Here is a 121896-nt window from a genome sequence, read left to right as displayed (position 1 = left end):
CTTAGAACAATTGTTTACACTTCATCTGCTTTTATAAAGTTATTGTGTCTAAAAAGAGCCTAAAGCAGGAATCTCCTAACACAAATCCTTTTACCCACAGAGCTCCAGAACACCCTATTAAGTGCAGTGTTTTGGACACCGACCCACACCGTCTTGTCTGATGGAGAAAAAGTAATTACTCATCTTGAGTCTTGGGGAAGTGCAGGATGGTGTGTGCATTGGCGATTCTGGGAGCTGAATGTTGCTTGAAATCTCCCTATTGACTTAAACACATATGATCATGTGCAAAACAAAATATTAAGCAATAAACTGCGTCAAGAACACACAAAGAATTAGATGCCACATAGTCAATATCCCCTGGCTACAAAATAGCTCAATGACAAAGAAAAATATTGGATTTACATCAGCTGCAAAAGAGAAGTCTTAGAAATGGATCTGAGAGGTTAGGTGAATTGAACTAGCTAAGTACATAATAATAACTCATTCCCGCCCCCAACTCCAACACAGAAATTAGTCATAAAAATTTTAAAAATATGTAATGCACAAATAATCCATACTGAAGTAAAAGTAAACAGTCATTTCTGGTATATGAATGAGCATCACTGTTTATTGGAATTTAAAATCTGGTGTCACAGAACAAAGTCTGCGCTGAAGGACAAGCTTTATACAGTACATTTGTACTCTTAAAATAATAAAGTTTACATTTTTTGTTTGCAGCTTCCTTATAGTAAACAAGAACATTCAAGGCTTAAAATCAAAGCCTTAATAAAATAGAAAAATAAAACTAACAAAAAGGGATAATTAATAGTTTCAGTGTCTTGATTTGTAGGACTTTCACAGCTAAACAACCATGACTGACCTCCTGCATGTAGACAAAGCATTTCTCACAATGCAAAGGAAGCAGCAGCAGTGAAAAACACGTCTGAGAGTGTACCTTTAAAAGCGGCCATACAAATATTGGCTTCCGAAAGATTTAACACCCAAACTTCAGCCAGTTCACAGATGACAAAGGTAGCTCAAGGGGAAGCTACCAAACAACCATCACTTTAAAAATTATTACTGTACTTTTGTCTTCACCATTAAGCAAACAGATTAAAACAAAAGAAATAAGAAAGCCAGCTCAAGACATCTTCAAGAAGTTGAAAGTAAAAACTGCAGAGATTATGCTGCTGAAATTAAGGAAATCCTCAGTACGTGGCAATATCCCAAACACAGAAATGCTGTGGCACTGACCGTTCGTTTACAATACCAGCATACTGCATACATTCAGCCCAATTTCTTCTTCAGCTAGGACAACTATAGTGGTCTTGTTCACTTTGGTTTAAGTAACACTACAGTAGTGTAGTTGGAGAACAAGGTTTCTGGCTAGCATTTATTCAGGGTGGAGGCAACACCCGGTGGGACAGAGATCCTGCCCATAAACCTTTTCTTAAAATACAGCAATATATCAAGAAGTTGAATGCTTTGCTGTATATACAGCATTTAGATCTCTACGAGACTACGAAAAAGGAAACCTCAGAACAAAGTTAACAACATTCAGTCCCAAATTAACACCCCAAACTTTTGCATGTTATTAAACTTTTAAATATATCTGTGTATATATTTATATATATACAAAATCATAAACAACAATTTTCCAAAGTCCGTACTTTATTCTTGATCGCTTGAAGTACTAAAAACCTTGATGGCCTCAGTCCAACCAAACCCCCAAAACCTCCCCCCTCCCCCCACACAACCCTGCAAAAATCTAAAAACAATATAGGATGGCATGAGCCTATCGTATCACAAATCCTCATCTGATATTCTTGGGCTTCCAATGGCAAGCAGTTCTTAATCTGACAACAGTTTTTAAGTTCACTGTCGCTTTTCTCTCATCCATGCATGTATTCTTTCTTTAAGCTCAGGAACTGTTACAAAAAAGAAACAAAAAAATCATCAGTTAAAATATCTAAATTATCTACCTCTATTAAAAATACAATATATTATATATATATATATATATATATATATATATATATATATATATATTTATATTGTATATACGTACATACATACATTTTTTTTTGTTATTTGAATGGTGAAAGCTACTTTGTAAATTAAGCTGTTTCAGGTAAGTACATTACAGAAAAAACTGAATAATATAATAGCTTGTAATTATGAAAGGCTTTTTATTTTTTTTGCCATATGTATTATACATAAACATTTTCTCTATATATCAGTTAAAAAAGAGTATTTGAAGGTAATTTTATTTATTTTAGTATTTTTGTGATCATTGAACAATAAGCCTGTGGTTTATAGTTTAATTACAAATATAATAAAGTTAGCTCTTTATACAGAACATAAGGCTTCTGCGAGAGCTTAGTGTAAAGTGTTTTGAAAGGGATTAACAAAATATTGGTATCAGAATCAGCCAATTCTGTAACATTGAACTGGTGACTGGTATTGGCCCTGTAAAAACCTGATCACAGAATTCCTAGGAAGAAATTGATATTTTGAGGAAAATATTAGTTGTAATGACTCCTGCAAAAACAAACAGTGAAAACACATTTTCAAATTACAGTAATCCCTCCTCCATCGCGGGGGTTGCGTTCCAGAGCCACCCGCGAAATAAGAAAATCCGCGAAGTAGAAACCATATGTTTATATGGTTATTTTTATATTGTCATGCTTGGGTCACAGATTTGCGCAGAAACACAGGAGGTTGTAGAGAGACAGGAACGTTATTCAAACACTGCAAACAAACATTTGTCTCTTTTTCAAAAGTTTAAACTGTGCTCCATGACAAGACAGAGATGACAGTTCCATCTCACAATTAAAAGAATGCAAACATATCTTCCTCTTCAAAGGAGTGTGTGTCAGGAGCACAGAATGTCACATAGATAGAGAAAACAATCTCTAGCAAACAAATCAATAGGGCTGTTTGGCTTTTAAGTATGCGAAGCACCGCGGCACAAAGCTGTTGAAGGCGACAGCTCACACCCCCTCCGTCAGGAGCAGGGAGAGAGAGAGAGATAGAGAGAGACAGAGTTTGTTTTTCAGTCAAAAATCAACACGTGCCCTTCGAGCTTTTAAGTATGCGAAGCACCGTGCAGCATGTCGTTTCAGGAAGCAGCTGCACAAAAGATAGCAACGTGAAGATAATCTTTCAGCATTTTTAGACGAGCGTCCGTATCGTCTAGGTGTGCGAACAGCCCCCCTGCTCAATCCCCCTACGTCAGGATCAGAGAAAGTCAGCGCAAGAGAGACAGAGAAAAGTAAGTTGGGTAGCTTCTCAGCCATCTGCCAATAGCGTCCCTTGTATGAAATCAACTGGGCAAACCAACTGAGGAAGCATGTACCAGAAATTAAAAGACCCATTGTCCGCAGAAATCCACGAACCAGCAAAAAATCCACGATATGTATTTAAATATGCTTACATATAAAATCCACGATGGAGTGAAGCGCGATATAGCGAGGGATCACTGTATTCTTAATAGAATGGGTTGCCAAAAGATTGGAAACTAAAAGCCCTGCAGAACTCATGACTATAGATATCCTGGTAACTAATAAAAATGAGCCAGTAATGATTTTTTCTTAATACTTCACTCTGATAAATGACACATTACTAGTCTTGGCTGGAGGAACACATCCAGAAAATAATTCCAGGCATAGGGAAAGGATAAGAATGTTGTGCCTAGAATATGGGTTTTCATACCCATAAACATGACAGGCATGGGAAAACAAAAGTATACTGTATCAAAAAAATTGCTAAAAACGATTACCCTTAACTAAAGGAAGGCTGAAGAGCATAATATTACATTACAGTATTCCCTCGCTACTTCGCGGTTCACTTTTCGCGGATTCACGACTTCGCGGGTTTTTAAATACAAGTGATTGCCCACCTATCGCGGAAGTTATGTTCCAGACCCATCAGCAACAGGAGAAAATCCGTGATATAGAAAAACATTTTAAATAAACATTTTTTTAGTTTAAGCCTTAAAATACCCATCCCACATGCTTTAAACACATGTAAACTTATAAAACACACTTTGTTAACACATATGATATGCGGATGTCGGGCTAAGGATATGAGTAACATCTCACTATTATAAAACATTTTAACTTCACGCAAGACAAGACAGTGAGACAGGAAAATAGGTGATGTACACCTAAAAGCCTGATTGTACAGGCTTTTAAATTATTGACACGCAGAGCGACAAGCAGCACAAAGTCCACTTCTCCTTAGCGTTCATTCAGCTCCCCACCCCCTTGACAATGCGAAGTGGCAGGAGCATACTGCGCCTCTGGGGAGGGGGGTTTGAGCGAACATGCATTCAGCCCTCACACCCCCCACTCCTCCTCCTCCTTCCGAACGCGCAGAGCGACAAGCAGGCATTTTGGCAGAAGCAGCACAAAGTCCATTTCTGCTCTGCTGAGAGTTCAGCTGCCCCCCTTCACAAAGCGAGTGCAGACACATCGACATCTGATCACTGCGTGCAGTGTGCAGTGTTGGGTCTGCGGTGTTTAAGAATACAGAAAGTGTTTAAGAGCATAGGAAGTCTTTATAAGAGCGTGGGAAAGGTTAACAAGAGAATGAGAAAGGTTTATAAGAGTGTGGGAAGGGTTTATAAAGCCTTAAAATATGTATAAATAATAAAATAAATATAGGTCGCTACTTCGCGGATTTTCACCTATCGCAGGGGGCTCTGGAACGTAACCCCCGCGATAGGTGAGGGATTACTGTACATAATAGGACCCATGATGATTCACTCAGACAGCGTGATAACACAGCACAAGTGACAAAGAAGTGGCCTGATACAAAAAAAAAAAAAAAAAAAAAAGAATTATTTGATTTTTTTTTCCTTTATGGTTGTTAGGTTTGTATTCATTTTGATGAGGTCATAGAGACACACAAACCTACAACAAATTTCCTCATGTCTGTCTCATGTTTAGCACTTTGAGCTGTGTTTACCATGATCTGCTGCATTTAAAATAGTGTCTGAAGATGGACTGTCAAAGGTAAACTAATAATAGGCTCTGTTTTGATTACGTACTTGGCTCCAGCATATTCTCAGTAAGGGGCTGGCGGTTAAATGGATCTGTGGAGGAGTTCAGCAAATGTCTTAATATGACTGAGCGATCCATGATATTTCCAGAGGGTAGCCTCACTGGATCAGTCATCAAGGTGTCCATTAAGGGATCTGTAATAAATTACAAAATTAAACTTTAACAGCTTGTTTCAGCAGTCCTCTTCATATGGTCCTGAAATTTGCAATATTATCGGTACAATAGCATAACACCTGGCATTACTGGATGGGAAAAAAAAAAACTTTAAAAAGAAATACTTTACAAATCCTAAAAATGTCTTTATTCATCTCCTCAGGTTAAAAAAGCACATTTCAAGAAGTCTATTTCTGAGCATAGATTGAAATTTTTGAATTTTAGACAGACATTACACACTAAATGGTCAGCTTTAATAACCAACAAAATGAATTACAAAAGTCTTTTAGGTAAATACAATACTGCAAGGTCAATAAACTTTTCTATGGTTCATCCATATCAGCAGAACGATGAAGGGTAGTCACTTAGCACTTGCCTTTAAACTCATCAGGGGCATCACTGTAATCAATCTCTGACTGAGAATTCTTGGCTACAATCTCTTCAACCTTTTCAGACAAAAGTTTGAATTTTTCAATTGCTATTGTTGACTTTATCCCAGCCTTCTTCATTTTAGAGATGACTTCCTCAAAGAGCTCTCTGCTATATGACCTCTTAAAGATTAAGAAAAAAGGTTGAACATTATAAAACATTAAAACAAACAGAAACACACCCATAACATAAAAAGCTCTGAAAGAGCAGCACTAATCACTTCAACGCTATAACTCCCTTTTATCAAATATATTACACACAGAAAAGTCAGAATTCAGTAAATTTGTATAAAGCAAAATGTTCCTGCAGCACCATTTAAAATCCTAAACATAGCACAAGATATTGTATCAAACAGCACTGATCAATACCTGAAAGCTTGTGATTAGTGGGTGGGCCCATTCAGTGGACAATAATAATTTCTCCTACATTTGCACAGGGCTGTGAAGCTACAACTGTAATATGGTTTAAACAGAACAGGGCATATCACATGATTCAAGTTATAAAACAAACTAGAAATGTAAATGAAATTATGGAGCTAGACTGAGTGCCATTGCAGCTCCAGGGTATAAGTGACTGAGCACCAGTGTAGCTCCAACTTATAAGTATGTTACACCCACATTAGACACACTTGCTGGACTGTTTTTTAAAATCCTGTACTTACAGATTCCCTTACTTCACTGGAAAATTAAATTTGTTAACAACAATGAAACCAATGCAAAATAAAGGAACTTATTTTAAGAATATGTGGTAAAACAAAATACATCAGGACAAACACTACACACAAATTGAGAGAAAACATTGACTCACACACCTAAAAACTTAACTGTACAATTAATATTGGTACATTACCTGCAATCTCTCTGAAAAAGTCTAAACGTGACATCCATTCATATGTTGGTGCTAGCTGTATTACCTGGCTTTGCCAGGGAAATTTCCAGAGACAATGGTGATAAACCTGTGTTTGTACTTTAAAATCTGGCATGAAACAGCCATTTATTTTTTTTTTTTGCACCAAATTATGTCATTTGAAACACACCATACAAAAACAGAATGTAGCAACTTAGTCAGTCAGTTAATGGCTTCCAGCACAATAGGCATGATGGAGAGAAGGTTGGCCAAGATATTCCTGACGTGACAGCCAGCTCTCCGAGAAGTGCTAACAAGTAGCCAAGACTAACCAACAAAAACACAAAAAAAAAATCATCAGCGCAAACATGCATCATTGGCCCTCTTAAAAGGGAACTAAAATAGAGTCAATATATTATATTCGTCACTTCTGAGGTTTATTATGTTAATCACATCAAACACATTACAATGTAGCGACTCTGCAATGATTACCCATGCATGTGGTACTGATACAGAATAAAATGTGATGCAACAAACTAGAGCATGTAAGCAGGTGGCTTGAACCAATGCCAGACTCCATGTATATGAGCACAGAGATACCAGACTTGCCCAGAGAGGGATGAGAGAGAAGAAGGGGTGTGGTGAAGGGGAAGCCAAAAGCGTGACAGCATGGCCCAGATGAATGTTGTGAATGAGAATGGAACGCAGAAAAAGTCTTGGTTTTAGTTCACATAGTATAACGGCCCTTCCAACGAGAGAAACAGCAGCCAACACAGTTCAGTGAAGGTGTTTCCCATGGTCACAGCAGTGGAAAAGACTGAACATAGCTCAGTTCATTATTTCTTCTGAACCAGTTCTATTCCCTTACCATCCTTGCCTCTGTCGTTTTGAACCTCTCAACTTAATAAACAATTTTTTTTCTCTTGGTTTAAACTGTATTCTCTTGGTTTAAACTGTATTCTCCTTTCCTTTCTTTACCCACAAAGGAGCAGATACTGGTCCTGCTGCTGGTTTGATGCCCTTCTACAGCCCTGTCCAGCTCACCGCATATAACAGCCTATCTCCTAGTATCTTCTCCATGTTCTTGAGACAGAGCTGGGAGACACAGCAAACCTTCTTGCGATGGCACATATGGATGTGCCATCTTGGAAGAGCTGGACTGCCTGTGCAACCAGAATTGGCTGCAGGTACCACCTTATGCTTCTAGTAGTGACAAGGTCACTAGCAAAATGCAAAACTAGAGAAGAATCAGTCAGAAAGGATTAGTAGACACAATTTTCTGTGGTCTCCACCTGTACAATCTTTCCCTTTTTGGGTATTGTCTTGCTCTTACCTCTCTAGTGCACCTGTTGGCACTTTCTTTTGCACCGAGCAAGTGAACTTAATTCACAATCACTTATTCTTCCTAACTGAACAGATTGATATCCCTGAAGCTTAACTGACTTGGTGTTAGACTGTGATGATTATGTGTTCACTTCATTTTGTGAGCTGTGTGTGTGTATGAGTATAAATATTTATATGTATTAAAATCAACAAGCATTGGTTAAGCTGGAAGTATCTTTATTTGCCTGTCTATAAGACTGGTGGAAATGTATTCATTCACAAGCTCTCAGCAATCATATTCAGTATGACCGGTCTTGTGGCTTTTTCAGAGTACCAAACGTACAGAAAATTTGAAGAGAGACTGAATGTAAAATAAAGAAAGATGCAAAGCTATAAGGTATCTGGAAGTAAATCATTACGTGACTAGCTCTGTCAGTCAGAAGCTACGATATGCCTGAATTTATTTTACATAGTTTGTCATTTGCTCTGTTTAGCCATGTGACCAAGAATTTTAATCTACAAAGTTGCATGAGCAGTTTTTGAGGTATATAACTTATTTAAATATACACGTACACATACATGGAGGTACACACAAGTGCATGCACACTCAAAAACATTTTAAATGAAGATAGCTGACAGCTTGTTTGCACTTGGTTTTTGAACAATAAGTAGACGGACCGAGTCAAAAGGTAACAAAAACAGTGCAAAAATAATTGGAGAAACGGCAGTATAAAGATATTGTTTATCCTCTTGATCTCTCATTCAAATAATTACCGAAAATCTAATCAAAACAAATATTCTTCTCAAATATGTCTGCCACAAAACTGTCACCCCTTCATTTAATACTTTGTACAGCCAGATAACAGCTCCTATAATGCTTAATGATGTTGTAGAACACATGGCAACGGATCTGAGGCCATTGTTTCATATAGAATCTCTCTAGATCCTTCAAATATTAAGGTCCATGCCTGTGGGCTCTCCTTTTCAGACAATGCCACTGGCTTCTCAATGAGGTTTAGGTCAGGAGACTGGGATGACCACAGTAAAACTTTAATTTTGATGTTGTTTAATCATTTTTTGCATTGATTTTGAGGTACGCTTTGGATCATTGCCTTGTTGGAAAATCCATCCACTACCCAAATATAAGCTTTCTGGGACTGCTAGTCAGGTTTTGATTTAATATCCACTGAAACAGAGTGCATGGAACAGTGTATCTATACAAGCTATACAGTGCATTTAGCAGAAAAAGGGCCCACAATATCAAAGATCCATCAACATACTTCAAACTAGGGATGAAGTACAGTGAAACCTTTATTATCCATGACTCGATTAACCATCAGGGCAAAAAAAAAAAAAAAAAAAAATTGCACACGCCACAGTGTCAGTTACATGTATTCAATTTTAATAGCATCTCTTAACTTTTCTCTTTTGTAATAATTAATCTACTATATATTGTTATGGTTGATAAATCGTATTCGTGTGGTATTAGAATTGTCACAGAACTTGAAATTAAACATTTACAAAATGGCAAAAGCGTTTCAAGTACTGCTTCAATTTCTGGAGTAGGAAGAACAGCGAATGATATGAATACTGTAAGTGATGGGACAGGGTGAAGGGCTTCTGTTCTGTAAGGGGCGGATATGCCTCTTAGGAGACGAGCGACAGGAGAACTTAGGAGAAAAAGGAAGGTGCAGCGAAAGGAAGTTTTGAATAGGGAATCAGGAGACAATAAGAAGGAGTCTTTTTGATATAGAGAAAAAAAGAATGTAAGTGGCAGGAGATAAACTGATGGGTAGGGAAAGCTTTCTTTTGTTTTAAAGGTGTGCTCTGTAACGCGTGTAAGTCAGGGCACTGTTTGTTATGGAACAAAGAATCCAAGTAAAATATAGAAAACTCCAGTACCTCGGAGTTGAATTTGCTTATTATGCTGGTCATTACAATATTATATGAATTAATTTTGTTAAAACTATATTACATTTTGTTAATATAGTTTTGTTTTGTAAATACATACAACTATTTACTAAAGTAATCTACTGCATATTATTTTTAAAGTACCTGTTCTGTTATCCATCTTTTTCTCTTATCTGTCACAGCCTTGGTCCTGACTCCTGATGGATAATCAAGATTTTCCTGTACTTCTTTTTGCATGCCTTTATGCCAAACCCCCCCAATGGTATTTTTTGCTGAAAAGACATTTTTGTCTCATCGACCACAGTACTTGGGCCCATTAAGTGTTCCAGTAGGTTTTGGAAAACTGTAGCAGCTCAAGCTTGCTTGTTGCTGACAGCAGAGGTTTTTTTGGAAACCATCCCTAACAACTTGTTATGTAGTTGCTGTCTCATCACAGTTTTTGGAGACTTCAACTTTGTCCAGCCGCTATTCTTGGAGATTGCTTGACCACTCAAAGCAAATCTCCTCATTGTGCGTGAGGTCAATATAGACATGACTATTTCCAAGCCAATTTTTCAGTTGCTTTAAAAACTTACTAACTATTGCCCTGATAGTAGTAAGGGGCATTTTCAACTATTTCAGAATTTTTTTATTGCTATTTCATTTTATGCAGCTTCAATTCTGCATTTTAGGGTTTTTCCCATTCTGAAGGATAACTAAATGAATTTGGCATGTGTGCCACCTCATATTTATACCCCAGTGAAAGACAGTCATTGCTGACGAGTGGAGTGTTCCAACTTACTAAAACTTAAAAATGCAAAACATGAATGGAATTATACTTAAGTTAGATTTTACTTATTTAACTTTTTAAATATTTTAATAATTGTGGCATACATACAGTATATTTGGGAAAGGTATGTTGTATAGTGAAATTTTTCCCCTCTCAGATAACTTACTTCAATTAAAGGTTCTGAATGAAAGCCCAAGAAGGTAAACAAAGATCTTTTTTCACAACTGATTTTACTTTTACTTACTACAGGTGCCAATATTAGTGGAGGGCAATGAATATATGTGTGTATGTGTTAGGAACACTGACTATAAAGTATCTATCTATCTGCAAGTAAGTGTGAATGTTGATAAGAGTATGCACTGCAATTGCATTAATTGGGTTTAGAAAGCAGATGTTGTTTTAGACATTTGCTTTAATTTCATTAAAACGCACCTGATCATCTGCAATCGCCCTGGCAAACCGTGCGCAGTCTAGCTGCAGGTAAATATCAGTGAGCTGATCCAGCAGCTTTTTTGGCTCAAAACCATACTTTTCCGGGTTTTCCACTTTCAGGTCTCGACATTTAGGACCACATAATTGCTGCAAATTGAAGTTCAACATCGCCGCTAAACGTGGCCCAAGCTCCTATAAAAATCATAAAAAGAGAGGAATGAAATTATATAATTAAAGGATATAATTTAGCTTCACAGATCACTTTCTGTACATCTCTACACAACCTACATATTTTTCACATGGCATAGGTTAGTGGCAGCTTTGAAATAAAATAAAAAAATTAAAAAATGACAACTTTTACAGACTGATAAAGTTCCTATTTCCTGGAACCTAATAAAATCACTGCAATTATTTATCTACAGGGAAAAAACAAGTACCTTTAAATTAGTCAAAAATACTCACAGGCCTAAGAAAAGGTTTCTGAACTTGCTTGGTAAGGATGTGAAACATGTCTACTGTTTCTGTTGCTAGAGCAAGGTAGGAACGTGATACACGCTCATCTTGAGTTAGCTGAGATTGTCGACTTTGCTGCTGCTCCTAAATAGTAAACAGAGAAAAATAATGATCAAACATGGATCATCCTTCTATTTTTCTTTAAATAAAGCTCTAATCCAAGAAAATACACCAGAAGCTGGTTTTTTTGGGTTAAAGAACTGGAATCAGGCCACTACCAAAGTTTAATTATCTACGTAGAATTTCACATATCAGCAACAGAGTTGGGCTTAAAGGGTTAGTTTTATATGTTAGAAATTAAAAGATTTTGAGCTATAGCTTTGAGAAGTTATTTTTCAATTGCCTAAAAATTTAGAAAAATTAACACATATAATCCATACATGTCGAGTATGAAAGTTGTGGTGATAAAATGTTCACTTGTGTTGCTTCATCTCTTTTCACACAGAGTACACATATGAGGAAAAGGTTCAACAGACCAAACACAACAGATGAAGCATTGGAGAAACAAGGAAAGGAAAATGTCCTATGCCTAGCAGTAATCCTTGTAGAAAATGCTGAATAATGCCCACTGAGAACAAATGCCTATGCTGTGGGGAGTTGGACATCTTACTACTGCCTTCAGAAAACATCAACATACCAGACCACAAGGCAGCTTGGTGTTACAAGAGAATTTCTGTTCTGGGGAAAGCTTTTGATATTCTAAAAATTCACAGGAAGGAGGAAAGGTTGGAAACACCAAATGGACAAATTCATTGGAATCTGTCTGATTGTGTATCTTGTTCAGCTAGTTTGTAATTACTTGCCTAGCTATTTGTCATGATGTTGCCTGAAATCTTACTAGTTTAACAGTGCACTTTGGTGCATTCTTGTATAGTTTGAGGTGTGATGTTAAATCTAACTGTTGTTTGAGCTATAGTTATGTCTATAATCATACAGATAACACAGCCCCCTTTTATTTTGTTTTCATACAGTGTGTGTATTTTTTTTTTTTTTGACTATGCCATAGAAGTTATTTAAAGAAAAACCACTCAAGCTAGATATCTGCCAAACCTGCAATAAAATTATTTCCAACTTTGTTTTGTTGTCAAGAGACATAAATCCAAATTACAGGCATATTTTCTGAAAAAGGGGGTTTGTGTTGCGTCAAAGTGAACATTTTCTGAAAATGTTGAGGTTTCTGTTTTATAGATTGTAAATCATACATAATATTGCTCTATTAGCTGAAATTGTATGCCGCTCAGACAGCAGCTATGTTTCTGTGTAAAATTCCTAAGTACATACAGCTAAACTACACAAAACAAATGTGTTGGCAAACAACAGCAAACTATGACTGTTAAATAAAACATAAAAATGATCTAACCCTTGGTAATAAGTCCCAGTGTTCTTTATTCTTCATCTCCTCTTGGATCTCGTGGATTCTTTTAAGAGACTCCAAGCTCTCATCCAGTAAAAAGGTGGTATCATTTATTAACATATTGATATAGCGGACAAACTGCTTCCCGGAACTGTTGGTAATTAAAGAAAGCATCAAAGTTATCCTTTTGCATAACATGAATGTAATGCTTTGGTCAAATCGAAAGGCAACTTTAGGGAAAATTCTTAACACTTATCTTGCATTTTATTTTCAACTTATGCAAAACAATTCACATATAAAAAGTCGAACAATTTACTGAACCATCTTTGTTTGCAGTTTAATTCCATGTGGGGCACTGATATGAATTTTAATGCATTATAGCCCTTGTAGTTTACAGAAAATGACATTAACCAAAAAACATCCATTGATCAGCAGTACTATGGGACAAAAAAACATCTGTTAATATGAGGATTTAGAGGAGAAAGTCCAGACTCATTCAAGTAACATCCTTCACATCTTCTATAACTCTGATGGTCAGTGCGATTTTCTACACTCTGGTGTGCTGGGCTGGTAACATCACTTCAAGAGTGGCCCACCGAATCAACAGGCTAATTAAAAGGGCAAGCTCAGTTATAGGATGTCCTCTGGACCCCCTGGAGGTTGTAGCAAAGAGCAGAATTAAACTAAAACAATACCACAATGAACAACACTGCACATCCTCTCTCTGACACATCAATACTGAGGACCTTCAGGCAAGAAATCATTTCAGGAGAAGTGTGTCAAGAAATGCTAATGGGGTGCCTTTATACCAACAGCAATATGTCTACATAATGCCTCACTGTGACTGGGAAAGTCAAGCCAGAAATTTATTTATTTATTTTCTTGCTTTATAATCAGTCTGGAGTCAGTTCAGACAAAAGTGTGTGTGTATATTTATTTATTTACTTATCTACCTATTTACGTATTTATTTATTTTATTTAAATTGCTTTGTAAAAAGGCAAATCCCCCTTGCTATAAAGTCACTTCAAATCAGGAAATCAGCAGGCCCGGATGGCCACCCTGTAGAATTTTATAAGAAATTCTCCACTCACCTAGCTCCCCCTCTTATTGGCAACATTTACAGAAGCTAGAGACAATCAAATTCTACCTCAAACTTTTCGTCAAGCATTAATTACCGTCTTTCCTAAACAAAATAAGGACTTGTTACAATGTGCATCATACAGACCAATTTCACTCCTGAATAATGATGTTAAGATACTCTCAAAAATTATAGCTAGAAGGAAGGAGAAAGTGCTGCCTTCAGTACTATCACAGGATCAAACTGGATTTATTAAAAGCCGACACTTATCTTCCAATCTCCGACGCCTGTTTAATGTAATATATTCACCAGCAAAGTCGAACACCCCAGAGATGATATTATCACTAGATGCAGAAAAAGCATTTGATATGATTGAATGGAACTACCTTTTCACTGCATTGGAGAAATTTGGGTTTGGCCCAAATATGTGTGCATGGATCAAACTACTGTATACCAATCCAGAAGCTTCAGTTTGTATTAACAACATTTGTTCAGACTACTTTAAGTTAGAACGTGGTACCAGACAAGGATGCCCATTGCCACCACTGCTGTTTGCAATCGCCATTGAACCACTGGCGGTCCACTGTCGAAATTCTTATCAGATAAAGGGGATTATCAGAGAAGGACTGGAACAGAAAATTTCTCTATATGCAGAGGATATAGTTTTATATATATCAGACCCAAAAAACACTGTGCCTGCAGTTTTAACAGCACTTACAGAGTTTCAAAAGATATCCGGTCTCAGAATTAATCTGAATAAAAGTATACTCTTTCCAGTGAATTCACAACCATATAATATTAGATTGGACACCCTACCTTTTACCATAGCAGATTAGTTTAAATACCTAGGGGTAAATATCACAAGTATACATAAAGCTCTTTATCAACAAAATTTTGCCGTCTGTATGGAAAAAATTGAGCAACACTTGCACAGATGGTCAACCCTTCATCTCACTCTAGCCGGAAGAATTAACACTGTTAAGATGAATATCCTTCCTAAACTTTTTTTATTTCAAAACATTCCAATATGTATCAATAAATCATTTTTTAAGCAATTCGATTCAACTATAACCTAATTTATTTGCAACTCAAAACACCCACGTATCCAAAGAGCGACCCTACAAAGACCTCAGGCAGAAGGTGGCATGGCTCTACCTAATTTTCAGTTTTATTACTGGGCAGCAAACATACAAGCCATAAAAACCTGGACACAAATCAATGAACATACACAGGCTTGATCCGCAATAGAAGTAAAATCCTGTAGTACTTCTTTATACTCCCTGCTCTGCGCTCCAATAAATGCAAGTTATCGCAAATATACTAATAACCCAATTGTGCTTTACTCACTCAGAATATGGAAACAATTTAGAAAGCAATTTAAGATGGAAAATCTTATCTGTGGCACCCCTGCAGGAGAACCACCTCTTTCAACCCTCGGAAACATATCCAGTTTTTAATACCTGGAAAAGATTTGGGATTAAATTGCTCAGAGATCTTTATATAGACAATATCTTTGCATCCTTTGGACAATTACGTTCCAAATTCAACATCCCAGCTACACATTTCTTTCACTATCTTCAAATCAGAAACTTTGTTAAACAGAAACTGCACGATTTTCCTCATCTCGTACCCTCCACCATGCTGCTCAACTCCGAGGAATTAGACACCATTTCCGCATTATATAAAATTTTGTTAAGAGTCCCTTCCTTTCAAAGATCCAAGAGGACAATGGGAAAAAGATCTCTTAATTAATATATCAGAAAAGGAGTGGAAGGTAGCATTGCAGAGAATTCACTTGAGCTCCATATGCGCAAAGCATAGAATTATTCAACTAAAAATTATATATCGAGCTCATCTGTCTCGCTTAAAACTGGCCAAAATGTTTCCAGGGCAAGATCCAATCTGAGAAAGCTGCAACCAAACTCCTGCCTCACTGGGTCACATGTTTTGGGCATGCACCAAATTAACACTTTGGACCAAAATCTTTAAGTGCCTTTCAGACAGCCTTGGTATCACAATCCCTCCTAACCCATTAACAGCTGTGTTTGGTGTTCTTCCAGATGGACCTGAAGTGGAGAAGGACAAGCAAACAGTGATTGCATTCACTACACTTTTGGCACCCAGACTTATTTTGTTAAATTGGAAGAATCCTAACTCTCCTCTGATAAGTCAGTGGGAAACCGATGTTTTATATTATTTGAAATTGGAAAAAATCAAATTCTCAGTTAGAGGATCTGTATAAAATTTTTTGAAAACCTGGCAGGATCTAATTAATATTTTAGAATAAGAAGAAATAATTATTTCCGCATTTCTTTTTCTTCTCATTTATTTTTATATTATATATATATATATATATATATATATATATATATATATATATATATATATATATATACTTTCCTTGTTTATTTTTGCCCTATTAAAAAGCCCTTAGCAATTCTCCTTTGGCCATGCTCTCCTTCTCAAGGGTGGGGTTTGATTTGTCTTCAATCCTTTTTTGTGTAAATTGATCTAGTTGCATGGAATGATTACAATAAAATTAATAAATAAAAAAAAAAAAAGAAAAAGAGAACAAGGGCTGGCTTTAACTACAAACATCACAAGTCAGGAATGCTTATATAATGTGCCATAGAAACAAGATGCGTTAGCTGCACAATTCAAGTTAATTTGACTTTTTTATGGTAATATTATGTGTTCTTTACTTAAAAACAAAATAATACTGAGTCAGATAAACAAGGGATGTATCCAAAATGGACAAAGTAGTAAATGGGTTTCCATGTCCCAAAACATTTGGTTTATTGCAACAGAAACTATTTTTCCATCTTAAAACAAGTGCTTACCTCTCCCTGCCTTTCACTCCTATCTGCATCATATCATGTGTGGGTGTACATGCCACAAGTAACTTCTTATCATTTTTTAATCTTGTTTAGCTAAAAGTGGTCACCTCTGACAAATGTAAGACAAGGCTATGTGAAGCAACAATGGCAAATAATACGTAAGAAATTAATTAGGCTATGGGGAATAGCGAAAATTTGCTTCAGAACTTTAGAATTTTTAACAATACTCACTATTTCATACAACTCTAGAAATCTTACTCATAGTATGCAAAAAGGTGAACCCCACAGATATCAAATGTTTATAGATATGTAACAGTTTATACAAATAAGCTGGGCGTTACATTATTGTGAAAAGAAAAAGGGTCATGGTCAATATAAAACTAGTAAGGAGATATGCTCAGAAGCTGTCTCTGCAGAAGCAGAGTTTTTATGAAACCTGCAACATGCTTAACTGACAAATGGATGGAAAAGGAAGAAGAAGAAAGAGGCTTTCAATAAGAAAACTTCAAACATGTATACTTTTATAGACCAAGAAAAACTTTTAATATTGCAATACTATTATAAATCTTACTAACTTGAACTCCTCCATGAAAGTACCATGGTGAGCGATGTTTTGCCACAGACTTTTAAAAATGGTACTGATATGATATCGGATGGTAAATTTGTCATAGAACTCACTAGTCGCTCCTGTGTGTTCCACATCTAGAAGATAATGGAAGAAAATGTATAATAAAATTGAACAGAAATGATTTGCACATGAATGAACAAACAATACAATACAAAAATACACTTTCAAAAACATTCCTTACCAAAAGAAAAAAAAAAAAAAACAAAAACCATCTTGAAAGACATGAAGCTTAATAAAATTCAGACACAATCCTAATTATTCTGATATTTTCTATTATAAGGAAATGATTGTCTTGACAAACCTTACTTTAACATTTTATTGAATATACAAAATTCAACAAAATGGTTTGTTTACCTGTATAAAACTTCATGAGTGCAGGAACAAGATGTTTGACAGACAATGGGTGATTTTCTATCATTTCTGAAAAACGTTGTGTTCGAGGCTGGACAGCAGGATTTGTCACAAAAAGAACTTCAACAAGTTTGGCAATAAGATAGGGGTTTCTAATGTAATTTTGACTGCAGATAAATACAATAAGGAATGTTACAATGTCCTGAGTGCATGGCTCATATAGAACCTGGGAGGAATACCTGTTGGAGTGAAAAACAGACAGTTAGCTTTTTTGCTGGCTATTTAATTGAAAAAGGCTCAAACACTGCAAATGTTTTAGTACACACCAGAACTAACTCAAACCAAAAAAAAAGAAAGGCATAAATGGTTCTAGATTAGACAAAATAATTTAAACCAAAAATCTGTGAACATGTAGATTTAAATGCAAGTGTTGCCTCCAGGAAAAACATGTTCAACTCTGTTAGGAATACATTCACACTCTTCTTTTCCTCCACACTTGATCTTGAATATTTAAAAAAAATGTTTATTTAAAAGTATCACAATGTATAATTTCAGTGCACTACTTGTTTAATGAGAAATAAACTGACCATACATATTACATATTATATTATTAGAAGTCATTCATGGCAGGAACAGGAAAAATTTAAACAATTCATTACATTTTTCTCACAGTTGTAGCTCATCATGCAAGACTTTTTAACTTTAGATACAAATACTTAGAGGAAAGAAGAATTTTACCCGCTATCAGATCAACCAGTATATAGCCAATTCCTGCTAGGCGTTGGTATGGACCCCCAGTTAAACTTCAAATCATACATTAACCATATTACTAACACTGCTTTTTTCATTTAAGGAATACTAGAAATGATAAATCTATGCCAAAAAAAATAATACAAGCATTTGCTTTTGGCCAGCTAGATGATGTTTGTAGAATATGGATGCAACTATTATTACTGAGATAATCTGCATAAAAGTTTCTAGGATCAATAACTCTGTCACAGATTCAACTCCAACTTTTGCCATTGTAACTATTAGTGACTTAAAAACTGCCTGGAATAAACATTCATTTATTTAATGTTTAACTCCTTTAAGGGCTTCCCATTTTTTATTCAATGACTTACTTTTGGCCTTTGTAATGTCAATTTTTTGTAGTTTTTGGAAAGCACTTTGTACCATACTTATTGGATGCCAATCTACTATTAAAAATCTATTAATAATAAATGATGCTGACTAAATGAAACAATTTCAATTCATCAGTAAGCATGTTTATGGCAGTATCTAATGACAGCAGAGCAAACACAGTGGTACTTGTTTGGGTACTAACACAATTACTGTTATTCAGAACAGGTTAATCTGCTGATGCATGCTATTATCACCATGCACAGATCTGACTAAATATGATATTCTTTGTTTCAGACTTAAGGCAATCAGTAAAACATTGTTACTACAGTATGTAATCAGATGGTGTAATTCAGGCTTTCTTGACTTTAACTAACAGACATGAGATGAAAGTTGAAAAGCTGAAAGTAAAAGATTTTAGCACTACAATATTCTGACCTGAATGGCAGACAGGAACAGTGCACCACAGATTTTAATTGACAAGAATTTGCCAAACTGCAGTTGTACCAGCAGATGTTGCTACTTTTCAAAGAGAATATTAGTGTTTCAAAGCTTCACATTAAACTGCCTATTGGACTACCTTTGCAAGATGTTTCTTTTCATATGTAAAGAAAAGTCTGCATAGCTACCACTTCCTACTTTGCTTTAGCTTTTTTCTAGCACCACCAGTACACAGTAAATAAACCAAGTCTTTGTTCTCTACTTACATAACAAAAAATTTAATATTGCTTTTGTTGTTAAATATAGACTAATCCTTCTTAATTATAATAGCTTAGCATTTACATTTCTGACAACTTATTTAAAAGCCTTTCACACAAAGAGTATAGGAAAATAATTTCTGGAATTTACTTATATTTCGTTATTCACATGTAAGAACCATCCAGTAAAATTTCCTAGCTCATAATAATTTGATACATAGCTTCAAATAAAAGGATGGTGATCAAAAAAGGTGTTTAAATGATCTATGATGAAAAATATTGGGGATGAAATGTTAAAGGGCAGCTTTTGTTCTATTGATCTAATTATTTAATGCCAACATACTTGAATTACAAAGATGCACTTAATATAAAAACACTACTATGGACAGAAATTAAAAAATGCCGGAAAAACAAATGCAAAGCTGCAAGGCTCTGAAGGTGTATGTTATGGTATTTGTATGTTCCTATAAACTGCATCAAATTTAGTTTCCACCAGATAAGTGACACCCCCTTCTTCATTATTCCCTGAAGTATGTATCAATTCATTTCTTGACAGAAATTCAACAAAGTGAAATAGAACGGCAAAGCTTTATGATCACACTGAAAATCTAAAAATAAAAATTTCATTCAGTTTTTAAAATGAATACCTAAGTATGTACTGTAGGAATATTGTATACAAGCATACATTTTTAAAGGGGAACAGTCCAGTTTTTCTTGAGATTCTGAATTCTTCTAACAGATCAATATAAGACCAGTGATGTCACTGGTCCATTCTTCTCTGGAAAATTATACAAGTATAGCTGCATGGTTTCATGCACAAATGGTTCCACAACACAATAAACAAAACATTCCTGATAGTAATGTTCACTTTACATATCATAACAACTGATCCACACAGGATGCCATATCCCCAACACTTTATACCATCATGACATACAGTGCATCCAGAAAGTATTCACAGCGCATCACTTTTTCCACATTTTGTTATGTTACAGCCATATTCCAAAATGGATTAAATTCATTTTTTTCCTCAGAATTCTACACACAACACCCCACAATGACAACGTGAAAAAAGTTTACTTCAGGTTTTTGCAAATTTATTAAAAATAAAAAAACTAAGAAATCACATGTACATAAGTATTCATAGCCTTTGCTCAATACTTTGTCGATGCACCTTTGGCAGCAATTACAGCCTCAAGTCTTGTTGAATATGATGCCACAAGCTTGGCACACCTATCCTTGGCCAGTTTCGCCCATTCCTCTTTGCAGCACCTCTCAAGCTCCATCAGGTTGGATGGAAAGCGTCGGTGCACAGCCATTTTAAGATCTCTCCAGAGATGTTCAATCGGATTCAAGTCTGGGCTCTGGCTGGGCCACTCAAGGACATTCACTGAGTTGTCCTGAAGCAACTCCTTTGATATCTTAACTGTGTGCTTAGGGTCGTTGTCCTGCTGAAAGATGAACCGTCGCCCCAGTCTGAGGTCAAGAGCGCTCTGGAGCAGGTTTTCATCCAAGATGTCTCTGTACATTGCTGCAGTCATCTTTCCCTTTATCCTGACTAGTCTCTCAGTTCCTGCTGTTGAAAAACATCCCCACAGCATGATGCTGCCACCACCATGCTTCAATGTAGGGATGGTGCCAGGTTTCCTCCAAACGTGACGCCTGGCATTCACACCAAAGAATTCAATCTTTGTCTCATCAGACCAGAGAATTTTCTTTCTCATGGTCAGAGTCCTTCAGGTGCCTTTTGGCAAACTCCAGGCGGGCTGCCATGTGCCTTTTACTAAGGAGTGGCTTTCGTCTGGCCACTCTACCATACAGGCCTGATTGGTGGATTGCTGCAGAAATGGTTGTCCTTCTGGAAGGTTCTCCTCTCTCCACAGAGGACCTCTGGAGCTCTGACAGAGTGACCATCGGGTTCTTGGTCACCTCCCTGACTAAGGCCCTCCTCCCCCGATCGCTCAGTTTAGATGGCCGACCAGCTCTAGGAAGAGTCCTGGTGGTTTCGAACTTCTTCCACTTACGGATGATGGAGGCCACTGTGCTCATTGGGACCTTCAAAGCAGCAGAAATTTTTCTGTAACCTTCCCCAGATATGTGTCTCGAGACAATCCTGTCTCAGAGGTCTACAGACAATTCCTTTGACTTCATGCTTGGTTTGTGCTCTGACATGAACTGTCAACTGTGGGACCTTATATAGACAGGTGTGTGCCTTTCCAAATCATGTCCAATTAACTGAATTTACCACAGGTGGACTCCAATTAAGCTGCAGAAACATCTCAAGGATGATCAGGGGAAACAGGATGCACCTGAGCTCAATTTCGAGCTTCACGGCAAAGGCTGTGAATACTTATGTACATGTGCTTTCTCAATTTTTTTATTTTTAATAAATTTGCAAAAACCTCAAGTAAACTTTTTTCACGTTGTCATTATGGGGTGTTGTGTGTAGAATTCTGAGGAAAAAAATTAATTTAATCCATTTTGGAATAAGGCTGTAACATAACAAAATGTGGAAAAAGTGATGCGCTGTGAATACTTTCCGGATGCACTGTATCTACATAATACAAACTGCTAAGCTAGAATCCGATTTATAGATTGCAGCTCAGCATTCAACACTGCTGTACATGCAAATCTGACCACCAAAGTACTCAAATAAAAACTTAGTGCCACCCTCTATAACTGAATTTTGAGCTTTCTAACCAACAGACCTTAGCATGGACAGATTCGCATCATTACATCTTTAATACTGACCCTCAACACAGACAGTCCACTGAGTAGTGTGCCGATTACCATTGGCAATCACACTAGTAGATTCAAAGACAATTTTTACACACAGGTTGTAAGTTGGCTCAACAGTCAATTATAAAAATTAAAATACAGTAACGTGTAAAGTGTATAAATATACAGAAACTGCAAATATATGTATACATTGTACATTGTATATATGTCACAAGGTGTATGTATATATACATTGTTTATTTTTAATTATATTTTGCCAACTGTTCTGAAGAGATATGTGAGTATGAATTTCATTTTAATACTGTATGTACACATGACAAAATGATACGAGTTTTTCAAAGCTTCCACATGAAAAAGTAATTTTCTCTAATAAAAGACAGCAAACTGTGGCTGTTCCCCTTTAAGACCAAGGATAGAAAGCACAGAATGAGCTAAAGCTTTAGTGTAATGACAAGGTCAATTGAGAATGTTTTACCTAAATCATTACAATACTTACTGTACAACAAACAGAAGAAATTCAGCAACATCTTCAATGTAAAACTCAGGCAGAGCAGCAAACACTTTAGGAATATCAGGGTGTAAAGGTAGTGTTATACTGAGAATACAAAAAAGAATTAAATTAGCAGGTTGTGTGCTGAAATTAAAATAATGGTGTACTAACATGATTATCAAAGCCACTGGGATGTTATAACTGATTGAAGTATACTTCTTACAGCAGCAGAAGGTTGGAACCCACACAGAAAAAAATTGTTACATGGAACTGAACTGCATCACAAATGTGTTCAATAGCTTCTACCTAGACGCTGGAGGCAGTTGGTCACAATTTACTTGCCTGTAGAAGGCAGCCATAAAAGGCAGAAGCAGCTATAGCAGGTGAACCATTAGATGTGGCAGGAGTGGTGCATGCAATACAGTATAGCATTACAATATGTTTTGATACACTGGGGTGGGGACATGCATAAACTCTGTGAGAATTAATCAAGTCCTACATTTATTGGTGCTTGGAAGTCAAACTTAAACATCATCTTTAGTGGTACTAAACAAATGTTAGAACTGCTGTTGAGATTTTAATATAAACTAATCTGTTCTCATTTAAGTTCAGCATTTGAGGTTATTTTGGTTTCTAAGTGTTATAGTCAAGAAAGGGTTTTAATTAAAACAAACAATTTTCAAGGAATGTCATTTGAAAATCAAGTACTCTGCAATATTACAAACTAGGGTTGCTTTTACCCTCTGGCTGACAGGTCTGCTTGAAGCTGAAATTTAATTGAATTACAAATTTTCCATACTCAGACTGAATTAGTCAAAAAGAAAGAAGAATCACACCATTTGTACTATGGTTTTATCTTATCCTATACCGAGGATATTTCTTTTTCTTTTTCTTCTTTCGGCTGCTCCTGTTAGGGGTTGCCACAGTGGATCACCTTCTTCCATATCTTCCTGTCTTCTGTATCTTGCTCTGTTACACCCACCACCTGCATGTCCTCTCTCGCCACATCCATAGACCTTCTCTTAAGCCTTCCTCTTTTCCTCTTGCTTCACAGCTGTATCCTTAACATCCTTTTCCCAATATACCCAGCATCTGTCCTCTGCACATGTCCAAACCAACACAATCTCGCCTCTCTGACTTTGTCTCCCAACCGTCCAACTTGAGCTGACCCTCTCATGTCCTCATTTCTAATCCTATCCATCCTCATCACACACAGTTCAAATCTTAACATCTTTAACTCTGCCACCTCCAGCTCTGTCTCCAGCTTTCGGGTCAGTGCCACCGTCTCCAACCCATATAACACAGCTGGTCTCACTACTGTCCTGTAGACCTTCCCTTTACTCTTGCTGATACCTGTGTCACAAATTACTCCTGACACTCTTCTCCACCCATTCCACCCTTCCTGCACTCTCTTTTCACCTCTCTTCCACAATCCCCGTTACTCTGAATTGTTGGTCCCAAGTATTTTTATTAAGAGGAAAGTCTCACCTAAAATAACTTGTTTGCCTGAGCATAAAAAGACAAATAATTCATTGTGATAGTCAACACTGTCATTTTGTATTGTCATGAACCGTATCACTGTACATACAGTGAAATAATATATTTTAAAAATGAAACATTCTAATGCTACTACAAATATTAGGGTTCACTTCTCAAGTAATGAAACTGAACTAAAGTAGTGTGATGTACTGATGTGTGCTTTATTTCCCATAACAAAGTAGTGCCAGATTAAAAAAATATTTAAAGAAATAATATATTACTTCATCATGTTTCCTAAATTCACATATGACCTATAGTCTGTCACATAGACACTTTTCAAAGTTTAAATAAAAATATATGCCTGTATGTAAGCAAATATTGGAAGGGTTTGCATTTTTCATTGACTGTTGGAAAACATGTAAGAGTGCGCATTTAAAATACCTGGCAAGTGCAACACGAGAACACACAAAAAATAGGACACTCTGAGAATATTTAAGGAAAACATTCCAAGATATACACAATTAGTTGCAGTCGTTGTGAAAACTTACTTTGGATAGGCAGAATCAATAATACGTAGTATCAGCTGAATAACCATTCCATAAAACTGTAAACACCTTCTTAAAAGGTTCTCATCCAGCAAACCAGCATCTGCACAGGCCTTGCACCGTACTAATTTCTGGGAGGGGGAAAAAGCACTATTAAAAGAAGAATCCATTGGATCCTGATACATTATTCTATCATAAAGCAGATATGAACATTTGGTTTTGGGGGATTTTTAATCCAAACTGTGATTTCTGGTGGACTCCAAAAAAAGTACACAGTGGTAAAAATCACTTGTATTCAACTGAAAATGCAAAATTCATAGTTACAACGTTATTTCAAAAACATTAAAAAAGCATGCATATTATGATTTTACCAGATTCTGTGTTATGTTTTTATTAGGCACCTTGCAGAACATGACTGACAACTAGACTCTTTCCTTAACAACCACACTGACTAAGACTACAGGTTGACTTATTTTAAAGTAGCAACTGTGGACAGGGTAAAAATGACAATGCTGTCAAATGCTGCTGATGGGAAGTGTTATGAAAGTATTAACATGCTTTTCCTAGATTTCCTGATCATATTATCTAAAGAAGATGCTAAAGATCAGACAAACACACTGCTGAAATTATAAAACATCCAGCAGGGGCAGTTGAAAGTACAATTAAAAGTAATATGTAGAACTGCACACTATTCAATAAGCAAATGCTTAATATTCAACTTAATTCAACATAATCTCATTAAGAGCAGTTTCATCAATGAACCTAGTGTACTACACAAGGTAGTCTTTGTTACAATTTCTGCAAAATTTACTATCTAATGCAAATAATACATTTACTTAAAAGCATCTATATACAGTATTTAATCAGAAAAACATATCAAAATAAAACTTGTTTCTGAAAAAATTACAGACAAAATAAGGAAAGCATTTTAATGCAACTTTCCTTTATTATCACATTTTGTGCAATTCTCATTTTATGAAGTAAAAGAACTGAGTAGAAGATACCATTTTAGAGCAAAATTTTAGTCCTTACATTTCGTTTTTTCTTGTGTTCATTTATTTTCTCTGTGCCATCTGTGATGCAGAAATGTAGTCAGCTGCTTAAATAATGCAGTCTTTCTTATTATATTTATTTTACTGCATGAAATGTAATGGAATAATTATAAAACAAACGAGGATTAAGATTGAGTCTGTTGGCATAATGACATTTTCAGACATAAAATTTGGAATAAACTTTAAAATTGAACAAGGCTGCAGAAAAGGTGTACCTTGTAATTATATATTAGATTGTGATGGGTAGCCTCAGCCATTACCTGGCCGGGACGCCAGCAAGATGGAAGGACCAGGGGAGAGAGCATCTCTAAGGCACTACCTCCCCCGGGACACTAGAGGGCAGCCCTCCTGGGTGGCTGTGACACCACAGATTCATACAGGGTATGCCAGGATTTGGGAGTCTGGTACAGCCCGGTTGGATTCATTGGGGGCAGACAAGGAGAGGTGCAGAGCACTACAGTGGACTTCCACCACACCTCGGAGTGATTCCAGGTAATACTGATGAGGCACCTGGAGCACTCCCAGGAACTGAATAAAAGGAGCTGCCTCACTCTATTAGGGGGAGCCAGAGTTGGGAGGTGGAGAACAAAGCATGCTGAGAGAGGAGTGGAGGTGGCAGAGAAAGAGAAGGAAGGGAAAGAATACAGAAAGGACTGACTGTGTGGTGCTTTGTTTTGTTGTTCTGTGCTATGGGGAGTGAAGTAAAAGTGCTGCCCCACATGAATAAAATGTGTATACTGCACTCGAACTTGTGTCTGCCTGTCTATGTCAGGTAGGGTGGCTGGTTATATATATATATATATATATATATATATATATAACCTGTGGTTCAATGAAACCTCATATGCCCACAAGAATCTTCCAATAATGTTAACGCACAAGATTTTTCTGCTATGCATCAGTAATACAAAACTGACTAAAGCACAATTGGTACAGGTACGAAATATTCAAGATTACACTGCTAATACTGCCACACTGTTTTTTTAGGATCACAGTATTTTCTTAGACAGACAGAAAAACACAACGATTCCATTCACCTATACGCAATGTAAGCAATATTTTCCAGTAACAAGGTAGTTGTGCCCGTCAAGGACGGACTGCAGGCGACTTTTATCAGTGTTGCAGGGTAAAAGTCATTAAGTGCAAAATTATTTGTACCATGATTAAATTTAGTAATAAAATGTTTTTTGTTATTTGTGCCACACGACGAATCGGGATTCGAACCCAGGCGGACAGTAGGTGGTGTTAGGTCCTAACTTTGTTCCAGCATCCAACCACCGACCAAGGGTAGTGTGCACTCTACCACCTGAGCTGTATGGATCTTAGTTCCAAGGCAATAATAAACATAATGAAAGTTGTTTCTAGTTTAAGTCATGTATAAAAGTGTTACATGCCATAAAATGAACGACTTATCATTATCAAAATAAAATTAGTCCTGCGGTGGGTTGGCACCCTGCCCAGGATTGGTTCCTGCCTTGTGCCCTGTGTTGGCTGGGATTGGCTCCAGCAGACCCCCGTGACCCTGTGTTCGGATTCAGCGGGTTGGAAAATGGATGGATGGATGGAAAATAAAATTATGAATCATTAACACAATCAATGCATACTTAACGAATATGTAAACTATGTTTATTCAAGTATTTAAGTGGATATCCCTGGGTACACTACATTATTGATGCAAAGACCATCTTGATCCTCGTGGCAATCTTTTGAAACTAAGAGCTTGATCTTCTTTCTTGAAGTTGCTCGAGATAAGGCAATATACAGTGTTTCTTCGAAGTTGAGCTTGAATTTCAGATGCATTTGCTCGACTTTCTCGAATTGGAATGCGACCTTGTTGACGTCTTGAATTTGCATCTTCCTCGTTTTCATGAAGTCTATTTTCTCGTAGTCTTTGTCGCTCTTGCTCTCTTCTTTCGACAATTTCACCTTGAGTTGCATTTAAACGATTCTCTCGTTGTCGTAAACGTTCTTGTTCTCTTCTCTCAACAATTTCAACTTGAGTTGCGTTTGATCAACTTTCTTGTTGTCGTTGCCGTTCATGTTCACGTCTTTCAGCAACTTCAATTTCAGTGGCAGTAGAACGTTTTTGTTGAAATCGCAGACGGTCAATTTCGTGAACCAATTGTGTTTGTTCTTCCGTGCGGTTGCTTCTGTAAGCTGCAACTCGTTGCCGTTCATTTTGTCTCTGCTGCGAGATTTGAACACTCTTTGGTGCTTGTCGTACTGCACGTCGCTGTTTATTCCACAGTTTTTGTTCTTCAGTAAAAATTCTTTTTGGTTTCTTTGTTTTTGGCAATTCTTGAGGTGTAGTTTGAGCACTTGAAATATCCAAAATCTTATATCTTTTTGCGTCTTCTTCAGTCGAGTGACTTCCTTCAGCTTTTCTTTTAATCCGATTGGTCACTCGCTTCCCAGTGCTTCGTTCAGCCAATCAAAACACTGATGTAAACGTACCAACCAACCAACAGACAGACAGGCTGAAATATATTATATATATATATATATATATATATATATATATATATATATATATATATATATATATATATAGAGAGAGAGAGAGAGAGAGAGAGAGAGAGAGAGAGAGAGAGAGAGAGAGAGAGAGAGAGATAGAGAGATAGACAGAGAGATAGACAGAGAGATAGACAGAGAGATAGAGAGATAGAGAGAGAGAGAGAGAGAGAGAGAGAGAAAGAGAGAGAGAGAGATAGATAGATATGAAAGACACTATATGATAGATAGATAGATAGATAGATAGATAGATAGATAGATAGATAGATAGATAGATAGATAGATAGATAGATAGATAGATAGATAGATAGATAGATAGAACAGATTCCAGCCTCACACAACCCATTACTTAAATACTGAAATGGACATAAATAAAATTCTCTTTATAGTACAGTAGCAGCACAACCAGTTGCAATACCTCACAAATTCTAAAATGCTAAAGAGCTAAAGTTCATTTTTTAAATTTCAAGCAATAAATGAAGTTACAGTCGACCCTTGATATACGACCGGCTTGACATGCGAACAACTTGATTTACGACCAAAATTTTTATTTTGATTTACGACCAACATCTTGTGTTACGACCTGAATGCGGTCACGTGTATCCGCTTGCGCGATTGTAAACAAACAGAAACATTCCTATTAATGCGGCACTCATTCAATAAAATGTCAGGTTTGTAAACTCTCCTGGGACCTCCCCCAACTAGAAGACATGCCAAAGTCCAAACTCCGTATGGAAGACTGTTTATCTGTTGCTGGGGCAAAAGCCGGCTGTGCTGAGTCTCTCAGCCAAAGAAAACAGAAAAGATATCGATGGGTGATATGCATGTGATATCCCTGCCCGGCAATGGACAAGCAAGCTTCCACAGTCGCGGCAATCGCGCTTCAGGACGCACTTCAGCATGTCGTTCCCATTGAGTGGGGAGGGTCTCAGAAGAGTTCAGAAACAGTTCCTTGTATCATCGCAAGGAAATGCTGAGAAAAATTCTCGTCAGAATAACTTGTAGGTAGGAGGAGATTAAAATTAACGCAAAAGAAGCTATTGAAATGATTGCAAATGCCTGAGCGCAAGTTAAAGAAAGCCTTTAAAAAGCCTTCAGTTTCATTATCATCCTCCTCCCTTCCTGCAGCCCAAATATGTCAAATTAAATGGTGAGTACAGTATGAAATTGTTGTTTCTGGTAGGCTAGGCACTTTTTATTACTTTTTGGTTAGTACATTAGAAAACTTATTGGTGTTTTGGTAAATTTTGCACATTATACAACCCTTTTTTTATTATGAAAAGGTTAAGTAAGTGTTGCAGTGGGAGGTTCGGAACGCATTATGGGTATTTCCATTATTTCTTATGGGAAAAATAGTCTTGACTTACAACCAACTTGAGTTACAACCAGCCCTCGCGAACGAATTGAGTTCGTAAGTCAAGGGTCCACTGTACTTAAAAAACCTTAATATCTCATAGGTATCTATCGCATTAACTGATGAATTTATCAGGCAAACTCTCAAAACTGATACTTCATCCTTATCATCATCATCATTATTACACTGTACATGTAGACCGAAATGTTTGTTGGTGTGTGTGTTTTAACCTGGAATTATCATCAGTAAGCATCATGGTGGCACAGTGGTTAGCACTGTAACTTGATCATTCCAGTTTTGAATCCTAGTCACTGTATAGCATTATATACTCTTTCCCTTCCTTACTGGAAAGTTCTCAGATAGTTTAGTTGATCCCCACATGCCAAAAGTTACTCTAAATTGTTCCTGTATGGTGGAATGTGGGCATGTGTCTTGGAGATGTGTCTGGGCTGGTATTTTATCTGGCTTTTCTAGCCTTTGTTCAAGGCTGCAGTAAAAAGGTGCTTCATCCTTGCCATTTTGTAATGGATTAAGTTGGCTCAAAAATAAACTCAAGGACAAAACTGCTGCAGGTACGCCCAGTGTCAGTCACTGATAAGATGCATCAAAATAAATAATAAAAATGTTCTCTATATACAATACAGTATATCATTTTAGAGTTACACAAGACAATATGGAACCATACTTGGTCAATATCAGTTTTGCTTTAGAATGACTATAACATAATGAAGATGAATGTTTGCTACTTTGGGCAAACATTACACCCAGTAGTAAAAAGGTTTAACAGTTTGTACATGTACATTTAAAGCACACTACATATGTGAACAACATTTGAACAAATCCAGAAAACCTTTGCAAAATGTATTATTTCATGATCTTTGAAGCATGAAAAGATGAAGCATTTGTTCAAAAATATTTAAAGACAAAAAACCATCACCTAATTCTCAACATATTTAGACAAATCAATCAATATCACTTTGCTTTCTTTGTGCAACAAACTTACCTGTACATTTCTCACTACCTCTGGCTTAACGGAAAGAACACTATAGGATGAGAAAAGATGCCAAACTGGGAAGAAAGCTGAGATGCCCTTGTCTGTTAAGAATACTCATCAAATAAAACACCAAAATTTTATATGAGCATAAACTTACCCACGAACTACCTTGATATTTTACATTCTGTTGCTATTTTTAAGTTCGTGCTGTATGTTGCCCTTTCAGTATATTATAAAATCACCAGATTTTTTTTTAAGTCAGCTTCTAAGCAGCTGGACATTGTAATCAAGAAATATATTACATTAATAGTTTTTCTTTAAAATCACATCGGAATGTACCAGTAACATTTGGGGAAAACAAAAATCATGTATCAACAGCTGAAAATTTGGGAAATGCTAATAATTACAGCACTAAATAACATCCAATGATGCTTCAGCAATGCAAATAAAAATTGTTTTAGATAGCTGGGGATGAAAGTTGGATGTAGCTGGAAAGAAGATGTAACAAGAATAAACAAGATGTAAATATAATTTCTTTTGAAATACATATTAACAACTTGGTGGCAGTACAAAACATGCCACTTAAACAAACAAAGAATTCACACATACCTTAAGTTGAGTTTTACACCTTTTTAACATTTCTCGGTGTCTTGTTGCAAGGGGAGAATCTTTCCATTGGTTCTCACTGTTTTTCAGGTCTTCTACAGTCCTGTAGGTTATGGAAGAAATGAAGACTGCAATACCATGTGCACCCCAATAATCTATATTAAGCAGCTTTAATACTGATAACCTTAATAATAATATTTTATTTTACACAGCAATACAAAGTAGGAAATCTCACAGTTAACACATAAAACTTTAACAAAAACTAAAACATAAAAACAAATATACTTGATTCAGATTTCCTCAATGTGAATGCAGAATAAATATTAAAATTTTAAGGAAACAAAAACAGGCCAGAGAAATAACTTACCTGTTCAAGTCCCTAATGGCCCTTAACCGTCTAATGTAGCGTCGACAGCCAGGGAGTATTGACAAATGATGAGTGTGCAATGTTAGAAAAAAGCACTCTGTGGGGAATTTTGGCTCGGTGAACTTTAACGGATCATCATCTGTTTAACAAATTATAAAATAAAACACACACATTAACACAAGAAGTTATATGAATTTCATTGAATTGGATTTTGTAAATTTACTAATGTTACACAGGAGACAAAAAACAAATGAAGTGAGCACTGTAATAAACCAAACTGACTATGCCCTGTATAAAACAATGGGAAAAATACAGAATAAAACAGTCACTACATAACAAATAAAACATTTCTCACTATGGGGCACAAAGCCTAAAATCTTTGATTTCTTTTTTGGTGGACAAAGTGATGCAGACTTTTCCAGCTAAGCAAGATTAGTGTGGATGCTAATAAAGGTCTCTACAATAGAATTACTGGTCAGGAAAGTTGCACAATCCTGAATAATGCCAAAGATGGAAATATATCGATGATGGGCCTACCAAAAATGCCCAAGACCTTAAACAGCATAGTAAAAATAGATATCAAGAGACAACATAAAGAACATAGTCCAAGTCTCTCTTCATAGATTTTAGAAGGTCTGAGCTTAGACAGGTATGCAGAGATTGCAATTATAATTTGCATTTTGCACAGATTGAGGAGTAATGTATTCTATAAGAGTAGCTTGGTACTAGTTGATTCTAGCCTTCCTACCAACATTGCTCCTGGGCTTCTAAGTGTGATTGGTTGTGTAGGCCCTAACAATTCAGAAATTACTCCTTTGTTAATATGGTTGTTTAAAGGCAGTTTCACTACAATCAAAGGAGAAAGTTTAGAAAATAAGAAAATACATTATAAATAATAATCTCATAGAACTTTTCAAATGTCAAGTAAATGTTTTTTTTCCTTGGCAGCACAGCAAGCTAAATTCTGAATAGCTCAATGATTGTAATGGCAAACCATAATTCCTCCTGTATTGGTACCAGATTCCTAACCATTAAATACTGGCAATAATGTACACAGTGACTAGATAATGGTACTACTGTAATGAATATAAACAAAATAGAATTATATAAAGACAAAAGAAATATTAGATAAATATTACATTTAAGGTATGTGTGGAGGCCAGAATCTCATAGAATCAATAATAGGTTGCTGAACTTTGGTGCTTAATACGGTAATGTATTTTTCCATCATATTTTTAAATTCTCTTCTCTCAAGCCACTGCTAGAATGCATATTCATATCATTCAATTACAGTAACACATTAAATTCCTCCAGAGAACTAAGATACTACACAGCCATTCAAATCATTTAAGGCAAGTTATTAATGCACTACTCATATCAAGCCTACAATGACAACCAAAAAGGCAGCGGACAACTTCAGATGATACAAAGAACTACTATTTTATATTAAACCCAGTTAACAAAGTTATTGAGGTGCAATGAATAAAAAAAAAAATCTTGCTTAACAGAGTTGCTCACCTCTCTCAGAATACAGTATTTGTCATCTGGTGCTATCTATTACAGTGTTCATACTTAACTAAAGCAGGTTATCAGGCCAGTATCCTTTGGCATACTCACTAGCTTTACAACAAAGACATTTAACTGGTCAGATTTGTGGTTAAAGATACAATACACAGCTAGCAAGGTAACTATGTGCCCAGTGCAATGTCTGTAAGAATCACTGTCCTGAGAAAATTACGTGACAAAGATTTTGTTTGGAATAAATTAGGCCAATTCTAATTTAGGCAAAATTATTGTGAATATGAGCCTGGCCACACAATAAGTACTAATATGAAAAACAATGTTTTCAAGTGGTTTAGAAAATGAGAAATTCCAGGAGTATTGTGTTATTATTACTTTTTGTATAGAAATATTGCTTAAGTAAATATTATCAAGATCAGCTAAATCAGGTTTACTGTACAAATATTGCCATCCATCCTGGATTATTATTATATTGGTAACTAGTTAAATTAATCAGGCTAGAGTACATTTATTATAGTGGAAGATTAAATAGAGAATAAAAAATAAAACTAAAATGGTTCAGGCAAACAGCACTTTGACTCTGCAGCTGATATAAGATTTTCTTGAAAAAAAGACAGATTATCAATCATGAAACATGGAAAGACAAATGCACTTTTGAGGACGCTAATGGCGATTTCCTTTTGTAAACAGACAGATTTCATTAACTATTGTGATAATTCATTCATAGGTAACATTAATATTTTCTTGTCACTGTTTAAATTAATAATTAAAAAAAAATTAATCCAGCAGTCTATAATAAATAATCTTAAAAGAATGCTGCCAAAAAGGCAAATACACTTACGAAGCTCAGCCAACCAGCTTTTTAGTTCCTCCATGGTGGCTCTGAGACGTGTTTCATCAGGAGGCACACTTAATCTGCATCTGGGATGGAAAACGTAGAAGGGGTCGACAGTTTCCAGCTTAATCTTCATGCTCAACTGCTGAAGGACCCACAAGAAATTTAACATAAACCCATCTGTTGACACAAGTCTATCATCTGTCTAAAGAAAGAAGGATAAAAAAAAGACAAAGTGTAAGAAACAATTTTAAATTTCAGGAGACACAAACTTTGTCAGAACCTTTATAGTTTAATTTTTATGTCACTGTGATTCAGGAAAGGTTCATCCCCCATACACAAGGTGGCAGTGGTCCTCATAATGGAACCCAGCTGGGACACCTACAGGGGTTCTTGGGAAATGGAGTCTGGAAATGCAACCATGTTGAGGTCCCTACATTCCAATAGAGGGTGCTGTCAGGGGAGAACCTCCCTACTTTCATCATGGCCCTGAAGTGCTTCCCAGAAGATGTGACATGACAATGGAAGCATTCCTGGGTCCGGAAGCCTGCTGCCACACAAGGACGAGTCAGAGTCGAGAGGCAGCAACTGAAACTCAGAGGTAGAGAGGGTGAAAGAACTGGCAGTTTATTGTGTATATTTATTGTATAATTATGGCTTGTTATTGGGTGGATTTAGAAGTGGTGCCTGGGAAAGAAATCCTTTATTTTACCCTATCAATGTATGGTGCTTTACTGTGTCTGTGCTTTGGGACTCTCTGGCGGCCACTTGTGGTCACAATGGACAAACTGCCAATAATATTACTTTTCAATCAAGTAACAATAAAAAAGCAACAAAAAATAAGCATCAACTAAAACATGCTTGCTATGCTCTACTAACTGTGGTTTAAACCACACAGTTTAGAGCTACTAACATGTCATCGGTCCTGATCCTGCTAGATTGCTCCTCTGCCTTTAACATGGTCAACCATCACATCCTTCTAGCTACCCTCTCTGACCTTAGTATCATTGGAACTGCTCTATGATGGTTTGAGTCCTACATCTCAAGCTGATCCTACAGTGTTTCCTGACGAGAAAAAGGCGCATCAGACACACACGGGGTGCCCAAAGGATTGGTGCTGGGTCCTCTCCTCTTTGCACTCCACCTCGCTGAGCTCCATCATCCAATCCCATGTTTTCTCTTATCAGTGCTATACAGATCATACGCACCTGTCGTTCCCTCTGGAAGACAATACGGTATCAGCTTGAGTGTCTGCATGTGTTACCGATATCACAACCTGGATGAAGGACCACCAACTACAGCTCAATTTGGCAAAAAAACAAGCTTCTTGTGATCCTGGCCAGCCAGTCTGTTCAACTCCCCATCATGGTACAGCTTGGCTCACTGTCCTTAAAACCTACTACGCAACTTTGGGGTGGTGATTGATGAGAGCTATCTTTTTCTGACCACACTTCTACTGTTTCTCATTCATGCAGGTTCATGCTGTACAATATTTGCAAGGTCAGACCTTATCTGACAGAGTATGCAGCATAACTTATGGTCCAGGCTTTGATCTGGTCCTTCTGGATTACTGCAACTTGCTTCTGACAGGAGTATCCACTTGTGCTATCAAGACTCTGCAGATGGTCCAGAATGCAGTAGCCTATCTTGTATTTAACCAGCTGAGACGGGCACATGTCACTCCTCTCTTCAGTTTGCTATGTTGGCTCCCTGTAGCAGTATGCATTAAGTTCAAATACTGAGTAGTAGATAGACAGATACTTTATTAATCCCAAGGGGAAATTCACATTCTCCAGCAGCAGCATACGGATACAAAAAACAATATTAAATAAAAGATTGATAATAACGCAGGTAAAAACAGACAATAACTTTGTATGATGTTAACGTTTACCCCCCCCGGGTGGAATTGAAGAGTCGCATAGTTTGGGGGAGGAACGATCTCCTCAGTCTGTCAGTGGAGCAGGACATTGACAGCAGTCTGTCGCTGAAGCTGCTCTTCTGTCTGGAGATGACACTGTTTAGTGGATGCAGTGGATTCTCCATAATTGATAGAAGCCTGCTTAGCACCCGTCGCTCTGCCACAGATGTCAAACTGTCTAGCTCCATGCCAACAATAGAGCCTGCCTTCCTCACCAGTTTGTCCAGGCGAGAGGCGTCTTTCTTTTTAATGCTGCCTCCCCAGCACACCACCGTGTAGAAGAGGGCGCTTGCCACAACCGTCTGATAGAACATCTGCAGCATCTTACTGCAGATGTTGAAGGACGCCAGCCTTCTTATGAAGTATAACTGGCTCTGTCCTTTCTTACACAGAGCGTCAGTATTGGCAGTCCAGTCTAATTTATCATCCAGCTGCACTCCCAGGTATTTATAGGTCTGCACCATCTGCACACAGTCACCTCTGATGATCACGGGGTCCATGAGAGGTCTGGGCCTCCTAAAATCCACCACCAGCTCCTTGGTTTTGCTGGTGTTCTGGTGTAGGTGGTTTGAGTCGCACCATTTAACAAAGTCATTGTTTAGGTCCCTGGGTCAATGGGTTTATCATTTGATTGTAATCCAAGGTTGTATATTTATTAGTTATTGTATCTTTTTCACTTGTGGAAATCAAGTTTTATTTGCTGAACAAACAGACCCTAGCCTAATGTTACTCAATTATTTACTTTTGTAAGTTGCTTTGGATAAAAGCGTCTGCCAAGCAAATAAATGTAAATACTGTATTTGTTTTTTTCAATTTTGGCTGAAATGTCATTAAAAGGTGACCATATTTATTACAGTACAACTGCGCTGAAAGCACTCAAGAAATTAAACTATGTGCATCTTTGCATAGTACTTTTTTTTTCTTTTCAAAAGAATGAAAACAGGAGATTCTATCTCTCAAGACTTAAGCATTGTGTTTAATCTATGCACTGTACAGAACCTTGAAATGTTGTTCAGACTCTCCAAATGTTTTCACATTTTGCTGGACAATTATAAATGCACACATTGACGTCTTTTTGGAAATATACCAATTTTTGTAGTAGACATCATAAATTAAAAACTGAAATATTGTGATATACAAGTACTCGGTCCTGTTACATGTGCCAGCTCCAGAATTTAACACGTGATAGATATTGCAGTTAATTCAAAGTACTGCTGCAAGAATCTTTACAAGAACTACAAAGTACAACCACATAATTACAGTTCTTAAGTCTTTATAATGGCTTCCAGTCAATCTTAGGGCTAAATTGCAAAATTCTTTGTCTTACATAACAATCTCTTAAAGGTAAAGCCCCGACATGCCTATCTAAACTTACCATTGATTGTATTAAGATCTCAAAATGGTGGCCATCCAAAAAATGTAAGGATTAATAAAATAACAGTGGGAGGTCAAGCTTTTAGCTACAAGGCCCCAAAAGCTGTGAAACACTTTACCCAATTCACAAAAGAAACACCCCTGTTCCCGAGAGTCTTTGCTTTTCACCATATTGTTTTACTACAGCATGTTTGTTTCTTTATTGTTGTCAATTGTTTGTTACATGGAATAAAATATAAAATACTGTAATTGACCAGTCTTTCATCTCCAGTTTTCTGACCGTGACTCCTGTACTCGGCTTTTTGTTGGCTAAACTGTTTGAATTAGCACATTTCCAGAGGTCCCTGAAACCCCTCTTTAAACTAATGATATAACAAACTTGTATGTACTATTTATTTAAAGTGTCCATCCATTATTGCTACATATATGAAGATTAGATATTTTAAGACCTTTCATGCAGGAATTCAGAATATTTCAAATGGTTCATACTTTTTTTAAGAACTTTAGTTAGTTCCAAATAAATATTAAATAAGTTTAACAAAAGGCAAATTAAAGTAGCTTAGATGGCTCTTCTTTAGGTATATTTATAAATGATTTTTGTGCACAATGTAGCATATGAAGGAGTTGAGATATATATTATTTCTATAATCACTTGGTACTTGTATACAATGTGCCAAAGAAACATTAATTATAGAGCATAAACAAAGTGTCACAAAAAAGTTTGATTTTTATCAGTAACAATTGCTTACCTGCATTTGGGCTTTTTTCATATTTCGATTCACTATAGCAGCCATGTAATTTAGTGCTGCTTCTCTGGTGTCACCATTGAGCAAAATATTATGCAAGATTTTAAAAAGATCACCCTTGGAGAAAAGGAAAAAAAAAAAAATCAGAAAAAATAACATTTTCATCTTAATCAAATTAACATTACGTAGTTTAACCACTTATGTACGCCATACTTCAGAGATGTTTGTGTATGTTGCAATAAACCCACTAGTCAGTCAAAAGCAATAATGGTATTTTTATATACCCAAGGGTATCTTCTTTCAAATAATTATTACGTTTCCACGCTGTCTTTCATTAGGAAAATAAGCAATTTGCACATATATGTCAAGGTGAGCACCACATCACAGCAAAGTGAATCTGCTTTTATCAAATATCCCACCTGCATTGAGCCACATACAGCGAAGGATTATTGGATCGTGGAGTTTATAGTTGTCTATAAATGGCAATTTTTACTACATGACACAGCTGTGCATAAAAGGCAGGAAATATATTGCATATGTGACAGCTAATCTTTATACATCTTTAAGCACAAGCTACTGTGAGAGTGCGTGCAAATTGCTTGGATGATATGCAATAAGGCTTGAAGTTTGAACTAGGGAAATGACTTCTTTTAAAAAAGAAAAAAAAACAAAATATACAGTTAGGTAAGTATTAGAAGAGTAACTGAATGCTAGTGATACAGAATATGAAGACTAAGTCACAGTTAGATAGATAGATAGATACTTTATTAATCCCATTTTGACTATTGATAACATTCATATGGGGAAGAACTCAACCCCAGCAATACTTAGTATAATTTTGAAGCATTGCGGCATAGTCTTACACTTCAAGCGTCATAGGTTCAATTGCTAAATATGGACGCCGTCTGTCGTAAGTTCTGCTTATGTAAGTTTTCTGAGCAGTGTTCTTATCAGTTTCAACTTCTTAGAGTACCAGTGACATACTGTTGTGCTGTGCCTGCTTTAAGTTTCATGTGAGGAACCCCAAACCCAAGTCTATAGACTGAATGTCACTAGCTGTGTTAACTTTCACAGGGAACCGTTCTTCCATAAAATGTATTTTTACCATACCATGCCACCGTTCAGAGTTTTACAAGGCCGCTCTTAAATCCAAAGTCACCAAATCACACTATACAATGCCATGCCTCATCGCTGCTCACAGTATCAAGTGAAGTAACTCCCCTCCCGACGATCGAATGTCACTACTTAACTCCATTGATTCTAATTATGCCAGCTTTCAACATGCATGACAAAAAATGTGCTTTTCAGGCTGACTGGACACTGTGTGGATGGTCTGAGTGTACTGTAGGAGTGTGCCCCATCTAGGAATGTTTCTGCCCTGTGCCCAGGTTTGCCAAGAAAGGCATTGCCCCCAGCACTGGAAGAAGTTGGAATGAAAGTATATGTATGTTCTTAGTTTATTCCAGATGTGAAATGCAAGATTAAAAAAAACAAAAAAAAAACCCAACAAAAACACAAATCAATAAAAACAAACTAAACACTTAGATGCCAATCTATTATACAAAATGTATGGTTCTTCTGCGCCTAGCAATACACAGTAATAGTACGAAGGACTGGTATAATTTTGAAAGTAAACGTTTGGATGAGTACGTAATTGTATGTTTAGGTGCATACCTTGTGCTGAACAGTATAACTTTGCAGTGATATAGGATATGCAATCTAAACTTGGTACAATGATAGCTGACAGACTGGAGCACAAATGAAAACTGATTCAAGGGTTGTGCATCATAAAATGTCTTGTTTATGAACAGTAAAATTCATTTTTTGGTGAGAAATTCTTAACACCTTTTTTGGCATTTTATTCAGTTGATATTGATGTGAAACAAAGGTTTTTATTCATAGTAAAGATATTCTTAAATCTTACACTCGCTATTCTTCAGTTATTTGAAACACCTTTATTAGATAGGCAGAGCAATAGCTGTTCATTTTTAGGTACATAATATAGGTGAAATAATGGCAAAAAAACCCTTTTAGTGTATAAAGGGTTAACCAAGACATATTAGAAACTTAAATGGAAAGTGCCATTCTTCTCCTAATGGGTTGATGGCTGTAAAAGAAAAAAAGACGAATCCTTAATCTGCTTGGCTTAAGATAGTGTCTGCCTTTGCATAAACAATTTTGAAAATCTGTAAGTCAGGGGGGCTCAAATATTTCAGCACTGCAAACAGACCACAGTTTTCACACCTCCTGGTTAAATTTACCTTTCCTAAATCTTCTGAAAAATTCAAAAAGTTTTCATCATTAATAGTACAAGTTTAGGACTGATTTCTTAACAGGTGGGGGTAGATACATACCCTTGCAGATTCCAGATAATGCTGCAAAGACTGGCTAACTACTCTGGTATTCTCCAACGTAATGGCAGGACCAGAGAAGTATTTGTCTGCGACTTTAGGCTAAAAATAAAAAAAAAAAGAGAGAGAGAGACTTATTTATGCAATAATTCAATTAATTATTATGCAATATAAAAATCCTTACCATTTCAACCTGGAACGTGGAGGTATGACTCTAGTCAATTATGGGCTACAGGGTCTTTTAGATTTCACTACAGTTTAGCTTTAATTCTTGAATATGTGACTCATGAATTTCTTTTCTGAGCTAGCATATTCCAGAGGAGGATCACAGAAAAGAACTGCTGTGTGGCAGCCCAGTAAAAATTACTGAAGCACAATATGTAATACAATAAAAAGGTAAAAGATCCAGAATGAAAGATTAATTGCTCAAAACTGTACATGGCACTGAAATGTCAGCAGAACACTTTTCAGTAAATTAATGTATTCACAATCAACTAAAAATACATGCCTCTGCAGTTCCGTGCGAGAGAATGGTGTTTTCTTTGAACACTGTTGTCTTACATCTGTAAAATATTTGTAACATTTAGGGCTACACTGTACATAATTGAATGTTTTTCTATGCAGTTAATCTCAAGTCATTGCTTTATACAGTGGGTATTGTATGTCAAATTTAAAGATTATATGCTAAATTACAGAAACTAATTTTTTCACTACTCAAGACGAAAGCTGACATAAAACAATCAGAAGAGACTTTAGTAAATAACTATCATATTGTCACATTCATGCTCTAAAATGTACCAGAAATCATACTACATATTCTTTGATCCATGTTTAATGGTAGTAACATATAGTTTCTTAAACAAAGCCAAAAGGAATATAGTAGATTGCTGAACATATATAAAAATACTCATAAAATTTCAGAATAACCTGAAGGAAAAATTTGGTCACATCTTGCCACAAGCCAATTCAGTATCAATAATTTTGTTTTAAGTCTAAGTATACATTTACCTATTTGCAACTTACATCATCTTCAGCAAATACAGACAAGCTGAAAAAGGCTCCAAGATATGATAGTCTTTGCAACTCTCGTCCACTAGCAGAGCTTAGAGAGTCAGGACACCAGAGAGGCAATGATGTAATCTGAAAGAAAGAAAAAAAAAACCCATCATGATTAATATTAGACCCTCACTCTATATGCATGTGTGCCCTGCTTCCTTTTTAGTACTTTCAGGGCCTTCCTCAGGGGGATAAATTATGTTTAAAACGATGAAATCTTGCGAGTGGCAGCTATTCCAGCAGCTCCATGTATGACTTTATTTTTCTACCTTTTTCTCTATTTCACTGTTAACTCCTATCACTTTCTTTTATGTGGACTCATTCCCAGGACACTTTCTACTACTTGGACATGGATTTTTACACGTTGAGACTCGTCTATTCAAGTTGTCAACTTCAAGCGCGGAGAACAAATGCCCACGCCGGTTTGGTTCCCTATTTACCTGACGAGGTAAGAAGACGGTATTGTGGCAGCAGAGCCGGCGCTAAGATAAAAGCCAAGCGTTTAACGAGAAAGTGGCGCTACAAACCTTCGGTGCCTTCTGTGATCCTGGGAAATGTGAACTCACTACCAAATAAAATCGACGAACTGGCTGCGCTGGTGAAAAATGCCAGGACCTACAGAGAATGCAGTTTGTTGTGTTTTAGTGAAACGTGGCTAACAACTAACATCCCAGATGCTAACGTGGAGCTACCCGGGTTTAGCACAGTTACAGCAGACAGAGACGCAAATACCTGCGGAAAGCGGAAAGGAGGTGGACTCACTCTCTATGTCAATACAAGATGGTGCAACTCTGGACATGTTAACGTTAAAATCTCCACTTGCTGCAGGGACATCGAACTGCTGGCCGTAATTCTGCGTACCTATTACTTGCCCAGAGAGTTTGGACACGTCATTGTTGTTATTGTATACATCCTTCCTCGGGCGGACATGGAGATAGCGGGTGACATCATCCATTCCGATGTGGCTAAATTACAAACACAACACCCCGAGGCACTTGTGCTAATCGCTGGAGACTTCAACCATGTAACGCTAGACAAAACATTACCTGCCTTTTCCCAGTATGTGGATTGTAACACCCAGGGGAATAGGACTATTGACCTACTGTATGCAAACGTTAAAGACGCATACAGCGCCACCCCGCTGCCTGCACTTGGGAAAGCAGATCATAACCTGGTTCTGCTTCAGCCTCACTACAAACCAAGAGTGAGGGAGCTACCTACAACCACATGCTCATTCAGGAAGTAGTCCCCTGGGGCAGAGCAGGCTCTGAGAGACTGCTTTGGAACTACGGACTGGGATATCCTGCAGCGGTCACAGAGTGAGAACACTGAGGAGGCTGTTGACTGCACTACTGACTACATTAACTTCTGTATGGACATTGTAGTTCCTGTAAGAACAGTAAGCTGCTATGCTAACAATAAGACATGGATTACAAGTGACATCAAGGGCCTTTTGAACCAGAAGAAAAGGGCTTTTAAAGGCGGTGATCAGCATGAGCTCAAGCACGTGCAGAAGGAAATCAGAGTCCAGCTCAGGGTGGCGAAGGAGCAGTACAGGAGAAAGCTGGAGCAGAAGTTGCAGAATAACAGCATGAAGGAAGTGTGGGATGGGATGAAGATCATCACTGGCTGCAGCTCGAAGCGGGGAGCCACCATCAAGAGAGATGTGGAGAGAGCAAACCAGATGAACAACTTTTTTTAACAGGTTTGCCCACCCTGACCCACTCTCACCTCGGAGTACTGCACCCTCCACCCATCCTTCTGCTGATACCAGCATAGGAGAGAGTTTACCCCAACCCACAATTACAGCAGCCCAGGTAAGCAGAGAGCTGAGGAGACTGAGCCAGCAAAGTAGCGGGTCCAGATGGAGTATTGCCATGACTGCTGAAGGCCTGTGCGTTGGAGCTGGGGAGTCCTCTACAGCGCATCTTCAACCTGAGCCTGGAACAGGGGAGAGTCCCAAGGCTTTGGAAAACATCTTGTATCACCCCAGTACCAAAGGTATCACATCCTAGTGAGCTGAATGACTTCCGGCCTGTCGCTCTGACGTCGCATGTGATGAAAACCATGGAGCGGCTGCTGCTTCACCACCTGAGGCCACAGGTCCGCCACGCCCTTGACCCTCTGCAGTTCGCATACCAGGAGAAGATGGGAGCGGAGGATGCCATCATTTACATAGAATAGATGGTACACCAATCCCTCTCCCTCTTTGACAGAGACAGTGGTGCTGTAAGAATTATGTTTCTGGACTTCTCTAGCGCCTTCAACACCATCCAACCTCTGCTCCTCAGGGACAACCTGGCAGAGATGGGAGTAGATTCATACCTGGTAGCATGGATCGTGGACTATCTTAAAGACAGACCTCAGTATGTGCATCCCGGGAACTGCAGGTCTGACATTGTGGTCAGCAACACAGGAACGCCGCAGGGGACTGTATTTTCTCTGGTCCTGTTCAGCCTATATACATCGGACTTCCAATACAACTCTGAGTCCTGCCACATGCAAAAGTTCGCTGACGACACTGCTATTGTGGGCTGCATCAGGAGTAGGCAGGAGGAGGAGTATAGAAACCTAATCAAGGACTTTGTTAAATGGTGCGACTCAAACCACCTACAACTGAATACCAGCAAAACCAAGGAGCTGGTGGTGGATTTTAGGAGGACCAGGCCCCTCACGGACCCTGTGATAATCAGAGGTGACTGTGTGCAGTGGGTGCAGACCTATAAATATCTGGGAGTGCAGCTGGATGATAAATTGGACTGGACTGCCAATACTGATGCTCTGTGTATGAAAGGACAGAGCCAACTATACTTCCTTAGAAGGCTGGCGTCCTTCAACATCTGCAATAAGATGCTGCAGATGTTCTATCAGACGGTTGTGGCGAGTGCCCACTTCTACGCGGTGGTGTGCTGGGGAGGCAGCATAAAGAAGGACGACGCCTCACGCCTGGACAAACTGGTGAGGAAGGCAGGCTCTATTGTAGACATGGAGTTGGACAGTTTGACATCACTGGCAGAGCGACAGGCACTGAGCAGGCTCCTGTCAATAATGGAGAATCCACTGCATCCACTGAACAGTATCATCTACAGACAGAGGAGCAGCTTCAGCGACAGACTGCTGTCACTTTCCTGCTCCACTGAGACTGAAGGGATCGTTCCTCCCCCACACTATGCAACTCTTCAATTCCACCAGGGGGGGTAAACGTTAACATTATTCAAAGTTATTGTCTGTCTGTATACCTGCATTGTTACCACTCTTTAATTTAATATTGTTTTTTATTAGTATGCTGCTGCTGGAGTATGTGAATATCCCCTTGGGATTAATAAAGTATCTATCTATCTACTTAATACTCAATATGCATTACATTTTTGCTTGAACTATAAAGCGTACTGTAATAAGCTTAAAGTGAACAACATATTCTAACTGCTAGACACCACAGACTAGAAGCTCGATAAACTGCAGCAAGACTTCTAGTCCACAATTATAGGAACAGCATAAGAGCATATCCCGTACAAGAAATGGGAGAAAAGGAGCATGTGGCTATCAGGAGAAATCATCAAAATCGCAAACCAATGAAGTGCAGCCAGAGCAGCTGGAAACAGAGACATGGCAAGGAAGTTAAATCCAGAATTTTAAAGGGCAGTGCAAAAAGACAAAGAAGAATATTGGAATGCGCAATGCGAATGTCTAGAACAGGAAGCCAAGAAGAGTCATATAAGAAATCTCTTTGCACAATTAAGGACGGTTCAGTCTCCCTTTTCTGTGCACAAAGGAACAAATAAAGATAGGCATGGAAAGATTTTGACCAACCAGCAAGGCAATAGAAGCAGAAGGTGAGAATATACTGAAGAGCTGCTGTATGTCAACGGAAAGAACCCTGAACCACTCTGTGAGGAACCAGTGGGGCAGAGGCCAGCCACCATTGTAGGCAAAGTTGAGTGAGCAAAAAAACAGATACCAAACAATAAGGCACCTGAAATCACCTGTGTCTGGCAGAAATGCTAAGGCCTATTCCTTCAGCAGCATTCACAATACTTTCCCAGAAGATCGGGAAAGCAGTAGAAGGCCAAGGAATTGGAAAATATTGACATTCATCCAGCTGCACAAAAAAGGCAATGCAAAGGACTGTGCAAACCATCGCACAATAGCCCACCTTCCCCATGCAAGCAAATTCCTCGTGAAGATCATACAACACCACCTGTGCCCCATCATCAAAGCAGAACATCCTGATCTGCAAGATGGCTTCTGGAGAGTATCAAAAAGATGTCTAAATGTGTTTCTTTGACTTCAGCAAAGCATTTGATTGCATTGACCATGACAACCTTTGGGTTGCCCTGAAGGAATTGAGCATACCATTACAACTGATCCACATGATAAGAACACTATACACAGACCAAGACAGCACTGTCTGAACACTGCATGCATATAACGAGTGGTTCTGTATTGGGAAAGGCGTTTGAAAAGACGGGGAGAGAATGTAAACTTGTCTGTCTATACACAGGAGAAAATTTAGACTTGCAAAAATCTGAAATCAGTGTAAATAGCTTGATTATAAAATTAGCACAGATGTCAATTGTGCTAATGGGCAACATTTTAAAGGTCACCTTTCTTAATATCTGAGTTCATTACAACACTTACCAGAGTAAGGATGTAATCCACACTTTTTATTTATTATTTATGATTGAATTTTTAAATACTGTAATTGGTATTTTACCTCCAAAATTCTTATTTTCAAAACAAGTGCATATGAGTCATATAAAAATATTCTTGGTATTCCATAATATTGACAAAATACGAAACGCTGGTATTGTATTTACCAAAAAATGTTATTTGGCATGCACTAATATTTTATTATTTCTTAAATATTATGAATTATATAAATTATGAAGTAGTGAAATTTTTCATCAGAGGAAATGACTGTGCTACTAATTTACAAGAAACATTGAAATCACAAAAATGAAAGGAAAATGTTAAGTTAATATGCTCAAGGTGATATATATCGGAGGAGTTCAATGTTGCTTAGATTTATCAAGTTATTTTGTTTTACTTTTTTTTTTTCTTTAAACAAGCAACACATTTTTTACTGGTGTTGCTTCAATTTCAGTACTGTACTTTAGCACATTTATCACTAAATATTACTGATAGACGTTGTGTTTCTGCTTAATCTTAATATTAATGCTGAAGTTGGCAATCATGACGAAGAAAAGTTCTCATATACAGTAACCTAAATTGTTTGTGGCTTTACAATGCTAATGTAAGTTCAATGGATTAGTTAGCAGATTTAGAAAAATGCTTTAAGAACCTTATAACTGCAGGTGTTTACAGGATAAATATAATACAATGTGTCTAAAATGACGTTCTTTTGACATGAGTTGCTAGGTATATATGTTACATTATAAAAAGAATTGGGCAAAATATTGAAGGCACTGATTCAGCAGCATAAAAAGGTACACATTTATCTTTCAAGCTGTATGCTTACCAAACTGCAAACTGGATGTGTCTTCCCAAATTTGATTTCACATAGTTCAGCCAATGCCTAAAATTGATGAACAGAGTATTAAGTTAGAAAACTAAACTTGTTTTGTGATGAACACAGAGCAAGGTGCAAAATTTAAAAACTACAAACTCCAAGAATGGATGAGCACATAGTACTATAAGAATAAAAACATTGAATATGTACACAGATATCTCTCATCAATGTTCAATTTCATCTCATTTTAGCTGCAGTAAGAAAGAATTTCACCTAGTGCAGGTAGTTGTGGTAAACAGTGGTAAAAGCAGGAAGTATCAAGATCTTACAGCTTAGACTGGAAATAAGAAATATTTAAACGTACAGACATTCATACATTTTGAAGCAAGTTTTTACACTAAAATATAGACAATTCAAGAACAGCAGCAAATATTCAAATATTTTAAACTGTTCCGTATTAAAATTCATGTTTTACATATTAATTGCAGTATTTGTGATAAAGCTTTTTTCCAACATTATTTGAACCATGAATTGAGGAAGGAGGAGAGGAGAGAAAGAGAATCAAGAAAATTACAATACACAAAGTGTAATGAAATAAAACAGCATCTAAATATAAACAGGATCGTACTAAATTGATGAATATTAGTTCTGCTTTCATTTCCGTATAATTATTAAATTTACCCACTGCTTTTTAGCTGTGTGTATCTAGTTCTCCAGTCGAATATAAAAATGTAAAGTCAGGGTAAAACTGCCATTTGGCTTTTGATGTCAAAACAAATGTATTCTGTGCTCATTTTCCAATTTGGACAATTATTCAACAATCAGAGTTTGCTCAATAAACTAGCCCATAAAAAAAAAAAATTTCGGATCAATAACAGAGCTGCCCTGCTGTCTCTCACTTTCTATTGGAATGATCAGTAGACTTTAAATACTGTACATGTCTATCTGTTTTTAAAATGACAGCTTCTGTAAAGCATCTTCTAAAGTGAGTTACATGAAAGGTACTCTATAAATGTTCCATAATTGCAAAACATTTTCAAGAATATACAGTATATATACAAGAGTAATTTTTTCATTCACAATATTGCAACCCAATACTCTTTTTTTTTCTTTCCTTTTACACTACATCAAAGTCAAAAAGACCCCACCAGAATTTGGTCTCATCCACTTTGGGAGATGGACATCTGAGATGGAACTTCGTTAGCAGCAGTGTTATTTTTCCTTTTTTTTTTATCATCCCGAGGTATCATGTATTTACTCAACCCGAGGGGCTTCAAGAACAGCAAATACAAGTATATACCTGCATAAGCATGGCTGGCAGAAAAAGGCTCAAAGAAACAGATGAAGCTTTAGCTGTCTTTTCTAAGTCTAAACAGGCTTCAAGTTCAAGTTCAACATGCAGCCTGGCAGAGACTGACCTGGTTTAGGTGAAAGAATGGATCTCCCGGGACCTGACTTCGTAGCATCGCCTCCAGCTGAGAGCGAAAGTAGGACCAAAAGTGCAAGTGAGTCAGGCAAGGAGACCTCATAGATTCCAGAAGGTTCATTGAAACTGAAAATTGCCTACGTTTTCATGTTGTCAACTACCCACTGTGAGCCAGTGGCACTTACTCCCAATTGGCTTGCTACTACATCCTTGGAGCTCGGAGAAAACTGAAACGAACAGTTTGAGCCAAAGGTAACTACCGCCACAATGATCACTGTAATAACTACCACTCTCCGGGAGGACATAAAGAGCAATACAAAAGATCACAAAGGATATAATGGACATAAACATGACAAATGAGAAGCTGTTTCAAGATATTAAAAACTTGGAGAAATGTTTAAGTAATCGCTTTGAGGCAATCTTTAAAAGGTATGCTAGAAAAAAAACTGAGGAAAAACAAAAACAACAGAAAAATGTGAGTAAGTCTGAAAATAAATTTAAAGCACTTGATGCTCAGCTTCAAGACATTAAACAAATGTTCATGACTCGTATTGAAATAGTTGAACAACTGGCTTCCGCTACTGATGAAAAAGCAATGGCTACTAAATCCAAGTCAAAGTGCTTGGAGACAGACTAACTGTGCTGGAAGATGGATATAGAAGAAATATCAGAATTGAAGGTCTCCCTGAAAACTGTGAAAGCTCAAACCCAGTGAAATTCGCCGCTGAACTATTCTCTCAAACAACTAGAGAGGACTTCAAATCAGACACCGGAATATCAGCATCTTACCGCATACATGGATCAAACACCTCAAAACTTACAAGCCCCACTGTACGTTTCAATGAATTACGATCTAAAAGTAATCTGATGTCACTTCTCGGACTGAAACAAGAGATCATATTTGAAAATAATAAATACGAAAGGTGGATTCACTTGAGGTTTAATGACTCCATTATATGATTGGAAGGACCACTAAAATATTTATAAGGAGGTCTGGATTAAATATGTAATTAATTTTTTTTTTCTTACCATTAAAGGATATTTGAAATTATCAGTGTCAAAAGAACATTCTGTGACTGCCAGTTCCAAACCCTGAAGTATTGGTACAAATATCTGCAAAACAAATATTACAAAAATTTTAAGATGTTATTAAAGAAAATGAAAGCTCAGCATAATAGGTAAAGGAAAAATTAACCTTTTCATCATTTCATCGTCCTACCTGTCTGAAAGAATCTTCATCTTGGTGAGTCATTCGTATCAGTTCTTGAATAAATCCATATGGCAGATTCCGGCATAGCATGTATGGGACCAGCAGAGACTGCTGTAGTTGAGATCTATCAAGGATAAACAATTAAGGATGTCATCTGATACCTACTGATTAAGATTCTTCTTCCTATGACACACAATATTTTGATCTGCAAATACATGCAATTTGCATAAAATGTTTTTGCTTTTTATAACCAGTTTCACTCAAAAGGACTTAAAATATGTTGACATTTTAAAATCAATACCTCCTTTACTAACCTTGGCTGTGTAAGTGCACCCTGTAACACCAAAGCAGCATGAGAAATACATTGGGAACGAATGTTACTCATGAGTTGGCTGACAAAGGGCTGGCTGCACATCTGGAAACAAACACATAACACTCATATAAATAAAGCCTAAACGTCATGTATCCTATAGTCCATTAATAGAACTGGTCCTCCAGCAGTCACATTTATTTTTTCTTTTAAAAGTAAACATTATTAAAGTTGTACAACAAATTTTTTTTTTTTTTTTTAAACAAAAACATAGTAAAGAATTACTTCCATAAATTGAAATTACTCTTTAGAATTTTATTTCAAAATTTGAAATTTGATAAAGGCAATAGTTTTGGACATCTGCTGAGGATTAAGCTGGTCATCCCCAGAGGGAGTGTGCTAGAGAAGCCCAGCTGGGAGAAAACCTTGTACCAACTAGAGCAGTGGTGGCGAACCTATGGCGCACGTGCCAGAGGGGGCACTCAGAGCCCTCTCTGCAGGCACCCGCGCCATCGCCCCAGCACAAAATTCATTACTAGAAAGCCAGAGGGATGTGGGGCCAGGCTGCTCCACTCCCCTCCCCCTCTCCACGCGTGCCTGAGGACATTTCTCACATCACCCACCCCTCTGCCCAGCAGCCCAATGGGAGCGCTACCTCCCTCCCCTGTCTGGGGTAAGGCAGGCGGCTCACATACGGTGCGGATGGCAGCCTGTTGAGTCTGTGGTGAAGGTGATTCCCGTGGTGGGGTTGGAGAGGAGCTAGTTTGGCGGGGATGTGGTATAGTGGGTCCACAACTCAAAATTGAAAAGGCAAGTTTTAATAGATAATCAGCGCACTGGCGGCTTAGATTGGGGCGTGGTATTGTTGTCGGAGCAGTTCCCAGGAGCTTCGTGATGGGGCAGTCCTCGCTTAAGTGCAAAGGTGAGGAGTCGTCCACATCTGTAATTGTTGCCGGGAGCGGCTAATCGGCACACCTGATCCACATCCCCGTAATAAATAGAAGAGCGAGGCGGATGGAAAGGGGAAAAAAAGAGAGAGAGAGAGAACGGGAACGGAGGTTAATGGGGAAGACCTGTGTGAAACACTTGAGAAGATAGAAGGGATGACAAAGGATAGCACAGTTAGTTCTGAAAATGAAATCCTTAAAGTGTGGAATTCTCTGCCAAATAATTTTATATCAATGAAAGCACTTGGGATTGCTTTCCTTACTTTGTTTGGATCATCTTATGCGTGTGAGCAGCTGTTTTCTGCTTTGAATTATATCAAATCTGTCACCAGAAACAGACTAACAGATGACCTGAACGCTGCATGTGTTGCTCTCAAACTTACAACGTATGAGCCAAGATTAGACAAATAATCAGCTTGCATACAACACCAAAAAATCGCATTAAGTTTTCAAAAGCGTGCCAAATGCAAACTTTTACCTTTCAATAAAAAGTTTTTTGTATCATTGAAAGCTATGTTATTGTGCTTTTCTTTTAAGACAAAAGATATTAATGTACAAGTTGTTTTTTCTAAACTAAAACCTCAGTATTCAGGTTAAATTGCTGTGTTGGCACTTTGCAATAAATAAGTGGGTTTTGGGTTGCAGTTTGGGCACTCGGTCTCTAAAAGGTTCGCCATCACTGAACTAGTGGGATTATATTTCATGGCCATCCTATTAGACTTTTAGAATATCCAACAAGAAAGAGGCAGAAAAATTAAAAACTACTGCTGGAGAATGGGAAGTCTGTTCTGTCTTGCTCAACCCATTAAAAAGATAATCTTCATCAAGTCTAGAACAGTACAGCAGATTATGAGACCATAGATGATCAAGATGAAAATATCCTATAATGACCTAGACATTTTTTGACAATTTATTTTTCCCAGTAGTCCTTGAATTTTCTAGACTGCTTTTTAAAGTAAAGGACACCACCGTAAAAAAGATGAGCAAGGTTAACAAGATTTCCTTCATGAAAATACTCAATAGGAAATTATAAAGTTAAAAAAACATAATAGATAGCACTTATGCCCACCTTTGGCGCTTTCCTCTCCTCTATTCCAACACTCTCAAAGCGCTCTATGAGGTAGTTTAACATCTCAGTCTCTTTACAAGGTTCAATGGTGAAGCGGTCACTGCTGGACTCTGATGCTGCAATCCCTCCTGTCATACTGAGGCTAACAAAAAGAAGTTCTCAAAATAAGTCAAAACAAAAAATTTTTGTGCAGATGCTTGAGTTATACACCTGGGAGACATTTATTTATTTAATACCGAATTAACTGCACCATCATTTTCTGGCACAGTGAGTCACCTTCCTTTCGTGCAAACATTTTTCATTATATGCTGCTGCTTTGTATGACAACCATAAAACGGATGGCAGTAATGAGATTCTACCTTGATGAATGATCTGGAAGAAGAATGTGTGATGGTACTTTACAAGCATGAATTAAAGGCTATATAGCAGCCTAGTTAACGTGGCTAAAATGTTGTATGTGCTAAACAGTTCCATTTCCTTTCAAAGAAATTACCTAACACAAAGTTGTCATTGAAATGGAATCAAATTTTTAATTTCCAAAAGAAACTGCGAAAAAAACATTACTTTAGACTCATTAATAAGTTCTCTTCTCCAAGATCTAAATCTAAAACACTGAATACATAAAAATTTGATCAATATTTTCAGAAGAGCTTCAAAATATATTAACATTAATATAGGTACCCTCTTTTTCAAATAATTTAAATATCAGTTTTGTGTCATGCTAATTCCAACATTGAACCCTGCCTATTAACATTATCCTTGCAGACCCAGGGAGAACATGTAAACTTCACAAAGACAGTAATACCCAAGATGCTGACTCTGTGACACAGCAGAATTAACTTTGCCCCACCTTACAAATTCACCCTGTAAAAGTTTTGTTAATAAAATTCCCACTTGATGACATTTATGTAATACATACATTAGGCATTTATTTCTAATTTAACTATTTTTCATTGCAGTATGAAATACACCAACACTCCAACCAATAGAAAAATTTTACTGTAAAAAAAATCTTACTATAATCGCAGGATCATGCCTCCATTGTCTACAAGAAAGGATGATGTATATCAAGTCTACTTGTGGATTCTTTGATAGCTATGGAGCCTGATCCTTGAAACGTTAATTTGTAAGAGCTGAGATTGGTGGGTCTATTTGGCTAATTTTGCCTCAAGCTCTGAGATTGTGAGTTGGGTCTCAAATCAGCCTGTTTCATGTGGCACATACAGAAACACGTACCAGTTATGGCTTGCTAACAGCAACCACTGACTACGAATTTTTTTATTATATATAAGCAACACATTCAGTATTGGAGGTGACTAAGTCAGTATGATCAAGGGGGGGGGGGGGTTGTATAGTTTAATTATTGTGTACATGTCCTTCTTAAGTTGGCATATGCTGGATTTATGTCCAAGTGTCTGTTGATGGCGTTTTCATCTGATAGCCAAGACTCGGCCAACTCTCTGGCACTTTTTGTACTGGCCTTAAATTTTACTTTTACGTTGTCCCAGTTGAATGTGTGTCCTGTCGATTTAGTATGTGCATATATCAAAGATAGTGCGTCCTTTCTTCTGACGGCGTTGCGATGTTCCTGTACACATGTTGAAATTCTTTTTGACGTTTGTCCTATGTATACCGCTGAGCAAGAATTGCATGGAATACTATAAACTGCGTTTCGGCTGTCGATTTCTTGTTTTTAGCATTAAACAGGACCATGCACAGATTGTTCGTGGGTTTATGTGCTATTCTGATGCCCCACTTGGGCTCCTCTGACCCCTGATAGGGGTTGAAAGCTCAGGAATAAAACTATTTTATGATACGTGATTAGTTTTTTCTCCCTTCGTGGATCTCCAACTGCAAATATGCAAACCGTATCACAGACCTTCGCTTCCATATATATATATATATATATATATATATATATATATATATATATATAATTGCAGTTCAGTTTGCTGTTCACAGCAAAATCTTCCACATGCAAGCACCACACCTCAAATCAATTCCAGGCCTTTTATCTGCTTAATTGATGATGACATAATGACAGACTTGCCCACACCTGCCAATGAAATAGCCTATGAGTCAATTGTCCAATTACTTGTGATCCCCTGAAATGAAGGGATTGTGTTAAAAAAGGCTTTAGTTGCCTCACATTTGTATGCAATCGTTTTGTTCACCCCACTGAATTAAAGCTGAAAGTCTGCACTTCAACTGCATCTGAGTTGTTTCATTTAAAACTCATTGTGGTAATGTACAGAACCAAAATTAGAAAAAAAGCTTTGCCCCCTGCTTACTTTGCTCACCAACCCCCCGGCCTGTGCTATGCGCCAGCCATTTCACTTCTCTGCCGCTCGCATATGTGGATTTCACTTTCACCAAACAACAAATTTAATTCTTGCGGATACACCTCATTCATTGGGAAAAAACACTATTTTTACCTGATGGCAATACGAATTAGACGAGCTACAAGTTTCCAACTTAAAGTTTAAATCCGAACAATATATTCGATCTCTTTTTGCTGTTCCGTTATTTCACCAAGTAATAATTTCAGTTTGTTTGTGCTAATGTGATCTTTGCTATCATTTTTTTTGAGACTTTCGAATTTTAGTATTTTCATTATCTCTAACCTGCTCTGCATTTGTATTGCGCCAGTGTTTTGGGACCTCTTCACGACATTCTACTTTGTCATCTACTCTGTCTTTTATTTCTGGCCCCTGGCATGGTTAAATCTCTTGGCAGAAAGTCTCGTCTCGCCAGACTTGAAAGTATCTCTCTGACTCGTCCCAGGTTTTTTTTTTTTATATAAAATACACAGATATCATTGAGGATATCTTTAAATACTAGACAACACAGTTAAGACACCAGTCAAGCATTTGCATGCAAAGTTTTGGGGGAGGCTGTAGAGAATAAGCATTCTGATTTTGGTCATCACAGCATTAATAATGACGGAAGACTGTTTTAAAATTCCACAACCACTTAACAAAATATTCATCAGGAGTGTTAGAATATTTCACCAGTTCTCAAAGTGAAAATAGAAAGTTAAGGTACAGAAATGTTGCTGGCATACAGGAGAGTATTGAAATAAATAGCACTGGGGCCATGAAACTTAAAGACCAAACATAAGAATTTCTCCAAGAGTATGCTGGTACTGCTGAAGTTATTTTTAATGGATGCCCTTCTGTGACAAATGGCTGTTGAGGTAAAGGAAATAGACATTTCACCGTTTCTTCACTGCCATATTTGTCCACCCTAAAACATATCAAGTATGTTGACATTAAAACTACCTACAACTCTAAACTTGGCACTAAATTTGAACTTCAAAACAAAGACAATGGCATACAAAATGCACGTAAAACGAAAACCACAGTAATTAGTAGAGTGTAACTTATTATGCTATTGCCATTTTGACCATGATGAGTATGCCAAAGAGCTAACCCTCCTTTCTGTATGGAAAGAGGGGATTTAACATGCGAGCAGTGGTGCTGCTTTCATTGAAGTGTGTTTGCTTTGCAGTCATAAGGCTCTTGTAACACTGCCAAAAGTGGGCTTGGGGCATCCATCAGTTGAGTGCTGCTAGCAATTATACATGCTTTTCCTAATATTTTTGTCATTTTTGTGATTTTAAAATGACTTCACAGTTAAAAACTCATTAACAACTGTGGATGCCACTCTGCATAACAGTGAGAAGGAAGTATCTTTCAACATCAACAGTGCAGAAAGTTAAGTTACTGCAGTATCTTGATAGCAGTGTGCATGTGAGGAAACAAACTTAAGTACCCCAAGCTAGATGTAAATCACCTATTTCGTAATGAAGGCTTCCTTTATATATAAAGTATTTTTAACAATGTCTTTATTTATATCGTTCATACCATTTCTAACTGAAAAATTAAAACCTCAGAAACATGTATTGTCACAGGGGTTTTATATAAGAGAATGGAATGAATATATAATCCATCTAACCTGCATATCTTTGGACTGTGGGAGGAAACCAGAGCGTCCGGAGGAAACCCACGCAGACACGGGGAGAACATGCAAACTCCACGCAGGGTGGACCCGGGAAGCGAACCCGGGTCTCCTAACTGCGAGGCAGCAGCGCTACCACTGCACCACCGTGCCGCCCACGGTGGATTGGCGATTCTAAATTGGCCCTAGTGTGTGCTTGGTGTGTGGGTGTGTTTGTGTGTGTCCTGCGGTGGGTTGGCACCCTGCCCGGGATTGGTTCCTGCCTTGTGCCCTGTGTTGGCTGGGATTGGCTCCAGCAGACCCCCGTGACCCTGTATTCGGATTCAGCGGGTTGGAAAATGGATGGATGGATGGATGAATATATATCTCACAGATACCATATGCATTTCATTCAATCAGGTCATAAAATAATGCAGAATCACCCAGAGTATGCCAATAGTCAGGTATAAAGTGGATAGTCTATTTACATTATCAGAATTGACAGAGATGCAGTGTACAAAATTTATAAAAATAGAAATATTCTTGTTCTTACAATGTAAGTAAGATAGGATTTGTTGTACCTGGTATTTCAAACAGTACACATTGTGAAAAATTACTTAAACCATTTCTCTCACAAAACATTAAGACAGCAATGCCAATGAAAAATATTTACAGTAGGTACTGTGCCACGGTCTCCAGGCAACCACTTAGAACCAAATGCTTCATACATTTTTTTATTCATAATAACACAAAACAGTGCCATGTGTGAATATTATTGCCACATATACTGTGCAAAAAACAAAAAAAACTGCAGATATGTCTACATCGATATAAAAAAAAAAAAGGTAACAGGAAGAGTTTTTTTATGCTAATGAACAAAAAACAGTTGAGATGTGTGTGTTTCTTTAGGCCCATCACAAATGAAGACACAAAGGCTCTCACACAATCTGCTGAGTGTATGTAAAGATTAATGCCAGACAAAGAAACAACCACAGTTTATGGAAGATATACAATCAGAACCTTATATGTGTTTTGCAAAAGTAATAATAATACATAATTGCTTACAGGAATTACAGACAGTGATAATACTGACCTCAGGCACTAATACATTTATTAATCTGGGTGATGACAAATGCACCACTCGTTCTTCTTTATAAAGGATAAATGTGCCTTTTGGGTCAGTCAGGCATAAAGAAAACAGCCAAACAATTAAAAAGGAAGAATCTCCCCAACTTTTCACTAAATTCATGTGACTATTAGTCAATTCCAATACCCTTTTTTTTCTTTGTCCTTTCATTTTTGCTTTATAAGCTCCTATTTAACCAGAAGCCTTATATTCTATATTGAAGTGTTGATTTAGGTATTTTTATAATTAAATTGCAAACCACAGATGTTACCTATCTATTTTCAGTGACAATAAAACAATGTAAAAAATTACAAACATAGTTTTATAAACTACTAAAACATGCATAAAATATACATAATACACATGGCATTTAAGAGAATAAAATGCCGACAATAAGCCACAGTTGTAATTAAATGATCAAAAGATGTAAATCAAGAGGAAAACAAGACTGACATACTTAATAAGTATGCAAGTAATATCGAAAAATATGGCTGTTAAGCTAATAAGGCTATTGTTTACTAAGCAGCAAAGGCAAATTCTTTATCCTTTATGTAAAATATATGAGCTACTGTACTAAATGCAAGCTTGCTCACCGTCCTCATTCAGACAAGCAGTGTGCCTTTTAATTAAAAGGACAACACGAAAAGTTCTAAACTCATTAAAGAAGCTTATCTTAATTTCTGCCAAAGACACTCTCTTCAGTTGCAGGGGTCCATTTTCATGCACTTTACGCTAAGCTAAACAATAATAATATTATATATATGATGATTTCCTGTTCTCAGTTTCTTACTCTGCTTTCCTTAATGCAAAAGACAATATTGTGGCCATCCCTCTCTCCTAAGGTTTGCCTGGATACTCTCTGTTTATAGAAAATCCATGCAGCAAAACTGCACATATGCTTCCTCAAGTACCATTGCATAAATAAGCTCAAATGGCAAAATTAATGTAAAGCTTAAAAAAGCAGTTGCTGGTTTTGAGACTAGCCAATATACCAAATCAATTATTTATTTATTTTTTTTATTAACGGCGATCAAAGCCTGTTTTAGCATTGTTACTTTTATAATATATTAACAGTACCAAGAAAAAAGCAGAGGGGTAGAAAAAGAAAATACACACACACACAGAGCTACTGTATAAAAGACTTCTAGAGTGAGACACACTAACCAATTAGTACCTTATAGAACTGGCCAAAAAAAATTACAAAATAAAAATTTCTGATGTAGATGCTCAAAGTAACCAAAATTCCATAATATTGTTAAAGCCTAATGTTCATTTTGTCAGATCCAATTTGCTTTATTATTACAGAAAGACACTCCTCTCTAAATTAAATGTTCATGTCTTTTAACATATAGTTTCATAAACAAATCGCAAAGCAAAGCCAAAAGCTGCTATTTCAGCCTGAGACTGAAGGTAAAGACATTGGCAAGCATTCATTCATTCATTCATTCAGTCTCTATTTTGTGCCACCTCTTACTTGGATGTGTAGAATCCTCAAAGTTTACTTATTCATAGTCTTGGTAACCTATATACTGTATGCATAAATAGATCTACCTGTACACCACACCATAGCAATCCCTGGAGAATGTCAATTCAGTGTCTTCCTAAAATCTGTTTTGTAGGTAAAATACTTTGGCAGCATAAAGTGCCACCATGTCCTTATATTAAGCCATACTATCACAGAAAACGTGTAAGAAAAAGACAAGAATAAGCTCCACAACACACAACAATCTGGTTATATGAACACACTATAATATTTTCCAAAATTGCAAGAGTTCTAAAGATTTAAAAATGGAAAAGCAAGCAAGTAAAAAGCAGTTAACTGTGTTTCATATAAGCCGGGTAGCATTTGTGAGAGTGGTTAGCTTCTGTGCATGCCAATTACTGAACACTGAATGAACACAGGTACCTGGACCCAAACTGGATCCTAGAAAAGTCTTCTTCCTCTGTCTCCTCATCACTGCTGTCTTCAGAAACATCAGACAGGGCAAAGAGGAGAAATGAGAGGGAGCTGTCGTAAATACTATAAAGCAGGAAAAGGCAGAGACACATATGGTGAAATGAATAGGGTGAAAGAGAATGGAATGTAAAATATACAAATAAAAATATAAACCAGAAAATATTAAACAGTGCCAGAAACTATGCTACTAAATTAAGGAAACAAGGAAATTCAGACTCTAATAATTAGGAAAAAAAATAATAAAATAAACATAGTGCAGGCCAAGTCTGTAGAAATTTGTTATGAGCTGCAAAAGCTTTTATTTTTTTCTTTTTGTTTGATTTTATACTTGTATCTCACTTAGCTTTATTATACAACTTGATTTATTAAAAAAATACACTTTCATTACACCACATGATCTGATATCTCATAACATGTTTCTAGACTTTTGCTTGTCTGAATGCAATACAAATGAACTGGCTATTATATAGATATACAAGGGTGAGCCATACGTTTCCATACATTGGAAAAATAAACAGTTTTTTATGAAAAACCATTTTTATTTATATAATATGCTCTACATGACTGCCATTGTTTTGAAAACACATTACAATACGTGTCCGCCATTGCTGATGAACACGTAGTTGATGAACAGCTGCAGTTATGCTTGCAATGGCGTTGGCGATACGTTCCCCAAGATGATTTATGTTTCAGATACCCTAAAAAATGCGTTTGAATAAAGAGCAATGAATTGAAATCATACTGATGGCTGGGTCAGGATTGAAATGTGTTTTCAAAACAATAGCAGTCATGTAGAGCATATTATATAAATAAAAATGGCTTTTCAAAAAATATAAATAAATAAAATAAAAATGTTTATCCTATGTATGAAAACTTATGGCCCACCCTGTATATCTATCGAGAGAGAGAGAGATATGAAAGACACTAGATGATAGATAGATATGACAGGCCCTATATAATAGACAGATATGAAAGGTGAGAGAGACAGATAGATAGATAGACAGACAGATAGACAGACACACATTCAGGTGTATGTATATGAAGAGGCCTTCATCTAGACGATGATGAATAAATATTATATATATGCACACAGTAACCACAGAAAGTGGGAATTTGTAGGTGGATACCAATATCCCTAAAACCAGCAGATTAGGTTAACTAGAGATTCTAAATTGTCCTTTGCTTGATTGGAAATGTATGCATTCTTGAATGGGCTCTATGGAGTAGGTCCATTTATACAAGTTTGGATCTTGCCATGTATAAGCTCCTGCTCCCTACTACCGTGAACTGGATTATGTAGGTCGAAAGTACTACATTATTTAGGGAACCCTGACAGCACAATGGTCAACAAAGTAGTCTTACAGCACCAAAGACTTGTATAAAAGATTATAGGGTTAATCAATAACTGTGTGTCATTTGAACATTTTTCCTATATTTCTTTGGGTTTGCTGCAAATAAATTGGTTTAGTCCCACATTTTATGAGGGCGCCTTATGATAACACTGAGTATAGGTTTGATGTCTGTCTTGTGCTGAACCTTGCAACAGTCAAAGTAAGTGAATTAAGTGAATTGATGCAAAGAAAAAAAATATATATACTAAATACACATACACATATAAGTTTTTTTCCCCTATTGATCAAAACTGCATTTCCATTATTTATTTTTTATTCGTCAATTTCAGTAAGAAGGAGATTTCAGTACTATATTAATTCTGTTAAGTTACTCAAAATGGTGGAATAACTATTTGTGTAAGAGCTGCCTTCTTGATTTTTTTTTTTATTTAAATGAACCACTTTTTAAAGCAGCATTTGACACCTCAACCTATTTGCCTTGCAAAAGTGAACTGTTTGCTTTGCCGAGTTTAATTATTTTATCTTTTGGTTGCTGTTTTATCTGCAACTTGATGTATGGTTTAGCATCTAACTTTTACTAGTTTTTTTTTTTCAAAATTACTTAATTTTAACTCTGAAACATTATCTATAAATGAAAATTTAAGCTTGTCATAGTTTGAAATGTGTCTTCAAATTGCTGATGAAAGAAAAGCTTTCCAGTAAATTAAAGCATTTCAGTATATACTAAATCTAAATCGATTGCTTAGACGAGGCCTATTCAAATGGCAGCCCGAGGGACACATTCAGCCTAGAAGCAACTTCGGAGTGGCCCAGCCCATGGTTCCTCCAGGGCTCCACACCACAACTAAAATGATCACAAATCCAACCAAAAATAGGTTTGATGATTATCAATGATGTCATTCGCCACTGGTGAACTAAGTAGAAATTCTACTTTAAACTGTTATATTGTAAAAGATGTAAAAGGCCTTTTTTTTTTTTTTTTTTTTTTTTAATATTGTTGACCATATGTGCCGTTAACATATATGTGTCAGTACGGGCTCCCCTTGCATATCCCGAGCTGCATAAAGGCTGGTTTATATCCCAAGCTGGGTGTGAGGGAGTCACAGCGAAAAGAACATCAGAGGTGAAGACACACATGGGAAAATAATTGTAAATACACACTGCTGCTGAGGGGACGGCCATGAATTTCAACGAGAGGCTGGTTATGGTTGTGCCAGAATAACGAACAAAGGGCTGAATATAACGCAACCAGTCATCAAAACAAAAGGTAGGCATGCAAAACATTTGAAATTCCTCTGCCCATCACATAGGTCCCCCTGTTATGAAGATATCTTTGTTCCATGGAATTCTTCTGATTTCGCACAGGCACACTAAGGTGTGATTGTCACCGATTTACTTGTGCTCGTGCATCCTTGCATGCCGTTTCTGTTTTGATTTAATGCATACTCCATGCAAAATGCTGGGCTGTCTGACAGTAAACATGTACTGTACGAGCAGTCACCTACCCGCTGTTTCATCATACACAGACGATGTAATGAAGTCTGCGTTTTAAGGTGTATTACTGTCACTTTACTGGGCTGCTCTGTGACTGACGGCGGACAGTAAACTTTGTTAAAATGGTATCCAAAAATGCCATTCCGTTAGTTATTACTTCAATTGTTTTGATGTGCGCACAATATGTTCCGTTACCAATTACTTTTTCAGTGGGAGCTCAACAAGAAATAAACATGGAAAATGATTTAGTAAAAATAATAATGTAATAATTATAATTAATGATTGATTACTTGTCACCCAAAAACAAAGACATTTAAAATAAATGTACTAATCTACTTTCACACCTTGCTCTTAAAACACTTACTCAGGTAGGTTTTTTTCAGTGGAAAAAAAAATTCCACAGGAAAGGCGTTGTTGTGGAACTCAAATTTAACCTCTGTCATATGAGTGATTAAAACTGTGTGAATGAAATAGTTTAAGTTCAATGACTAACCCTTTAAATTGGGGGAGGATCTCATACTTCAAAAGGGAAACAAATGTTATTGCTAATACTGTGCACTTTATTTTTATGCACTTTGAGATGTGCCTAGGTCAGATGTGAGCAAAATGTTTGTTTTTTTGTTTCAAAAGTGGAAAAAAAAGTATTGCTACTACCTCAGATTCTGTTCAATTGTAGCTTTTTTTTTTAAATACAATTTTTGATGTGCCTATGTCAGATGTGTCCAAATTTAATAGGAAAACAATGTGACATGACTATATATTAAAAGAAAAGATGTATCAAAAATTATATCGCCAAGAAACAAAATTGAACCATATACAGTAAATACACAAATGATTAAGTACAAAGTGCAGTTAAAGTCTAATTTCTAGAAAATATTCCTTTTCTATTTCAAACAAAAAAGCACACATAAATGCATGGTTATTTAGAAACATACACCAATAAATTGATCTGCTAACGGGTCATATAGAAAGTGCATGTGAAACCAGAGCCATACCACTCTGTTAAAAGTTTGTTAGTAAAAAAAAGTATACATGCTTTGTATTTAATGATGTTAACACTACACACACCAGTGCCAAAATACCTAGTAGGTATCCTGTTTGAGACAGGTAACTGTTGAACAGCTGTACTGGGTGACTCTGGAACAAGCAAGGGGGACACACCACCAGATTGCTGTGGACTGTGAGAGACTGCTGGAAAGGTCTGTGGACTTGATACCATGCCTTGGGAATTCTGGGAGATGTGTAGTCCAGGTGAGGAGGTCACAGCAGCAGAACTAGTTGCAGAAGATGATCTTGGGCTGGAATAGCTGACTGAGTAGGGTCGATATCTTGGTGAAATTGGCATTGGTGATGAAGAACCCCAAGGAAAGGAACGAGAAGATGGTGGACTGGATAGCAAGGTAGGTCTAGAGGCAGATGAGTGGGAAAGCTGAAATGGTGGCGATGCCGGTGGTGGTAATGGAAGAGGTGTCACCACTGAAGAGCTAACAGATGGCAGAACTGGACTAGTCCCATACAGACTAGAAGAATATTCCAGAACAAGGAGGTTATCAGAACAAAATTATTGTATATAAGCATGCAAAAGAAGCTTACCGATTTCTAAAATAGAAAATTAAAATATTTAAATCACAATTACATTTCATAAATGTATACCAACTGATAAAGGAATTAAGGTTATAAAATTAGACAACAGTAATTGGAAATCTAGCTACAATGCCTGAAAGATCTACTGTATATCAATCAATGAAATGTAAAAGATTTGTGATCTAATGATATTGAAGGTTTTAATGCATTTGACAATAAGTAACCAAACAATTCAGAAAGAAAGAAAGAGTTTCAGTGCACTTCTGCTGCCAAATATTTGTGGAAGTAAAAAAAAAAAAAAAAAAAAAAAAAAACAGTTTTTTAAAATATCATTAGAGATTTTTATAAACCAAATGTCAAAAATGCATGTTAAAAATACACCCTATGTGCAAAAAATTAACCACAATATAAAATTTGAGCGTTTTGCCTGATATATCAGTGAAAGGCTGCAGTTCAAGTGAAAAAGGAGGACTGGACTTCACATGATAACAGAAAAACAGCTCTGCATGAAAACTACCCATTCTATTTTTTCCTTGTTACAATTATCTATTCATAGTCAATTCCCTTCTCAGTTTTTAATTTGCTCATATTAAAACAAACAATTAAGCACAAGCAAAATTTACATCTAACTAGAAATTTTGAGATCTACTTCCAGCAAAAAATCTCTTCCAGCAAGATATTGTAAACTAAAGAATTCTTAAAATTACTATAGCTATTTAAAGATAATACATTAGCCATCTGATCCATTCATGAAAGGTCAATTACACGTAAATGTAATTAAGTGATAAAATCTTAATATGTGTAGAGTTTAACCTGAGGTCATATTACACGATTTATAGTCAGAGAGGATGTTGAACTTGATGATCATATTTTGAGGAATTTCAAATCAGAAGACTGCAAAATGACTTTCCAGCATGGTTCCACACTTCCTCAGTATTGTGAGCTTACCAATTTCCTGACAGCTAACAAAATGCTGCCTGATGGAGCTGGTAGCTGTGTAAAGGCTTTACAGTTATGCCAATTTCAGCTGCATCCTTAACAGTTTTTTTCCCATTTTGATGTGGTATGTAAGACAAGCAACATCTGAGAGATGAGTCTATCTTCTTTTTGTCAGGTCTAAAACATCCTTATTTCTCATACTTTGCATTGTACTTCCAGGGGAGCGTTTATTTTTTGTTAGCTCTGACAAGCAGACAAACCCACACCTAAAACTTAGGACAAAAACAAGCATATCTGATTTTGTTTGGGCTAGTGCCAGGCTGGTTGGACTGTGTTACTATTTATGTCTGAGTAGTCAACAAGACTGGCGATCACATGAGCGCACTGCAACCTCCTCCAACTCACTAAGATTACGTAAATAAAATCTCTGACTGTTTGTTGGGAAAGTCGCATAGCAGGCTCCTGTCAATCATGGAGAATCCACTGCATCCACTAAACAGTATCATCTCCAGACAGAGGAACAGCTTCAGCGACACACTGCTGTCACTGTCCTGCTCCACTGACAGATTAAAGAGATCGTTCCTCCCCCACACCATGTGACTCATCAATTCCACCCGGGGGTTAAACGTTAACATTATACAAAGATATTGTCTGTCTGTATACCTGCATTGTTATCACTCTTTAATTTAATATTGTCTTTATCAGTGTGCTGCTGCCGGAGTATGTGAATTTCCCCTTAGGATTAATAAAGTATCTATCTATCTATCTATCTATCTAATTTGACATGGCCTTAAATTAAAAAACAAAAAAAAAAACAAACCCGTTGCACACTTGCTATATAGCCCTGTGTCCAGTGCAAATTACCACACACATTTTGTACTCAAGACATACATACAGTATACATGCAGTTGTAACTCTAGGACATCAGTGGAAAACCAAATTCACAAATAAAATGAAAGTACATAATAATTTTTCAGACTATCAAAGAATAAACTATACTATTCTTATTTCTTTGATGTTAACAGAAATGTTTCAAATCCAAGGCTCACCAAGATTCACAAGTATTATAAAAGTACAGAAAACCTTTCAATTCCAAATAAAAAGAAAAACTTTAATTATTAAAAGTTCTTTATCTTCAAAAACAGGTCTTATTGTTGCAGGATTACAAAATATTGCTAATATGTACATTTTCAGAGACATTAAAGGCAATGGCTTTGAGATATTGATGCATACACTATATAAAAGGGCTTTTATTTAGAGTGCTATTTCCCATTTTCTATTTATCGCAATAAATGACATGGGGGGAAAAAAATGATTTAGAAAGACGTTTATGTTCCTTAGTGATGGAGCAAACCTTACAACTTTTCTTTGGCAAAAGAGGATGTGAATTATGGAGTGGATGTTTATTTAATTAAACAAATGATATGATAAAATATTAATCCATCATTCAGTTTTTCTATCTTGGCTAAAGCCTATCCCTGTAAAACAGAGCATAGTGTAGGGACTAAACCTCAATGAGATAGATTATTTAAACATTATGAAAATTATGCCAGCTCTGTCTTACCAATTACCATTACCAAAATTACCAATAATATGGATAGTTCTCAACCACTTTGTAGTGTTAGTAACAGAATTAACAATGTTATGTTATTGATTCAAACAAAATACTAGGCAACATCTTTTTGCGTACTTCAAACAGTTGTCTTGTGTATGCCTGTATGAGATTTGTATATCAGGCTTTTATTTTAATCTTTAATTTATGACCTGCAAGTGTACTTAAGCTACATAAGGTTAGAATGAGTTTCTCTTTTCCCCTCTAACTTATTCAGTGGAATTAAAGTCTGTGTTTTGCATTAGCAAGCCAAAGAACTTCATTATTTTTGATGGTGGTTTCATATCAAATGGCATCTATCCAGACTAAGGTCTGCCTAAACAAAACGACTGGTTCAATTTAATTGACATGGGGTCAACAATTGTGGGGTTTACAGCATTGTTAACTTGGTACAGATGTTTTTTAAAAATGCCTGTACAAAAACATATCTACAGTACTGCAAATAAGTTTAGTATCAGGAGCATCAATTTTGGCTTTCAAAGACATAATAATGAGGCAGCTAGCAATACATTTGATTATAGAAGGAAGTATAAGTAGGTGGAGGTAAGAAAATATGAAACTTATTAATGGTTATTCTGCCAAATTGTGATTAATATTTTTTCTGTCAAAACTGAAATAAGCTACCACCAAGTTATATAACCAACACAGTATAAACACAAACTTCACAAAATATACAAGAGTGCTTCTTCTTTAAGTGTAATGAATACATACATACTACCTCCAACTTCAATTGACAGCTAAGAGCTGCAAAAAACAAAGAATGTTAAAATATATTGATATTAGTTAACCATCCATGCATGCTAAAATGTACGAGGTGGAGCTATTCATCAATCTACTATCGCAATGTTTCAAAATACTTCAAATATTTAGAAACAATGTTTAGCCACCAATGATCTACAAGATGTGTTTGTTTATATATAGCTATCACCTATTTTTCAAAACTACCACAAAAATGTCATAAGCTTACTTTTTACTCGGCCCACCTGAGTGGAAAACAAATATCACTCCTGAAGCTTTCATATTATGTTGGACTTGGATGAAATTCTCCTGAAATAAAAAGGTACTTTACACTATAACCTGAGCCTGATGATTGTATAGTGGTAATCCAATATAGCTGCAAAAGATTGCACTGGCTGAGAGAAAGAAGGGGGAAAACACTAACCAGGCCAAATTTCAGCTTGGCTTGTACCCAATTGGAGCTCCCAATGTAGGATAAGACTAGGATAGTCAGATGACTTCAGATTGTTTTAAGATTTAAAAAAATGATAGCTACCAATACTTTGTACTGGTGATTCTCCTGCCTCAAACTGAACTGTGTGTTGGTAGATGATTTACAAAGCCATTCCTCTAGAAACTAAAATATACAATACAGTAATCCCTCCTCCATTGCGGGGGTTGCGTTCCAGACCCACCCGCGAAATAAGAAAATCCGTGAAGTAGAAACCATATGTTTATATGGTTATTTTTATATTGTCATGCTTGGGTCACAGATTTGCGCAGAAACACAGGAGGTTGTAGAGAGACAAGAATGTTATTCAAACACTGCAAACAAACATTTGTCTCTTTTTCAAAAGTTTAAACTGTGCTCCATGATAAGACAGAGATGACAGTTCCATCTCACAATTAAAAGAATGCAAACATATCTTCCTCTTCAAAGGAGTGCGCGTCAGGAGCAGATAATGTCAGAGAGATAGAGAAAAGCAAACAAATCAATAGGGCTGTTTGGCTTTTAAGTATGCGAAGCACCGCGGCACAAAGCTGTTGAAGGCGGCAGCTCACACCCCCTCCGTCAGGAGCAGAGAGAGAGAGAGAGACACAGTTTGTTTTTCAATCAAAAATCAATACGTGCCCTTCGAGCTTTTAAGTATGCAAAGCACCGTGCAGCATGTCGTTTCAGGAAGCAGCTGCACAAAAGATAGCAACGTGAAGATAATCTTTCAGCATTTTTAGACGAGCGTCCGTATCGTCTAGGGGTGCAAACAGCCCCCCTGCTCAATCCCCCTACGTCAGGATCAGAGAAAGTCAGCGCAAGAGAGAGAGAGAAGTAAGCTGGGTAGCTTCTCAGCCATCTGCCAATAGCGTCCCTTGTATGAAATCAACTGGGCAAACCAACTGAGGAAGCATGTACCAGAAATTAAAAGACCCATTGTCCGCAGAAATCCGCGAACCAGCAAAAAATCCGCGATATATATTTAAATATGCTTACATATAAAATCCGCGATGGAGTGAAGCCGCGAAAGGCGAAGCGCGATATAGCAAGGGATTACTGTATACCAAGATCAACTACAAGTAAGCAACTATTTATTTTTCTTTTGTATTTCCAACTTAGCTTGTCCAAACAATAAATTTAATAATTAGATCATAGAATTGTAATGTTTTTATTTTTTTCATTTTTACTCTAATTGTTTTGGAGTCCTGTGTGTAAAATACTAAAATGTTCCAATGAAAATTAAAGAGGGAGCGGGGGAAGGAAATAAAGGCTTTCAAGACTTTGATCAAAAATTTAGACAAGAGATACAAGATTCAACACGGCACTTAGTCACAGCTAGACTGAAAGTAACATCCCATGCAATATACATTCAATAATATGCAACCACTACAAAAGAGATTATTTTTATTTTAACTAGGGGGCACTGCCCCCTGTTCGCTTCGCTTGCCAACCCAAAATACATTTTAAAGAGATTCTTTATTTGTTGTTAATTGTTACATATGCATTATGTTCACTTTTACTTTAAAACTTCAGTATAAACAATATTTGGAATTAACTTTTCTTCAAGATTGCATTGAATTTTGATTCCTTGTTTGGTCTTACATTGTGATAATGCAATGTATAACTGGCCATGAGTGAATATTGTTTCTCTCTTATAAATAAACAGACTTTTTCGAACATTTGTCCTTGGGATTTGTTAATTGTCACTGCAAAAAGCTATTCTCACAGGAAACAACGCATTTTAATACAAATGGCATATCAACATCTCCTTTTGTGGCTAATGTTATTTGCGGAATATGTACTACATTACCTTTCTTGTCGCCTGTTAAAATTTTACATGTTAGAATTGTTCTACCAATTTTCAAAACAACTAATCTTGTCCCATTGCATAGCCCATTACTCATACATAAATTACGCAATAACATCATGATACATTCCTCTTTCAAAAGTAATTTGGCCGGTGGGAGACCAAACGGTGTTAACGTTTGTAGATATTTTGTGGGATATTGCAAATTGATGTTTTCATCTTCTGCACTATCACCACCAAGTGTTTTAGCATTTCAACGTGCAGATCTTTCTTCTTCGCTAAGACTTAGCTTACATTCCTTTTTTTCCAAATTTGCATTCTTTTCTCTAAATCGCTTTTGTGTTTCTTTTCGTCTTGCCACTCTTTCTGCTTCGCTTAGTTGTGGACGTGTCATCTTTTAACTTATTTTTTTAAGCTGCTCTTTGTTCTGTGTCACAGGACGTGAAAGTCTGTCTCTGAAGTATCTCTCTGTCTCTCTTCAAAAGATCACGTCTCGTAGTCCAAAAAGTCTCGTCCCAAGTTTTTTTTTATAGAATAGAGAGATATTTCATTTCAGATTAGTGCTCTGAGGAATAGTATTTGCTACAAAAATCATTATCAGCATAAATCTACAGCTTTTTCTAATGGTTTCAACCAAGAATATTAACTTGAAGCTTGAGGAATCTTTATTCAAATGAGACTATTGTCTTGAACTTTGCTACTTTTGCTTGATTTTAACTTATTTTAAGTTAATTTTTTTCACATTTTCTATTTTCCCTCTATTAAAATAATCAGGTTAAGGCAGCTGTCCACAATTTTGCAAAAAAATGTATAATTAAAATCAAAATTTACACATGAATGGAGTGTACTATTAGGGAGAAAACCATGGATAGAGGAGTGACTGTAAAGTTATGTACTGATGAAACCTCCTTAATTTGTAAATATGTTAAGAAATGTGACATGTCTAAAACAAATTACTAGAAACCTTCTAGTCGAAGTTGCAAGGCTAAAGTTTAACCGTATATGAAAACCACTGTATAGAAATGTACAGATTCCTACCACCAAAAAATATAAATCCCCCCCCCCCCCCCCGAAAGCTGCTGACAAGAAAGAAAAAGGAAATCTGACTTCTAGGACTAATAGATATGACAGAAAGCTACCCATCCAAAATACTGGTGAAGAAGGAAATATTATTCTGTGGTTATTCTTGAAAACGCCTATTTAGTATTGAATTCACACCGATTTCATTCCTGGTCTAACACTCAGACTAAAGAAATTGAGACATTTGTTAATTTAAATTTTAGGAGAAGAATATTTTCAAAGACAATGCATTACACATCTCAAGCAAGTAAAAGGTTAATGTAAATCAATTTAAGAAACACATAAAACCATTTAAATGAATATGAAATTAACTTGTACTTGCCTTGATAAAGAACTAGCCCCAATTAAGCCTGGATTTGAAAACACTGGACTTGATCCTTGGCTTGATAAAGGGTTAAGAACCAAGTGTCTATCTGGAGATTTGGCAAGTGCTGCAATTGGCTGAGACGTGGCAGTCAGACTGGCGAAAGGGTTATCATCTCTTGACTGTGTGGACATCATGAGGACCTCCATTAGGATTTGCCCTATAAGGTCTTTAAAGTCACAGTAAACTGTAAAGAAAAAATAAATGGAATTGTGAATTTCCCATTGGGATTAATAAAGTATCTATCTATCTATTTCTTATACAATTCTGCTTTAAAATACAATCCAAGAAAAATAATGCAGCACTGTCATATTTTTTTGTCCTTGAAGAAGCACTCTAACATAAAGCTTCACAACTTAATAAATTAAACACGGCTTCAACTGGACTTACAATTTCAGTTTATATACATTTTCATAGTTCACTCAACCTTCTAGAGTGAACCAAGCTGAGACAGAACAGGAGAAGCTACCAGGGAAATGGCTGAGAACTTCAGATGCCACAGAACCAGTAAATATCTTTCTTTAAAGAGTTTACTGAAGTAGTTTTGGGCAGAACACAACCAAAAGAAACGTGCATGCGCAAGAGAATTGATCCAGCCCAAGAGGGTCACATATAGTAGGGAAAAAATGGGACTGCCCTTTTCACTCATGTGATTCCAAAGGCTAATAAATTGGAATGGATTAGCCAGCTTATGATGACTAAGCAGGAAGAGAATTTTGTCAAAAAGAACATCCATAGCATAGTTTTTAACAGGACTAATGCAGTTAGACTGTTTTCCTTTCAATCACTTATTTTTAGATAGATAGATACAAGAGCTTGCTCTCATATTGAGATAACAGGGGTATAAGACCACTTATTTACAATGTGCAAATAAATACTACCATTATGTTTGGTAGGAATGTCGGATCGAATGTCACTATTCGAAAATAATTCAAATTGAATAAGACTCTTTTTAAAATCAAAGGCAAAAGTTGACATTTGATTGTAAAAGTACAGTTGCATGTTTTGCCCGCACTAATTTTAGCATCAAGTTACTCTAGACGCACTGTGCAAAGCTGCAGTATTTTGCAGATCTGTTTTTCCAATTCACATCTATGATCAGCCTTTTTATAATTTTGAATTGTTAGCTTGTTATCTTTATGAGCAAAACTCACAGCTAGACCTCCTCACAATGTTTTTTCTTTCTTTCAATCCCACAAGTATACTTTAGTTTTTCTAAACGCTTTTCCAGTGCCCTGAAAGTATCATTTTCTATCTGATTCTTTCCTATTCTCTCTTAAACCGGAGATCCCTGACTATTGTTTTAATGCTAAGACCTTCTCATTAAAGGAAATGGAAAATAACTTACAAATCTGATTTTCAGTGAACACTTTAAAAACGCCAACATGCTGTGTCCTACAATTACACTCTGTCTTGCTTAGTTTGCTCAGTTTGACACACAATGCCTAAAACAATTAGTAATTAGAAATATTCAGGTCACCTTTTTTAAATATTGCTGCATCTGTAAAGGAGAAAAGAAGCAGACAGATTGTACGGACCCTGACTAATACCATGGCAAATCCATAAACCACACAGAAGCCATTTTTTCTGACGAGTTTACAGGTGCCAAAAGGCTTTTTACTTTGAATGCTATGATATTAAATGTATCCTGCCACTCAATATTGGACAAATCCAAAATAATAAAATAAGCATGCCTTTGACTTGCCTGCCTCTTGCCTGCTCTTTTGTTTCACTCGCCATTCTCACCCTGTTGCGTCTTATTAACTAACCCATATTCCTCTTGATCCTTGTCAGGACCGCAAGCCCTGAAAGTAGCCACAAAAAGGAGCTTAAACCCTTACGAGCCACACATGCAGGTACCACCCTTCACTATATTGCTATTACTTTTTTTTTTTCTACAAATCACAAAGTGCTTACAACAATGTTATGTGGGTCTCTTGTACCAGCTGGCGACCCAGCACTGCAAACGTATTGTGACATGTATTTAAATAACAGTTGCCCGAGTAACGTTAGGATTTTTTGTATTATTTTTGCTTCTGAACTTCTTGCTTTGTGGCTGTTACTATAACAATCAAGTTTTATTAAAAGCACGTACAAATGTACATGGCTAATTCTCAGAATTGTTAATCATACTTGAAATGTATTCAAACACTTCATATTTGTAATTGGGAATATATAAACCTTATTTTCTAGCTAACTTCATAAACACTATTTAAGAATGCTGCCAAATGCATATAAAAAATGAGTAATAATCCAATAGCAGTAAATTAAAAATTTAACAAAGCAGGAGAAATATTTCACTAGTATTTGGTTAATATTTGAATTGTAGTGACTAAATACTTAGTAGAAGGCATTCAGTGATGCCTCTTTAGCTGTACATCAGGCAGTAGCTTGAATTATGACAAACATGCATAAATTAAATATTACTGTACCTTCTTTTGGATTATGTCTAAACTCAGCAGCAAGTGATGGCAGGAAAATAACATCTCGATCCCTCTCTTTCCAGGAAACTCTAAATATCTTGCATATAAGGTGTAAAGCTTGCTCCTCTGAAACCTCCGAAGGTGAAGAATCCTAGGGAAAAAGAAAAAAAAATCATTTTTTTTATTTTCATTTTCTTTATTAATATCAATTCTTAATATAATTGATCGAGAAGTCAAGCAAAATGACATCTTTTATTGGCTAACTAAAAAGATTACAATATTCAAGCTTTCGAGGAAACTCAATGGCTAACACGGTACAACACCCTAGGACTAATGTAATCGAGATATTCTTCCATTAACTTCTTTTAAAAAAAGAAAATTCTACAGACTTTTCATAATTAACAATAAAGGCACAAAAAGACTATTCTCATTATTATATTTTGACTAGGTTACATATGCATTAATTCTCCTACCCACTTAAACCTGAATGTGTCACTCACAAATAGAACATATTTTATCTGTTATCTGCCCCATATTGTTTGTACTAATGGCAAAAAAAATGTTTATTTTTTTTGGAGAAAGGACATAAAGTTCTTGTCACAATATGCATCTATGGGAACTAACACTAAACAAACAGCCAACTATATTAAAAAGTCCATGAAAAAAATCCCCAATTCACTAGTGCCACATAATCCATTTCTATGCTCATAATGCTACAAACACATGTATTTTAACTAAAACATTATTAAATAAATTACTTACAGAAAATCCTCCATTGAACAGAATGTGGGAAAGTTCAAATGAGGCAAGGTAGGATTTTGATTATTTTTTTTGGATACAAATGACCAAGAAAATTACGATTTTACCTAATCAGGATAGTGAAAGCAACTTATTTATTAACAGAAAAAATTAACATTTAAGTGGGTATTGACTGAATTTCATTGCTCTTATTAAAATTCTCACCCTGTTGCGGTCTTATTAACTAACCCATATTCCTCTTGATCCTTGTCAGGATACTTTATATACTAGCTGATTGACAGTTAAACAGGACAAACTTTAAAAATCAATAAACAAACAGGTATTGCTACCTAAGTGGAGGCAAGGTATGCTCCAAAACGTGGTCGGAGGTACACCGACTCGAACGGAGGCTGGCGCGTGAGTGAGAATGGCACCACCCGGCTCCCTACTCCCGCTTCCCCCCTCCCCTCAGCCTGCAGCCCCTGTCTCTGATTAGTGCAAATACATTGCTCCTGCAAGTGAACTATGTTTCTTAGCTTGATGGGAGAAGTCACAAAATCAACTGTTCAAGCAAATTACAGGAAAAAAAAATGTTCTAAATCCGTAAAGTAGTTCTCATGAGAGGTAGAGCAACTTGAACAGAGGCTGGCACACAAGTGAGGATGGCCTCGCCTGGCTCCCTTCTCCCCCTCCCCACAGCCCGCAGCCTATCTCTTGGATTCACAGAAATAAATTGGTGCAGCACCCTGATTATTATAAATACATAAGTACACATATAATTAGTTGATGTATCAGATTTAAAACTCACTTTGTTCTGTTATCTTGGAATATCACATTTTGAGAACCACAGACATAAGTTTTCAAACTAATTTGCTAATGAAACATTTTGATTGGCTTTAGCCAGTCTTTAGCTACCTAAATTAACCCATAAATAAATAATCTCCAGAGAGATTAACAATCATACAGTACAAACAAGTAATACTAATAACACCTTATAAGTAATATTAGCTATTAAGCAGATATATTTGCTTTTTACATAACTATAGAAGTGTCATGAAAACAATTAATACAGAGCCAAAAAACCCAAACATATTATCCTATAATCACAAAGGAATGACCGAGAACATCCTGCATTATTTACAAATGCAGTAAAAATGAAATTTTCAAATTGGCAACTATTCGGCATAGAGAATGTTCCAACCCATACAATAACTGCAAACAAAAAAAAAATCCAGTGGTGTTTAATTTGGATCTCTTGGAGGCCAGGCAGCAAGTTCATTAATTGATTTCTAATACATTGTTTTTAAAGCCATTTCAATACAAAGCTTCTCCTAAACAATAGCCAACTGGCTAAATGGAACACAAAGAGAAAAATATACAGAAGTAGGATGTAGGTCAGAAAAACACATTTTCAAGGTACCTAAACCTGTAGAAGAACATATAAATACTAAATACATATACACACTTACATAAGCTAAAGAAATGTTCCTATTGTTATAAACAAATTAGCACCAATACTTCATATTTAATACCTTGTCAGAAAGACTCTTTTCCCTTCGATCACTATCTTCAACTTCCATGTTTTCAATTCCTGAGTCAACATCCACCTGAGACATACTGGAAAACAAAAATAAAACAAATTTATGTGATTGTTAATGTATCTTTACATTTTGTAAATGCACTGCTTTAGCAATGCAAGAAACCTGGATATAACCACAAATCATGGGCAGTTTATGGGATCACCACAAGAAGTGCTCAGCTATCTATTTTTAAATTCTTAAAATAATGCTAACAGTAAATTTTTCTGAGCTCTCTAAAATATATGCCCCATTTTTTATTCTCCTTGCTGGACATGAACTGTCAATAAAGACGGATGAACTGTCATTTACCATTTTCCCTTGGTGGAAATCATAAATTTTCAAAGTTTGCCTTCTCATAAATTACTAGCAGCAAAGATGCTAAGATTACAAATTAAGCAAGTGTTGCCTCAGTACAATATTACTGATTCAATCTGAGATCTCAAATTTGTCACTGACCCTGTCATTGTTTCAACTCTAAATAATTGTATGCACTTGTGATTCTTAACTTTATTTGCATGTTGAGTTGACCACCATATGCAAACATGGAAATGAGTTCCTTCATATTCATGAACTATTGGATCTCTCTTGCAAACAGCCTCACAAATTGTAATACCAAAACTGGGATACTAATATTCTGCCATGCCAAACAAATCTTTCACCCCTAATCAAAATCAGAAGGCAATATTAAATACTTAATAGCATAAAATATACCATTACAAGAGTAGTTCTGAAAAGGAAAGGGTACTGCTCATACAACACAAATTACTAACCAAAATTGGTAATGCTGTTTATTACCTTTTTTCACAAGTCATACTGTCAATATCCATGCTCTGTGATCTGGACAGGGTCTGGGATTGTGTCTCCAAACTGTTAGAAGGAGAACTGCTGAGGGAACTTACCCCCTCACTACTCTGGCTTCTATAGGCAACTCCTGAGTGAAGGAAACAGGAAGACAAAATGTTATTCGGATGATTTAACATTACAGAAACCACCAGGTACTACCCAAAGTAAAAAGAGTAGCACAAATACAATTTACAGAATTATACAGATTAGCACTTTTGAACTAGAATGTCATTAGACTGCTGTAAGCAAGCAAGCACAGTAGAAGAGTGACATAAAGACTGGCAATGAAAAACCACTGATGGAAAATAGTTGACAATTGGTAACTTTTCTTTAAGACAGGTGTTCATAGACATCATCACTAGTATTGTTTATAAATATATATTAATACTGTTTTTAGCTGCCCCTTTTGTCTACTTCCATCTTGTGTGATCTCACATACAGCTCTTATCAGAGTTTTCCTTTGTCGCTTGCAGGGGGTGCATCAGCAGCCCAAACCCAATACAGACAGACACCAGGCACAAGTTCCAAACACAGCACATGTTTATTAAGTGGGAAAGCACTTCTCCAGTGCTCCCAACAACAGCACAGTACAATAAAGCATGAATAACCAAAGTGCATTCTTTTCTCTCTCTCTCTCTCTCTCCTTCGCCTCCACTCCCACTCCAGCAAGCTTCGTCTCCCTCCCATCTCTGGCTACCCGAATAGTGGCCGCTGGCTCCATTAAAGCTGCTGCCAGGAGTATTCCAGGTGGCTTGTTAGGGAGGTCTGGAATCACTCCCAGGTTTGGCAGAAGTCCAAATTAGGGCTCTCCAGCTCCCCCTGGCAGCTGCCACAGAACCCAACAGAACCACCCATGACACCTTCTATGAAGGAACCTCTGTAAATGTGAGAATAAAGATGACATAGTGAGCAAAGCGAAGGAGAAGGTCACTGATGTGGTCCAGTGGAAGGCCACTTAAAGCTTTGTAGGTTATTAATAAGATTTTATATTCAATCCTATAACACACTGGGAGCCAGTGAAGGCACAGCAAGGTGGATGTGATTTGCCCCTTATTGCTGGTTCGTGTAAGGACTCTTGCAGCAAAGTTTTGAATTAACTAGAGATGTGATATAAGATGTGAAGGGGCACCTGCCAGTGGGGAACCAGTACTATATATTCTTAGACTTTTCTCAATAACAAAGCATAGAAAATAAACAAAAGAAAGACCTGTATGTTTGAGTACTACGCCTCTCTAAAAATCATAGATCCACTACATTGAATGTGCCACTTCACACACTGTCCCTTACTCTACAGTTATAAAATATATCATCTGCTTTCACACGTATGGAGGCGACATTCAGTTTCAGTCTAAATTATATTTTTCTTAGTGTGACCTAAATTAATTGAGCCAAAGAACTAAAAATAAATTCAGCAATACATACTTCTAAACACAGAAATAATACACTGCCTGGCCAAAAAAAAAAAAGTCGCCACCAAAAAAAAAGGTCACACACTCTAATATTTCGTTGGACCGCCTTTAGCTTTGATTACAGCACGCATTCGCTGTGGCATTGTTTCGATAAGCTTCTGCAATGTCACAAGATTTAGTTCCATCCAGTGTTGCATTCATTTTTCACCAAGATCTTGCATTGATGATGGTAGAGTCTGACCGCTGCGCAAAGCCTTCTCCAGCACATCCCAAAGATTCTCAACTCTGGAACAGGGTAAATCTGGACTCATCAGACCACATGACCTTCTTCCATTGCTCCAGAGTCCAATCTTTATGCTCCCTAGCAAATTGAAGCCTTTTTTTCCGGTTTGCCTCACTGATTAGTGGTTTTCTTACGGCTACACAGCTGTTCAGTCCCAATCCCTTGAGTTCCCTTCGCACTGTGCATGTGGAAATGCTCTTACTTTCACTATTAAACATAGACCTGAGTTCTACTGTTGTTTTTCTTCGATTTGATTTCACAAAAACGTTTAAGTGATCGCCGATCACGATCATTCAGGATTTTTTTCCGCCCACATTTCTTCCTCAAAGACGATGGGTCCCCACTATCCTTCCAGTTTTTAATAATGCGTTGGACAGTTCTTAACCCAATTTTAGTAGTTTCTGCAATCTCCTTATATGTTTTATCTGCTTGATGCATGCCAATGATTTGACCCTTCTCAAACAGACTAACATCTTTTCCACGACCACGAGATGAGTATTTCAACATGGTTGTTTAAGAAATGAGAAGCAACTCATTGCACCAGTTGGGGTTAAATAACTTGTTGCCAGCTGAAAGATAATCGCCCATGCAGTAATTATCCAATAGGAGGCTCGTACCTATTTGCTTAGTTAAATCCAGGTAGCGACTTTTTTTTTGGCCAGGCAGTGTAGAAACAACACATAGTATCGTACAAATGTATTTAGTCCCCGACCAATTCTATAATTCCATTAAATGACATTGTTGGCTTGTCCCCTAAAAAATATTGAAACTCAAAAGTGTCACACTGCAAAGACATAGTGTCTTAAAATGTGCAGGCTAATTCTCCAATGATAAGAGCAAAGGCAAAGCAATTTTAAAAATACTAAATGCAATAAATGCTTAGATTTAAAGAATTCAAAGCACACACCATCAATTAAATCCTTAAATAAGGTTCAAACACAACCTTATATGTCAAAATAATTGACTGTACACATATGGTACTCTCATAGTTACAGAATAATAAAACAAAAATCGTAAAAAATTAAAAATCAGCAGGTTAATGATTAGACTCCATTGATACCACTGACCAAATAACATTTAATATTAGCCAAAAATTAAATCATTATCTTATGTATGTACAATTAGGGGTGGGCAGTATGACCAAAATTCTACATCACGGTATTTTTCTAAATTATCCCGGTTTCACGGTATTCAACGGAATTTTTTTCCCCATGCATCAGTGGATGTCAACCACATTTTCCACTGCAATTACTGACTAAGAATAACCTATTCCACTGTCAAGAGTATTGTACATTGTACAAAAAAAACATTTTAATGTGCACACCAGTATTAATACAGTTTTGCATTGCCCCAATAAAGTGATAGTTTTCAAGGGGGTGGCACTAATGGAGAAGGTATCACATTGCATGACAGATGCAGTCAAAATATAGAACCTTTTTATTGAACAAATTTTGCAAAAACAAACTATAATTTTGACAACATATTTTCAACCATACAAAGAGGCATTTAGACTTAGTAAAATATCCAGAAGTGCTTGTCAAAAATTGTATTGCACCGAATATGTCTTAGAAAAGGAATAAATAGTAAATATTTTTTGTAAACCAACTACACTTTCTGTTAATGTTAACAATCTCTGTCCACTGACACGTTAAAGTGACTTTTTAAACAACTTTATCATCATTAAACTGCATAATATTTAAACTAATAAATAATAACAATAAAATAAATAATTGTATTATTACTGATAGTTGCACTATTACTTCAAGACTTCAAGCCCAGGTGCATTACACAGTATTCACCAAATTAAAATAAAATAAAACAAGTGCAACTTGGTGATGACATCTTTACCAACTGAACCATCATTTAGGCAAACTGCATTAATATGGACCTTGCTTCAAGCTAAGCTATACTGGGAAGAAAAAAACTAACTATATGTCGAGAACAAAGTCAACATTTCCACTTTATTCTCGCCGTTTATGTCGAGATTAAAGTCGACATTTCCACTTTATTCTCATAGTTTACTTCATAATTAAAGTAGAATGTCGTAAACTAAACTTCTTCCTAAAATCAATGTTTAATCAATTACTTAATTTACCCCGTCATAAATTAATGCAGCACATTAAATGCTTTGTGTTACGTTCCCCGACCCAGGGGTTAATCACTACGCTTCTTAAACTGACTTCCTCCGCACCAAGAGAAGACAGCGATCACCATACAGAATCCATTCACTTCATGATATTCCTGCTTTCTGAAAATTTTGAACGCTAAGATAAATACTTGATATCATTTTCATGATGAAATGCATTAAAGCAGGTATTACACATGCACGGTAGTGAGGCGGTAGTGCTGCTTCCTCGCAGTAAGGGGTCCTCAGGTGTATGTTCAGTGTAGAGAACTTTATGGCAGGTGTGACGAGGCTCCAAAAAACTGGATGTATGAATAGCTATCGCACAAGTTTAACTTAACTATTGTGTAAATGTTGGGTTTGTGATCTGCTGGTCGGAGACACGAACACAGAATTCAATGCATGTTCTTCTGAGCGGGATTTCTTTATTGCATGCATGCTGTCTCTATCTGATGTACCAAAACCCCAGTTCCTATCCTTCCTGTTTCTTTCACCACATAACCAATCACCACACGATAAACGTCTTTGTGAAATTAAAACTAGTTATAATCTTAGCCCACAGAGTGTTCAGAACTTTAAAAATATCTTCGTTATACATGTTTAATTAAGCCATCCATTCAGAGTTGTGCCCATCTCTGAACGAGTCGCCAGCACATCGCAGGATGAATACAAGCAAAACATACACTAGCAGGGTCAATATAGCACAACAAAACCCCACATCCTACATGACTTTGAAAGGAAACTGAAGCACGCCAAGTAAACCCACCAGAAAAACATGCAAATGCAAGGCAGGCACGCCGCCGTGCCCCCATATGATTAATGCATGCTTTAATGCAGTTCACCATGAAAATTATATTAAGTATTTATCTTAGCATTCTAAATGTTCAGAGAGCAGGAAGATCATGAAGTGAATGTATTCTGTGCGGCGATCGCTGCCGGCGCCTCCTCTTAGTGCAAGAAGAAATCAGTTTAAGAATCACACAAAGCATTTAATGTGCTATATAACTTATGACGGGCTTTGAGAAAATCTAGTAAATTAAATATTCATTTTACGATGAAGTTTAGTTTACGATGTTCTACTTTAATGACAAATTACGAGAATAAAGTCAACATGTCAACTTTATTCTCGTCATAAGCATCAAGATTAAAGCGGAAATGTCGAGAATAAAGTCAACATGTCGGCACACTATTACACAGTACCCAGGTACATTACACTGTATTGAAAACAAATAAAACAAGTACAACTTGGCTTGCAGTATTACGCAGTAGTATAGAAACAGTATTTACACATCTGACCTTTTAAAACTAAAGTATCTCCAGGCGACGGACGTGACTCCTTTTTTTCGGCAAAAGTTCTTCTGTTCATCATGTTCAACTTTATCGTCGGCTTCAGTTTTGGAATGTTCTCTGTCCATTTTCACCGCACAATACCTATGCTACCGCTACCTATTTGGTGGTGTAGCAGTGAAAAAGAGCCCTAGTGCAACAAATCTGTGTTTAGCGGTGTAGCAGTGAAAAAGGTCCCCACTTGAACAGTTTCCCGCTGCGCCACGTTCCGAACGTCATTTAGGCAATTTAAACCGGTGTTGCGGTATAAGAAAAATCCATATCATAAAAAAAATAAAAAACGGTTTTTGGTATGAACCGGTATACCGCCCAGCACTATGTACAATAAAATAAAAAATGACTGTACATCTTAAAAATACATTTTATTAAAAAAAAGACACTTGTGCAGGCTGTTTTAAAAATTAAATAATCTAGCTGTCCATCTATTAATGGATCCACTTAATGCAGTTCATGGTCACAGCATGAACCCTGGCTCTTGTCCATTGCACAGCACTCTTACACACACCAACAATTAATATATATGTGACCAGTTCAGGCTAGCTAATTAACCTCTCTCTCTCTCTCACACACAGTCACCTGCATATCCCTAACTCACTCCCACTCAGCAAGTACTTGGGATGTGCAATTAATTTCAGAGAACTGAGAGTAAAACTCACACATCAGGCAGGGCATAGCGGCTGGACTATGGATTCTAACCTATAAATTTGGAGCACTAAGGAATTTAGTTTAATAATTTTTATGTATTACTTCAAACCATACTGAATGTTTAGATTACCACAAGAATCAATAAGCCAACTACAGTTTTTTGCTGAAAAAAACAAAACAAACAAAAAAAAAAGAACACACTATGGCCTTAAGGGAAGACTCACTCATATCACTACATTAAAACATGTATTTAAACTGACTGCGTAATTCATTTGTACATACCCAAAATACCCAGTTTATAAAACTGATACCACAGGTTAAGCTAAAACCTTCTCACCTTTATGCTTCCAAGCACAATCAGAAAAACCACATACACCTCAATGCTCCCACTTTACAAAGCAGAAACATTTATAATTGTTATTATACCTGAGGCTCCAATAGGAGAGGTAACAGGTGTCATGTTCTGAACATTTAGGCCAAAATTATGAGAAGGACCTGGTGTATGGGCCAGTGGAGTCACTGCAGGTGCCAATGGTGGCCCAGGTGGATTTTCCCGTTGTGGTGACGTCAAAGGAGTGCTAAGAGGTGTGCTGGGTTGAGATGTCTGGCCACCAGCGAGCCGAGCAAGGCGCCGTCTGCGTATCTAAAATCAACACAAACAGTTAGATTTGGCTCTGGCTACAAGAATTTTATTTTACACAACATTACAGACAAATACATTTTTGTATAACAGAGCCTTTACGTTAAATCACAATGAATTTACAGATCATTAAAAGATATATACTTATTGTTTACGAGTTCAGCTGTGTTACTACTTAAGACACAGTCTGTTAGGCAATAAAACTGCACTAATTTAGATTGGCTAGTTCACATGAATATATGCTTTATACAGATATCAAATTCTGAGTGGAATAAATTTACAAACAAACCTGTCATACTGTGTATTAAAGGCCAGTTTTATCAAAACTGTACGGTTCCTGTAACGTAATACATAAGAATTGCAAACACTGTAAAATTAGATAAAAAAAAAAACAGAAATTCTCCTGTTTTCAACAATGTCAGTCACACAGGGTTAAGTGTTATCTGCTGTGACATGATCACTTAAAAATAAAAATCTGTTTGACACCAACTCAGTGAAAAAAAGTGAAATGCAAATAAATCAGGGAACCAAAAACAGATATTTGCCTCCTATTTAAGCGCTTGCAGGATTTCCACCTTGTTGGACATTTTATTTTGGATTGGTGTACCTTCATTATGTAAATTACATTTGATTTTTCTGGCTAATTCAGGTTTATCCCTCAAAGAAAAAATACATGACCCCAATGAGACAAGCTGAAGTACAAATAAATGTAATAATACTGAAAAGCAGTATAAACCAAAGTTAATTTTTTTAGCTATATAGCTACTGATAGAGGTCTCACAAATAATTGAGTAACTTGGTTAACTCAATTAAAAAATCCTCGATTAACATCTACCTCCTTAAGTAACTGGCAAATTGATGGAATGCTACAAAGCATGGATGAGGGTCCCAGCAGAAAGATCCCAACGAGATCCTTTAACTTTAAAAGAAAATGCAGCGGCCTATTGACACAATAAAACTAAAATATTGTACCATCAAAGAAGAAAGAGCTATGCAGCAACATTTAAAAAGACAACAGGTTTAATCTAAGGCTTGCTCGATGACACAAAGCGAGCTATAGCTAACCATAGACTGTCATATTGTTTAATTTCTTCTATACTGTACTTACCTGAAATAAAGCTTAATTAAGAAAATAATTTTAACCAATTTATCTAGTAATATATATTCTGACACACTGATTCAATTAATTGATGCTGGCAGTTAAAAACTGCTTAAACATACATTTGCTTTATTCATCCAGGTTTTTTTGTTTTTCTCTCCCAGCTAGTCATTCCTATAGTTTCTTGAGGTATAATTATAAATATGGATTACCATTCTAATTATGCAGTACTTGTTTCTTACCAAAACATATACTACAGGGGTGGAAAAAATGGTAGTCCGAATGCCCGGGACCCTCAGATTACAACTCCAGACAACTAAACTACACACTCATGAAGCCCAGCAAACTACTAGACTATTTACTATTCAAGTCAGCCTGCAATTTCATGAACTGTACACCTTGGAAACAAAAATATCAACTGATGCAACAGATAACTTTTAAAATGACAAGGCTTGCTACAGCTGAGTAAATGACCCGAAATATTCGGTAGCATGACTGCTTGAATGTTCCAAAAACGCTCCTGTCATAGATTTTCAATGTTACAGTGTTAGTGGTTGGACAGTTTAAAATTAGACAGTCATACTCGATTATAAACAGATCTTGCTTTTTTGAAGTCATTAAATTGGCACAAGTGGATACTCACCATTAACCAATATGGCTCCTTACCTTGTTCTCTGGTAAACTGGAGTTTGTGAAAATGCTTGTAAATATTAGCCCCAGAGTTAGAACACACTTTCAGGCTTAAACCTCATTTTACTAACAAGATGACACACTTAATGGTGCAACCATGACAAGGTTTAATGCAGCTGTATATACTGATTACCGGCTTGGTCAGCTAAATGTGTATGACACTATAAATGACATACTGCAATTCAGAATAGCGCTAAAAGTCAAACTGATAACATTTTTTGACAAAAAACTTATTGAAGGGGTCTAAATTAAGCACGGCAACATAATTTGAGAATACATTATTATTGCAGTACTTCAGTTCATTTTTGAGAACATATTTTTGTGTATATTGGAAAAAAGATCATGCATCAACATGACAAGATCATGCATCAACATGACATAATTCTTTCATTTATTCTTTAAAATAATGTCCAAGATGATGATTGTGTTTACATTGTTGTAAGAGTGCTATGAACTTGTATACAATAAAAGTCTATATATTAAAAAAAATAATAATAATAATTGCTGTTAAAAGCCACAGGTAATCCTCCACCCCATATATAAAGCTGGGTACCAGAAGTGTACCATACTACTAGGTTTGCAAAGCTGGTAGCCCAGCTGACTACCATATGTATTTATGATTTGTCCACCCCGATACTGTATGACACACACAAATGATCACAATACAAACCTTTAAAAAGCCACTAATCTATCAAATGTTCATGTTTATCAAGAAGATAGAAGGTTAACGTGCTTAATAAGTTTACAAGTAGAATAGAGAAATTTTGCTGTTAATTTAATAAGCCTATCATTTACTAAGCAGCAATTCCAAATTCTTCTTTTTCTAATTGAAAATGTAAACTGCCATAACTTAACAGAGTTCGGTCATCATCCAAACACAGACAAGCAGTATCAGTTTAAAGGACAAAATAAAAAGACCTGAATTCATTAAAGTAGCTTTTCTCGCCATTTGTCTATAACTGCACAACGACTCCTACTTTTTCTTTTTCTTTGTTTAATAATCAACTTTCTTTAATGTAAAAACTAATAATTTCAGTCTTCTCTCTTTAGCTCTCTCATAAAGTCTGCTTTACTGCATTCTGTTTACGAGGAGGAAAAAAAACAAGCTAGCTTAACTACTGTACTACCTTGTGTAAATCAGGACGACAACTAAATTATTACAAAGCTTAGAAAAGGAAAGGCCGACAAAGATTATGTTTTGTGATCTGTCAATTTACTAATCAAAGAGTGAGACTTTTGTAGTGAAAATTGGCCAATTTACATTGGTGGCCAACCTATGGAAGCATCAGTACTACTAGCCGTTTACCAAACTAATGTGTTAAGAAAGACCTATCAAAACTTAAAGCAACTAATTCTTGGATTAACAGAACATCATAATTGCATGGTGAAGAAAAAGAAAAAGAATGATCTTAATGTATTTATATGTTACCAGCAATGTGTGAAAAGCAGGTATTGTATGGAATGCCTAGGAAATCTATAAAATGTGTGATTTTATACATAAAGCAAAACATGTTCGTGTTACTTTAATATGCTATATACTTTCCCTAGACATTGTATATAATACCTAGACATTATACAGAACGAAAAAATACTATTTGCTTTTTGGCATTGCATAGAATGCCTAGGAAATGTTTGAAATTTAAATTGTTTCATACTTTGACATCCCATTTTCAACATTCTATAGATTTCCTAGGCATTCTACACAATGCCTAACTTTACACATTGACAGTAACATATATATGTAGAGTCACTGGGAAACACACTACAGTGTTTTTCACACACTCTGTAATAATCAGCACATAGCTAATATCATTTCGAATATATGACTCAGGCGCCGCAGAGAGTGGCAGCCTTTTCAGCAGCTCCGTGTATGACTTTATTTTTCCCTTTTTTATTGATCACTCCTATCACTTTATTTTATGTGGATTTTATATGGATTCGTTCCCTGGACACACTTACTTTTACAACGTGGGCATGGATTTTTACATGCCGAGACTCGTCTATTCAAGTACTCAACTTCGAGCGCCGAGAACAAATGCCAGTGCCGGTGTGGTTCCCTATTTACCCGACGAGGTAATAAGGCAGTATCGTGGCAGCAGAGCCGGCACTAAGCTAAAAATGAAGCGGTTTGCGAGAAAGTGGCGTTTTAAGCCTTCGGTGCCTTCTGTGATCCTGGGAAATGTGAACTCAGTATCAAATAAGATCGACGAACTGGCTGCGCTGGTGAAAAATATCAGAACCTACAGAGAATGCAGTTTGTTGTGCTTTTGTGAAACGTGGTTAACTACCACCATCCCAGATGCTAACGTGGAGCTACCCGGGTTTAGCACAGTTAGAGCAGACAGACATGCAAGTAACTGCGGGAAGCACAAAGGAGGAGGACTCGCTCTCTATGTTAATACACGGTGGTGCAGCTCTGGACATGTTAACGTCAAAGTCTCCACTTGCTGCAGGGACATCGAACTGCTGGCCGTAAGTTTGCGTCCCTATTACTTGCCCAGAGAGTTTGGAGACGTCATTGTCGTTATTGTGTACATCCCTCCTCGGGCGGACGTGGAGACAGCGAGTGACATCATCCATTCTGCTGTTGCTAAGTTACAAACGCAGCACCCTGAGACGCTTGTGCTAATCGCTGGAGACAAAATATAGAAGTCTTCTACTTTCATCTGGTGTTTGGAGTGGTACCTGAGGGTTCAAGAGGTGGACAAAAGCCTCAACTACTACAATATATATATATATATATATATATATATATATATATTAGTACTGTGCAAAAGGTTTAGGCAGGTGTGAAAAAATGCCGTAAACAAAGAATGCTTTCAGAAATATAAATAATGATTGTTTATTGTTATCAATTTACAAAATGCAAAGTGAACGAACAATAGAAAAATCTAAATCAAATCAATATTTGGTGTTACTACCTTTTGCCTTCACACCAGCATCAATTCTTATGGGTACACTTGCACAAAGTCAGGGATTTTGTAGGATTCTAGTCAGGTGTTTGATCAACCAATTCTACCAAACAGGTGCTAATGATCATCAATGTCACACGTAGGTTGAAACACAGTCATTAAGTGAAACAGAAACAGCTGTGTAGGAGGCTTAAAACTGGGTGAGGAACAGCCAAACTCTGCTACCAAGGTGAGGTTGTGGAAGACAGTTTCAGGTCATGGCAAGATTGAGCACAGCAACAAGACACAAGGTAGTTATACTGCATCAGCAAGGTCTCTCCCAGACAAAGATTTCAAAGCAGACTGGGGTTTCAAGATGTGCTGTTCAAGCTCTTTTGAAGAAGCACAAAGAAATGGGCAACGTTGAGGATCGTAGACGCAGTGGTTGGCCAAGGAAACTTAGTGCAGCAGACGAAAGACACATCAAGCTTATTACCCTTCGAAATCGGAAGCTGTCCAGCAGTGCCATCAGCTCAGAACTGGCAGAAACCAGTGGGACCCAGGTACACCCATCTACTGTCCGGAGAACTCTGGCCAGAAGTGGTCTTCATGGAAGAGTTGCAGCCAAAAAGTCATACCTCCAACGTGGAAACAGGGCCAAGCGACTCAAGTATGCATGAAAACATAGGAACTGGGGTGCAGAAAAATGGCAGCAGGTGCTCTGGACCGATGAGTCAAAATTTGAAATATTTGGCTGTAGCAGAAGGTAGTTTGTTCGTCGAAGGGCTGGAGAGTGGTACAATAATGAGTGTCTGCAGGCAGCAGTGAAGCATGGTGGAGGTTCCTTGAACGTTTGGGGCTGCATTTCTGCAAATGGAGTTGGAGATTTGCTCAGGACTAATGGTGTTCTCAATGCTGTGAAATACAGGCAGATACTTATCCATCATGCAATACAATCAGGGAGGTGTATGATTGGCCCCAAATTTATTCTGCAGCAGGACAACGACCCCAAACATACAGCCAAAGTCATTAAGAACTATCTTCAGCGTAAAGAAGAACAAGAAGTCCTGGAAGTGATGGTATGGCCCCCACAGAGCCCTGATCTCAACATCATCGAGTGTGTCTGGGATTACATGAACAGACAGAAGGATGTGAGGAAGCCTACATCCACAGAAGATCTGTGGTTAGTTCTCCAAGATGTTTGGAACAACCTACCAGCCGAGTTCCTTCAAAAACTGTGTGCAAGTGTACCTAGAAGAATTGATGCTGTTTTGAAGGCAAAGGGTGGTCACACCAAATATTGATTTGATTTAGATTTCTCTTTTGTTCATTCACTGCATTTTGTTGACTGATGAAAATAAATGATTAATACTTCCATTTTTGAAAGCATTCTTTGTTTACAGCATTTTTTCACACCTGCCTAAAACTTTTGCACAGTACTATATATATATATATATATATATATATATATATATATATATATACATACACACACACACACTTTTGATAGTCACTTTTCTCATTAAGAGTTCATTCTAAAACATATTTATGATCAATAAGTTGTAATCATTTTCATTTGTAGCCCCACTAACTTGTAGATAAAACAATGGTGAAATTAATGGCTTTTTAATACACTGTCATACGCAATACCTCCGATACAGGAACAAAGGCTACACATTCATTCTCTTATTGTAATGAGCATGTCTACAGCTGTCTGTTCAAGCATCCTTTTCCTGTCAGTCATATACAGTACGGGTTTGCAAGGAAACCTATTATGTATCCACAATTGTGCATATAGGACTGTTGTCTGTGGGAGGAAAACTGCACACTGGCATTGACAACAGTTGTAGTAATTAAAAAAAAAATCAGGCAAGTGTCAAACAAAGTGGCCATTTGGCTTGTCTACACTGTTGATGAAATGAGCCGCTCCATTTGTTAATACCAAAACAAATGTTTCAATGCTTTAATGTATAAAACAAATTATCCTATTAATACAACATGTATTGTGTTAGCAGAAATGCATGTTCACCAAGATACAAAGTTAGCAGGACAAAGAAAACAGCACACTTTATTGCCAAATACAAACATGCAAACGCTAAATTTGTGCAATTTGCTTGGTTTTTGAAGGCAGATTAATGTTCATAAGTTCTAAAATGTGATGTATGTAGTGAAAGCACACATTAGATATTTGAATGGTTAAAATTTAAAGACTACAGGTAACATCAGTCTATTTAATTTTATAATTCAGGATTTGTATACAGTCTAAGCAATAACAATGATCAATGCTAAAAATCCTATAAAGAGCATTTCTTTATAGTTTCTTAGGAAAAGAGCAAGTTCATTATTGCCCACCATAAACTTAAAGTAAAGATTCTCCACAACCCCGACAATATTGGATGTTTGATTTAACTCATACATTTATAGTATCCCTTATCTGTATCAGTATTTATTTAAAAGAAAGCCATGCTAAATGCTTCATAAGTTAATTCACATTACAGTACAAGATGCTGCACAGCTGTGCACCATAGTTGTAAACTTGCAGACAAAAACACACAAAAGAACCATCATTTTGTACTCAAAAGGTTTTAATAGATAGCAATTGCTTTCTCAATTTTTTTATTTTTAATAAATTTGCAAAAACCTCAAGTAAACTTTTTTAACGTTGTCATTATGGGGTGTTGTGTGTAAAATTCTGAGGAAAAAAATGAATTTAATCCATTTTGGAATAAGGCTGTAACATAACAAAATGTGGAAAAAGTGATGTGCTGTGAATACTTTCTGGATACACTGTATCATTGGCAATAATTCCCACCCTATGGTATATATAAGCTGCAAGAGATGGCATCAGCCCACTGCTGGGTCAAAGTTACAGAGAAAGTGGAGTGGGAGATTTTAGAATTGGTACATATTACCAAAGTAGAAGAAAAAAGAGTTTTCACATTGTTAATAAATTCTACCCTAAAACCCATCAAACTTATATCCTACAAAGAAAGGCCTAATTTACATGTTCAAGCAAACTTCTACACATACTGAGAGAAAGGCAGCTAGAGATGGCAAAGGAGGAGTTGCATCAACATTATGAAGAAAGCAAGAGATGTGGGGTCCAAATAAAACTAATCTCTTCCTGATGTATTGACTTGTTGATGACAGTATCTAGTTACCAACAGCTTAGTACTGAAATTCAAAGATACTGGGTGTTACCTTGCCCTGCTTTAAAAAAGTTTAATCAGCGATATTAAAAAGGAGGTGATGGCAAAATTTTACAATAGAAAAATAAAAAGGTTTAATAACCTCCAAAAAGTGGACAGAACCACTACAGAAAGGATGGTAGAGCATGGTGATCTTGTTTTATTCCCAGATTCCAAAGGCTTGTTAACTTCCATCAGTACATGTAGGGAGATGACTATTAAGAAAAGAATAAATATTATAGGCCGAAAAGCTTCAGAAACCTGAAAATAAACTTTTTTTTTAAAAAAAGCCTATTTATTTCAGTGTAATTGTTGGTAATAAGACTTGATTCATTTTGGATGATCACAGTGAAAGCAAAGGAGCCATGTCTTTGAAGCCTAGGCGCTAATAATTTACTGGGTTTATCATTGGGCACATTATATCACCATGTTTAACAGAACTAATATATACAAGCAGAAAAGCGAAGAATTTAAGTCTTGTCTAGAACAAATTGTAAAAGTAACTTATCATAACCTGATTTAAACAAGCCACACCACTGGTGGGAAAAGTGAAATCACAAATTGTGACTTTTATACCCAACAAGGCTATAAATAGGGCTGAGGGCAAAAATTGATGAATACGATTTCACTTAGGAAAGGAAAACTCTATTAAGCAGCTCAAGGGGAGATCAGAAGAAAGTAAAAATATTGATAGGCCTCTCTCAGATTTAACAGAAAACTGAAAACAAGTAGTGCATTTGCAACAGAGGCAGGCAAGAGTATGGGAAGCAAAGTTGCTAAAGATGCCAGATTCAAAGTGAGGAATGGTTCAATAAAAAGAAAATTCTTTGGCAAATTGGTTTTAATGAACTGACGAAGTCAACCACACTTAAAATCAGATGCAAACTTGCAAAGTTTGAGGTTGCAGTGTGAGAGCAAGAAAACACAAACTATCAAACAGTGAATTCATGAAGGTGTTTACATCTAATGCAAAACATATTTGAAAAACATTTTTAACATATAAATGATTCAGCTATGACTGAGCAGAATAAACTATGGTATGGTGTCAGAGCGTAAGCAAAACACAGTAAAACCCTCTTGCCTCCCGTCAACCAGATAACACAAGCTAGTGGTATTTTCCAAGCTTGATTAAAGTATTTTAAGTTACAAATTACACCTCACTAAAATAACCACACCACATTTGTAAAAGCTTGCAGAGGATGATGCAGCTGCATGCTAAATTTGTTACCAAATTGGGAAACATATTTAGCTTACAGTTTATATGTCTGCAGTAAAGAGATGTCCATTTTACTCCAAAATGACCATTTGGTTAGCTATAAAAGACATAAAGAGAGAAAGACTGGATCTTGATTGAGCTATTCCGTCCTTTCTGTCAATGGTTGTATCAATACAAACCCAGAACCATTGGCAGCACAAGATTTAAAGCTTTCTCACAAGACTATCACCTACAGATGAATTCATTAAAACTCCAGAACTAATTAACAAAACAAATTACACAACTTTCCCATAGTCCACACCCTGCCCATTATACATAATACTAAAGCAGGCATAATTCAGTCAAACCTTACCTCTCAGTTCACACAGTTGAAGAAATCTGCACTTCTCCCTTACAGGTCAGTGCTTCAAAAGCATACAGCAAAGAAGTAACATAGGAAATGAAGTCCAAGCCACAAACAAACTGGTACACATATAACATCTTAAAAACAGGGAAATATACAGCAATATTGATAGATAAATGTAGGACATATGGGTCATATTAGCTTTAATGCACATGGTTCCCAGACTTAAACTATCAGGCTACAGTATGGACATCATTAGAAGTAGAGGAGAAAAAAAAGCAGAATTACATTCTTTTTTACATTCTTCACCAAATATTGAATGAACAGCAATGCTGCCAAAAGGAAAAGAATGAAAGGCAATTGGATTCCAGCATGGTTAATTTAAACAGGCAAGTCCACCAAAGGAGAATAATAAAAGGGTCTTCTCAGTGTTGATATATTCTACCCTAAAACCCATCAAACTTAAATCCTACCAACAAAAGACAAAATTTATATGGTCAAGTGAATTTCTGAACATAGTGAGAGAAACACATCTGAAGAGGGCAAAGTTGGAGTTGCATCCATCACATGAAAATGGCAACAGATGCAGGGCCCAAAAAAAAGTAATCGGATCCTGATGCACTGACTTGTAGATGACAATACATAGATACCAGCAGCACTGGAATTCAAAGACATTGGGCAGTAATTTGTTCAATCAAAAGGTACCTTACCCTGCTTTAAAAAAAAGTTTAGTCGTAACCATATTAACACAGTGTACCAAAATATCAAATACTAAAGAATGTGATGGCAAAATTTAACATTTGAATAAATAAGGTTTAATAGCAACTTTAAAAAGTGCACAGATCCATTACAGAAAGGTTGCCAGAGCAAGTCCAAAAATCAAACAATATAATGCAACAGAAAAACAGGAAACAAAGAAAGCAGGTATACTGCTAACAGCAAACTAGAAAGAGAGGTTGGAAAGGCTTTCTATAAGAATGATGATGGAACTAGTCATTATTAACATAGCAGTGCAGTGAAAATTGGCAAAGGCTTTGAGGGCACATTTTGAGTGAACAGATTAAAATTTCCAGATGCATGACAAATCTTGAGATGATCCAGACACAAAAGAAATGGATGCAAGCCTGTTCTGCAAGCTCTTAAAGTGTTTTATTTTAAGTATTTTTATACTGATTTCATATATGAAATCGGAATTAAGCTAGCACATCAGGTTTTTGAAATACACATCATTGATGTTTTGACACGTTTGAATATTAATATATCAACATGATATCTGGAGTTTGGACTATGTCCCACCAAAATTGTTTTGATGCGTTTATTCTGAAAACAAACCAGAAGACGATACCAGAGACACGTTAAAGCAGATTTATGTCAATTTACCTCAATATAAAAGTGAGGTCAGCGTGCCCAAAAATGTTGGAGGCACTCGCTTTTACGCTTGTACTGCACATCCGTCTCTCTTTGCAAGAACCAACAGTAGTCACCCATCAAGCTTCGAGTGAATTTTTCCCGATATCAGTTTTCCATCACCTTTATATCTTGATGAAATCTTTCCCCATGCTCATCTCTGACATCGCTTAGATTTGGTGGAAAAAAAGTTGAGATGTGAATGTAAAAAATGCATCTTCAGTGACATTCTGGGTCCCATAAGCTAATATACTTTCAGCATATTCTCCAAAAGCTCAGTATAATTCTCTGCTCTGTGACTGTCAAGAAAATTCTGGACAACCTGCACGAATGAGGGTGCTGTTCAGTTGGCTTCACTTTCCTTTTGAACTCATTGTCAAGCATCAGTTCACGTATTTCAGGGCCAACAAAAACACCTTCCTTAATTCTGGCTTCACTTTTCTCAAGAACAAACTTATTTCTTAAATGCTGAAACACATCGCCTTTACTGTCCAGTCACCCTAGTTGTCCAAGACCTGGGGCCTCATGTATAAACGGTGCATACACACAGAAATGTTGCGTACGAATGTTTCCACGCTCAAATCATGATGTATAAAACCTAAACTTGGCATAAAGCCATGCACATTTCCACGGTACCTCATACCCTGGCATACGCAATTTCTCCACTCTGTTTTGCAGACTGGCGGCACCCAGCGTCAAAGCAGTGCTACTGTTCCTGTGTGGTCACCCTTTCTTTCTTAGCTCCACATTCCTGACGCGGCTTTATAAATACACTGAAATTAACTGCATATTGTTTATTAGTGTAATGCATCTGATTGTAATTAACTTGTAGCAATATAATGGTCCAGGGAATAGCCATAGTATTCCAAATACCATAACTGCTTTAGCATGGTTACGCTCACTGCATCTTCTTTCAGCTGCTCCCGTTAAGGGTTGCCACAGCAGATCATCTTTTTCCATATTACTCTCACTGCACCACTCAGAGTATTTATATCACTGTATCTGAGTGGGGAATCACAGCAGCAGCTGATCGGAAAGAGAATTATCGGTATACAGTTTCAAGCACACACTACCTCAGCCACAACGCGTCAAAGCCTTTCCTGTACGGACCTCGTGTTTCAGAAACAGTTTCATCCCAAGCACTCTAAACACACTCAATCAGTCCATCAAGTGCTCCTTGTAGAACTGTTTGTACTTATAAGTACAATTACCCCACTGTAAACTTGCACTACAGTTATAATATTGCACAACCTGCGCCACTTTATAAAGCGCGTATGATGACGATATCATTTTTAAGATGAAATGCAGCAAAATATGTTGCTTATAGTATACAGATAAAACTTTAACTTCATTTAAATAATCTGTATTGTTAATTATTAAACATGCGAGGACACGGTGCTGCAGCGCTAGCTAGTTCACGGATAGCTCCTGCCTTGTGCTGTATTCTTGCTGGTGCTGAGGCAACACTGGAAGGATAGACGGATAGAATAATTAAACATGTACTACGAAGATATTTCAATGTTCCTTAAAAGTTTTGAAGAATCGGCGTTCTAAGCTTACAGATGGCTTAACGTGTACTACAGAGCTGATTGTGTGGCAATTGGGTATTTGGAGAAAGAAAAGTAAGGACAGGAATTGGAGGTTAGTACGTTTGAAAGAGACAGTACTGCTGCAATAAATTATTTCATCGAAGGTCGCACATGGTGCAGCAAGCCTCTTGTGTGAGATATGAACAATCACTACGCCACCGTGTTCCCATGTTTAATAACATGCTTTCATTCCTATCATCATGAAAAAGATATCACGTATACATCTCAGTATTTTAATTATTCAGAGAGCTGTAATATCACGAATGTAATGGATTCTGTGTCCTGTCGGAGAAAGAGAAAGAACGGAAGCACGTAGTGATTCACACACATAGAGCACATAGAAGATCAAACACAGAACAAAGCATTTAACGTGCTACTTGAGAAACTAGTAAAATAAACGATTTTAAGATGAAGTTTATGATGTTCTACTTTAATGGCAAAATAAACTACGTGATTAAAGTGGAAATTTCAAGATTAAAGTTGACATTTCGTGCTTTTTTCCCCACTCTGTGCCTATTTTTTTTCTCTGTACCCTAATAAGCTTTCATATGACACTCAGACAGTCCGCTGCGAGTCGCCTTTTCATGCCGACTTTGATATGTGACAACTTTTTTTATTTCGGGCACTGTGCGACTTTGTGAACTTGAGCTTTTGAGTTTCTCCGACACGGTCACTCGATCAACTTTCTTTTGTTGATTATACCACTGTTTAAACCAACAAATAGTATGTTTTTCCTTTGCCTCCACTTGGTATTCTCTGAAATTCTTATATTTCCCCCTGTGCTTTTCCCATTGTCTTTTCACAGAAGGCTATTTATATATATATTGCATATTCAAAGAGGCATAATTCTGGGAGGAGTTGGGGCGGGACAGAAGGCACGTGCGTTACTTTTCACGCTGATCGGGATTTATGTAGTGGAAGAACGTGAAAGTTTACGTACGCACAGATTCCTGCATCTGGATTTTTCTGTGCGTACGCACATTCCCGCTTTTGTGCTTACGCCATGTTATAGTGTGAGTTCTACGCACGGCGTTATACATGAGGCCCCTGGAACATCATAACTAAAAAATGCGACGTGCTGGACCAAAACGATTTTCAGATTTGGAGTCAGCAAGTTAAATCTGCTAAAGTACAGACGAAAGAAACCCATTAGCAAAATGCTTGTTGACCAGTGTATTATATCCACATTTTCTTTAAAAGTGAAATCTCTGATATAGCTGCTAAAAATTCTGTCTTCCAGGTTTCCTAATTTGACAAACAGGAATGCCTCTTGGCATTCCAATGCTTGGATCTGATTTTTAAGTCTGCTTACCATGTTCGACAGCACTGTAAAAACCAAAACCTAATTTTTTGGTTCCTTTCTAATTTAAGTCTTCTTAAATTTGGCCAAATACATCTTGAAAGGCGAGTTATAAGTAGTTGTATTTATTTGCCACTAAAGCAATATCTTTGTGAGTCTAAATTTTAGTTAACTCAATTATTACGATTCAACACCCTTAATTGTCTATTTTAGTTTTAAGCAGCTGTATTTAGGTTTTAATTGTTTGCTGTTTTCTTAGCCAGTCATGAGTTAATAATGAGATGTAAATGATAAAAGAGCCACCAGCTCTACAGCTAACTTGGTTCCATTACAATGGTGAATGTGCATTATGAAGAACATGTGTTAATAAAATGTTTAGAAATAAAGGAGTGAAAAAGGGGGACTGTGAAGTGCAAATCTGTTCCAGTACACAAAACATTCGGATAATGTTCTCAGAAAAGGAATTTCTACAATGTAATTAAAATTGGTCTTAGAAGAATGAAAGCACTAACAAGCAATATAGTAAAATGCCAAGTTTCAGTTACAGCAATGACTGTGTTCTACTTTGAATTCTTGCTGGAACAAAAACCTGTAGCCACCACAGCCCATTGGGACCATGAGCGACTATTCCTGATTTAAAGGAAATACTTAAAGGCCCTCATAATGCAACATTAAATATATTCAGTTATTTTATTTGTAAAACAAGTGCAGGATCACAGTGCCTCCATTTATAAATGAAAGATAGGTAGTCACACAAAATCTAACTTTCAAGGGTACAACCAGCAAAATCAATATTAATGTGTTTAAACAGTTGTGAATGATTTCGACTGGGTTTGTAATGTGCATACGTGCGCAGTGAGAATCCCATCTTTGCGAAGGGCTGTGTTTTCTAGTATCACATTCATTTAAGATTTCAGTAAGGTTTTCAGTAACACTGAATGAGTCATAAGGACTTCATGCCTTAGGTATGCATCAAGACAAAAAAAGTAAAAACGGTAGTATAAATATTTAAAAAAAATGAATGTAGCACCCAGAATTTTAATCTAGGTTTGAAAATATTCACATATTTACTTTTTTAAATATGAATATTGAAACCTTCATTTTTGTTATTTTAATATCCTTAGTGACAAGCTGCTCGACTATATACTTGTGTAAACATTCATGGACTGCGGCCATATTAAACTTATTGGTTTCATTGTCAGTTCTTCACTGGGATGGACTCCTCAATATGGGATGAATGCCATCCCAGGATCATCTGATGAAAAGGTAAGACAGTTAAAAGTATTTACACTGGACTTTGTGTGTTTTTTTTTTTTTTTTTACCAGAACACATTTTCTTCCAATGTGTTACCCCAGGAAACCATTCCAAGCACGTGTTCATTTGTCACCAAATGTTGGGTTTAATTTGGCTTTTTTAATACCACAAAAAGACTTTTATGTCAAAGTGAAAACAGATTTAAGTATTCATATGACACACTTGTTCATCACTGGATCAGCCAGCTGGTTTTATAACTCAAATAATTAATTCAGTGGAGATGACTTGTCTGGGGGTTCCAATGACTGCCATATTCAGCGTGTGTTGTGTGGTGACTAATTTACACAATGAACATAAAGCAACATTCCAAGCAGCTCAAGTCAGGGGAGGTATAAAAGAAAATATCCAAGTCACTAAATATCCCATGGAGCAGACCTGGGGACCCAGTGTGGCTGCAAGTTTCTGTTCCAACCAACTTCTGTTCTTAAATGGATTCCTAGCCTAATTAAGTAAGCTATTATTCCCCACTTTCTGTATTTTGGGGTCAGTGTAGAAAGTACAAAACTAAATTTGCCATTTTTTATTAAAATACATCTATATGGGTATAGTGTAGTTTTTGTTAGAAATCTGATGGATCAGATTGAAATTTGGTGACATTCTAGAAAAAAAAAAAAAAAATTAACCAACACTTTTTTTTTTTTACTTGTTGGTATTTTGTCATTAATAATGCTCTAGCAAGTGGGACATTCTAATGCACCGCATCCCCACAGTGCGGACAGCGATCGAGCACGGAAATGAGGCGTGCTACTTTATGCAAATGAGGGCGGTCTGCAGAAGCAAAAATACAGGAGGAAAATTCGTCAAAGCTTAAAGACGACACATTTAGCAAGCATACGACTGTATGTGCTACTGCCAGGTGTTGAGTGAAACTAACTATGCTCACAACTGATCCAAGAAATAAGGTATTTAACATATGTTAACCCCCAATGCCCCCATATATAAATTCAAAACAAAGCTCAGCTGTTTGCTTATTATTACCTATTGTGAGGTTATATTTGACATAATCTACAAAGCAAGATTCTTGCAGCTGGACAGTGGCGATGTACTTAGCCAAGTGTGTGCCTGCTTCATTTACTGCGTACACCATATGTGATAATAAATCTGAGATCTGTACAGATTACACTTTTTTTTTTTTTAAATCAGTGCATAGCCTTGAAAAAAACAGCATTATTGTCCACCTGCATATCCACAAGTAAAAAAAAAAAAAAGGAAATAAAAAAGGAAAAAAGATTAAATGATGGAGCCATGACAAAATTTAACAATTGTTTTCTATAGCTGATTTAAACAATGTCTTTCAAAATGTGATAGAAAGAGAACACGAGGGTGCTTTTGAGCAACTAAAAATAATTAGTAACTTTTTTTTGGTAGATATTTATTTAAACCCACTGTATAATGAGACAGTGCAAATTTTAGACTTTCATGCCTATGCGCAGTCAAGATTTTTAGCAGTTTTTAGTTTTGAATGAGTCGGCTTTAACTCATCTTTATGTAATATATCATTGTTGGCGATTCCATGTACTATGGAATTCTGCTGCAATCTCTTTCACACCAACAAGTATAGATGCTGTCTGCGGCCCATGGTGTACATAGTTCCACCATTTTTTTTCACCTGTTCTTTTCTGTACAATGCTCAAAACAATTTGTTGTATGTGCCATGTAAAAATGTAGACTGTAATAATTTTTAATTGTCTGTAATAACTTCAAATAAAACATGATTCAGCCATTAGACATACAGTGTACTGTATAAACGAAAGACCTGTGTGTTTATGGAGCAATCCGTTCTGCTCACACTCAACCACAGCCACTAGATTGCTCATGTATGCACTTTAAAATTTTTTCAGTGCTTGCATGCACCTCACTTCTCACTACGAAAGACCTGTGGGCAGCAAACACCACCACAAAACAAAAACATTGTGCTAATGACACAGATGAAGAGACACAACGTTGAAACAAAGCAAACGCAAGTGGAACACCTCAGCAACAGAGGGCAAGGCTTCACTGAAAACGTTGACTATCTAGAGGTATTTTCTCAAGACAAAGATTAATAGGACTATATGCCAGCGATACTGCTAAGATATGGTATCACCAGTGTCTTCTTTACGAAAGCCAGTGGGGCAACAAGCACCGGTAAAAGCACTCTGTAATCCTTAAGAGTTAGCTGACGCCGCTCCAAGTTCACAAATACAGCAAAACTGCTAGGGAGTCTACAGACTGTTTTTTTGTCCAGAAGACCACACACAGCTAGTAAAGCCAAATTAATAAAATTAAAAATAATACTGTAATAATGCATTACCCTTCCACCATGAACTTACAGCTGGTGGTAAACCTCGAAACAAATTCTTCAACGAACAAAGCAAACACCCACATCTGAAGCCGAGTTTACTTCAGTTCTCTTGCTACCACTGTATGATACACACACTGTTCACTATAAAGTTGAAATCTCCACATGTGCTCTACTTTAATATTTCAATTCCCACCGTTTTCCATTTTGTAAGTTTATTTGGGGCTTATTTCAGTTTTTACTGGCTCTAAATGTAAGTCCCTCAGTTTCTCTTCAGTTAAACTGTTGCTTCCCTACACTAGGCCTGTTTCCATTTGTGAATGAATTCCTTTTGATCCACACCCGCAAAAAGTTTGTAAAGGTACAATATTACAGATCAAGGTGCTACATTCAAATCTGATTCAAGCTACCTTTTTTACAGGATGTCACAGGGTGAAATTATATTTATCCCCAAAATTCTCATTATTCAACTATTTACTTGTTGGTCTTCAGAAGAATGCAGTATTCTGTAAAATTGTGTTTTCCAATGACCATCAACAAAAGCCAAGATCAGTCACTAGGAAAAGCAGGAACTGATCTACAGCAGGATCAAGGGCAATTTTATATAGCATGTTTGCAAGTAAGGAGTTCCAGTAATAATGTTTTCCATTGGTTTAAAAAAAAAAAAAAAAAAGAAAAAAAACATACAAACACTGTATACAGAAAGGTAATCCGTAAGTTACAAAGTATTACAGATACATCTAATTAGCTGATGGCATTATAACTGTGTGTGTGTGTGTGTGTGTGTATATATATATATATATATATATATATATATATATAATATGTATATATATATACACACACACAGCACATACACACACACAACTTTAGGAGAGGGCAATGTATTGGCTGCAGAACAGTGGTAAGGCTCCAGGCTTCTTGACCCCACAACACAATTATGTGGGTTCAATCCATGGATGGGTGAATGAACTAACAGAGGTGTTACTTGCCAATCAGGACCAGTGCTGCCTAACATATACTGTATAAGCACAGCCTTTCAAATTTTTACATACAGTATAAAAGCATGAGGGGTATTAGAGGGAAAACGATCAATGTTTGATATACTGAATACCCTGTTAACACTTCTATGTGAGCTATGCAGCTTCAGTTAACAAAGTTCCCTTACACTTTAAATTTAATTTTTGACTAAACCTTCAAAAACTACATCTACTATACATCAGTATATATAAAAAAAATACTTCCAAAACCATAGTTATACTCAGGATAAATCCAACAAAGACAACTTGCAAACAAAAATACTTCAAATCTTTGAGATAATGTCTGTCTATACAAGAAATAAATAAGAAAGGTCTGACTAATGCGCAAAGTTTGATTGAAATTTATGGGAATTTTTCTGAAATTTATTTTACTGACTGAAATATCAACTGAGTTGAATCTTGAGTGAAAACTTTGCATGGTATAAGAAGCTTCCCTACTGCAGCCTGGCTGAAACAGAGCAATATTAATGTTGGAGGACTTTACAATTAAACAGAATTCAATCCGCTTCTTGTTGCATTTCATTTTGCGTTTTTGTGGTTTGAGCATGAACTTATGAGAAGGCTGAATGCCCTAGAGAAAGAGGTCAGCCAGTTAGTTATTAAAAGTGTTACTTTTCCCATTATTACCAACTGTGAATTCCATCATCGGCTTATTTTGTTTTATTAACTACTGATAATAACTGGAGTCCCTGTCTTATTCTCATCCCTAGCCAATAACCCATATCTCAATAATTATGTTACTCAGGACTTTCCTTTACTGTTTATAATAATCACTGATGTTCAAATTAACCTGTGTGTTTATAGAGAAAAGCCAAGCAAAATGACACCTGTGTGTTTATGTAAGTAAATGATCTAATATTTAGAAATTTACAGTTGTAAACACATAGGCACATCTAAATGCTGTGTCTTTAACCTTTTTTCCAGCATTGAAATAAATTTCAACCTTTTTTTCCTTTGCAGATGCAAGAGTTATAAACAGGTGTAAACGCTCTTTGCACTTACTCAGCAAAGAGTACTACACAAACACATGTTCTTTTAATTAAATTAACTAAACGTTAGTGTGTGTACCTATCTATGGTGAAGGAAACTATAACATTCAGGTTCTGATAGGGCATTGGAGCAAAAACAACGATTCTTCCATCAAGCCTTATTGTAACTCTCCCCTCAAATCTGGCGAAAAGGATTTTGTGGGGCTTCCTACTACAATCAAAACTGACCTACCTACACGACCATCTTTTTCCCAAATTCAATCAATAATATCAGGATGCATTTTAAATCTGTGCCACTTCACTTCCTATTGTGGCATCTATCCTTGGAGGCAGTAAAATGTTTGTAATCACCTACGTTGTTGTAAATCCTGTATTACGTGTCTCTTGCAATTAAAACTACATTTAACTTAGTGATCCTCTATAAAGGTTGCTCGTATGGTCAATATACACGTGAGGGATGTATGAAGCGTGATTAAATCTTAAATCTAATAGACTGCCTGAATGAATGAATTGTCTTGTACGAAAATTACAAGAAGTGCTTTGCAAAGCATTCACAACGTGTTCACAGTGAATGGAACTGTAAAGTATAGTCTACATAAATTCCACAAAAACCTCTGAAATATAGTAAACGACTACGTATATGGTATTTAAAGCATTTTTGTGGAAGAGGATATTAACTGCATAGTCCAGAACTGTGTGTTTTTCTAACAGAAACTCCTCCTCAAAGGGCACGTTAAAGCGAAGCTCACAAATTCAGAATAGCTGTCAAACGCAAGAATGTTCTGAAGCTGAATGTGCACCAGTGATATAAATTATCTTTTCCTTCCGTCTTTACTTAAAAAGTTAATCAGAAACAGTTCATGTCATTCTGTACTTTGAATAGCAAAAGTAGCAACAAATCCACGAGATGGCAAAGCTAGTGACAGGTCATGCAAAAAATGATATAATGTATACATGAAAATGCACAGACAACGTGCACTTACCTCGTCGGCACTGAGTTCTTCCATTGGTTTCCTTTTAATTTTTAATATCGCTCTCTAACTCTCTTTTAAAAACAAAAAAAAAATCAAATGAAGTGCATAGTCCTAAGCCACGTATAATATAAATTACTACAGTTTTTGCCCGTGCAAGTACGCTGAACTAATAAGGTATAATTTAAAAACAACAAGCCCGTACTGCCCGACGCTCAAGGAGAAGAATGAAACAAAACACAAAGTATTATTCATCAAAACAACGAGGCGGCCATTTTGGTTCTACAAAAAAAAAGGAATCACGTGACCTGCTGGGTCGCGGGTACATTCACTTGAGCCGAGGGGCGTGACGGCCAATCAGAGGCCGCCAGTCGCATGTGAGCGCTCAGCAACAGAGGCATAGGGGCGGAGTCAGGGCGGGGCATGAGACTTATTCGCCGTAGATGCATCATTCTACGGAACGCCGCTTGAGTCATAAAAGCTTCAGAATATACGCGAAAAGCAGGAGTTTTAGGGCTTGTGTTTTTAACAATACGTGCAATGTGTATCCCTTGCTTTAAATATTTAACATTACACATCTGTAAATCACAAGACATTTTGTATTAATCAAACATAGTAATCCAGGAAGTCGATTACAAAAACCCGCATAACAGTAATTCGTGGCAAATGTATTTGAGGATCTGCAACTTGACGTGAGTAGCGTCATAACAACAACACGTGATCTACATGTAACAAATGATTGGCTGGGACGTCTTAGATAAACCGAGTTATGACGTCCCTAATTTTTTTGGCGGCCATCTTTCCTAGGTAGGGCAAATAGCGTCCTTTAACTTTCCTCCGGTAATGCAAAAATGATTTGAATAATCAACTGGTCTGCAAAATTTGACTTATAAAAATGTTTTAATTCTGAGCACTTATTTTTATTTACATTTATGAACACGAAAAAACAAAGTTATGGTTCCATAACGTCATATTAAGTACAAAATTGAAAAGAAATGTAATTAAAATGTAATATACAGTTTATTCGTGTATATAATATTGTTCAATATAACATGAAAATATGTAGTCAATCTTGTATTTTTAAACATATATGCCAAAAAACAATACTACTTATTCTTTGATTTACAGTGAATGTTTCTAGTTTTTGTCCCTTCTTAGTTTTTTCTGTTTGGTGACCTGTCAATCATCCAGCAATAGTCCACCATCATACAGACATCCAAGTAATTTCTTTCCATGTCCTTGATGTCCTGATGGAATCTTTCACCCTTCTCTTCACTCAGGAAAAAATTCCAAATGCATGTATGGAAATGGAACTTTGAGGCTCAGATTGCCAGCCAGTTCCTTAAACTTAACTAATACATTTTTTACAATTTCTTTATAATTTGGTTCTTTGTTGTTTCCTAAAAATGTAGAAATTACTTTTTTGAATAATAGCCAAATCTCGTTTCATTGCATCATCAAGTTTGTGAATATTGTGAACCTGCTCTCATCTGTGAAGAGAATGGGGTGCCAATGGCAGAGCTGCCAACTGTGTGTTCTCAGGCTGATGACAATCAACTTGCAAGGAGATGGGCTGTGAACACAGGTCCCACTAGAGGACATCACCCCATACCCCCCCACCCCCGGTGTCCCCCTCATGGAGTCTGTTTCTGACATTTTGATCAGAAACATGCACACCAGTAGCCAGCTGGAGGTCATTTTGAACGGCTCTGGCAGTCCTCCTCGCACAAAGGAGCAGTTATCGGTCCTGCTGCTGTGCTGATGCCCTTCTACAGCCCTGTCCAGCTCTCCTCTAATGGCCCATCTCCTGGTATCTCCTTCATGCTCTTGAGACTGTGCTGGGAGATACAGTAAACCTCCTTGTGCCATCCTGGAGAAGTTGGACTACCTGTGCAACCTGAACCAGCTGCAGGTCCCGCCTCATGCTACCAGTAGTGAGGACAACACTATCCATCCATCCATTATCCAACCTGCTATATCCTAACTACAGGGTCACGGGGGTCTGCTGGAGCCAATTGCAGCCAACACAGGCGCAAGGCAGGAAATAAACCCTGGGCAGGGCGCCAGCCCACCTCATGACACACACACATACACACACCTAGCACACACTAGGGACCATTTAGAATCGCCAATGCACCTAACCTGCATGTCTTTGGACTGTGGGAGGAAACCGGAGTACCCGGAGGAAACCCACACAGACACAGGGAGAACATGCAAACTCCATGCAGGGAGGACCCAGGAAGCAAACCCGGGTCTCCTAACTACGAGGCAGCAGCGCTACCCACTGCGCTACCGTGCCACCCGAGGACAACACTAACTAAACGCAAAGCTATAGAAAAATCAGTTAGGAAGGATAAGAAGAGAGCAATTGTCTGTGGCCATCATTCCCTTTTTAGGGAGTGCCTTGCTGTTGCCTCTCCAGTGTGCCTGTTGTCGTTTTCTTTTGCACCTGAACAGATGAATTTGATTCACAATCACTTGTGCTTCCTAACTGCACAGACTGATATCCCAGAAGCATAACTGACTTGGTTTTAGACTGCAGTGATTAAGTGCTCCCTTAATGTTTTTGAGCAATGTACATAAAAATCAAATGAAATAAAATCATTTTTCACTGAATACCTGTGTAATGTTACATTTAAGTGACTAACAGAAGTGTACTCTTCTGTCTGTTTGCACAGTAGAAGATATCATCAAGTTGAGAAAAACTAGTATAATACTAGCTGTGTCAAAGTGGCTCTTATGAGTAAGCGTGCCCCTAGACCAGGGGTCCTCCACCACAGTCATGGAGAGCTGCAGCGGCTACAGGCTTTCATTCCAGCAACTTTCCTAATTAGACTTCAATCCTTCCTGATAATAACACCTAGTATTTAACTATATGCTATGTTAGCGCTTTCATTCATCAAAGACAAATTTTAGTTGCATTGTAGATCAGAGGTCCAAGAGCACAGTTTGTACTATTACTATTTGTACTACTGCGGTGGGCTGGAGCCCTGCCCGGAGTTTGTTCCTGCCTTGCGCCCTGTGTTGGCTGGGATTGGCTCCAGCAGACCCTGTGTTAATGAGAATGACTGACTGACTATTTGTACTATTGTATTGTGGTCCTCTCTGCTTTGAGTAATGAGAAAAGCGCTATATAAATGTAAAGAATTACTATTATTCCTGAGGTGGCCATGATAGACTGGCCATTTAGATCTGTGAAAAAGATTAGTTGTGTTCTATTTTGTTTTTTTGTATTTACCCCCATTTTTTGACACCCACTGCACACCCAACCTAACTGGAAAGGGATCGCTCTCTGAATTGTCTTTCCCAAGATTTCTTCCACTTTTTTCCCCTACAAGGTTTTATTAGGGAGTTTTTTTCTTATTTTCTTAGGGAGTCAAGGTTGGGGGGCTGTCAAAAAAAGGGCCTGTTAAGTCCGTTGTGGCACTCCTTTTGTTATTTTTGGGCTATACAAAAAATAAATTGTTATCATTGGTGTTCATTTTGGAACATACGAGGGCCTTCCACAAACTGTTGCCACAAACCTACAATTGCATAATTGTCTAAAATGTCTTTGTATGCTGTGGCATTAACGGTATCCTTTACTGAAACTAAGGGGCCTCACCCAAACCCTGCAAAACAGTTGTGATATTGGTGCTTGGTTGGTGCCGACCCGGCACAGACTGACACCAGAGGCATGCACAAAATAAACGAAAGAACTTTTAATTTCTTCTTCACCTGTGGGGCACGACTTCCCCGTGAACCCCACATGCACAAGACAGTCCCAAAATACAAAGAAAAATCGCCCCAAACCACACTCTTCTTTCCACTCCTCCCAGGGCAGCTTCTTCTTCGTCGTCTTCTTCGTCGTCGTAGTCGTCGTCCTCCTCCCGACTCTGGCACCCTGAGTAGTGGCTGTAGGCTCCCTTTATAGCCCACCCAGAAGTGCTTCAGGTGGTAATTAACCTCAATTAGGCTGCACTTCCGGGTGTGGCTGCGTTGCCGTCCACATGGGCTCAGGAAGACTTGCAGCTCCCCCTGGCGGTGGCCACGGAGCCCAACCAGGATGAACTCTGGTGTTCCATATTACCGGCCCCGATACAACCCAGGGGGGCTGTCACCAAGTGTTCCGGGGGACGTAGCGTGCATCCCCCTGGATCCAGTGTCGAAGGGGCGTCCTGACCAGGCATGGGTCCCAGCCGCCCGCCACACACTCCCGGACCATTATCCCTTCTCCACCAAACTTTGCAGTAAGGCAGTATGTATTCCAGAAGATAGTGTTCTCTCTCATTCACTAAACCCAGATTCGACCATCAGACTGCCAGATAGTGAAGTGTGAGCCAACACACTCCCAGATTAAAACAAAGACAGTGCAACATCTAGAATGTAATTCTGCTTCAAAATTTATAGATACTTTGAGTAAGTCGAGTATAATTGTGGAAAACCATTTAGATCAGCTAACATCAAATGTAAACACGGAAAACAATTTAGATGAGCTAACATCACATTATAATGTGACCTTGAGAGATGCTCTGGACACAGTGGCTCCCCTTAAAACAAAAGTGGTCAAAGCACATAGAAACTCTCCCTGGTTTAATGAAAACACTCAAGCTCTTAAATTAGAGTGTCGAAAACTGGAGCGCAGATGGAGAACAACAAAGCTACATGTCTTTCAAATTGCATGGACAGAGAGTGTTAATAAATATAAAAAAGCCCTCTTTAAAGCTCGGTCAGAATATTATTCTACAGTAATAGATAGCAATAATAAAAATCCTCGGGTACTATTTAGAACAGTGGCTAAATTAACAAATGGAAATTCAGATCAACAGTGCAAAATACCAACAGACATTAGCAGTACAGACTTTATGAACTTCTTCAATGAGAAAATTAAAAATATAAGATCCCAGATCTCTGCATCACAGTACAAACCAAATACTAGCTTAGCAGACCCTGTCTCACATTGCACTCAGCACTTTAGTAATTTTAATCCTGTAACTGAGCAGGAAGTATTAAGTTTAATTTCTAAAATGAAGCACACTACTTGTTCCCTAGATCCAGTGCCAACAAAACTAGTAAAAAGTGCAATGGATGTTCTTGCAGCGCCTATCCTAAACATTATCAATAGTTTATTATTGTATGGCACAGTACCTGATACACTAAAAGTGTCAGTCATTAAACCATTACTTAAAAAGTCAGACCTTGACCCACATATACTAAATAATTATAGGCCTATTTCAAATTTACCGTTTCTCTCTAAAATACTAGAAAAAGTAGTCGCCAGTCAGCTTCAGACACACCTTACGCATTACAATTTATTTGAGAAATTCCAGTCTGGTTTTCGCACTGGTCATAGTACAGAAACGGCACTAACACGGGTTGTAAATGACATTCTGATATCCTCTGATGAAGGAAACTCCACTGTAATTATGTTGTTGGACTTAAGTGCAGCGTTTGACACCATCGACCATTCTATTTTACTGCACAGGCTAGAAAATGATGTTGGGCTTACAGGCACTGTGCTCGCTTGGTTTAGTTCTTACTTATCAAATCGATTCCAATATGTACAGAAATGTGCTGACAGTACTCCATCATTATACACAGAAGTTCAATATGGTGTCCCGCAGGGCTCAGTACTGGGACCTTTACTGTTTTCACTTTACATGCTTCCACTGGGATCTCTCATTAGGAAACATAATGTTAATTTTCACTCGTATGCAGATGACACCCAGTTATACCTTTCATTTAAATCAGATGAAGTTTCTCCAATGCTGTCTTTAATTAGTTGTGTTAGTGAATTAAAGGAGTGGATGAATAAGAACTACTTGTCTTTAAATACAGATAAAACAAAGATGTTAATTGTTGGAGGGAATGATGCTGATCACAACAATATTTTGTCATCATTTAACTCAGTGGGAATCCCAGTCAATTTTACTGAATCAACCCGCAATCTAGGAGTTATCTTTGACTCTAGCATGTCATTTAAAGCGCATATTACAAAGTTGTCCAAAACATGTTTCTTCCATCTTAAAAATGTTAGGAAATTAAGGCGCTTTTTAAATAAACAGGATTCTGAGAAACTAATTCATGCATTTATCTCTAGTAGGATTGACTACTGCAATGCAGTGTTCACTGGATGTTCAAACTGTTCTTTATACAGCCTCCAGTTAATCCAAAATGCGGCTGCGAGAATTATTACAAGAACAAGAAAATACGAACACATAACTCCAGTTCTTAAATCCTTACACTGGCTCCCAGTTAAGTTTAGGGCAGATTTCAAAATCCTTCTTTTAACATATAAAGCATTAAATGGTCGAGGTCCGGCTTACTTGTCTGAACTTATCATGACTTACAAACCTGAGCGCACATTAAGATCTCAAGATGCCGGTCTGCTTATGATTCCAAGGATTAATAAAATAACAGTGGGAGGTCGAGCTTTTAGTTACAGGGCCCCTAAACTGTGGAATGGTCTGCCTGCTACTATAAGAGATGCCCCTTCGGTCTCAGCTTTTAAATCCCGGCTGAAGACTCACTACTTCAGTTTAGTATACCCTGACTAGAGCTGCTGATTAACTGTACAGACTGCATCTCTGTTGTTAGTCATTAGCACTTAAACATAAGTAACATGACAGTTATAATTGTATAATAACCCTCACTTATTCTGTTTTTCTTCTCGGTACTCAAATGTGGCACTTGGTGCCATGGCCCACCTGCCAAGTTGTTTTGCCTGCCTAAGGAAAAGTCATCCCAGATGGAGGATCGCAGGAATTGTGGGAAAGAGGGGTCCTTTCATCGGATTGGCTGGCCCAGCACTGTTTCAGCCGTGGAATGGCCAAATGGGGGAGGCAGCTTGAAGGATGAGGTCTCCAGGACTCTACACAAATCCAAATCTTATTATGGGATATATCATCTACTGTTAAATTCTGCTCTGTACTTCTAAAATTTATATTTTTTATTTCTTACTATATTGAGAAATTGTTCTGTTCTGTGTACTGCATTGTATTGTATTGACCCCCTTCTTTTGACACCCACTGCACGCCCAACCTACCTGGAAAGGGGTCTCTCTCTGAACTGCCTTTCCCAAGGTTTCTTCTATTTTTCCCTACAAGGTTTTTTTGGGAGTTTTTCCTTGTCTTCTTAGAGAGTCAAGGCTGGGGGGCTGTCAAGAGGCAGGGCCTGTTAAAGCCCATTGCGGCACTTCCTGTGTGATTTTGGGCTATACAAAAATAAACTGTATTGTATTGTATTGTAAACTGTATATTTGCACTGCTTTACAGTGAAATGGCGGCGTGCTTTACACCACTGTGGCCAACTCTTAATATTGCACATAATCCTTGTAGGCTTGTGTGCTGCTGCTCTACCATGGAAGCTCCCAACACATAATTCTTGTGCTGGTGTCGTTTTCAGAGGCAGTTTGGAACTCTGTTGAGTAGTCCCACCCATGATAGATGGTTTTCTACATACTTCAGCACTTAGTGGCCCCACTCTGCGGGTTTGCATGGTCTACCACATTGTGGTTTAGATGTTGTTGCACCTCAGCACTCCCACTTCACAATAATAGCACTTAGCACTCAGTTGACTGTGGCTGATCTATCAGAGCAGAAATGTCACATACTGACTTGTGGCAAACACGATGGACAAAAAATGAATTAAAATACTGTTACATGATTTAATAGATTAAACAAATCAGCTAACAACATCTGTGAAATCAGCACAGATATTGGATAAGAGCTTGCATCTTGTAGGATAAAGAGGGTATTACACCATTGGTTACATTTTCAGGCACACATAAGACCCTTTTTTGGCAAAAGAACAGACGAGAGATGCAAATTTAGGTCCTTGTGTGTATATCTGTGCATTTCTGAAAGTATCCATTGTAGGAAGAGAATGGGCATCCTGGATGAGAAGGAGAAAAATACATTACCCGGACGGGATGCCAGTATGATGATGCAGACAAAGTGGCCTGCAGGACCGGAAAATACTTTCATACCCGACTGGTATGACTTAATAAACGGAAAAGTAGAAGCCAATAGCATAGAACAGTTTCATTCCCCACACACCAGGAGGCCGTGGTCCTCATACGACAACCCAGTCGGGACAACTGCAGGGGTGCCTGCGAGATGGAGTCTGGAAATGCAGCCGTGCGGGAGTCCTTATGGGCCAATAGAGGATGCTGTCGGGGAGGACCTCCTTACTTTCTTTATGGCCTTGACGTGCTTCCTAGAAGACACAGGATGACACTGGAAGCATTTCCAGGTTGGCTTAAAAAGGAAATTGCTGCCACACATGGATGAGGCAGCACTCAACACTCAGTGGAGGATGGAAGGAAGAAGATTTTTTGGTTAATTGTTTATTCAGTGTGTTAGTATGGCGGATTTGCTGGAAAGAATTGGAAAGAGTGCCATAGAAGAATAAATGCCTTTTATTTTATTCTAGTACTAGGGTGTTGTACCATGTTAGCCATTATGAATGTAGAGAAAAGCCAAGCAAAATGACACCTTTTATTGGCTAACTAAAAAGATTACAATATGCAAACATTCGAGGCAACTCAGGCCCCTTCTTCAGGCAAGATGTAATTCTAAAAAATCTGATACTTTACTGTGTCATGGGTCTGGGGCTCACTGGTGCCCCCTTGTGGTCACAGCGTATACATGTCCATTTGGTTAGTACCTACCAAAAGTGGTCCAAGGCAGGATAACTGGTGAAGTGGTGACAGGGTCATGGGGTCCCAAGGCTCATTTACGAGCATCTGGTCTGATCTGATAGAAGAGCCGCTTTAGCACAAATTGCTGAAAAACTTAATGCTGGTCATGAAAGGAAGATGTCAGAGCATTCTGCATGTTGGGCTGTATAGCTAAAGACTGTTCAGAGCGCCCATGCTGACCCCTGTCCACTGCCAGAAGTGCAAGAGGAGCATGATAAAGAGTTCAAGGTGCTGATTTGCCCTTCAAAATTCCCCAGATCTCAATCTGATCTGTTAGATGTGCTGGAAAAACAAGTCTAATCCACAGAGGCCCACCTCACATCACACAGGACTGAATGGATCTGCTGCTAATGTTTAGGTGCCAGATATCACAGAACACCTTCAGAGGTCTGTTGGAGTTCATGCCTCAGTGGGTCGGAGCTGTTTTGGTAGCACGAGGAGGACCTACACAGTATTAGGCAAGCAGTTTTAATGTTCTGGCTAACTGGTGTATATAACATGGTGTATGTCTGTGCTTGTTTGTATGTTTCTGTGTATGTGTGTGTGTGCTGGAGTGATGTTAATTCTTCTAAACTGTTTCTCTCCACATGAAATTCTGACTTTTGTTTGTACCTGTGTTGGTTTTTCCACACAAAAACAAACATACAATATGGCAAGAAGAAGCAGTCCCAAGAAAAACCATCCAGCCTCGGTGTGCCTGCTGCATAGAACCTGGAATCAACTTCATGTCCTTGAAAATAACATTGCCCTTTTCCTCCCCCTTAATTTCTTTTTCTTCATACAAATTTCATCACTAGTCAGATTTTGCCCCCAGCAATGAGCCGTGTCTAAATGATCCCCTCAAATCATTAGCATTTTTTTAGCACTGAACTATTGTTTTTAAAGAGTTTCATGATACAGATACTGCGCGGCACGGTGGCGAAGTAAGGAGACCTGGGTTCGCTTCCCGGGTCCTCCCTGTGTGGAGTTTGCATGTTCTCCCCGTGGCTGCGTGGGTTTCCTCCCACAGTCCAAAGACATGCAGGTTAGGTGCATTGGTGATCCTAAATTGTCCCTAGTGTGTGCTTGGTGAGTGGGTATGTGTGTGCCCTGCGGTGGGCTGGCGCCCTGCCCAAGGATTTGTTCCTGCCTTGTGCCCTGTGTTGGCTGGGATTGGCTCCAGCAGACCCCTGTGACCCTGTGTTAGGATATAGCGGGTTGGAAAATGACTGACTGACTGACTGATACAGATACTGTACATCCTCATGCTAGTCTACAGGCCCCAGATATAAAGCCCTCTCTGCCATCATGTAGGCTACGGACTGTCACCAAGGAAAATGTACACTTCTAATTCTAAGCTTGGGTTGCTGCTGGAAGAAGTGTTGGTTTGGTAGCAGGGGGCGCTTACCCTGTGGTTTGAATGTGGATCCCAATACCCCAGTGCAGTGACAGGGACACCGTGCTGTAAAAATGGTGCCATCCAACACCGGATGAGACATAAAATCGAGGCCCAGACTCTCTGTGGTCATAAAAGATTCCTTCGTAAAAAAAGTAGGGTGTATCCCAATGTCCAGACTATGCTGCCCACCATGACCTGGCTAGTCTGGTCCCCTGCCTCTAATTGGCTCTCTCTCACCACTTCCTTACCTAACAGCTAATGTGTGGTGAGTGTACTGGTGCAAAATGGCTCCAGTCACATCATCCAGGTGGATGCTACACATTAGTGGTTGTTGAGGTGGCTCCCACTCACTGAACAGCTTTGAGAAGTGAGAAAAGCGCTATATAAATATAATACATTATTACTATTATTAATTTTTTGCCTGAAGTATAGTTTTCCATTTTTCAAATGTATTGTAACAAACACCAAGATGGAGACTTAAGCCTGATAACAGGCACATTTATTTCACAACAAATGACTCACAGTCATATGTTTAGCAGAATCACCTTCCACTGTTAAGGCCATGGGAAACATCCTGTAAAAATCACAGTTAATTATACCAGCTAGGCTATTCCACTAGTTTAGTGTCCCCTGATCCATCTTAGCATGCCGTGTCCTTTTCCATCCACACCAGTTACTATCTGCATGGCTGTATTATAAGGCCCTGAGGGTCTCCACCTGCCTTCTCAAAACTTTCTGGACTTATAAAGTGCAAAGAGAAGGTTCCAGGGGTTCCTGGAAGGCAGAGCACCTTTGAACATTTTTCTGTCAATCACCCCACCCAACCCGCCTATCTTTAAAGTTGATATGCTGGCTACTACAGTATTATAATGCATGTGTTTGGGTGTGTGTATATAAGAGTGAAATGAAATGTCAGAGACATGGTCTTAAACATCACTTCTTGGACAGTCCTGACTGCATGTCATTTTCTACTGTGCTATGTTTTACTATAAGGTGAGTGTTTCAACTGTTTTCCATCTTTTTTCAGGTTAATTTCTAAAGGCTTTTTTTAAATCTCCCAAGTGAGATTTCTTGTCTTATTGCCTATTGGGCTTCTGCAACACACAACAGTGAAAAAATAAAAATTTGATGCAGTTCTTCCAATTATGGCCAGCAGAGGGCTCCCCATAATCTCGGCGCGCACTCACTAGGATTACAAAAGATACTGCAATCAGCAAGTGGAAGTTGAAGTGCACCATTTACCTGTCTGGATAATAGTTTAGAGATGAAAACCTAAACACTTATTTTACATATAAGCAAGCCACGTCAAGCACATGATCCTGGAGGCGGTGACGTCTCAATTTTGTCGATGTCTGCTGCATTTGCCACGAGGTTAGTTTATCAAGCAATGTTGTATATAATTCACAATTAGCACCAATTATCACAAAGGTGTGCATTTTAAGTCAATAATCGACACGAAATTCGGTCTGAGTGCTCCACGGTTTGTACTGATATACTGACATGACAGTGCCAATCGCCTCTCGTCGCTTTCTTTTACTACACAGGAAAAGAAACCAAAGGCAGAGTTACGCGCGTGAATACAAAATCAAGCCGTTTCCCAATGCTGCAGCCGCGCATCTTATTTTGTCATTTCTTTTTCTTCTTTCCAGCCGTCCTGTGTTCACTTTAACCGAGACCTACACGTGGCAATCATTGCACAAGCGCTGGATCCTTTGACTCGATCGTAGATCCGCAGTGGCTGGAACACAGTGAGAGGGGTCCGAGACCACCTCTGCCGGTGACAGGCCCTACGCGACATACGTCCATGGGTTCTTATGAGAAGTAATCGTCTGATCTTCATCGATACCTCTACGCTTTTTGCACACACCTCGCCGCACTTGTTGGCACACACGCTTTATTTCGGTAAGCGCAGATTCACATACACACAAATTTAAACAGATTACCAAGTTGCATATCCGTTTTTGCGCCACCACCTCAAGACTATGGAGGAATACTTCGGACTAGACAATACATAAATGTGTCAGAACTATATATTTGTTGCTTATTTCTTCGGGTATTTATTTAACTACTGTCCATGTATTTATCTCTGTGACACCGCTTGCAGCAGGAACTATGAAGTGAACGTCACCTTTGAGAGAGAGGGCTCTTGCGAGTACTGTGTAATAAATTATTATTACTGTATTTTGATTGGTGAATCGTGCACAGAGTGGATTTAAGCGCTTTGCTTTGGAATCCTGTGACTCACGCGCATGCTCAAAGCTGCAATTGTGTGCGTCAGATACGAACAAGTTGCCAGTGATGACTGAGAGAAAGCAGTCAAGCAACCCCGAATTCATAATTAAGAGTTTGCTGTACATGTGCCACCTGATGGTTGAAGGCCATTCTACCGACGATTCAGCAACACTCAAGAATCAAAGAAAAAACACTCAAGTTTCTATAATCCGCCCTCTCAGTTTTGACTAGTGCAAGTGACAGTTTTTATTTCAGGGCTTATTTCACATTGCATGTCACTGAAATACATAAACGAAGAAGTAATTAAATAAGTACATAAAGAAATAAGCAACAAAAATATATTCCCTGCCACATTAAATTATACTCACATTTTCATGTTGTTATTATTTATTGTTATAAGTGATAGCACTTTTATTTATTTGCATATTTATTTATTTTAATTTTGTCTAACCATTTCTCCATTGAGGTATCAAAAGCAAGAAAAAATTAACATGGTAGTCAGTGCTGTGAATCACACTTTCTGTCAGGTTTAACGTCCATCACGGACAGAAATGTAAAAATGTGTAGTGCCAGGATTTACTGAGAAATAAGGAATAAACCGCTCTGTACCATTTCAAATATATGTTTGGTATTAATACTGTTAAAAACATTTCAAAAATGGTATTTGTGAAACACAATTTAAATATTTTCTCAAAATTGAATGTGTGTCACATTTGCTTGTCACATTTTTCTTATGTTCACCTAGGTTTTTAATGCTGTTTTGAAGATATCAATTTATAAACAAATATTCCCAAAATATGTATTGTTTAGCATCTTTGGTCTCATCCAGTTTTCATTATGTGAACACGAAGAGCTCTGCCTTTTGCATTGCATGTGAAATAAAATGTCTAGAGTGAATGAATCTCCTAATACCGAACATTTGGTAAATCCAGAGGAGGTTCATTTTATTGGAAAGTACAGTAAACAGACATGTCAACGTTAAAATACATAAAAATCAAATATGCCATTGTTTAATCATCAGAAGTAATTACAAGACCACAAAGCCTAACTGACAAAATGAAAACTAAAATTATATGAAAAATGATCTGTGACTTTCATTTAACAAACTAGGTGCTATACGTATAAAATGCATTAATTGTAAGTAAGAGGTTGGATGGTGTTGAAGGCGCTAGAGAAGTCTAGAAACATAATTCTTACAGCACCACTGTCTCTGTCCAAGTGGGAGAAGGATCGGTGTAACATGTAGATGATGGCATCCTCCGCTCCCACCTTCTCCTGGTATGCGAAATGCAGAGGGTCGAGAGCGTGGCCGGCCTGTGGCCTCAGGTGGTGAAGTAGCAGCAACTCCATGGTCTTCATCACATGTGACGTCAGAGCGACAGGCCGGAAGTCATTCAGCTCACTAGGATGTGATACCTTTGGGACTGGGGTGATACAAGATGTTTTCCAAAGCCTCTGGACTCTCCCCTGTTCCAGGTTCAGGTTGAAGATGCGCTGTAGAGGACTCCCCAGCTCCAACGCACAGGCCTTCAGCAGTCGTGGTGATACTCCATCTGGACCCGCTGCTTTGCTGGCACAAAGTCTCCTCAGCTCTCTGCTTACCTGGGCTTCTGTAATTGTGGGTGGGGATGTCTCTCCTATGCTGGTATCAGCAGAAGGATGGGTGGAGGGTGCAGTACTCTGAGGTGAGAGTGGGTTAGGGTGGTCAAACCTGTTAAAGAAGTTGTTCATCTGGTTTGCTCTCTCCACATCTCTCTCGATGGTGGCACCCCACTTCGAGCTGCAGCCAGTGATGATCTTCATCTCATCCCACACTTCCTTCATGCTGTTATTCTGCAACTTCTGCTCCAGCTTTCTCCTGTACTGCTCCTTTGCCGCCCTGAGCTGGACTCGGAGTTCCTTCTGCACGCGCTTGAGCTCATGCTGATCACCGCCTTTAAAAGCCCTTTTCTTCTGGTTCAAAAGGCCCTTGATGTCACTTGTAATCCATGGCTTGTTGTTAGCATAGCAGCGTACTGTTCTTACTGGAACTACAATGTCCATACAGAAATTGATGTAATCAGTAGTACAGTCAACAACCTCCTCAATGTTCTCACTATGTGACCCCTGCAGGATATCCCAGTCCGTAGTTCCAAAGCATTCTCTCAGAGCCTGCTCTGCCTCAGGGGACCACTTCCTGAATGAGTGTGTGGTTGTAGGTAGGACCCTCACTCTTGGTTTGTAGTGAGGCTGAAGCAGAACCAGGTTATGATCTGCTTTCCCAAGCGCAGGCAGCGGGGTGGCGCTGTATGCGTCTTTAACGTTTGCATGCAGTAGGTCAATAGTCCTATTTCCCCGGGTGTTACAATCCACATACTGGGAGAAGGCAGGTAATGTTTTGTCCAGTGTTACATGGTTGAAGTCTCCAGCGATTAATTAGCACAAGTGCCTCGGGGCGTTGTGTTTGTAATTTAGCCACATCGGAATGGATGGTGTCACCCGCTATCTCCACGTCCGCCTGAGGAGGGATGTATACAATAACAACAATGACGTGTCCAAACTCTCTGGGCAAGTAATAGGGACACAGACTTACGGCCAACAGTTCGATGTCCCTGCAGCAAGTGGAGATTTTAACGTTAACATGTCCAGAGTTGCACCATCTTGTATTGACATAGAGAGCGAGTCTTCCTCCTTTGTGGTTCCCGCAGGTACTTGCGTCTCTGTCTGCTCTAACTGTGCTAAACCCGGGTAGCTCCACGTTAGCATCTGGGATGTTAGTTGTTAGCCACGTTTCACTAAAACACAACAAACTGCATTCTCTGTAGGTCCTGACAGTTTTCACCAGCTCAGCCAGTTCATCGATTTTATTTGGTAGTGAGTTTACATTTCCCAGGATCACAGAAGGCACCGAAGGTTTGTAGCGCCACTTTCTCGCTAAACGCTTGGCTTTTATCTTAGCACTGGCTCTGCTGCCATGATACTGTCTTCTTACCTTGTCAGGTAAATAGGGAACCACACCGGCTCGGGCATTTGTTCTCAGCTCTTGAAGTTGACTACTTGAATACTTGAGTCTTGGTGTGTAAAAATCCATGTCCAAGTAGTAAAAAGTGTCCAGGGAATGAGTCCACATAAAAGAAAGTGGTAGGAGTGATCAGTTAAATAGAGAAAAAGGTAGAAAAATAAAGTCATACACAGAGCTGCTGGAATAGCTGCCATTCGTGGCGGCGCCTGAGTCATCCAATATATATCCTTATCTCAATTCTGAACACTGTTCCTGTTCATGCCACTGAGAAGCACACCATACCATGATGCTGCCACCACCATGCTTCATCATAGGAATGGTATCAGGCAGGTGAGGGGGATTGCCTGATCTTCACCAGACATAATGCTTGGAGTTCTGCGCAAAGAGTTCAATTGTTGTCTCATCAGACTACAGGATCTTTTTCTTGATGCTCTAAGAGTCCTTTAAATTGTCATTTTACTCAAGAATGGCTTTCCTGTTTGATCAAATGCTGTTGAGATAGTTGTCCTTCTGACAGGTTATCCCATCTCAGCAGAGGACTTCTGAAGCTCTGTTAGAGTAACCATTGGGTTTTCGGTCCCCTTCCTGACCAGGGTTTTCTTGCCAGGTTACTCTGGACAGCCAACTCTGGGATGGTTTCAAACTTCTTCCATTTCACAATTATTAAAGTCTATGTGCTCTTGGGAACATTCTGGTTTAATACCCTTGCCCTGATCTATGGCTTTCCCCCTTGTGGACTTCATGGCTTGGTTTTTTGCCCTGACATGTACGGTGTTTTGTGAGATCTTCTATAGAAAGGTGTGTGCCTTTTTAGATGAAGTTCAGATAAATTCAGTTTGTCACAAATTCTCTCCAATCAAGTTATAGACACATCTCAAGGAGAATTAAAGCAACATAGATGCACCTGACTAGTGCCTGACCTCTGGAATGATGTGAAAATGTTAACGTGGAGGGACAGTTAGTTTAAAAACCACATAGTACAAACTTAATCGACTAAATGGCCTCTTGTTTGTCAAATTTATTATGTTCTTACAGAATTCAGGGGAGCATTGGGAAGTACTGGTAACTGAACACAAAGGGAATCTAAGCAAGGATCTGAGCTGGGGTCAAGGCTCTGTGTGGTGGTGATAGATAGATAGATAGATAGATAGATAGATAGATAGATAGATAGATAGATAGATAGATAGATAGATAGATAGATACTTTATTAATCCCAAGGGGAAATTCACATTCTCCAGCAGCAGCATACTGATACAAAAAACAATATTAAATTAAAGATTGATAATAATGCAGGTAAAAACAGGCAATAACTTTGTATAATGTTAACGTTTACCCCCCGGGTGGAATTGAAGAGTCGCATAGTTTGGGGGAGGAACGATCTTCTCAGTCTGTCAGTGGAGCAGGACAGTGACAGCAGTCTGTTGCTGAAGCTGCTCTTCTGTCTGGGGATGATACTGTTTAGTGGGTGCAGTGGATTCTCCATAATTGATAGGAGCCTGCTGAGCGCCCGTCGCTCTGCCACAGATGTTAAACTGTCCAGCCCCATGCCAACAATAGAGCCTGCCTTCCTCACCAGTTTGTCCAGGCATGAGGCGTCTTTCTTCTTAATGCTGCCTCCCCAGCACACCACCGCGTAGAAGAGGGCGCTCGCCACAACCGTCTGATAGAACATCTGCAGCATCTTATTGCAGATGTTGAAGGACGCCAGCCTTCTAAGGAAGTATAACCGGCTTTGTCCTTTCTTGCACAGCGCATCAGTATTGGCAGTCCAGTCTAATTTATCATCCAGCTGCACTCCCAGGTATTTATAGGTCTGCACCATCTGCACACAGTCACTTCTGATTATCACAGGGTCCATTAGGAGTCTGGGCCTCCTAAAATCCGCTGCATACTTCAGCACTGCACCGCCTTAAAGACTCTGCAAATTGGAACGAAAGGTGACTGCTGAGGCTCGGCATATTTGATAATTCTCAATTTACTAAGTTTATTTTTTTAATTTTTATTAAACGCCAACCTCAAGGGCAGCCTAAAGATTTGCTAATCTTCTCAAGTGGCATCTCAGTGCTGTGATTTCTCCAAGGTAGATGTAAAGTCGCTCTGTGGGATTTCAATCTTGTCTTCCTATCATCCACATTCTCACATTTGTGTCTGTCCCTCTGCTTTTTAAGAAAGCAAATCTATTATTTCTTTGCTTATTTTTTTATTTTCCTTCTTGCTTTCTCTGCCTAATTCAGTATTTGAACATACTATGCCACCACCTATTTTTAAAATGAGCGAAAACCTTTGAAGCCAAAAGCTGATGTGAAATTAAGTATCCAAACATTTGTATGTAGAACTTTACTCTGGTGATGGCAAATGCGCTACCTGTCTCAACATTCAAAAATGTCTTATAGTTGCTCTAGTGAGACTTCAGCCTTCCCATTTATTATTTTTCACACTATTTTTCAATTGATTGCCCCTCACTTGGTGTCCCTTACTCTTAGTTTCTCCTATCTGATAAAACCCACTGTGTTTTTCTCATCAGAATTCAAACTGCAAGCCTTCAGCTGTCTCCTTCTCGTCTTTTCTTAAATAATGAAACAAAAGCAACCTCTTCTTTATATGTCTCATCAGCTTCAGTTTTCAATGTTCACATCATTGGAGGCCGTAAATAATTTAGACTAGGATTTCAAAAGTCTCATTTATCAGGCTTGATTTGGGTATGTATTCCTGTTTTGAATGGTCTTATTTATATCTGAAGATGGCACAGTTATAATTTCAGCACCTTATTCACAGTACTTGAACATCACAGAGTGAAAAGATGACTGGGAAATGGACATATTTTAAGGGGAAAGATAAGGAATAGTCAAAAAATTGGAAAGAGTTGAATATCAGAAAAAACAATAAAAAAGCAAGGGCCAAAACCACAAAACATTACCAAAAGTCTTAATACTCAGTAGTTGCAATAACAGCCTTTCTGAAACTTTTAATGTAAAAAAATACTTGTTAGAAAAAAGTCCAGTCATCAGTTTAATATGTAAATCTACTGTATGTCTTATCGTAACCTATTAACTTCAGTCTTGTGACAACATGTGAACATGTGATTAGCAACGTCGTTTTTTTATGATTAGGTGTTCATTAATATTTTTTACGTGGTTATTTTAATCTTTTTGAATAATCTAACACTTGAATTTGGGTCCTTTGTAGGGTCATATAATCAATTTCTATGGTTTATTTTTCATTTAACATTTTACTTTTCCAGTGTATAATTTTTGGGATAATCTTTGTCATCATCTTGTATTTTAACAGTTGCTACCATTTTGTAAACCATCGCTAGGATGTTGCTAGGGGCGTGTCCTTTTAGGTTACAAACTCATAATGATCAACACAATTGGTTAAAAGGTCGTTGAAAAGAGCACTTCCTTATCCAAGCTGCAGATTCAAAACCCTTGTTTAACATCTTTGATAAAAAAACTTTTCTTTGTAGTATTCCTATTTCTGGTGTTTTCCCAGAAGCTGTGTCATATGATGTTATCTCTATATATAATCTTCATTTGGATCTTGATCTTTGTTTGTCCGCGAATGAATTAGAAGAAGAAGCTCTAGATAGCGGTAGAGAGACAGCTAAAACATAGGCATTGCATTAAGAATCTCCTCCAGGCTTATACTACTGAAGACTGTAGTACTCCAGTCACACCTCAAAACACAGACATTCAAACTAAACAAATTATTGTGCTTTAAATTAACTAATCTTTATATATATAATCTTCATTTGGATATTGATGTTTGTTTGTCCGCGAATTCCACGCATGCGTAGACCACCTTCCAGTTTAGTACGTTGTTGTTACTCACGGATGTCAACAATGTGCCGGAATAACGAAAGGGGTGGTGGATAGTGTTACGCTGGTTAGTTCCTGAGGCCTGGTTAGAGAATGAGATTGCTGAAGATAAAA

The 121896-nt window shown here is 37.5% G+C and overlaps 1 protein-coding gene across 2 annotated transcripts; it reads right to left on the bottom strand.

Annotated features, from left to right (window-relative positions):
• Positions 1–578: 578 nt before the first annotated feature.
• On the bottom strand, positions 579–102980 carry ube4b (ubiquitination factor E4B, UFD2 homolog (S. cerevisiae)). 2 transcript variants are annotated; one of them, XM_051930237.1, is made up of 29 exons: positions 102686–102980; positions 82141–82357; positions 75858–75993; positions 75015–75099; positions 72754–72895; positions 70280–70508; positions 62808–63245; positions 58829–58942; positions 51858–51999; positions 49846–49946; positions 49541–49655; positions 49351–49434; positions 46905–46961; positions 41393–41509; positions 40373–40471; positions 38022–38135; positions 33987–34185; positions 31625–31763; positions 31261–31360; positions 24744–24871; positions 22723–22821; positions 17674–17909; positions 17267–17393; positions 12782–12926; positions 11371–11505; positions 10909–11100; positions 5575–5749; positions 5033–5179; positions 579–1907 (listed from the first exon to the last, which is right to left on the bottom strand). In XM_051930237.1, exons 1-29 carry the CDS (start codon positions 102707–102709, stop codon positions 1855–1857), a joined length of 4089 nt encoding a protein of 1362 aa, XP_051786197.1. In that variant the 5' UTR covers positions 102710–102980; the 3' UTR covers positions 579–1854. The 2 variants fall into 2 exon arrangements, with proteins under 2 accessions (XP_051786197.1, XP_028663637.1); XM_028807804.2 differs by lacking the exons at positions 58829–58942; positions 62808–63245 and having other exon boundaries at positions 102686–102978.
• Positions 102981–121896: the final 18916 nt, after the last annotated feature.

The sequence above is a fragment of the Erpetoichthys calabaricus genome, chromosome 8, assembly GCF_900747795.2.
Source record: "Erpetoichthys calabaricus chromosome 8, fErpCal1.3, whole genome shotgun sequence".
Taxonomy (NCBI): Eukaryota; Metazoa; Chordata; class Cladistia; order Polypteriformes; family Polypteridae; genus Erpetoichthys; species Erpetoichthys calabaricus.
This window is presented reverse-complemented; position numbering and strand designations above follow the sequence as displayed.

Excerpts from the sequence above, each read along its gene's own strand:
- ube4b (XM_051930237.1), bottom strand. The coding sequence starts at position 102,709 with ATGGAAGAACTCAGTGCCGACGAG. Across the intron at positions 82,358-102,685 it reads AAGAACTCAGTGCCGACGAG|ATACGCAGACGGCGCCTTGC; the intron begins GTAAGTGCACGT and ends TGTTGATTTTAG. Across the intron at positions 75,100-75,857 it reads AGTATGACTTGTGAAAAAAG|TATGTCTCAGGTGGATGTTG; the intron begins GTAATAAACAGC and ends TTTGTTTTCCAG.